The following is a 144,179-nucleotide window of genomic DNA, read 5'->3' on the forward strand; positions in this document are numbered from 1 at the left end:
AGGGCCCGCCTCCCCGCCCCGCTGCCATTAGCAGAGATTACCCTAAACACTCGGCGGTCGCCGCCCGTCTCCCTCCAGGCATTGGCGCGGCCGCCTGTCAATCAGGCCGGCGCCCCGCCGCGCCGGGGCTCCGCCGTGCCACAGAGACGAACCGCGGCGGCGGCAGACACAGCCCCGGAGCGGGGCCGCGCCGCGCCGCGCCGGGGGAGGCGGCGGAGGATGGAGGAGGAGATGCAGCCGGCGGAGGAGGGGCCCAGCACCCCCAAAATCTACAAGCAGCGGGGCCCCTACAGCGTCCTGAAGACCTTCCCCGGGAAGCGGGCGGCGCTGGCCAAGCGCTACGAGAGACCCACCATGGTGGAGGTGCCCCGCGGGCGCGGAGCGGGGCAGCCCTTCCCGCACGCCGCCGCCGCCGCCGAGCTGCTGCCCTACGCGCCGCACGGCCCCTTCCCCGGCGGGCCCGCCCGCCCCGCCGCCGCCCCCGGCGCTGCCCAGGGCCACCCCCGCCCGCCGCCGCCGCCGCCGCCGCCGGCCCCGGGCTCCTCGGGCCGCTACGGCCCCTGCCCGGCGGCGGCGGCGGGCGGCGGCGCGGAGCTGAGCGCAGGTACCCGCAACTCCTCTCCTCCGCCGCGCAACTTCGCGGGGCACTTTGCAGCAGGCGGGAGCGGGATGGGGGCTGCGGGCGGCTCGCCCCCCCCCCCCCCCGACACGCACAGACGCGCACACCCCCCCACCCCCGCCTCTCCCGGGAGGTGGCGGCGGGCTCGGCCCCCCCGCGGGGTCCCCCCCATCGCGGCTGGGCGCCGGGGGGACGGGGCGAGCGGCTGGGGCCGCCCGTCGGGCACGGCTGAAGTTGCCGGGGGCGGGCGGGGCCGCCGTCGGGGCCGCTGCCCGGCCGGCATCGCCCCCCGCGGTGGTGGCGGCGGCGGCGGGGGGTGGGGGGTCGCGGCCGGGCCGCCGCCGTCGGGGCTGTGCCGGCGGCTCGGCGGGGCGGGCGGCCGGCACCTGCGGGAGCGCCGCCGCTGCGGGCCCGGGGAGCCCCGGCCGGGCGCTCCGCAGCCGTCGCGGCCGGGGAGGGCGGCGGGCTGGGGCCGGCTGCCGGAGGGAGCTGCGGGTAATGGAGGGGCTGCTCTTGAAGGAGATGGTGATTTTAACAGAAAGAAAACAGATCGGCTGCTTGCCTGCACACCGTTTCCGTAAGATGCAGCGAGGAACAGGAGATCAGATTATTTTATTATTTTTGTTCTTTAAAGGTGTAAGATACCGAGATGCTGAACGCCTATCTTTCTTCTAGTGATGGCTTGGAGTTAAAAACCACGTAGATCTTGATATGCAGCCTAAATTTGGCATCAGGAAATGGGAAATTGCATCTTTAAGCAGAGTACAATCAAAAATGAATTACAATAAATCCTATATAATTGCATAGGTCATTCTCTTTAATGAGATTTTATTAACCTGACTGTCAAGCTTTTGAGTCAGGCAGATATTTTATCTTCTTCAACTGATAAAAGTGTCAGCTATAAACCACCATATAAATATTCATAAATCTACACATCTGTGGCAGCCTATCAGCATCATTCTTTTGGACATTAAAAGCATTCTAATTACTTTCTGTCTAGCAGAGCTGAAATGCTGCCTGTTATAGTATGTGCTTGGCAGGCATGATTGCTTTTGTTTGCCATCACAAATAGCAGCATCCTATTTTATATACTGATGGTCCAGAATATATTCAGGGTTTGACTGAACAGGATGAATATTATGAAGCACCATCTGGTTTTGATAACATCGGGTATATTAACTCATCTGTTAATTTTTGACACATCATTGATTTATTTATTTAGAAAAATTGGATCCTGTTTTGGTATGTTGCTGTTTGCCTTTGTAACAAATGTGATGACATTTCCTTACTAAACAGGGAGATACGCTAGTTAATAGGATATATGGCTATGTTTTAATGCCTGTTTTCACTCCGAAGCAGTCGTGTACTGGATGAATTTATCATGTCTTGTTACAAATAATTCAAGTACTTTACCAAAAAAGTTTAATACTTGAATAGATTGGCCTGAAAATTCACGGCTCTGACGCATAGTCCCGATATCTGTGGCAGAAGGTCATGTTTTCTTTTTTCTTGAAATTACTTTGTATTTTAAATGCCCAAATGGTGGTATTTCAGTTTTTTGTTGTTTTTTTTTTCCTTTTGTGGCCCACAAGCAAAACGCTGCTGATAAATGTGACACCTACATTTCTTTACAGAAGCAGATTACGCCATGGAAAACACTCAGCTGTCTGGTAGATGATATACGAGGCCATATTCACAGCAGAGCCCTCTGGGCTTTGATGAGCAGAAGTTTGGACTTTCTCCTGTGTCTGTAGACTGTACTAACCAGCAGCTAGAGCAGGCTTCAGGGTTTGTCATTGCTTTCGGTCCTGTGCTAAAAAAGATAGTTCAGGAACTGCTGTTCATGCACTGAAGTTCTGCAAAGTCCCCATCCTGTCACCTGCACATCCAGGCTTTACTTATACTTTAGGTTCCTGTATGGGTCCCGACATACCCTTCTCTCAGCTAAGACTTTGAAGTACCAAGCAAAACAGAACAGGAGAAAACAAACCAAAAACTTGCTACGGTGTGCCAAAGTGGGATTTTGTACAAGTTGTTAGCAGAGGCTGATAAAGCAAGGGGCAAGGTTTAGACCTCGTGGGTGTTGTAATCCCTGAGGTACGGGTGCTTTGCTGAGCTATGCACCTATGCTTCCTGCCTGGTGATGGAGAAACAGCAGGTGCCTTGTGTCGCAGGAGCTGTAGCACGGGTAAGCTGAGCAGGGCACTGTCGATGGTCAACTAGTTGGGACCTCGAGGTTGGGACCTCCAGGCTGTATGTATGTGGAGTACTTCCATCGTCCAGAGCCCTGAAAACCTCTTAACAAATGCGTGAGCCAATTCAATAGCTCAGGCTGCCGATGGGGAAGCAGAGGTGGGGTGTCGCCCCTGGGGAGTGGGAGCGCTTGCGTGGTGCTGTGTGCACGGCCGCTCTGCGCCTTGCCTGGTGCCCGCAGGGTCTCTGCCCACCCGGCTCCTGGGTTCCCCGCAGCAGCAAGGGGCACGGGCTGGGCCCTTTCCAGAACACCTCGCACGGTTTTCCCACTTAGCTGAGCCGTGGCACTTGGTGGGTGCTCACTTGAGTGAAGGGGTGGAGGGTGGTAGATCACAGTTTTGTAGGGACACCCACTTTCTAAGCTCAGTTTCCGAGGGTCCCCTCTTTTTGCTGATACCTCTTCATTTGTGCAGGCAGCAGTGAGCAAGCTGGCTACTAAAACACCGTTCCTGGGATGTCTAACTGCACTAGCAACTTGAACACTTAATGCAGTTGATTCTTAATCTTCAGGTATGACATTTCTGGCCCCTAGGGATTCAGAGCACTAAGTTTGCTTTTCAGAGTGTGCGCCTCACACACAGCCACAAGTAAGGATGCTTCCATGTTTTTGAAGCTTTTCCTAATGGTTAGAGCTCTTGCCAAGAATGAATGGGTTCTTCCTCAGTCCCTCTCTAAGAGACCACCGTGACCTCCAACTCCAGAAGAACTGCAGGAAGAGGGGTTATGGGAAGGAGGAAAAGCAGGTCTTCTCCACCCTGCGCCACGGTGGGGAAAGATCTAGCTCAGGATCCCATCTTGTAGGGGAAGATCCTGCATGAGAAATGTCATCTTATGACAAGAAATGTGGAGCTGCGCTGCAGCGTGAGCCTTCTCTCTCCTCTAGTGAATAGTGGTTACTCTGACCACTGCTGCTACAGAGTAAGTCACACGAATGCATTCAAAGCACCAGCAGATACCCATCTTCTCCTGTAAAATATTAATTCTTTATTAGTCTATTCACATTATTTTCCTAGTATGAAAACAATGTGTGTCTTTGTCTTTGGTAGCATGTGCGTTAAACAGTATCACAGTCCACCAAAGAAACTCCTTTTCCTTTGGAAATCATGATGTAGACCTTACAGCGTGCCTTAAAATTTAAGATGGGCATTCCTGGAAAGCAGAGAAAGAAGGGCAGAGCTGTCTTAGAGGTGTTCTTCCAGTGCCAACAACCTGGCATGTTTAATGGGACCAGTTAATCAAGCTCTGTCGTGTCCAGACAGAAAACAGGTTTTTAAGTGAACAGAGAAGGCGAAGATCATAATTTCGGCCTTAACCGAGAAGTTGGGAACCCTCATTTGGAAGTAGATCTATCAGATCAGTACTGAAATGGCCAAACACTTGTAGTCTTCATCCACTGGACTGGCTCAGTGATCTTCATGCAAAATGCCTGAGAAAGCATCAGTTAATCATGGGAGTGTCAAATGCTCTCAATATTGTGACTCGAGCATAGGCATCTAGAGCAGCGTTCATATCTAAAAACATAATGACAAAGTCTGTATGTGTGGACAAAGCCATTTGGGGGGTACAGAGCTGCTGCCCCAGGATCTAAAGTAATAATAACTATGATAATAATCCAGCAAATCAAGAAATATAATTCCTCAGGTGAGAGGACTGAAACACTGCAAGGTGAAGAGTGAGGTCATTGAAATTGCTAAGGAACCTGGAGTTTTGAATCCTGCTGAAAATTAAATACCAATGAATACATTCCCTGCAGGGGAGAATGTATGGTATTCAGACCCGCTCAATAGTTATGAAGATGACTTTTTAAAGCAGCTGCCCAAGGTTACAAAGGAAACTATGGAAAAGCCACAACCTGAATCCAGAGCCATTGAGACCCAACACAATGCCTTATTAATAAAGCTGTCTGGTCTAAGTATTGAAAAGATCCTCAGGTGTAGGAAAAGCTGATGTTATACCTGCCAATCTTTCCAGACATCTTTTCTGATGCATCAGTTAAGTTGTCAGGTTGAGTTTCAGAAGTTTGCTCTTACTAAATCCCTGGTTTCAGTCTGGCAGTTGGATAGCTAAGCAGCCCCATACATAGTTCAGCATCAAGGAGAAAAAGATGTAAAGACGAATGCTACATCCAGGAGTTGGTACCTGATTTGCCATATGATATTATCTTCTGGTTGCTTGCACTCTCAAATAATCTAGTTAGGAATGTTTACACTTTTAGCAATTTAATCCTGCTCTTTTAGCACTTTATGGGCCTGATCTGGCAAGTCTGCCTTCAGGCAGAAGTCTAGTTAAAGTCGATAGAAGTTCTGTAAGACTAAAGACTGTGGGGTCTGAGACATTAGAATTACACGGTTGGTGAGCATCGTAATAATGAAAAGGAATATCACAATAAGACTTTAATAAACTGTTTACACTATTTTAGTCCAGTGGAGTCATTTCAACAGAATCCTCCTTTCCTAGAAAATACATATATTATGTTAAATCAATTAAGAATCATAGATCAGTGATTATTCAGTAGTAATCACATAAAACCAACTTTTTGTCATTTCTTAGTGATTAGACATTGCACAGTGCTTGCATTTCTAATTGCAGTCAGTCCATAAAAGCTGAAATCCCAGTTTCTACGATATATGCTAAATGGGCAGCATTTGTTTTTATTTTTTTCTTCATCACCAGAAATAACTGTAGTAATCATTCTCATTTAGGGTTGTTCAGGCTGTGGGTCCGTGTATCATTACTGGTGTAGAAGTCGCTTCAAAGTGGTACCCACTTCAGCACAGAGCCAGATTTTTCCAGAATGGGTGCTGAGAGCGTCCCTTGCTATTGCTGCCCAGCGGTACCCACAAAAAATCATGTGTGAATCTTTCTGCTAGCATTTCAAAATAGCCCTGCCTTGCCGTGACTTTCATTTTTATATCTTTGAGTGTGGGTTAAAGTTAAGAAAAAAAACCAGTAATTGCTGTTATTGTGTCTTTGTAGTAGATCTGATACTGAACTGAAGAGTAAATCAATACTGTCATTTCTGTATAAAATTTCAGTTACATTTTAGGCCATTATCACAGCGAATGTGCCTAATGCATTCAATTTTACAACAAAACTAATCATTAATTTTATCTTTACTGATGTTAGTGTGTATTATAACATTCTTCAGAACTAGTATTTGAAGTGTCAGGTTAGTTTTTGCCCTATTTTAGGAGAAACCATAATATTAGAATAACATATCTTATACTAATCTAATCCCTTTTCAGTTGTTTCATTCATATTTTGTCCCCTTGCATCAAGGATATGCAAAGAATGAGTAACTGTTTTGTCAACAGGGAACATAATGATTAAAATACAAACAGTAAACATGACTTCAGGTCTGGAATCGGATTATAGGATTAAAATGAATGAAAAACTGCTCTCTAGTAGGATTGCAAACTTCCAATCAATACCATCCTGTAATAATTTTAAAGGGAAAATGTGGGAAGTGAAGAAATAAGGCAAAGAAAGCATAACTTAAAGTTGTTAGTGATGCTTGAGTTTCTTGATTTGCTTTTGGTTTATCAGTAGGTCCCAGCTAGAAAGCTGCAATGTCACTGGGATTCTGTGCTTGTGATTTATATTACGTCTGTTGTGCTGGGTTTTTTTGCACTTGCATCATAAGGGTTAAAGACAGCTGGCCTTAAGTTAATGCAGTAAAAGGGAAGGAGGGACAGCAGGCATGGAGGTTACGGAGGTGCTCCAGCACCCACTTGCAAAGCAGGCAGCAGTGCCTGGTCATTTCTGCCCTTTGAGTTTGTAATGAGGGCAGAGGGCATTGCTTAACATTTTGGATCAAAGATGTGTTGGAGAAATCTGCCCCGGTTCATCTGAGCCTATCTACAAGGGTGTGGTACAACTCGTTAGCGTAGGAGGCTGATTGCAAAGATGCTTTAAGTGGTCTTAGGGCCGCCCCAATCCTTCACGTGCCAGCGGGCTCTCTCTGCTTGGCCCTGGGAAGCCTCGTAGCCCTGCACTGCGCCTGTGCCTATTCTGTCCGCTTCACGTCCCTGTTCTTAGGTTTGAGTCCTTGGGAGATCAGATCCTCGGGTTTTGTGCCGGGGAGGTCTCCTCAGGCAGCGCTTGAGGCTGAAAGCATTTGTATGCTGCTTCAGCCCTGCCCTCTTTGCAGAGATCTGGAGGATGGTAAAAATGCAAATTAGTGGCGTTTCAAATATTCTTCAGGCCAGCTGTATAACCTCAGTATGAAGTAGATTTTCCGGCAGAAGGTGTATCTTCTGGATCATGGAGAAGTACTGTGAGAAGTGCCACCTCTTAAAGGACTGAATTGTGAACGTTTCTGTTCTTTACATGTTACCACTGTGATGAGGCTATGTTTTCGTCTCTAGTGATGAAGTTAAGATAGATGAAGGTCTGGGGTGCTTAGTCTCATGCATCTGTAGCAGGTTGCCTTTTCAAAAGTAAATGCATTTGTCACTTTCTAAAAGTCAAGCCTGCCTGAGAAGAGCTCTCCAAAATTGGCAGCGCTTAAATCTACCAGTCTTTTTTTTTTTTTTTTAATCTCATGCAAAATGTTAGTTACATCTTTTTAGGCACCTAGAAGAACTCAGCTATGAATAAGCTAAAAATGTTTAAAAAGGCATTAATTTTACGGAGAACCTAACAGGTCATACCATAAATCAGAGCCAAGTGTCTTGGTTATTTTCCATCTGAGTCTGAGAACTGTTACAGCAGCTTGACTCGACATGAGTCTACTCTTTCTCTACTCGGAAATGAACCATCCTACTATACTATGGAGGTTTAGGTTGTAGCTGCTATTGCTCCCTGAGGCATGACACCTCCTGTCATTAGAGGCAAGGCTGACTAGTGCAGCGTGGCATCCTTATCCTGCTTCCAGAGCCAAGCTGCTGCCTCCAGAAGCTGCTGCACAGCCCCACATAGAGTTTTCTGATTATGTCCAGAGCAGCTTGAAGAACTCTGCACTGCTCTCCACTGCGTGATGTTGGCCTACCCACAAACTCATAGGAGGTCAGCAGGACAGAAAAAATTCCTCTTCTGACCAAAGGAGCTTCACATTGTGCGTTTTATGCCGTTCCTTGGTGTAAGAAGAGGGGTTTGTGCTTATCACTCTTGAGTTGTTCTGGGACGTTCCTGGAACCTAACGCAAAAGGAACAGAAGCAAACTCCATAAAATGGGAGGTGGGTCATGTGAAGTGTCCCATGCCCAATGTCAAGGAAGTGCAGGAAAGATGAAAGGGAAAAAAAACAATGCTTGGAAGCCTTGTTGGAGAGGAGCAGGGCATAGGAAGAAGGTGTAGTGCAAAGTCCTGCAAAAATGTACAGGCAATGCCCGCCAGCAGCTTGAAATTAGTTTCCAGAGAAATGCTTGCTTGGACTTCTACTTGTAGCAAATTGCATGGAATTTGTGTTTTCTTCCCCATTTTCCTGTCTTAATCCCTCTGAAAGAAGATGGCAGTAAGCAGTGACTATCATCACAATGCATTTCTGATTAACAGCAAGGGCACAAGGGCACTCTCAAAATAGAAGCAAAGTCGGGATTGTTTTAAATCACAGTGTTGTAGAAGTATTAAAGCAGAAGCCATCATTTTAATGTGTTCAGAAATAAAATGCATGCTACTGTAAACAGTTGTGTACATTCGTCTAGCTGCTACTGACTGGCATAACCTTTTGCATTAGGTTTCTGTGATTCATCTTTTCTTTTGTTTCAGAGAGTCGAATGATTCTGGATGCCTTTGCCCAACAATGCAGCCGGGTTCTAAGTCTCTTAAATTGTGGTGGAAAACTACTGGACAACAATCACTCTCAGTCCATGATTTCCTGTATAAAGCAGGAAAACCCAAATTATAGTGAAAGACAAGAGCAATGTCAGCTTGGGAAAATGGTCCATAGTCAGACGTCAGACATTTTAGACATAGAGATGCAGTATATGCAAAAGAAACAACAAACCTCAGCCTTTCTGAGAGTTTTTACCGATTCCCTGCAGAACTATTTGCTTTCTGGGAGCTTCCCTTCTCAGAACACCTCATCAGTAAATGATTTTAGCCATTTGGCTGATGTGGATCCACTTTCAACCTCTCCAGTACACACTTTAGGTGGATGGACATCTCCAGCAACATCTGAATCCCATGGTCATCCATCGTCTTCTACACTTCCAGAGGAGGAAGAGGAGGAAGAGGAAGAAGGTTACTGCCCTCGGTGTCAAGAGCTAGAGCAGGAGGTAATTTCATTGCAACAAGAAAATGAGGAACTTCGTAGAAAACTGGAGAGCATTCCAGGTAAATAATCCCCTGCCATATAATATTGTCAGTCAGTGATAAAAACAGTTTGGGTAATAGTTTGTTTTAAGTTCTAGTTGGCTTTTAAGGTTGTAGTCATAGTATTCAAACACTGGAATTTGTCTCCATCCAAAATTCCTGGAAAATTATCTGCTGATACTCATCCATGCGAATCATGAGTCCTAGACTAATTAGCTGTGTTCAGGATGGGATGTACTTGTAATCCCAAATTCCAAACATCAGGTGATTTGTCAGGGTAATTTCAAACATATGCTTTTATACCTAATTATTTGTCTTGTTCTTTAAGTGATGTTGCAGTTTATAAGCCTAATTCGCTTTTGGGGCTTCTTTTTTGGTTACTTAAAGAAACTGTTCAAAGTTTTGGCTTTTACCTTGAACAGTATCTCTTAAATTGATGTTAGCTCAGCGAGAAGCATAAATACATCTCCTCCCATTCATTTTCAAATGATACCTGAAAAAAGCTTGGCAACAAGTTCTCCAGTTCAGCAATACCTAGCTGCAACTGAGGGAGAGAAAGCAGACAGGAAAACCCCATCTAATAGAAACACCCTGTGTGAAAAATTTCTCTTGCCCCTTTAAACTTAGGACTTTTCACTGGTAAGGTGCACTGACATACTTGAAGAATGGTATTGGATGAGAACAAAGTATCTTGGACCTATATCCTCTAAACTTTAAGCACAGGCAAAAATGCACTTCAAATAATAATACTAAAAGCAAACTGGAATTTAGCAAGGAAAATAAGTATACAACACACTTCTGACGCATCTATAAATGCTAGGGAGCTGCAGCTTTGCTAGCTAAAGTTTGAGCTGCTTAGGGTAGATCCACGCAAAGTTCACTGAACCAATGCCTAAATGGCAGAAAAGCCATTTAGCATGGGCTGCAAGAGAGAAAATACTCCAAAGCTGCTAACGATGCAGAAAGGAAGAAGGCAGCAACCAACCATTGTCTGAATATGTATATGCAGTTGCAAAATCTCAGCAAAAAGCAAGCAGTAGTCTTCATCATTCTTCTCCCCAGCTCTCGGTGATGTATTATGAATTATTTGTATTACATTGTGGTTTTCTATTGTGCATTGGTGCCTAGGTGGTACCAGCAAATCCCATAACTAACATTGCAGAGAAAACCCAAAGTTTAGAATACTTCCCCCACCCCTCCCAAAATCTGAAGTCACCGTAACTCGTACACTCTCACTGGATTCAGTGGTGGTTCGTACATCACATGGAAACACTGTGTGACAAAGGGAATCATGTGGACTTAACTCCTGTTGAGCCCTAGCTTCAGGTGTGTAAGACCAAAAATTATCATTAGGGTCTATAATCTGACCTACAGCTCTCATTCAGTCACCTAGATTGAACCCAGGAATCTTTTTGACTTTGACTAAAGCATAACTTACTTTTGACTCAAGTGATATCACAGAAGGCCTCCAGTCCTGAGCTAGAGACTCTGGTGAGCAGTGGCTCTACCTCTTACCCTGACACTTGACTCCAGTGATTAATTACACTTGTGAAAATGTGTGCCTTATTCCCTGCCTGACTGACTGAAATCAGCTTCTAGCCATTTACATTTATACTTTGCTCCACTAAATGAAGTGCTGCATAGGACTGGGCGCTTTTTCCAGATGAAGGTACTTACAGATTGAAAGGTGACTTAATTTCCATGTTAGATAAACTAAACAGAGCTGTTTAAAACTCCCCAAATGTGTTGAATCCTTCTTTGCGGTTCTTTTCACCTCTCTGCTCATTTCTTTAAAATTTGGGCACTGGAAATACATGCAATATGTTCCTATCAGCCTGAGCAAAGGTGAATAGTCTCTTCGTTCCCACCTGCGGTTGCCCTGGTCATTTGGCCATCAGTCATGCAGCTGAGCTTCTCATTCTGTGTGCATTTCTCCGTAGACATACATACTTTGTATTTGGCTGTGGTCATCTACTGAGTGATCCAGATTTTTGCTTTGGCTGCCCTGTTTTCCCACTGTTTGCTGGTTCACCAATTTCTGTATCATCCAGATGGGTTTTTTTACTGTTTTTAAATGAACTTTGTGATTCTCGTTAGAAATGTTGAATGGTATCGAGGCTGCTGTCAGTCCCTATCAAGCCCTGCTAGAAACTCCTCTATTCATGATGGTTTCCCCAATGACAAATACTTGAGATGTCGGTAGCAGGTTCTTAATCCATGTATGTTACAGTCTACTGATGTTGTGTATTGCTGCTCTTGCAATTGGATAACTCAAGGCAGTAAGTTAAATGCCCTTTAGGAGTCTAGGTATATTACATCTGTTCAACCCAACTTTTTCAAGCAAACCTATAATCTCATCAAAGAATGACAGTCAGGTTAGTCTGACAAGATCCACTTTCCATAAGACCATTTTGACTGGTGTTAATTATATTCATATTCTTTAGTTCTTACTCAATTGAATCCTGTTGCGATTGCCTGTATTTTGCTAGGATTAATGCCGGGCTAAGCAGCCAGTATTTACCTGGCCCATCACAGTTACCCTTCATCTCCCTTTAAAAGGGAGATAAACGTACATAAACGTCATTTTTCACACCCCAGGAGTAATGAAACACCTTGTTAACAGCATATCAAAGGAAGCATAAAAACATAAAATAAAAGTGCAAGGGCACATGACTTCATCAGCCAACATAAAATTGTCATCAAATGCATCTGCTGACTGGGTGACGTATACAGATAGGTCTCAAGTGACCCAGGTTTGTGGGGAAGCATTAAGAGCCACATGAGGCAGCCTCTGATTTTGCTACGTGGTCAGACAGGTCTGAGCTCCCCGGGCAGTTCCACAGCCACCACTGAACAAGGTTAATCAAAAATCAACCTAAGGCAATGTCTAATTATTTTTGTCTCAAGTGCCGATTTTGCTCCAGTGACCTTCTGCTACCAAAGAAGGAGGCAGAAATTTTTCTGTGACTTGAAACGCCCAACTCTGTATGTAAACGGGCGCAACACTTGTTCTCTGAGCATTTTTTTTTTTTTTTCCCCATCAAGACACTGGGTGCCTTGGGAGGGAGCCAGGAAGCCCTCTGCAGAGGGTTTGCCTTCAGATGTTGCCACCATCTATCACATCAGAGTCATCTCAAAGCACAAGCTTCCTTCCTTGCTCGTTCATACGTCCCACGCTGAGCGTCCGACAGGCCAGGCAAGGCAATTAGTGCAGGGGAAAAGTGACTGCGCAAGCAGCTAGATGAGCGTGGAGGCTGCCATACTGTCCCATCAAGCCGCTGAAAGAGCAGGTTTTTTGATGTAGTGGTTTTCCCTCTCATCCTTGAGGGAGCTGGGCTGGAGCTGCTCAGTAGTGCTCGCAGGGGACCCCATGGGGCAGTGGGAGGCATGCACCGTGCCCTCCCCGCGGGCGCTGAGGCTCCCACTAGCAACCCTGTCAACAGAAGATAAAAGCATCAACCCCTCCCTTCTGCTCTATAACCGTCTATGAATCATTTTATCCTTTTCCTGAAATACTTTGCATTTCTTTTTTTTTTTTACTTTCCATATGCAAAAGCCCTTTTAAAATCTGTGAGAGTTTGCGGTCTAAAAATAGTTACCACTGTACATCTCTGCCTCTAGCTCTGCAAAGCACCATTTGCATGGCTTACAAAGAGACTACCAGGAAGAAGAGTGTTTTCTCAGCAGATGTAAAGGCGGCGACTTTTTTTAAACAAATATTACACAAAACGTATCCTCCTGTAGCTTTTGGACACAGAACAGATTTTTCTGTTTTCAGAACTCTGCCCTGTTGCTGTAGAAGCCCTCCAGTCCTGTAGGATCTTTTTGCCCATAGCCTAGCATCACTCTTTGGCAGATCACCATTGGAGAAGAAAGGTTACATGGGTGAAATATTGCATATGTTTTGGTTGTTGGGGGTTTTTTTCCCCCAAAAAATACCCATTTGATTTGACTGAAACAGTACTTAAATTTGTGTGAAATCTTAATTGTTTCAGCTATGGAATAAATGAAGAAAAATTCCTATTTCAGTGCTTTGGTTTTGGAACAATGTGACACCTTGCAATTTGTGCAGTTTTCCCCAATGATCTTTTTTTTAGGCAAAAACATTAACTGAACATTTTCCGTTTCAGTTCAACTGAAAAAAATAGAAACATTTTCATTCCGTGTGTATTTTTTCTTGTTTTGAAAAATACTTAAAGATTAGGTAATTCCTGGAAGGAGTTTGGCAAACTTGTCATTGGCTCTTTAAGGTTTTGAGATCATCAAGAACAGAGCAAAGTAATCCATCTGTATGAGGAGAAAAATGTCTCCTAATCTCTTCCCTCTGTATAAAAATTACTAGCTAGGGCTGTGATACATTCCCAATAGTAAAATTAAAGATTTATTTGTGAGACTGTATGTAAGACCTGGATTTAGACCCTCTAATACATAAGGATATTAAGCAGTTCTCCTTCGCTGTTGTCAGCAGGATTTTCTCACAGCTTTCAGCCTAAAAGGGAGAAAAGATTTCCAGGTGGTTAAAGCAAAGGCCAGGAGTCGTGAGTGAGGGTTTGCCTCCTGGTGCTCCCAGCTTTGCCGCCTGGTTTCGGGCAAACCAGCCTGAACGTAGTGAAAAGGTATAAATAAGTAAGATGAAGCAGTGTGTGATAAATACAGTAATTATTCTTACCTTGTTGGCCTGCCAGCAAAAAATACTCCAGCAAACCGCAGAAGGATGGGGGTGAAAAACCTCCTCAAGCGTAGAGAGGTGATCACCTACAGAGACAACGTTCACGGTGGCTGGAAGTAGCCAAAGCAAAGCGGGATTTGCAGGTGGAGTTAATATCAATGTAACTGAAAAAGTCAGACAAGTTTTCCAGGAGGTTTTGTGTGCCCAAGGCTTGACTCTTTTTCCTGACTATATCCTATGATCTAATAAAAGATATTACTTTTCCCTACAAATCCTGTCTCTTTTATACTTTCAGAGCATCGCATTTCCAAAGAGCCTACCACAGCCACAGCGTAGATAAAGCAGCCATCAAGGGTTGTGACAAACACTTTTTCATGTCCTTTTTTTTTTTTGTCCTTTTTCTTGATGTTCACATTTAACCGCTGCTTTGGTTTCCCTTGATGTTCTGGATGTTTTGGTCTCATCTCTGGCCTCGTTCTGCTGTTCAGCTTCAAAGCGTGAAGTTACTTTGGGAAGAGCGAGCCTTGAGCGCGGTCGCCCAGTGTTTGGCACGAGAACCCCTTTGAATTTACTTTGCTTTGGCTTTGCTGGCAGCTTAGGAGAGCCGGCAGAGTTTGCTAAACCAGCCTGCGTACAAAAACTTACTGAAACACGTAACTGCAGCAGGCCAGGGATTCATTAATTGGTTTTTTCCACACTTCTGGGTAAAAACCCGTGAGAATTTGGGGGGTCAGGTTTCTTTGCCTACCATGGGGAGCAAGAGCTGGTGGGAGTTTTGTGGAGGGCTGTGGTTCAGCCTGGCAGAGTTGAACTCGGCGGTCTCTGCTTGGGTTTGCATTTTGCAGGTCAGCGCCTGGCATTTTAGTGACACAAACTGCTGTCCCTGCTCACCGGCGGCTCCTTGGTTTCCCTGTTAGTTGTCAGCAGTATAAATGTGTAGAGGGGCTTACAGGGGAGGTCCCTGTCCTGAAGGCTTCACGGCTGAAAGGGAGGGCAAGAAGAGGTACCTTCTATTAAGTAGAAGGCAAATGAGTACAGACAAAAATAAAAGCCGCAGGAGCATGGGGCAGCATTGCTTGAATAAGAGATGCACAGCTGCCTTGTTTTGTCTCTTCTGTCGTTTAGGCAGAGGTGTACATCCCAGGGGCGTATGGAAGGGGCACATTCTTCTTTCTGGAGGAAATATTTTTGCAAAAGAAAATTAGAAGAAATACAATGCCTTTTCAGATGCAGATTAACAGAAGTAAAATGGTTTTCCACTCCACCTGGAAAACACAACTGAGAGAGATTTTAAAAGTAACGGGATATTTGCTATCATTTTTTTCTCCCTTCCCTGCTTTTGGCAGGTGCAAGAGGTCAGTTTAGGCAATCCTTAACACCCTTCTGCGTGTAATGTCAATTCTTTTGCTTTCTGCTGGCTGCTCATTAAAAATGATTGCTGGTTTTATTTTGCTATCTGATTACAAACATCCAAATTTGTAGCATCTTGAGCACCTAGATCAGTTCCTCCTTACTAACCCCCATCTCTCCTTGCCCCTCGCTCTTTTTCCAGCTCACCGCACCCCAACAACTTGTCTTCACAGCCCATCCATGCCACTTTCACTGGCTTTCAGCTGACTATTGAAATAAATGAGCATATGAGCTAAAATGATCCATCCAAGCTGTGTTATACTGCACACTTGTCCAAATCTCAGGCAGAGAAGGCGTCTCCATTAATGTTACAAGAAATTCACACTGCCATCTAGTTCGTCAGCAGGTTCCCTATCATTTGTTACATCTTTTTGACAGTCGAGCATCAATTTAGAAATGCCCTGCAATGAACTTGGAGTGAAGCATCGCTCAAGGTCAAGCTAAGGAGGACGTGTTGCAGTGCTGAGCCAGTCTTAACTAACAGCTGCCGGTCTGAGCGGGATGTAGATGTACACCCTTCCCAATTCTCCTCCTTGCTGGCGAGTCGGAAGTAAATGGTCTTGAGCGCTAAGGGATTCGTCTTCTGCTGTGCAAAACACCGGGAGGAATACTAGCCAGTGTTGGCTACAGAGCACAAAATCTCATTAATGAACAGAATAACCAGATTTCTTACTGTCTGCTTACGGGGGCTGAGGCCACCGCGGGGAGACACGCAGCCGAGCCGGGGATGAGCCATCCCTTCTCGCTAGGGCTGTCTGATGCCGCGGGAGAGGTTGTATACACCTTATTTACATTGGAGGTATGCCTTATTTACAGCAAGCCCAAGTATCTCTTCATAGCATTGGGCTTTGGCAATATAAACAGCCCCGGAGCGTGTTACACTGGAGGCCACATTCTGAGGAGGATAAATGAGAGCCCTCGTTTTGACAGATACCAATACAAGTCATTGTGGCTCAATAACATTTATAATGAGCAAAAACCCAGCCCAAGCCAATAATAGACATGTTCTTGGCACTTCATAAAAACTTGGAAACAATTATTAGAGCCAAAGGTTAAAAAAAAAAGAAAGAGTGGGCGGTAATGGGGAAACATTAAAAGTGGTGTTGAAGGCCCCAAAAGATTACCTCATAGGAGAAGTTTCATGCTGGTTACAAAACAACCAGCTTAGAGGGAAAGCGAAGGAACAATTAGAAACGTAACAAATGGAGCAGAGGGGAAGTTGATGGTGATGAGTAAAAAGCAGAGGTTAGAATCAGTGGAAAATTAATAATTAAAATTAAGCCTGGAGCACTCTGTTAAGGAGGCATTCTGCTGCTGGCAAATTAAAGGAAAAATATGGTGTCCTAATAACAGTATCGGACCATTATCAGATGGAAATAGTAGGCTTTGTCAATAATACAGAACTGCTCATTGAGTATTTCTGTTCTGGTACTTGTAATGCAGTCACACCAATATGACAATGATGGTAAGCAGGTAGAAGTATTTTCCATTTCCACCATAGCTCTGGGCATTAGCAGAGATTCAACAGTGGCTTCAGGTGAGGCTGCAACCTCAGCTGTCTGCTGCAACTCCTTCCCAATGCTGGGACAAGTGAAGAGCTTGTTAGTCAGCGCCAGAATTGCTGGCCTTTTTAGAAATGATAAAGAGATGCTGATTCCAGCCCAGGTTGTAAGACAGAATGGTTCAAGAGCAGAGTCAGGGGTCCGTCTTTCAAGAAACTGGCATCACCAGCAGAGCCACAGCACAGGCCACCGGGAGCAGAAACTGCTTGGGCACACCAGCTTTTCATTCCTAAGTGCACATCAACTTATTACCAAAAGCATTAGGCAGCTGCTGCCAAAGCATGATATTTTCAAAATCATGAGATTTGGACAACTGGCTTCAGGAGCTAAAAAAAAAAAGAAAGTGGACAAAGAGGACTCTGACTATGATTTTCTTTATGCTTTGGAATATTTAGGATGCTCCAGAAGACTGAAAGATGCAAATACTGTATGATTTTTTTTTTTTTTTTTTAAAAGGACATATGAGCTGTCCTGGACGGTTACAGGCTCGTTGGCCTGACGCTGAGCCCAGACAAACTAATTGCACAGCTGATGCCAGCTTCAATTAATAGAGTACTAAAAGAGAATAATGGAGATAGTACCAGGCAACATTTTGCCAAATTATGGTTTTGATGAGATGAAAAGTTTGGTTGATGAGGGTATTGCAGATATTCAGGGTGTTACATAACATTATATTACAAAGAGAGAGATTTGAAAAATGCAAATATATTTGTATTCAGGAAATTGCCACGATGCAGATGAATTTCTGGAGGGATTCTTTGTGAAACTGTCCACAGCCCATGTTTTTAATACTGTCATCAGTGAAAGGAAGCATACAATCATTGCTCACAGCTTGCAAGCAGTGCAGAGGTAGCAGTGAGCGAGGAAGATGAGAGGTGACAGACTTGGCCGAACACAGTGCAGCGTTACCATGCGTTGAGGCACAGAGAACATCGCTGTACTTGGTTTCAGCCCCTGGCAAATGGACACTGAGAAAGGCTTTTGGAGGACATGGTGGCTTTCTGGCTGAGTATTGATGCACAGCGTGGCCAAAAGGGTCTTTGGCTGTACAGACACGTAGGTAGGTGTAGGGACTCCCCTTTTAGCATGAGCCCAGCATCTCGAGAAGGTCAGTGTTGAGCTCAGCAAAGAGAAGACGGAGAAATCACTTCACCGCTAACTATAAGTACGTAACAGTTGACAGGCATTTTCCATTTCTTTCCCAAAGATTTTATAAAACTCAGTCAAAGGAAAACGAAATGCAGACTTGAAATTAGGTGTATGTTTCTGTAACAGTGAGCCAAGGGTAGACACTGCATCGCTAGGAGATGGTGACTTGAGTCGTGCTGTGTTTTACCCGCTGACACTGTCTGGTGCAAAGAGGATTTAGTCTGGGGAGTTGCTGCACTGTGTGGCAGGTCAGACTGAGAGCTCACACCCCAGCTTTTGTCATCAGCACAGTCAGTGGCCACCATACCATTCAACTATTTATTAGAAATTGGTATACTCTGCGGAGAAAGCTGTGACAAGCTGTGCCGAAGCAGCACTTGGTACAGCATACAGATGCCTAGAATAACAGCCAAGTCTTAAAACTTGGATCAATAAACAGCAAAGGCGTGCCACCTCTTACGCATGTCCTGCTTAGTCACTGTTTAGCATCTCAGCAAGGCCAGCCTTCCCCAGCATGCCAAGTCCCCTGTAGCACCTCCTCCTCGCCCTTTAGCTCCCACAAAGATCTCACGCTCTTCTTTTCACTCGCTGCAGGCCAGGTTACTTTGCCACTTCCAGTGTCTTTTCTGAGTCACTGGCACTTTCAGAAAGTAAAGGCTGTGGAAACTTCTTCCTAATGGGCAGGAAAATTACTGCCTCCCCGCAGGCTTTCTGCTAAATCATAACAAGCAAGTGTTATTTCGACATCAGTGTCTTTCCTCTTGGTTACAGTAGGCACAGATCCCTGTTGGTGATGTCGGTGATAGTGGGTACGTGCATAAGCATGCAGAGAATCAGCTCTCGGGGTTACGATCTTGTTAACTCTGTAAAGACCGCGTCAAAGTCAAAGAAATACAAAATAAATAAGCTAGTAGGTTTAAATGATTTTTCGTACCCACAATTGGGAGCCGCAGGCTCTTACAAAGTTACGTTTGCTGCGGGGTTTGAAGGAAACGCTTCCTCTTATCTCTCAGCAAAGAGAATATTTGCAGAGCCATAAGAGGGACACAGAAGCAAAACCGAAGCTTTGACTCTCAGCCTCGTGCTGCCCTCTTTGTGGCTTCCTTTAGGTTTCAGTTAATGCGGCAGCCCAAGAACCCTGGCTTTGCGAGCAGCATCTGGTGTTTGAAAGGCTGAGGTTATTTGCACCAACAGCAAACAGTGTGAAGTATGATGGCTTTACAAGTCAAAAGTGCTCAGAGTCCTTCAGTCACTAGAATGATAACAAAATCATACAGTTTTATGCTCGAAACATTACTGCTTGTATGAAGATAGAAGTATTTATAAGCTTCAGACAGCTTTTAGTACCTTCGTATGAAGATAGAAGTATTTATAAGCTTCAGCCAGCTTTTAGTACCTTCGTATTTCTCACTAGTGTTGAGAAAGCAATTTATCAGCAGAATACAGCAGTTAAAGTAGAGTTGTACTTCATGTGCTGGGGACACAACAGGTTAAATAGTTTCCTGTTGTCTTCTCACTTGTGCTCCATCCCTTCGGGAGAACATAGGTAAATACATCTTTGGATAGCCTGCAGTGAAATTACTTACTGTGGGTAAATTACCATCCTACTGTGAGATCAGGTCCTAAAAATTAGAAATTTTGGATGCGTTATATTCTGTTCCCTTTCAGGCCCCATGTTGTTCTACATAATTATAGGTATTAATACCAAGTATGGCTGAGAGCCATCAGGTCATCGCCAGGGACTTTTGCTAATAGAGGTAACCGGAAAAGCAAGTGCAAACTTCACAGGCTGTTTTGAGCACAACTTCATGGGGACCAAAGAAGTCTAAAGCTCCCAGGCACCGCTGATGCTCCAGCAACTGTGTCCTTAGCAAGCTTGCTAAACAAAAAGCGATGCATTTAGACAGGGTAGGAAAGGTATACTTTGCAAGGAGCTCTGATTTCCCAAGTATCACTCAGCTCTCCTCCAAATTCAAGTATCGGGCATCTTTCCTTTCAGGCAGTAGCACGGTCACCCATCATAGCCCCTTCCATCCTTGCTGTCACCTCACAGGAGATCCTGGATCTTACGGGAGATGCTGGTTGCCTGTGGTAAATTCCACCCAAGTGGGAGGTTTTGCTCACCTTGTCACAGGGTTTCTGATGCTGCCCAGGGCAGCGAGCCTTCGTGATCCTTGTGTCTCTTTCTTGGACATCTACTTAATCATGGAGTAGCCTATGCATGGGCCGTTCCTAGTTTAATCTTAGTTTTGGACGTACCAGACAGCAAACACACACAGAGTATAAGAAAAGGATTTCGAAAGGCAATCTTATCCTTCAGCCCATCCACGTGGCGGGGGGGAGGGGAAAAACACAAACTTTTCTTCCCCCATAAGCTTTCCTGTATATAAAAATAAGGGGGGAAAAGCCAAATCCTTTTTTTCCCCACACCTTCTTACGAATATCCAAAGTACTAAAACATTGCCCATGGTTAGTACATTTTACTCCTTTATCCACGTAAGAACTTGTACTGAATTTTTTGACTGCTGCTATATGCTAAATATACAGTTCTCATTACAGGAAGTCCACAGAATGTGTTGGTGGGACTGTTAAGCTCGACTGCCCTTCTGACTTTTTCAGAATTGAAACATTTTCTAAAACCATCCAGCGACACTTAAAAATGCTTTTTCCCCCCTATGAGAAAAGAAGCATCCAGGCTCTCCTGCTCGTATGGCAGTAGCCCTGTGTAGCAGCTACACTACCAAGACACTGCCCTGGTCTAGCAATAAACAGTGAAGTCACTGGAGAAATAAAACAGGTACAAGTGACTTGAAATGCTAACTTTTGCCTAACACATAACCTCCTAACCTCCTATGGCAAAGTGTGATATATCAAATGAAACAGGAGTACGTACACTGATGGGTCGCCTTTACAGAGAAGTCAGCATACAGTGAAACGACATAGGAATTTATTATTCATATCAATCAGGCACGTTGCATGGCTTCTGTATGTGGACTGCTGGATGAAACACTGCTTAGCCCTTAGTAAAGAGTCTTGTTTTGCACTAAGTAAAAGTGTTTTGCACCCTGCCTGCCTAGACAGGGGCATAGTTGCTGCACAGTGTGAATGCCCAGGAAAGGGTGCAAAATACCTGTAAATCCTACCTTGAGACATTGTCAGTGATTTCAGTGCTTGCTTTCAGATTGCCAGCTTAAGACAAAGCCCAAAGCACTGCATTTTTCCAGGTGTAAAGGCTGAATGCCAAGCAATAATAATAATAAAAAAAAAAAAACCCAACCGAAAGAACACTGAAATATTTTTTCTGGACTTTTAGCTGAAGCTAAGATTATCTCTGAATATTTTACAAAAAACAACCCATACGAAATGTGAGAGTGATAAGGTACCTTAAAAACGATGCTTATTTAGTCTTGCACAACTCAGTCGTAATGTTGGGTTAATATCTGTTTAATTCTCTTATGGTGTTTCAGGCTCAGGAGAAAAGCACTGTATCTCAGAAATACTCTAGAGTTAATCAGAGATGTGGCAGCATCTGCTTAAGAGAGACCCATAATTGAATCATCCCTAATTAACCTATCACCTCAGCAGAAGAGAATAGGATGTTGGTACCACTACTGAAATGGATGAGAGTGATGGGAATGGAAAGGGGGAAGCATGAGGGAAGGCGATATAAAGCAATTTGCCTAACACCTAGTTTTACAACAAATTTGGGATGAGGGAGGGAAAAGAAATTAAAGTATATGAATCATTAAATCTGTTCAGTATAGTCAATCAGACTGTAGCTTCAAAAACATTTGAGCATATTTACATGTTAATCAGTGCATGATTTAGGTCCAGTAAATGTTTTCCTCTTTGTATGGTTTAGGCTTTTTACAGTATTTACAGATTTTTTTCTTATTATCATTACTGGTGACCTAATTTGTATTTGTAATAATTATAATTTCAAACTAGGAAAAAAAAAAAAACCTTTGGAAACTAGTGGGCAGAAAATAAAAGCAATGTCAGAGATCTCAACATAGGAAATACAACTGTCTAATATTTATTGAATGAAATGACTGCACGAATCAAAATGAGAAGTATTTCCTATTTGAAATAATTCTCACAGACGTGCAAAACAGATCCTGAAGAACACTGCTTGATTTAATATTGTTGTTCTATTTTGTGCTAGATAGCTAATATACAGTAATTGCAATTTGTTTCATGCAGTGCCCTGCCAGACTGTTTTAGATTATTTGAAGACTGTACTTCAGCATCACAACCAGCTTATGGTACCACAGCCAACAGACCATCCGACTGAGGTAGTATACAGTGAAGACAAGCTACATCTCTTTATGTTTGACAATTCATTGAAAACATGTAGGCAAATAAATCAGTAGGTGCTGGAAGAATGTATTTAGCAGTAAAAGATATGTAAAATCTATTATTAAATTGTCATTCTTAGGTACAGTAATCCCCCAAATGGAGGAGGCTCATCACTAGTATAATCTAGGATGGCTTTACTGAGCAGCACATAACTCCCTCCATCGGCACCAGCTGCACTTGCCTTGCTTTGGGTAATTTTTCTCTCACCTTTCCTCAGAAACATCACTTTTGTGGGTAGTATTTAGGCTAGGGCTAGCCTGGTGAAAGCTGCAGCGGGGTGGCTGCCGGTGGCTGCACGCAGCGGCCGCCGGTGCACAGAGGCTGCAGCCCGTGCGTGGGGGGTGCCGGCATGTCGTGTGTACGGACGCGGGCACGCGTGTGTGTACAGTTAGGATTGCTCTCCCGTAGCCCTGAGGTGGTTAACGCTAAAATACGCGTTTCCTTCATTTTGCAGACAGACCCAAATATAGACTTCTGCGAGTCTTTGGAGCGCTCTTGCTTTTCAGAAAGCATCCCAAACAAAATGTGGAGTGTTGACAATTTTATACTTGATACGGAGTTTGGGGATTTTTGTAATCACGATCTGTTTAAAAGTGCTGCAGTGAAAAAGCAGGAAATTTAAGTCCTCCCCTTCTCTAGAAGGTAGATGTATAGATTTATCTATCAATCAGCTCTAGTGTAACTCACGACAATTTTGCTCCAGTGTGTTTCTGTCCAGGCTTGTAAAAATGCCTCAAATAAAGTGGTTTTGCTGAGACTTTTCTAGTTTAGACTGTCTGTATTTGAGGCTCTTGCTATGCATGTTTTTGGATACGTGGTGTATACGTGTCATTACCCATTATTCACGCAAACAAAATCAGAAGAGGGAAGACTTAGGTCTAGTCTGACCTCCCTTAGCACATAATTATACGTAGTGCAAGCCTCACGTAGCCCAACTTAACAATAGTTTCACCGAAGATGCTTTGCAGCAGTTCAGGATGCTCCTCCATTCGGTTTTATCCTGTGCAAATTGATATATACATATATATATTTATATATACCATTAGCTGTTAGCACTCAAATATATTCCGAGGATTCATTTTCCTTTTTTTAATGCTGTTTTGCTTAACTTAAATTTTCAAGCACTGTAAAAAATAGGCTGTTCTCTAACGTCCCACATGGAATAGCTTGTCGTGATGTGACAGAATTTTTTATTCAATTAAACACATAGATGCTAATCTTTTATTCATAAGCTTAATCATGTACAAATACAAGCATGAACGCATTTGTGCTTTGGTTCTTCCTTCAGGATCTGCTTATTTCATTTCTGGAAGGTTTTCTGTTTGTTTTAGTTTAATGACTGCTGGACACACCAAACTGCATCATAGATTTACCGAGAATCTTTTGCCCAGAAGTGTTTTACTTTCAGAGGAAGTAATGAAAGTGTATCTGTAGCAGGAACCCAGTAATTGTTAAACAGAGTAGCATAACACTATATCATGCCTTTGGAAAAGAAGGAGGAAAAATATTCTGAATTTCAGGGGGAATAAGAGAGAAGTCTAATAAAATTGGGGCTGAGGAAATTATGCAAAATTTATTGCCTTCTCCTCAGTTAATAGTAATGTGAGCTCTCATGAAATTTAAATGTTGGGCCTTTCTGCACCCTATTTCCATCAGTGCAATACATTTAAACACAGAGGTAGCCTTTAGGATAGCTTGCTGCTTAGCAAACCCACGCATGAGCATCTGTCCCTAACTCACATGAGCAAGCCTAGAGCCTTACACTGTGCCATTACGGGCTTGCATTGCATCGCTCCTGCCTGCCAGGGCGCAAAAGCAAGGCAGTGCCTACAGAGTTAGCTGCAGCTTGTACTTTGCACCAGTATCCGTAAGAAAGGTTCTTGCTTCGCTACAGTCTTTTTTTAAATAGGGAAAGAAGTAGGTTTCAGGAATCTAAGGTAGGAAAATCATTAGCTTTACGTAAAGCAGATGCTGAGCTAGCTGCTGAAAAAAATTAGTACCAATGTGGTGGTCAGATGGTCCTGTGTATTACCTTTGTGATGGAACAAGCCAAGGAAGTACTAGTGTCAGCTCCCACTGGGATGGAGTGGTCACAGTTGCTTCAGCATAGGAGCATCATACCCCCAAAGAGCTTTCCATGCCCACCCCTGCTCTTCCTCCTTCCCTGGCCCCCTTGCCACGTTGGCAGAGGACAAGGAGCTGGGCTGGACAAAGGAAACGTTCTTTCCACAGCAGAGCTCCTCAGCCGTACTATTGGCTTCCCAGGGGCACGTGTACCTGGCAAAAATTAAAGCACCTTCTTGCATCATGAGTGGAGGGGGAGGAACTGACCCTGGCCCTTTTGCAGAAGTGGGAGCAGACAAGTGAAATGCAAATTATAGGCAGAGTTGGACTATAGGTGAAGAGTCTTTCTCTTAGGGGTTACAAGCTTGGATTTCATAGAATCATAGAATCCTAGAATGCTTTGGGTTGGAAGGGACCTTTAGAGGTCATCTAGCCCAACCCCCCTGCAGTGAGCAGGGACAGCTTTAACCAGATCAGGTTGCTCACAGCCCCAGCCAACCTGACCTTGAATGTTGCCAGGGATGGGGCCTCCACCACCTCTCTGGGCAACCTGTTCCAGTGCTTCACCACCCCCATTGTAAAAAATTTCTTCCTTATATCTAGCCTAAATCTATTCTTCTTTAGTTTAAAACCATTATTCCTTGATTTACAGGCTAAAGGGTTGAGATGTTTTGGAGAAAGGATAGGGGCCCATCAAACAGACAATCTCCTCCCATCTCCTCCTTTATGTTTTGGCTTCCTTTGCAGAGTTTTGGATTTGCTTGTAGCAGCCTTTGCCAGCAGTTTGCACCAAGCCAGCTAGGTTTGCGCCGAGGCGAACAAGTGGCAGACAGTCACACAGGCTCAGCTCCCAGCGACGCTAACCCCGTCGCAGGGGGTGGTGGTACCCTAAATCATACAAACAGATTCTCCAAGGACCCCCTCATCACAGTCTTCACTAAATTCAACCTTCCACATATTTATCAAACTTGCAGAAAAATTAAAATCAAATGCCTGAGGAAAAACTTCAAAGATGCTCCCAAGCTGTCTCCCAGAATGCTATAATAAATATATGAAAAGAGGCAAGGGTAGTCCTTAAAATAGATTTCAGATGTCAAAGATCTGGAAGCAAGGAGGAGAACTTTGCAACAGTTGCCCACAAGTGCAGCAAGCGGGTGATTGCCTCTGTTGAGCATCAGACCCTGGTTTCTCTAGTTCACTGTGAGCGCCTGTCTAAGCTGGGGGCTATACGAAGCTTTTACTAATTGGGCCTCCAGATGTATGTGTTTTAATAAAGAGGTGTAGCTGTAAAAGCGAATGAGTCTTTAGGAGGGTGTGATTTGGTTTTTTTGTGTACTTCAATTATTTCAATAATATTAACAGTACCATCTTACGTTAACTGGGTAATCCTGAACTATAGCATTTTACATGCAACAAGAATTAAATACAATTTAGGTACAGTTGACTAAAGCGGGCTTATAAATGTGTGTGGATTACAGGAATCCCCATAATTAGTCCCACAGCATTCATTTAATGTTGGAATATTGAAGCACACAAATTAAGAAGGTTAAAAGCAAAATTTCTTTCCAGCTGACATGGTGGCATTTCTGTAAAGCTATAATTTGAGTTAATATGGCATTCATTAATAATAACGAAGCTTTTAGTTTTCATAGTTCCTTTATTTATTTTCTTTATGTTTTTCACAGTAACATAACTGCTGTCAAGTTTCAGGTGTGTTCTACAGAAGTAATGAATTTATTATAAAAACAGACCAAAAGAGTCACCTCTGAAGTAAACTGTCAGCTGCGATGAAGTGATCCATTTGATCACGCTCTTCAAAGACCCTTTTTATGCATTTTAACGGATTAGGAAGAAAGGTTATACTTAAATAGTACACCCAGTCACTGGTTCTTAATTCTTTTTAACCTGCTTGTTAAAGTGGAAATTATCAATAGCCATCTCTCAAAACGTATTCCTTGTACCTCACGAAATTTGAGTTCTAGAAAATGGAAATGTAATTTTAAAATTACTCGTTCTCAGTAAGAGCAATTACGTGTTCACTTCAGGATGTGTCTCGCTGTCAGTATCGCGGCTAGTTAAAAAGCGTATTTTTTGTTGCAGCTTACATCTTTACTTATTTGCCTTGTAAAATAAGCAACGGAAATATTTCACTTTTTCAGGGGAGCAAGCAGTTGCTGAACAACTACCCTGTCTACATCACTAGTAAACAGTGGGATGAGGCTGTAAATTCTTCCAAGAAAGATGGACGACGGCTCCTTCGCTATCTCATCAGATTTGTTTTCACAACCGATGAGCTTAAGTACTCATGCGGCCTTGGAAAAAGGAAAAGGTCAGTGCAGTCAGGAGAGACAGGTCCTGAAAGACGTCCTCTGGATCCAGTAAAAGTAACATGTCTCAGAGGTACTGCATCTTTTCGCTCAGTGTCCACCATATGTGATCTCATTTCACCACATTGGCTCTGGCTCAGTAGAAGCATTTGGCTGACAGTTGCAGAACTAGAAGGGGTTTCGCAGGCAGGTGACAAGCAGCCAGAAACCCTCTGCTTTTTTTTTATACATACATATATATATATGTATGTATGTATGTATTATATATGTGTATTTTTTTTTTTAATGTGAAAAAACAGGGCTGCTTATTTAAGAGAGGAGACAATTACAAGGGCACATGACACTGATATACTTGAAACAGCAAAGAAGGAAAATAAGACAATCCTGATTACACTCTTTTTTAATAAACTAACAGGGCATTCTTTAACACTGATATACAGCAAAATTAACCAAAGGAATATTTATAGCCCAATGTGTAGTGAGCATATGGTGCTCAAGGCCACAGTGCATCATTGGAGTTAAAAGCTTACTGAGTTTCAGAATAGGTTTGAACATTTTGTAGGGTCAAGAACATCTACAGGTTAATTACATACAAAGTGTATACAAATGCGTTGTCAAGGATTTAACTTCTTTTTTGGAGTACTGAGACAACATCGACTGAAAAAGTTAGGGAACAACTTTCCCCCATGTTTAGCCTGAAAAGGAAGGGGAGTTTTGCGAGCATTTCACAATGCCAGGGAGTGAGGATGTTGGACAATACAGAGAAAGGGTCCGGATTGAGAATAATTATCTGTTGTGGCAGTTCATACTTTGGTTTCCTAAAATTGTTCGAAAGGCCTGCTACTGGGCTTTATAACGAAACATCCAAAACAGGACTTTTTAAAGCCTAATTAAGAACATGCTTATAGTATCAGCATCCGCATTTTATAAATGCGTATGCTTATAATTTCTTTAATTAACTCGTAGTTAACTTTATAGTGTTTTGTGAGCACATACATGAAATTTTGTTTGAACTGACTTCGAGAATGTTTTACTAATCCATGCAGTGTAAAAAGCTGTATTTTGGTCAGTCCGTGATAAAAATACCTTTACTCATCCAACTGGAGTCCAAAGTGGTTATATACATCAGATGGAGCTTCTTCCCATCTAGGATAGAAGAATCCAACAAGTCCAAGTAGCTAAGACTTGTAGTTGGGGTACATTGCTTTAACCAGGTAATGAACTCAGATTTTACATACAGCCAAATTAGGCAAAGAGGCTCTTTTTTTTACTACAAAGGAACCTGTTAACCTGTTACATGATACTCTGCCAGACCTTATACTCTATCAGAGCTTAATAGAAGGGCAAGTCCATTGCACACCATGCTGCATAGAGGTCTGGAGCGAGATTCAGGGTCCCAGAAGTTCTCCTGGAAACTGAAGGCTGAATACAAGCGCATTAACCACTTACTAAATGGCTTTAAATTTTGCCAAATAATTTAGGCACAAGCAGAGTGTTAATACCCTTTTCTTCCCCTTTCTTCCCCCTGCCTCCCACCAAGACTAACACTAAATCCACCTGTAGGTGGACTTTTGCTTTTGGCCACTCTCCTATGTCCTGGACATACAGAACATGTGGAACGCTCCTTGGGAGAAAGAGAAGGGCCAATTTCCTTAATTTTCAGAAGCTTGAAGAGGAAGCCAAAACATTCAGTATCTAAGGACCAGTTAAGAAAGCAGAGCAGACAGCCCTCCCTTTGGGCTTCCATGCGTGGGTGGGAACAAGACAACTTTCTCCGGTGCCGGGAGTTGGCCACTGGCTCCCACCCATTTGCAAGCCAAGGTAACAAGTGTCTGACTAATTCTCAGCACATCCAATTATGCCTTCCCACCACAGCAGGGAGAGCAAACTGCTTCTCTCTCTGCACTCAGAGTAGTTTAAACATCTATAAACATTTTTAATATATTCCTACAACTGACTGATGTCTGGAACCAGCGTTAAAAAAGCCTGGCATGCTTAAATTATAGCATTGCTCCTTTACATGGTAACCATTTCTCTGAGAAAAACACCAGTGTGTGGAGCCCCATGTGAACATAACTAGGTAGGAATTACTGTTGCCTCTGTGGATTTCCAGGGAAATGAATTTAAAACCGAGATAGCTATCACTTTTGCAGACACAGTGCTGGAGGAGCTATGCAAAATCTCGTCCTAATTGTCCAACTGATGAGATACCTTGCAGGCACGGGAACTTACGTAAAAGCACAGCATTCCCTGGTCTCAAGATGTGGTGACAGTAATGAAGTTACCTTACGCCACTTATTGTGCTCTTGGCTTGTCAACAGTAGAAAATAGAATTTAAAGATATCCAGGGACACACAATACCACATGAGGGAATAACTAATGTTACGGAATAAATAAGAAGCTCAGTTTCCATATGAGGTACAGTGTATCCAATATATCTAATAAGGTCCCCTCACATTTAAAATCCTATTTGGACGTTTCAAAGTCCAAATACACCTATTTGAGCTATGTCTAGCTGTTACAACTCCAGAATTGGTAAGGCGCCTTCTGCAAGTTTAGCATATTGCATGTCAAAGAATCTGAAAAAGAAATTATAAAAAATGTAATCATCACATAAAAATAGCTGTATGTGGAAGCAGCAGCCACTTAAATAGCCAAATTACATGCAGTACAATTCATTTTCTCCTGCATTGAAAACTATTGCAAGGCTCCCCAAATTAGCCCTCTCATCTCATTTAGCTATTTCTAAGGCCAATTTACTCTCTGAAAAATAGGTGTCGGATTCAGGAAGATGGAAAGAGCAGGACTTAGAATGAAAGATATTCCAAACAGAAAGGAGCGCCAAACTGAAATAATGGTAGTGACATTTTCAAGCAGGTTGTGGGCTGCTGCAGCCTGCAGATGTTGAAGCAGCCAGCAGAGGGAGATCACAGAGATCCACGACAGTAATCACCTTAAGGTATAAATACACAACAGGTTTCAAATGAAATGCATCCCAGTTCATGTTAACTTTCACATGTATTGCACACGCTGAATCACAACCGTCACTTCGAATTAGTTCTTTTTATTTCCACAGGAAGGGATTTTATCTCCAGGTCCCATGCGTCACATAATTAGCTCAGGTGTAACAACATACACTGCATGTGGAGAAACGCACTTGTACAGAAATAAAATAGGTCCAAGTGGCATTATCATGGCATCCCCCATAAGGCTTTCCTTCTGCTTAAGTAGAGCAGTAATGCCCCCTTTCTTATTTCCCATGAGCTTTTGACACCTAGGCGATAACAGATGCTGCAAAGACAAGTTGGTTTTTATCCTTCCATGTTTTCCTGCAGAGTTCATTAGGATGCATTGTACTTCCAACCCAGACTGGTGGATGCCATCCGAAGAGCAAATAAACAAGGTATTCAGCGACGCAGTAGGACATGCTCGTCAAGGGCGTGCGGTGGGGACTTTCCTTCACAACGGGAACTCGTATTACGAAGGGACTGACCATCCAGGATCACAGGACGAAGTCTTCAATAGAGGTATGCAAGACGGATCTGGCGATTGATGGCAGTGAGAAGAACCTCATACAACAGTAGCAACCACTTAATTTAGGAGAGACTATTTGTTAAACATACCTACCCTGCTGTCATTTAAGAGTCCAAAGCATGTTTGAACACATACTGCATATGTTTCAGCTTCTCCATCCTACCATGTCCCAGTTAACAGAAAGAAATCCATTTCAAGACGTGCTCTGTGGGACTTCTCAGTGCCTATTATTTGCAAATCCTTCATAGCACCCTCAAAGGGAAATTGCAGTTCATGTCATCTAGTTCTAGAGGAAAGGTCATTTAAAAACTATAAAAATATCAAAAGAAACAGCAGCTACTGTCTCATCTGCCTATTGACAACAAGCCCAGGTCTGGACCCAGAACACCTGGGTACTATTTGCTTTCCCTGAGTAGGAGATGTAAGAACAAGTCTGCACACTTATAACAAAAAAAGAAGTGGTCTCCCATTTCCTAACAGAAAATAACGTAATTATAAATGTTACCTTAAAATAGCGCACAAGATGGAAAATTCAGGGACTTCCTTTAGCCAACTCTGCCAGGAAATTAAGCTTCCCAGGTAAAACAGCAGTGCTCGTTAACAGCAGAATCTTTCAAAGACCCAGAACAATAACAGGCACTTCTGATAGATAAAAATTGCTTTGTATATCAGATAGACGCTATATTTATCTAGATTTCTAGGGGATTAGAGTTGATCATGACAGTTTTCATTAAAACAAGATTGCTAAAAACAAATTGCCATTTCAAAAGACAGGTTTTGCTTTGTCTGTTCCTATTCTGCAGCCATATTATGTAGCTTTAGAGGCCTTAAATTGCCTTTTCTTGGTTTTGCTTTCATTTGTGTTTTATATCCATTCCTTGAAACAGATGAGGCAATGTGCTGGTCTTAACAGTCAGATGCTCGGTGTTGCATTCAGGGAGGGGCTGGGTAAGAAGAGCCTAGTTTAACCTTCTGTTGTAAGTAAACATGGGGTCCAGACTAACGAAGACGTATAAGAAAAGAGCTGTGCTAGAGCAGAATTCACAACGGCGCACAACATTGGAAGCAGATACCAACTTTAAAAAAAAAAAAAAAAAAAAAAGTCTACTGAAAACTAATTTTAAAGGCTTAGCAGTCTGTTGTTCCTCCAAATTGATGCACTCCAGAAATATGCAATGCCAAAGAAACGATACTGTTTCCTTTCCACGTCAGGGTGTTTCCATCTCCTTAGCCTTGTCTGGTCGCTCAGGCCAGTGCTGGCATCCTTCACAGCCTGAACCAGCCCTCCTCGAGGCAACGTTTCCCCACTAGCAGGCAGAGGGAACTGGTTTTTGGAAAGTTCATGTCACTTTTGACCATCCTTAGTGCTACCTCATCAGCGTTGACTCTCCTGAACACATATCTCATACTCCCCAGCTTTCCTAACCGCCTTGTGCAAGCCACGAGAGAAGCTACTAATTGCTCCTTTTGCCCTTCTCCTCTCCTTCCCAACCTTCTCCCCATGCGCCGGGCAGGGCAGGAGACACCCAACCCCTTCCTCAAAGATCAGGAAGGGCCCTCTGGGCTGAAGCGCCTCTCTAGCTCCGGCCTGACCACGGATGGAGGACTGAGGCAGTCTTTCAAAGGTCAGCTCGCCCACATGATAGTTTCTTCCCGCCATCTCCAGCGGTTGTGACCGGTCCCTCACAGCCCGCCCGCGGGGCGCCTCAGGACACGGGCTCCACCGTGCACCGCCATAGACGGGACCTCGCTCAGCCAGGAGATGCTTTAGGCCCTTAAATGTCCAGTACCTCTCGACTCATTTTATTTTTGGTGATTTTTAAAAGGGGGTTGGAAAGGCACTCTTCTTGCCCCAGAATAACTCATTGATTTTTCTAGAAGTGAATGAGCAGTTTAGTCACGCTGGACCTCACCAGGCCAAGGCGTTTGGGACAGCATCCCTCACTACAGGCAGGAGGTGACTTTCTTTGAGCGGCCAACAGTGCGTGGCAGCCCCTGGAGCAGAAACTCGGTGTATAGAAATGTCACGGTACAGATATCCTATAGTAGCTTTTCAGTGTTGAACTTACACTTTTTTTAAAGAACTATAATAGAAGATGTTACATTGCTCAGATGGTGTAAGTCTTGCTGGTCTATGTTTAATGTGGTGACACTTGCCAGAACTACTTGGTAAAACATGTCAGAACGTGTGAGTCAACGTTATACTGTAAATTTGTCCACGGCGATATGTATCATGCTGTATTTTTGTAAACATTGTGATGGTTTCCTCTCAAATGTTTAATCGTATGAGGTTAAAAATACACACGCTTCATTTTTAACAAATCACAGAATTACTGGACTGGACAGACCTCTCTCACTTAATAACCTAAAGATTTGCTGAAATAACTAGTAAGCCTAGCTTTATTTTTAGTGTAAAAATGTAGCCAGCATCCTGGAACCACTCACGATCCTCTGCTCTCGTATTGTGCAAAATAACCAAATGTATAGTTTCATCCTGAAAGCCACTTTGGCACTAGAAATGGCTTTGCAGGTTTGGACCTTTCTTTACGAACAAAATTTTGCCCTCAGTTGCTTGTGTGCACTGGCCAGGGACATGAATCATAGTCACAGGCAGGCATTAGCAGACACCGGCTCATCTTTCTTTGCTCATGTTTGGTTTTAAAATAACAGAGTACAACAATTTTTCCCAGTTGTCTGTCTGTTTTTAATTGCAATCATGGCCACTTAACTCTTGACCCACCCATTTCATGTTAAAAAACCCCCAACCTTTCACAACAGCTTATGCAGATTAATTTGTTCACGAGGCATTATAAATTCATACACATTGAAGTGTCTAAATATCCGCAAGATGTTAGGTATAATAGTATGGGACCTGAAGTAATAGATAGCACATAAGCCCTTCCAGAGCGAGATACCCGTATTTAAGCAGCGTGCTTTGTAAGTCAGCGCATCCCTTCCCAGCGCTGGCGGTAGACAGCAGGCTTGCGACAGAAGGAAACCGCTATCTATCATGTCACTCCAGAAAGTCCCAGGAGGATAGAGATTCTTGTCTTATCCTTCCATACTCTTTAATCTTACTGTCATTTATGTATCTGCCTTCTCTCAAACTTTGTGTAGCAGTACTGCACGCCCATCTGTGCCAACATGCCTTCGCTATATTTTCTATGACAAATATTTGTGGAGAAACTGTGATTAAAAAACCATTAATCCTGATATTTTTATTGTTATGGTGTAGTTAATTCTATGAATACTTTCTAATGATGATTGTACTGTGTAGAGTAAGTACAGGTTAGGGATAGGCCTTTACCAGATATTGTACAAAAAAAAAAGTGCATAGTGTAATATAGACTAGTAAGGGTTTTGTGACAATTTCTATAGGATGTGTGAATTGTTTTCTATGTGGCAACACACATTTCTTTTAAAGAATATAAAATCTTAGAGAATTTTTTAAAACAGTCAATATTTTTTAATTATAAAGACATTTGTTACCTACAGTTTACTATTTCAGGTGTTAATTCTAATTTGAATATTGGTTTTATTACTACATACCTCCAGTTCCATTTGTTCTGTTGCATAAAAATGCACAATAAAAGTTAGTCTCTGGTTAACCTGTCTCTCTTTCTCTATAGGTGGTAGTGTGTCGGTGTGACAGCCGTCACAACTGGTTCTCACTAGAAATATGTATTAAAAGTTTTAGACGCAGATTTCATATAAAAGGCTAGAGGGTTGTCTTTTGCATTAAATGTTTGTTTGGTATGAAGCACTGGCAAGCACAGTGAAAGATTATGAAGAATTCAAGTGTGAATACAATATAAATCATTTTCACCTCGAAATGCAACCACATATATTTATGCGCTGGTTAGATAGAAAGACCGTTCAGAGAAAGTACCCATCTGGAATCTTAAGACCTGGATTTTCAAGCGGTGAAGTTTAAATCCCATTTTAATTCAAAATTCAGTGATGGCTGAATGTCTCTTGTTCTCTTAAATGCTTTAGAAAATCCTGACTCCAAATAATTTGTAGAGGCATTACGGTGACAAATATTGGCCACGGCAAACCCCTTCTGCTTGGCTGCGAAGCAAGGCGGGCCTGACTGCAGGCTGGTGTCATCCATTAGAAATGGTTGCCAAATATTTCCGTTATAAAACAATGCTTTCGGGTGCCTGCAATGTTGCAAAACTAACTGGGGTTGGGCTGGTATTTTCTAGATCGGGGCTTTCAGCCTACTGTATTTTTTGTGAAAATCCTCATTAGCGAAAACCCTTATTAGTGAAACCCTCGCCAAAATCATTTCAGGCGATTCTGAGAAATGTAGGTAAAACACAACTGTGTTAATGCCTCTGAAAAAAAATTGTCATTCTCTGTGGAAAGCTCTGACTTCCCAGACTTCTGGGCAATGACTTGAAATGTCGGAGGGTAGATCCAGGAGCAGGAGTGAACGGGGATGGGCTGTGGGGAAACCACCAGGGTGATGGGGCAGCACCGGCAGGAAACTGGCAGGGAAGGAGAGCGTGTAGGTGAGGAACCAGAACCAGCAACTGGGTTTTTGAAACTTGGAAAGATCCCCAGAGAGATTAGATCTAACAGTGGAGTCTCTAAGAAGCTACTAAGCGTGAGAGGTAGCGACCTGGGGCTGGACGGGCAGGGAGGCGGGGTAAAGAAGAGGTCCCAGGGATGGGGGAGAGCCAGACCTGGGGAATAACTGAAGGGGAACAGGCAGCGCAGCTGGGGGGTGTAGTTCAGTAACGCGGCATCTTATCACTCTTCCACTAAATACCTGTTAAACATACTGGCAAGGCAATAAAGGCAATAGTTAAACTGTGCTTCTGCGCTGCCACAGCGCTGGTCCGTTCAGAAGCATGGCCCACCGCTGCTGGCAGGTACGCCTTTGCTCGAGATGTCCCTGAAGAGGACCTTTAACATCAAAGTCAGCCATTGAATCTCGTGCTTATGAAGGAATTTAGTTTTTACCTCATTTGCTTAGAACAAGCTCATGTGCAAGCTCACATTATAAAAGTCTTTGCAATCTTCTTCTAATAAGACTACTCAGATTGCACAATCTAGCCCTCAGCTAGGCAGGAATTGCTGTTTTCTCTGCCACCTTCCCTGCGCTGAGGCACCTCCGTGACCAAAGCCAGTGGAAGGAGGGGTGTCAGAATAGGAAGCACTTCCATCATGGTGAGGAGACCGAAACTTCAGAGTCCCAGGGAACACAGCATGAGGTGGTACGTTTCAACCTTCAGCCTGCTGTGCCCAAAACTGGGATAGTTCTACCTCTTCTTCCACAGGGGTTTTGAGAAGGTTAGTGCTACTGAAGAACCAGAGCTATAGTGCAAAGCACAACTGAAAAGCCCTTGAAGACGGTAACAAGTCTGCCTGCAGAGTAGTTTTGAGTGCATGCAGTACATAAAACCAGGCCACAGATCAAATGATGAGGATAAACCAAAATACCAAGTCACTGCTGAAGGAGCAGCATCCTCCTGCAGGAGGCTGGGGCACTGGGCAAAAGCAGCGTTGTAGAGCAGACATAAGGACTCCCAGGCATAAGGAGGCCAAGTTACATTTGCACAGCAGCACTAGTTTTGCTCTCTCCTAACATCCGAGTCCTGAAGATACTGCCTTCGCAATGCTGTCATAGCTTTGCGATCAACTAGCTCGTGCAGCATGGACAACAACGCAAGGTGAGTACTGACTTGCAAAGTTTAGCTTTGGTTTGTAAAGATGCACATAGAAAGAACTCATCTTTCCTTACCTGGCACGCACTTATGCTCATCTGCACCGTGGGTGACTACAAGTGGTCCCCAGGTGCTTCAGCAGCAGGAAAGCCTGAATACAGCTCCAGGTGACAGTCATATCAAACTTAGTTGTTGATACAGCAAACCAATACCACTGATGTCACTTGAGCACTCCTTGAGTGGGGCCTATTTAAATCAAAGGCTCTGTCTTGGTTATTTCCTAGCAAGTTCATACATGAACAGCTCTCCAGGGATAAATCCTCCCTGCTGCAGTGTGGAGTCCCTTGGAATACTTGGCAGATCTCTGTATATGACCTTGCCCTGTGAATATAGAAACCCTCCTCCAAAGACTCTTCCAGATCTAAAGTATAAAAGCAGCTTCTCCTACACATATATTGCATTAAGGAAAAAAAAACCCACACCAGCAGATTAATTACCTGAGTTAAGAGGGGGGAAAAAAAAAATTGGGGAAAAGCTAAAAAACCTTTTGTCCTTAAAAATACTTTAAACTCTCCCGCTCATCTGGCAGATATAATTGCCACAACCAAGGCAGTCTTTGTAGGAAAATGGAAAGAAACAGGTTTGCTAATGACTCAAAGTAGTTTCCCATTAGAAAAGTTAATATTAAATTTAGTTCCCATTTAGGAGCAGGGTCAGTAGTACAGCAGAAAAAGTCTAATTAAACCATTCAAAAATGCCTTGTAGTAACGTGAGCGAAAAACTGAAAAGTCATCTTGCAAAAGGATGTGAACCTGAAAGAGCCAACAACTGAACCTACTTATTGAACTGATGGAAAGAAGGATTTTTTTTCTAAAGGATAATCCAAAATGAGAAGCAGAGCAGCAAGCAGTTCTAACAGTCTCTTGACAAAAGGAACGTGAAGGAAACAGCCAGGCTACCTTTCCTGTCCGCAGCATCAGGAAGACAGTTCCAGGGCGAGACTAATCTCCAAGAAAAAAAATTAACCTCAGCACGTTTGTAAACCCACCAAACACTAGCCAGAGCATCACTACGCATCTCCCCCGATGATCCAGAAGTGTCCCACAGCCTGCTGAGCAGATGGAACTCTAGGAACACAGACTTTGGAATTAGTCTCCTCCAACCAAACCCCTTGTTTTGAACCACCTGGAGATGGAAGCTATATACTGAAGGTCAGAACCAAGGAAATCAGTGCGAGGCATAAAGGGGAAGGAGCAGAATAGGTCTAAGTCCACAAGCTTCACATAGGCCTAGCTAAAAGTAGCAGTCACATCCTTTGCTAAGTTCTCTGTGATGAGATGATGTATTTACCTATTTCTTTTGATCAAAACCTAAGCTCTTAGTGAAAGAAACAGATCTGAGCTGTTCAGAGAAGCTGCAGACAATTAGGTTCTAAGAAAGTCTGGCTTTCTGCAATGGCAGAAGAAAGAACAAATGCCCTCATATTTATGCTTGGAGAGAATTAAGAAATGTGAACAGCATATTTATTCAGGAGCTTCACTCCAGCAACAGATGTAAGCGTTTGGGGTCATAAGTAGGCATATCGCAGAAATTTTGCACAACTATAACTTGAAAGAGGAACATTTCCTCATTCAAATTCAACAATTACCAAAGCAAACATTACTTCATGTCTATTGCCATGGGACCAAATCTTAAATGCAAAGTTCTCATTTAATATTAAGAAACAAAACACTGCCACAAACGTGGCTCCTCCTCTCTCATCCCGCTCCTATTTTTCTCTCTCTCTTGTATTTAATAGACCAATACCTGCTAAAGGAAATTAAAAGCTGCAAAAAGACTTCTCCCATGAGAAACTTGTCCCCAGGACTAGACTTGGGGTGCCTTGCCAGTGCCTCAACCTTAGTCTAAGGCTAGGGCTGAAAGAAGGCCACGCAAGAGGGAGGTGTATGATTTTCATTGTTCTCTGCTCACCTTTGTTCTGCTGGGGATACAGCATTTTGATCCTTTCTCCAGGTGGAGCAGGGCTAGAAAATGGGCTGTCAGGAGAAACTGAGAGCTGCCAAAAGTATTCTCCCACCAAGGAATTCATCTGAGCTCAGTCCTGCATGTCTTGCTTAGGCATCAGCTTTTGGTAAGGATTAACACTGACGTACCTCTAATTTATCCTTAGCATACAGAGGTCAAACTTCTGCATCCTTAGCAAAGAAAAGTGAGCAGAGAATGTGACAAAAAACATACATCTCTATCCAAGTAACTTGAAAACTGTTTCTTTTAGGTACATTGGAGATTAAGGTTATCAAAGCAATAAACTTTGTCATAAAACTATTCAAACTTCTCTCTGTTGTGAAGAGCATCCCTTCCTTTTCTGTTAACTTCTTTAGCTTGCACTGTAACACACAGACAGTATAGCTCAGGTATCCCCTTGTAAGGTGCCTTGCTTAATATACTTGTGAAGTTAACTGTTTCATTGCTCAGTTTTCTCTACCTTTTTCCTCTAATGTCACTCAGTCTGAGTGGCTAAAGCCGTAAGAGCAGCCACACAGGGTTCAGCCACAAGCCTGTTAAACCTCTCCCTGCTGTCTGATGGCAGCCAGATGAGAACGTAGGGCAGAACACAAAACACCACAAGCTTGGTCTTATCAAAGCCACAGCCTCGCTGAAACATCTTCCTCTCATCGAGGTTTCCAAATTGTCCAAATTCATTACAGTCTTCTTCCACAGTATTTAATTTTCATTTTTGCTAAGGCATCTGTTCTCTTTCATGAGAAACACAGTCAGTGAGGTACAAATCTACAACCAAAGACACCTACACACAATTATAACATACAGAGACACAAGTTCACATATGAATGTATTTGTATGTGCATCAAATGCAAGATGGATTTGCTTTTTTACTGCAGCTTGCTTTGGAAAAAACATTTTGACCCTAAACTTAATGCTTTGTGTGTCCAGAGTGGCCTGATTTATTTCAATGGTAAACTGCTGTTCAATCAGTATTTTTGGGGGGGAGGGAGGAATCTCTAAAACACTGAATATCAGTTTACACTAGAGCACTGAATAACATTTAAGCCACCTCATTTGTAAGAAAGAGGACCTAGAAAAGATCCTACTAAGCCCCAATTCAGCACCAGAAGAACTGAAGGAGTCTAAATTAAGGGGGGGGGAATCACTACAGAACTTGGGTAAGTCAATATAGGTAATTTACTAGAGGCTGAGCTGGCACGGCTTCTGTGAAGGCAGAAATTATGTCCCTTTCTTAAGGTTTTCAAAAAGTTTAATTCAAATGGTAAAGGAAGCTTTACTTTCCATGACCTTTTAATGAAGTCCCCCATAAAATATTAGGAAAGCCAGACAAAATTGATTCTTGAACAGAATTGTTAAGATCACCTCCAACCAGCTGACTCCAAGGTCCCACTTCAACGCATGACCAACCATTTAACACAATTATGTAAGAATGGCTCTTCAACAAATGCCACAAATGGCAAATAAAGAAAGGATTTTGAAGATTCCAGGTTACATTATGCAAAAAGACAGAGTGCTCTCCCTCTTTCAGAGTGGCTAAGACCACCTGCCTGGTTATTCAGACAGCCCAAAAGACAGTCCAATAGTTGGACTTGACCTCAAACAGACAAGGCACTGAAGTCTGTCACCTCCCTGCTCAGGCAGATTTTGTGCCATTTCCTTCATTTAAAACAACCAACCAACCAACAAACCCCCCAGCAAACCAAAACTGCTGGCAATGGTATCACCATCCAAAAATAATGTTGCTGAACGTGGGAGATGAGCTTGTGCCTCTTGCAATCTGAACACCACACGTTACTGTCCAGTGTCCCTGCAAGAAAATCCTTTGAGAAAGGGAGACTCTAACTGTGAAATGAAACATCTTTAGCAATCAAAACATCTGCTGCACATCCAAAATCTTTCCTGAAATACGTTGCTTGACTACTTTATTTCTGATATCCAATACCATACCGACAAAAACTCCAGTTTTTCAAGTTTCCCCACTTTATCGCCCAGGCTTCTTGCATTTTTGTCTCTCTCTTTCCAACCACATACAGATTTTTTTAGCCCAATTAGAAGTAGTTCTTTCCATAACTGGATGAAACACCAGTTTTCATCAGTATTAGTGATTAAAAAGTGGCACTTTAATGAACCAGGCAGTACATTAAATCCTTTCTAAGCTGACTAATTTCAAGTGAATGATACCTAGCTTTTTCTTAAGAGGCTTGGACAGCTTTGCTGGGATTGTCAAACTACAGCTATTATGTAAGTCTAGTACATAAACCCAACCTCTTAAAGAAATTCTCCGTACTCTTGACTATGCACAGGCATGCAACCCATCTGTCTTACTACCTTTCCTCACATCATCCTCAGAACTGGTAGCCCAAATGGGAGACAGTGCCAGTGGGGCCTCTGAGCCAGGCAAAAAGAAAGAGGCGAACAGGATGAAAGGCACAGTTGCCAGTGAAGTAGGGAGTACTAATAAATATAGCTCAGCTATTCTAGGCAGGTTGCTTACGTACCGAGTGCATGCTATTTAACACAGTGTATACTGTCAACATCACAAAGGCAAATTGAAGAACTGGTACAAATAGATGGATACAACCTTTGTTTTGCATCCATGAAATACTGGTTTATGCATTTTGAATTCAGAAACGTAGCAAATCATCAACTGCCTAAAGCCAGTGTTATTGCTTACCTTTACAATATATATAAAATTGCTTGAATTAACAGAACACAACCTTTACCGGCTATGTAACATTTTACTGAATAATTACAACTTCCAGACATTTTACAGGATGTACCAAATTCAAGTATAATTACAAAAGAAAGAACATATGCAGAGAGATATTTAAATGTCTACACCTCGTAAATGAAAATGACTTCCCCATACCAATATGAAGTAACCGAGACACAGAATGAAAAAGAAGCCAATACACCAAAAAGCATGGTAGGTGGAATACCTTTGATTAAAAAAGGTTGCATGGAAAAACATTTCACCTTTGAGATTGCCCTTTGAAAGTTCTACCACCAGTGAAAATCCTCACCGTTGACTTTCAGATTTAATAAAATTTTGGCAATAGCCAAAACGCTTTCCAAATGCTTTAGGCATTTTTCAAATGCTTCTTCTCACATAGTTCTTCAGCATCTTGAATTTGAAGAGAAACTTACAAAAAAACCCTTTACATCATTTATACAACATCAATTATTACATCATGTATACAACATTGCATATTTTTTTCTTCTGTCTTCAGATTTGAAGCAGCTGATCACAACCTTGTTTTAAATACAGTCTAAATTTAGGTTACCAAAAAAAAAAAACAAACCAAATGTGTCCTGGAGTGTGCAACTGTATTTCACTATTTTAACAGACACCTCTTCCCCATAACAGCACTATGAATGCTGACAATACAAAAATTTGACCCGGCTTACTGTTAGTGTAACACTTACAAAAAGTAACCAAGACCTTTTATTTTAATTGGTGGCTTTGATTTACACAGAAAAAAAGAAATTGTCCTCAGAAGCCTTGTGTAATATAGGACAGAACAACAGTTTTCAGCGTATCTACTATAATCTCCTATAGTACCTGTCTGTGGTATTTAAAAAAAAAAAAATGTACATCCTTTTCACATTACATTTTGAATGTTTTAACTCCTTTTCAGAATGTGATGATTTAAGTAGAAATTCTGCTTATTCACAGACATTTAAGCAACTTGAAAAATATGGACTAACATATTCACCAGAGATTACAGTCCATTGCAAGAATTCTGTAGACCTTAGACCACCACCCTTTTTTTTTTTTTTCCTATAACATCCACAGTGTGGTGCTTCAATCATTTACTGGCTGAAAGAACCAATTTATTTTCTCTTTAATTCACTCCAGCTCCTGTTTCCGCAGTTAAAATGACTCACCCTCCACTCACCAAATACATACCTCACCAACAAAGCTCCAGACTGAGATTACACCATCACCCTTAGCAATAAGACTAAGTTGTCAGAGAGCACATAGGTTTATACCTGCAAGACTGAACACCATATTAGCAAACAGTTAAACGAAGGCGCTGATTTTCATTTGGGGGGGAGGGGGGAAGAGATGAGTCTTTGCTGAGGGTGGGAGGGAGGAATCACCCAGCTATCTGAATATTGCTAAAAGAATGTCATACTACATAGTTTTATGCATTCTAACCAAATATCATTTCTTACTGTTCTTTTCCTCTCCAATCATCATTTCTTATTTCTGACCACAGTTTCTAGACTGTGTTCATCTTTTCCCATTCCCAAGTGCTCAACACCTTACTTTTTTTTTCCTTCCTTGTATTCTTTTCTTTTTACCACACACTTTGTTACAGTTTCTTTTCTTTTGCTTCAGGAAAGCCTGATTGACTGCAGTTTCTATAGTCCATACAACCACTTAGAGCTCCTGGCACATTCTATTTTCCTCAAAGGACACGCATTTCAAAATCTGACTATTGTGCTTTAAAGCCTGGATTCCTATTTCTTTTTATACACAATATAGTCTACTTTTGATCTTAATTATTTGTGCCTCACTAACAAGGAAGGAAAAAAATACTTACTTAAGCTACGCAACCCCTCTACAAAAAAAAAAAAAAAAATTCTTGGTACACCTTGACTTCTCATTTACATTAAGCAGGTAAACTGCAAGAGAGATGTTAGTTGTCCTCTCTGTTCAGGGCTAACAATAAGAACAGAAGTAGTCAATATTAATCAATTGTTCTATTCTACCAAGACAAACTGCCTTAAGAGCATATGACGATAAAATGAAATACTTTTCTTTCAAATCTTAAACAATATGCTTCTGTGGATTCTTTTGTAAGAAACACATCTAAATCAACTTTAGAAAAAGGATTACTTAACTGAGAATTTTCAAAAATTGCCACACTTCCAATATACAAAAGCCTAAAACCTCTTTGCAGAAAGCCTGTATTCTATACTCATCATTAGTAGAGGTACTTCCATAATGCATAATTTTTTCTTTGTTATGGAAAAAAGATGTGTCAGCTAAAATGATAACAAACAAGGAGAATACAGAATTGCAATCAGTGTATTACCTAGACAAAACATACCTAAAACTCTTCCCTGCATTCCCCCTTATCAAAGAGGGGCCAGCAAAAGTGTCTCAATAAAAACTGAGTCTCTGGATATAGCTGAAAAAAATGCACCTGCCAGAATCAGGAAACTCTGGTAGTTTTGGCTAACATGATTTGTAGCTTTCAAAACAGCAATCACTATTGTCAGTGATCAATGAACAAGAAGTACAGTACAAAATCCAGAGACCAAGAATAGCACACCTAGCCCTGCTATTAAAAACATCAGATGCTCATAATGGCTTCCTCCTCTAAAAGTAAGTGTTATTAAAAAAATAACAAAATCTGTGGGAATTCAAGGAAAAAAAGCAGAGGCTAAAAAACCTTCAGTGTGAGTATGTGTCACACAGGATAAAGAATGCAACTCATCCTTAAAAAATACGTTCTCCTGTTCCCTGAGTCCCTGCTACTTCTAGACCAGAACACATGGCAAACAGCCTCTGCAATACAGCAGTCCACTAAAGTATTTACTACTACAATATGCTTAATAAATGCTTTAGAAATTGGAGGGGAGGAGGGGGACCACATCAAATATCAAATTCCACAGTGTATAAAGGAGGCAATTTAGACTCGAAATTGATTCATGGAGGAAAGATAATCACTTCAGAATTTTACCTTTTATAGAAAAACAAATTCTATAGGAAAACATGTATTATTAGTGTCCAGCCAACTCTGACTTAAAATACATTAAGATCACTCAGTATATTGGAACACTAAGACAATTTTTTCAAACATCGCAAGTTTTACGGAATTACGAGACATTACGCAACACATAAGCAATCTTTCACAAAGCAGAGGGCAGTAATACGTTGAACACAATTTGAAAAAATAGAACCTGCAAGGCGAGTCTCCAAAAATAATTTATTTTAAAAGACCACACCTTAATGAAAAAATCCTAGAATATATGTAAACTAAATCCTCACTCCTTTTCCTTAAAATTAACCTAAAAGAAACATTATGTAATTGCATTTTTGATAAAGAAAAAATTCACTCCTCCACACTTCGTAAGTTTTCATTAATTCTGAGGAGTCTATCATGTAAATGTATTAGCTAAACACCTTACCCAAAACCACTAAAAGTAAAGAAAGTACTGGACCCACATCACCTCAAGTTTTAGATCATAAAGACAGTTAAGAAAAAAAACAGTAAGAATGTCAAAACTGTTAAAAACAATCTGTAAATTATATTAAAATGTAACATCTTGGAATTACTTTTCTTTTCCAACCTTACAGGCTCGATGAATCGGTATTTTCATCCAACTGCAAGACATGTAAACTTACAAGGTACTGCCAAAACCAGTCTGCCCACGTTTTTGTGGTACATCACCATCCAGGTCGTTCTTAAAAATGGAACTAGGTCCTCAAACTACACAACTGTTACGTACCCAAAAACATTCAAGTTCTGGCTTCTTAAATTTAACATATTGTGATGCTATAATCAGTAACGTAACTGGGAGACAAGGATCTGAATTTTATCTTGGAATACAAACAAAAGGTATGTGGATGGGTATGCTTCTGAGACTCAGACAAGGAAATTAAGATCAGAATTCATACGAGTTGCAGCTCTGATGAGTAAGAAAACATTTTTTATAGGCTTTTGGAGCAGATGCCCTGTAAGAATATAAACTCATGCCTCCTCTTAAACAAGATACGGGAACACTTTGGTATTGAGATAACATTTACTAACCTCTCAGTGAAATTTCTGCCCTGCAAAGTGCATACTAACACACCACTCGCTCATCAGTAACTCCACCATACAAACCACTTTGATCATGTTGGCTCTCTCCACTAACCTCCCCAGTAAGAACTTTTTCCCAGTTTTACTTCTCTTCAGGTCTTTAAGATTTCTGGAATAACGGATTTATTAAAGTGTTTATTCAAATTCAAAATCCATATAAATATTTCTAGGAATAAGGAAAGAGGGTATGTATTATCAGATTCCAGTGCTCTTCATGAACAAGACTAACAGCAGCAGAGTGCATACTGAGATGAGATGAAGTTTACATGGAAGGGTGAGGAGAAAAGGTAAATGATTTATAATGTGCTAAAATAGGCTGTACTTTCTTGATACAGTACACTTCCAAATTACCTTTAAACTGCATTTGAAATCTTCAGGCTTAAATATACTAACTAGTTCTACAATAGGAGAAAACCAGATGAAGCAAGCTGCCATAATAAGCTAACATGCTATAAAGAAGCCACCAGTGAATAGGGATTATGGACAAGGGTACTAAAGAGACCCCTTCACCCACAATTACTGTATGTGAAGTCCCATCTGTAACTAAACTCTGGAATGTTGCTCTACTTAAAATGACCAGCATGCAAAGTGCTTTGCAGTTGTCAAAAGGCATGCTATTTTAAATTCTCATAATTCACTGGTAAGTGACACTTAGTATGAAAAAAAAAATTTCTAAAAAGCTTTTAGTCAAATCTGGACATATTGGTCTCCACAACTATTATTTGCTGCAATGCTTATAATTTAATCTTAAATTGATTTTTGAAGACTTGTGTTTTATATCAACATTTCTTCTTTCAGGAAGTCAGTCATTACTCAGCAACTGAGTCACTAGGAGGGTCTTATTACCACCTCTCACCCATGAGCAATTATCATTTTACTGAAATATATTAAAGTGCATAAAGGATTTTCCTCAGACTTATTTATATGCAATTATTTCACTTATATTTCAACTTGCACAATCAGTATTCATGGCCTTATTAATAAAGACTGGGTCTCAAAGAATCTGGTACAACTTGGTGCCTGTTGCAGAAAGCCTTCAGGACGATTATACACAGTGCTAGAATTGCACATTTCAAAGTTATAAACTCTAAGCACTTATCTCAGGACTGTTAAGGACCAATGAAAGAATTACTTTACTTTCCCAAACAAGCAAGGTGAATTCTTAAAAAACACAAAGTAAGCGGTTTAGAATTCAGGTAACAAGTAATGTCTAGAGGTAAATAAATTAAAAATACAATGTATTCATTTTTTTAATTATAAATAGTTCTAATACATTTCTTTACTACTGTAACTTCCAGCTACATCTCTTACACCTTCTAGCAAAGACCGTATCTGGCAATACAGCCTATTAGAAGTATAAAAAGCCAAAAATGCCAGGTAACTTTTAATAAGCGCTACCATAAATATCTCCCAGATTACATCTGAAAATACTTACAAATAAGAGAACAAGTGTCAAAGTAGGGGAAAAAAGAACAAAACTTAAACAGAGAAAGTTCACTGAAATCTCTACACAGTAATTTCTTCACAGTAACTTAACATACTCTGGCTAACCACATACAGCTGACTCCACTGAGGAGAAAAACCTTATTTTTCCGAAGTGTGGCTGGTAATCACAACAGTGGCAAAAAGCAGGTTTCCAGGTCATGGTACTTGAGAGAAGGCCAGCGCCTGTTTGAAAGAATTTCTCTCATAGAAAAGAAAAACTGTGCAACAATCACACAGTTGAAATATTATAATTAGTTTAAGGTTGGCAGGTTCCACTGGAACAAACTCTTCCTAGCTAATCTTATTATCTCCCAAGAACCTTTAATGATATCTTGAAAGAAACTAAAGAAGTGCAAACTGACTGCAAAGGGACACAAATGGAAAAACTGTGTTCTATGTTTTCAGGCAGCTATATTTGCTTCACTAAACCTCAAGTCTTAAGTTCTGAATTGCAGTAAATATACTCTGACAGACTCTCCTGTGGAATTTAAGTCAAGTAGCTTTTCAAAATTGATTCTGCTATGGAAATTTTTGTCTGCGAGTTTAGTGCTCTTCCAGAAACAGCAGCCGTGCTAACAGTCCAGGAAGCCTACAGCAAAAGTAAGCGAGGTATGGAGCTGAGGTCACTGCAATTTCAGAAGCTTTTCAGCCCTTTGCATGACTTCCTTCCAAAATGGTAGCAACCTGAAGATTTCTTCTGCCAAGTCTATAGTATCTCCAAATCCACATGACGAACATCAGGATTTCGTTGCTGAAATAAAATAATTTAAAAAAAAAAATTACTGAAAATATTCAAACACATTTTTGCACATGGATACAAATAATGTATTTCTGGTATGATGTTGGCAACTGGATAACAAATCCCCTTTTCTGGTAACATAGGGACTATTTTAAAATGAGGAATAGCTTCAACAAACATTGCCCATACTATAAGCAATTTTTCAAGGCTAAGTCATCATCTTATTTGACAAATACTTTTCAACATCACAGATAAATTAGTTCTTATGCTTTATAAAGTATGAAGCGGTTCTCTTGATTTTAAGAAGGCAGTTAGTTTATGTATAAAACTGTCCAAATAAACATATATCTCTCTCACCAAGAAAGTTTTAACAGATACTTTCCTGAATAATGGATAAGATTGCTGAAATAATTTGTTCTATGCCATTGAAGCTATTTATAGAGATTCAAAATAGCGTTTCTATTAAGAAATATACATCTTCTGATATTGTAGAAATACGTTATTGTCATTACATGGATCGCATAGTCCATGAGAGGTTTACTAAAAGTCACCACCAACTTCGAAGTCATCCAGCATGTGAATCTGACTAGCATATTTAGTAAAGCATATTCAACAGCAACACAATCACTAAAATCCCTGCCCTACACCAAAAAACAGTCTTCATGTTTATAAAATAATTAGTCATGATCCTACTCCTCAAAAACCATGAAGAACTGGACCTGCTGGTGCAATTAAACTCAAAAATAATATTTTTATTTTTAAACAGCACCACTCTAGGGATAGAAACTAAAACCAGAATATTTATCAAATATAATAAGCAAGAACAGACATGCTCTTGAGCAGTGTCTCCTGATGACTGGAAAAGGCAGTCGTGACAGGACTGTATTTGTCTGGCATTCAGTGTACTTATAGTTCTGTATTCATGTCAGAAAAGCTAAGATTTAACAGCCACAATATAATTATAAAATTAGAAATGGAAACTATCCTTTGTTGCCTCCAAAGGATATTTAAATCCCAGAATGAAAAAGTAATGATAAAGTTATGACAGGCTTATAAAAGAAGTAAACACTGTACTGCTTCAACAAGAGCAAAAAATGTTGAATAAAGCCCTCATCACACACTGATACATTTGCTACAATGCTAAGTACCAAATTTAAAAAGAAATAAAAAAATAAAATTGAAATTTGCTTCTTTACAACCAGAACAGAATTCATCAGCCTGTAAATAACCTGACAATCTGTGAATAGAGTAACAAAGACACAATCAGATGTCATTTCATGAAAATACTGTTCTACAGTGGTATAAAATTGAACAAAATACCTAACAAATGTATCAATGGCAAAGGAAGGGCTTGCTACTGGTCAGAACTTAAGTTAATAAGAAGAATCATTTGCATTAGGATTATCAACCTCTTCCCCTCTCCCATATTTACAACCAAAATCCCAAAAAGCAGATGCAGTGATATTGTTTAAAATATATCACAGAATAAGCAATCCCTAATAAGCAGCTAAATTTTACCTTTAGGTCCTTCTCAAGTCTGTCTACTTCAGCTCCCAGTGTGTCAATGATATTCTCACCATGCTTAAGCATGAAGGCTTCTAATTCTTCAAGGGTTTTCACTTGTTGAATTTCCTAGCAAGAAACCAAATTTAAGAAGTTGAGATGAGGGAAAGAAAAGAAAGGAATAACACTACAGAGGGAGCTGACATATTTCAGGTGCAGGGGGGACACAACACCAAACACTTTGCAGCTTTTGCCATTTCCTTTCAAAACATCATCTGTTCTTATGTCTCAAAGACACAGAAGAGCAGCATCTATTCAATGAAAACAGCTGGCTTACCATTACACCTGCACTTGATATAAAACCTTCTTCTATCTTTAATTGATTTCCATTTTTATTTTCCAAATAAGTTTAGAGAATTTATTTTCTAGAAGTTTCTGGGGTATCCCCTGCTCACAGCAAGGCAGAGCAGGGTACCCCTGTGTATTCTTTCCTCATTTTCATACATTCTTGCTCTTCCATTACACTGCTTACTCTGGGCATCACATTGCCAACTCATCTGAAAATCCACAAGGATTACTACGAATGCTTCTGTAAATATGGTTCCTCCATAACATCAAAAACTCAAAGATAGTTGATAGGAACTCAGACTAGGAGACCCACAGCATATGAGAATGAAGGAATGAGGTTAAGATAGGATGCTATGCTCCTCCCTCCAAAAAACCACAGACATCAGAAGCACCAAAGAGCATATTAGAGCATTATCATGAGCTTTCCTTAGAGGTCTCACACCAAGCTGGCCAGAAGCCACTTGCGCTGTAGTATCTCAGCCATAGTTTAGGCGATACAGCTGCAGTATGTTTACGACAAATAGGTTATTACTAACAGACAGAGTAATTATTAAATAGCTAATTCTTCTTGCTACAACACAACATCCATTTCTCTCCCCCCCCAAAACTGAAGAGGAATAATGCAATTGAGTAAGCTTAAAAGATATCCCAACCACAATAACCTAGGACTACGATCATGGCAAGTCTAACAAGGAAAAGAAACAAGATTAATCTGAATGACAGCATTTCAACAAATATTTCACAACTTTAGAAAGAGTAATGTTGATAGCAATGCCAGCTGACTGAGCTAGTTGCTTGAAAAACTATAGATCAAAAGGCAAGCACTATGTCTGCCCTTGACTGCGGGTGGCTGAGTCCTGCTGAAAGGAGCTATCCTTCAACAATGGTTTTATAGCTGACACGAGGTTACTACATGAAACTACAATGTCCCATGTAAGAAACAGTTGCCAACCTAAAAACAATCAGGAAGAACTTTCCCAACAATACTAGTTGGAAGACCAGCAATGGTTGTATGCAATCACCAAAGGGAACAGTGGGTAAAGAACAAAAGCTAGCAAAGCCTTTGAAAAGAAAAGTAGCATACTAAACAGCTGCAACAGCAAAGCAAATGAGACTCAACAATATAAAAACAAGCAAACCGGCAGTGCCCGAGTTGTACAAAGCTGACAGCACTCTTCCTCTCAAAAATGTACTAAATTGCAATCCAATACATGAACAGATCACTTATTGCACTATATTATATGCATACATTCTTATTTTGACATTAAAGGGCAGTACTTGTTAAAAACTGGGACACTAACTGATGGTTTAAAAAATTGCAGTAATTTAAATGTAAACTCGGATAACTTCTAGGTCGTGTTTAACGGACAGATATAAAATACAGACATCTGACATCTACCTTCCATTTTGTAAGGGTAGCAAAGAAAGAAATCTTGTAGGTACACAAACAAATGTATATAAGCAAGATACTGGTGCAAATGGGTAAGCAAGCAAAACGTTTTGCCCATTTAAACCTCTCGTTGTTATTTAGATAGATTATTCTTTACTTCATACTTCATAGCTTTGCCATGTAGAATCCACCTGAAAGCAGTTTCGCATTTCTATATTGAAGAGAGGGATTAAGAAAAGCTACTCTGAATGACACTAAAATCCAAGACAGACACTTACTTAAGGGTGGTTAATTGTTAAACACTGACAAAATGCTAAGTCATGTGATACAAGCAATCCATATTCAAGCCTAGTCTGAATGGCAGGATCTGTAAACCGCAACACTGCATCTTCAGCACACAAGGCGAATGGCTCTGCCAAAACAGATGCTTATTCTCAAGTGGCAGGTTTCCATTTTTAACTAATCTTGTAATTCAATAAAAATTTATTGGAAGAATTACGTTCTCATCAAAATTGTTTTAGACAAATCTGTATTTTTCTTACAAAAAATTGAATAAAAAAAATATCTGCCCTCCTCCTACCCAGAAGTGCTGCCCTACTCAGCCCAGAAGTTGCTCTATTTCAGCAGCACATGATATTTACATGTACAGATATTTAACACACTAATATGAAGTAAAAACATCTGCAATCCTTCAAAATGAGGAGGGGAATATATCTCACCTACTTGAAAAATCTTGGGTTTAATCATACTTGAAATTGGAAAGTATATATCAAATACTGGAAGTTATAGAATAATTTTTTAAACATACTTGTAGCAGCTGTTCAATGTCTTGTTTTTCCAGGTAAGAACGAGTAACAACCCGTCCATCGAAGTCTACTTCTGCCTTGAATCTCACTTTGCTCATTCCCATGTCTGTGGCTTTAACATCATGAATTGCTCTGAAACACATAATTTTTAAAGAAAATGTAGAACAACATAAAACAAACAACTAGCTCGTTTGACTTCTGATGTTAGCAATATCATCACAGTAAAATGATCCTGTAATTTTAAAAGGCTACTGCCTTTGACTAACATATCCTCATTTTGGATTCACACACTTCCATTAAATACTGATTTATATTTAACCGGTTATACCACTTCCACAGGTATCTGCTACACCAATACATTATAAAAGGCTCACTGCAATAAAAGACAGACTACAAGAAGCATCACAGATTTAGAACTAGACTAATAGTGTAAAAAAAACCCACCCCATCCCACAATAGAAAGTGAGAACTTCCCTATTCCGAGTTCAACTTTTAAGTTCAACTTATTTGCTACTGCACAAAAGTTTTTGTGCATATACATGACACTGTTTAATAATCTTTAAGTACCCTCAATTCTGAGGTAAGGAACAATAATCTATTGTCAATTACTGAAAGCACACATTGCAATTACAGACGTGTTCTTTCCTAGATAAATAGAATTTGTAAAGGCATGACCTTTTGGAGAATTTTCTATTCAAAGTTACATCTGATGTAAAAAAAAGTTAAGGATATTGTGTCTGGAACTCATTTTTGATCATACTTAATTATTGATCACAACTAATCACATTACAGCTGTTTGTAAATGGTGAAAATGTATATTTATTTAAAGGTCCCTAATAGATACTAGAACATGAATGTTGCAACAGGCTTATGTTTTGGTCCTTTGAAAACTTCTGTTTTTCTATAGCATAGTTTTGTTCCAGTTTGTTAGATAAACTCCATGATGTGTAAACATAAGTAATAAACAAAAAGCCCTCTATTTTTCAGGGATAATAAAATATGAAGCAAACTCAGGACCCAGACATATTGTGGTGCATTTCAACAGTGGAATAAATATAAAATGAAATCATAAAATAAAATAATCTATGTTTTTTTCCAAGTAGATTAACACAAACTTAGTTTATCTTTAAAGCTAAGTAGATTTTAAAATTGCCACTACAGAGTAAGCTTCCACACCTTTCCATCAAGGCCAGAAAAAAGTGGAGACTAAAATATGGGGCATAAATCACCAAGAAGTTTCAAATTTTTGAAATTCTTTCTTCTGACATTGCCAAAGCAAAACAAGCATCTGAGGTCAACTATAAAATAATCCAAAGACTTTGGCTTTATTAACAGAAAAATGCAATCTTGACAATTTTTAAATTCTAACACAAAATTTAGATTCAGCAATAAAGCTCACTTGATGGAAAGTACTAAACTTTTCTCCCCCATTCATTTTACTAAGTTGTGCAATTTCACAGCATCTTTAAATTTAGCATGCCCTTTGTCTTAAGCAAATTTACTCTTCCCAACTAGAAATGTTTCTTCTCATCTGAATGTTTATAAATCAGAACTAACTTCACAGGCAGTGCAGGAAGAAAGCCGAAGGCATATATTTCTGAAGTAGTCTGCTAGAGCGAACAGTCGACAAAAAACAGGAGGCAGAAATTTAAGATGAACAGTCACAGGAAATGTTTATAGAATATTTCTTGTAATACTCGGGCTGGAGGAGGGGTAAGCACATTAAAAAAGAAATAGAACCTGAACTAAATATAGAGACACTGAAAAATACATCTTAGTAAACATTTAAGCAGATTAAAAGAACTATCAGCTTGCTGGTAGCAATAAAGAATTTCCAGCTCCAATCAAATTTACAAAGCTATTCCGTGGGAAGCTACCAAATCAAAACAGTATTAACTGGAGTAACCCAACCAGCATCAAACTACCTCCTCACACAAGAGGGTATTTGAGATAACGGATGTGGTTCAGTGAGGGTTACTGAAGAGAATTTGCATCCATGTGATTCAAAAATGTTGGAAGATATATCAAGTGCCTATCGGAGCTAAGCAAGAAGATAACAAGAGATATTTGAGATTCTCATTAAGCAGTAACCTGATAAAATTCAGTGGAATGATGCATATTCTGTAAATGTGAAGAAAAAAAGTCTACCTTACTGCATATAATCTGTCCAGGAAAGATAAGACAGTGAGTCAGGAAGAGAAAAATCACTAATAATTCAAAAATACAAATGTGTATGCTAAAACTTAAGCTACAAAGCTTGCTTATGGAAGCTTCTGGATGGCTAGTAGACACCACCAATTCAATCTAAAAAAGAGCAAGTTTCACATTAAAGAAAAATTTGTCAGAGGACATCAAGTTATTGCTTTTGAGCCATCAGTTGTAATCCTTTTTTTTTCCCCCCTCCAAACCGGAATGACAGATTTTCCAGCACAACAGTAGCATAATTACCCAATAGCTGTTACAATGAAGTAAAAATTAAAGATGAAACTGTCACTAAGAATAGTTTATGCCTAGGGATCTGTGATTACATTCCATAAGAACAGAATCAGGACAGTCTGTACCACATCATGTATTTTATTTCACAGTTCTGAAAGCCTAATCTCCTACACTTCAGTTAAGCTGAACACAAGAAAGATTTAGGCACCAAAGGTGTGAATGAGAGTTAAGAATCAAATGTTTGTATAGCAAAAAATAAAATAATTTTCCAGCTGAGAACAACTCTGACTGAAAGCCCATTCTGGATCACAGATGAAATAAAGGCTACAAATAGAAATTACCAAGCAAAATGAAAAGAAAAGGGAAATAAATAGCCATGAGCCTAAAAAAGAAATTAGGAAGTCCAGCAAACTGATAGGAGAAGCATAAAAAAAGGCATTGTGTGTGATACAAACCAACATTTTTTAAGTATAGCAAAACCAAAGGATAACCTGGAAACAAGCCTGCTACTAGATGGAAATGGTAAAATTGTTACTGATGATACGGAATGGGCAGAAACATGCAATAATCATTGTTTTCTTGGTCCAAAAAAGCAAAACAATATATTAGTACAACAAAGCATTTCCCTATTAGTAGCAGAAAAGCATACTGGATATTTAAAATGAAAAAGAATGCTGCTAATTCAGCAGGCTCCATAACTTACATTCAAGAGTAAAAAGAACTAAGAATAACTGTGAAAGCAAATTAATTTTTCATCTTGCAATACTGATGAGAATTAAAAAAAAAAAAGATTAGATTAACAACACTGTGCCAAAATTAAGAGCAGCAAATAAGGCAATCCATTTAACTAAAGACAACTTCACCTGACAACCCAAGGAAAAAATGTGAAAAAGGGGGAAAAAAAATTATATATTAAGAGCATTAACTTCAGTCATTAAGGTTTTAGGGAACATAAGTCTTGTCAAACAACCCTGTTAAAAAAAATCATCAAGATTTAGCTGAAAAAAAGATCAACAACACAAAGATTATTTATTTTAGTAGTACAGCAGTTAGTATTTTCTGATAAATCAAATATTTTATAATTAGCAGCGGAACATGATGTTCAGGCAAGCTACTGCTAGAATAAAAAGTGGTGGTGGTGCTGACAGGGGCAGGGGAGGGAGCAGAAATCAGAGCCTCTGGATCCTTTGGTCAATTTGGATCTAAAATACCTTCTGATGAATACTAAATGATTCCCTAATATATCCCCTTCATATTTGGCAGAACACATCTGAAAATAAAAGATTGCAAACCCTCCCTGAAATAACAAGGGAGGACTGTTCTGGGAAGCAGCAACTGCAAAAAGGATTGTATTGAGAACTCAGATACAGTTTGATAGCTGAAAACCCTGAAAGGCTGCAATAAAAAGAGCAAATATTAGTCACAGCTTTAGAAGCAGACCAGTATTCAGGAGCTTTTACTTTTACATTTGGTGTCAGCAGGAAAAATGTAAGAGCAGGACATACTACTACACAACTCCATTTAAGAAAATGGGAGAGTTTGAATCTTCAAGAAAATGCTGAAACTCTTACAAGCCCAAAGCTACATTGATGAAAATGTGCAAGTAGCCTTTTGAAGAAATACTTGGTGCTAAAAAGACCCTCATTTCACACGAAAAAGTTGAAAACAAACAAACCAAAACACCTAACTAACCAAAGGTTGCAGTAAGAAAAAAAATTAGAGTAGCTTTTTCCCCAAATTATGCCTACTTATAAGCAAAGGTTCATTTACATCTCAAAGAATTCTGAGATCAAGACCGGGTGTCTTATCAGAAGATGTAAGTTAACCAAGCTCAAGATATTAGGCTTGTTACAAAAACAACTTGGTCAAAGACAAAGCGTGTGCTGAAAGAAATCAAAGCAGATAATGTAACGGATCTAAGAGATGAGTCAAGACAAAGTGCACGCAGAAGGTCCTGCAAACAGCATTATGAGAAGTACCTAAATGTGTTTCAGCTCTAACCTTAAGAGAAACATGTAGTTTCTTACCAAGTCTTCACTTCTTTTATTCTTTGTGCTTTTTTAAAGTTAAGCTACTTCTTGTTTTTAAAAAAGTCTACAGCAAGAAGCAGATGAACTAAGTCTGCTCTGTTGAGAAGTTATAGCCATCTACAAAATGCAATATAATATAAAATGGTGCTTGTGATAGGAGAAATTTTATGATTCCAGCCTGAGACAAGCAAAAGCCACTTGTGCACTTTGGAAAAAAGAAAGTCACGTACAAATAACCATGTGAACTCACTTACTCTAACACAGCACTGTTGACACACGCTCCACCATTCAGGGCCACCCAACAGAGTTTAGTTACTGACATGTGTAAATTCTAACACAGTTCTATTCCAAAACAGAAATCTTGTTTAGCTTCTGGAATGAAAGGCATGTTGTTAAGACCTGTTGCTTGCAACTGAAATGATGCAGCACTTAGCTTCTTTCAAATATTCTGGTGTTAACTAATGGGCTTGGTTTTTTTTCCTTCCAGAGCTCAGTAATGACTACGAATAAAAAAAGCACTAAAATATACCAGCTGATTTACACAGAAATGTATTACTGAACAAAGATTAAGAAGAAAACAAAAAGGGTTTTGCTTCTAAATCAAGGTTAATAGGGTTAAAGTAAGCTAAAATAACTCCTTAAAAAGCATTTAAACAAGATTTCAGAATCTATACGTTTATTTCACTACAAATTGCAGATTTCCAAAGAAATAGAAACTAGCATTGAGTTCATTCTGTAAGCATCTAACATGCAGGATCTATTACATCATAATACTACTGCACCACTTCACTGCCAACTGCTACAGAATTCCAGACACTGAATATTAACAGTAACAGAATTTAAATGTTTAAGTGCTAATAAACTATAAAAGCAACATTACAGTATCATTTAAGTGCTTGCATTTCATGCATTTGAGAGTAGTTTTAAGTTTGTGATGGCTTTCTCATTGTCATTGTCAACTTCTGTAATCAATATAACTGTTAGAACATAATTGCAATTTTATTTCAGCTGTGGAACATCTGAGAGGGACGAGTATTCACTTCTTGCAATTTTTAGCACAGAAATAGAAGTTAGTAATAATTAAGATTCTAAAATCTCAATACAGAAAAACTCACCCTAAAAATAATTAATCTCACTAGACTTCTCTCATTTGAAGTGCTTGAACTGTTTTTCCAGATGTTATTTTTCTGCTTTTTGTTGTTCTTAGTATAGATTGAGCTGTAAAGATTCTTACCTTACTACAGGATCACTTTCCAGTAACTCGGTGAGTCGCTGCAGTTGTTCAGGTTGAATGGATCGTCCCAGCAGGGCTTCAGTGTTAGTGTAGATTAGAAATGCTGACACAGTTCCTAACAAAGTTCCAACACCTAGAGACCCCACACTGTCATAATAAGGATTTCCTAAACAAGACACGTCAAATTAGTTTCACTGAGCATTTCTAAAACATAGCAGGTAATTCAGATTTCACACTGAAAAGAGTACATAGTTTTGGAGGTTTTCTGGGGTTTTTTTGGTTTTTGCTTTTCGGTGGGATTTTTTTTGGTTTGGGTTTTGTTTTGGTTTTTTTTTTTAATGCACTGGAAATTCTTTCCTAGGAAGGAACAAGATGAAGCTAGAAGAAAACAAGTTATCTTGAGATAAAGTCTCAAGTCCCTTCTGTCCCTCAGCCACTCTAGTCTCCTGCAGGACTAAATAAATGAGTAAACTCTTGCCAGCTATTTGGGTTTGTGTGTATAGATTTACCTTTATTAATATAAAATTATATACACCTAGACACAGGTAGTAGCACAAACGCCTGTGTTCTTTTACCAGTAACTAAAAAAATTTGCAAGTATTAACCACTTCTGGAATACAGTACTTACTACATAAGTTTTAAACTCATATTCATTCATATTCAGATTTGTAGAAACAGTAATGTATTTTTAAGTTTATGAAGGAAACTACAGATGGAATAAAAAACCTGACTTCTATATAAAAAATGAAACTTGCAATCAACTCATTAGAAGCCACAAAGAAACAAAATTACCATATTTATTTTTTTAAACAACTGAAAAGCCAAAGCCAATACTTCAAAAGGGACAAATAAACAAACTTCCCTCTTTAGAAAACTTAACTGTGCAGCAAAGACAGACTTTGAATCATTTGCCATATACATCATCCTACCTGCATGAGTTAGGTTTGCCACACTGTTCAGGAGCAGCTATTGTAATCTCTGAAGATAACACTAATACCACTACACATCAAAAGGAAGGAAAGAACTGCTTCCTTAAATACTCCCCACATGCACATGGAGCTGCACACCACTGAGTAAGGAAGCTCAAATTATGTAATCCCACCATGGGACAAAGTGATTTACGTAACTGACAACAATAAATATACCTTTAGTAAAAAATACCTTGGTTTGTATGACAAAATAGCTCAAAAGGAAGTTAGACCCATCTGCATGTAGTCTTTCAAGCTTAACCCCACCAATAATAGACATAGGAAAAAAACCACACCTTTTTTTTTTTTTTTTTTTTAATATTTTCAACTCAAATTGCTAGAAATCAGATCAGAGAATGGTATAAACCTCCAGAAGCTGACACAGTACAAGTATCAGAAAAAGAATAGAGATATATTTAAATCAACCAATATAAACTAAATGGTCTGTGTTAGCATCACGCACAGGAGGAAATTCACATCCTGCTTGCCTCATTTTGAGGCAGGATTTTACCTGTTAAAGAAGTCAGACCCATACAGGTAGCAGCTACGGCCACACTCAGAACTGCTGCAGCATCCTCCAGTAACACCACATTCGTACTAGGATCACGACTCTGCACGACTGCGTATACAACAAAAAAATTACATTGCTTCGGAAAGCTTAGCTTTACTACATTATGCGCAGTACCAAACAAACTATACTAACACCAGCAACTTAAGAGAAAAACTTCAGCAAGTATATAGGTGTAAACCGAGTTTTGCATATGCACGCACTTCTGAAAGCATTCATAAATACACAGAACAAGCCCTGTACCAATTATGGAAGCTTCTCCAAAATGTTTGAAAAATTTAAAGGGGCATTTATCCTGAAAAACTGCAAGAAGTTCAGTAAAAGTATCTAAGTAGCATTACTTAAATTAACAAGTTTTCACCTAATTTGTAAAATGTATTTGTTACTAGAACAGAAAACAGATCAATAAATCAAGGGGAAAGGGAAAAGACAAAACAGACAAAATTGTTTCTATCATTATGCAAATACTGGTAAATAGATTCTGTTTTAAATAACCACATACCTTACTGCTATAACGACACATACCATATTGATAAAATGACAGACCCTTGGCTCGAGCACTCCTGCGAATTTCATTTATAGCAACAAGAAGGGTAGCTGAAACAACACCAAAGTAATTGCTGAAAATGGTTAGAGGCAAAAAGACTTGTTTCAATTTTGAAAAGAGGGAACTTTTCTTTATATCATAGCCACAGATTATCAAGAAAGCTCTCATTATTGAATGACAAAGCATAAAGTTACCTTATGCATGTCTCCCATACAAATCAGAACAATTATATTCACTGATAGTTTAATACCAAAAAGGCATTTTACATATACTTTCCAAATTATGTGTTCTTCAACTTCTTGTTATATATGCAGATACGAAAGTTTTCCCATTTTTTTGTTTACCTCGCAAGTATTTGCAACAGAGCTCAAAACTTCACTGTGTAAGCAAGGATCAATTATTACTGTAATTGCTCACATTGTACTCTCAGAGATTACGAATACTTAAATAGAAATATTTCTCGAAACTACATACCTCCTTCAGATACCAATGACCCTGCTAAAATGCAGTATGCCTGTATGGAAAAAAAAGTCTCAATTATTATGTTATATGCATATTTGTACAGATCTCTTCAGCACAGACTATCCAAACACGGCATTCCAGAACCTCGTTACCCACTGTGCCGTGTAGCTGTCCCTAAACAGAAGGCAAGCAACAATATTTGAATTATGCAATATATTGCAAAACAGGATAGGAGGACCTCTTGAGAGGTATGAAGGGAAGATGCAGCATTTAAAGAACAGTTCATTTTGCTGTAAGATCAGCTATAGTTTAACATGATTTTTTTCTTAAAACACATTCTCATTAAGGATGGTTTGAGTTAATTGTGTAGAGATTCAAACCGACTCAGAAAGTGAATTTCAGACTGTGCCACTACTTTCTATTAAGTCACCAGTATTAGATACAATATCAAAAAAGATTAGCTTACCCAGAGAAGAGATTCTATAGGATGAGGGTGGAGTAAGCCTATGATCCCATGATACCAAGAAAGTCCTGCACCCATCATGAAAATGCCCACCCCACTAATCAGGGAGGCAATATAGCGCATATTTGTGAAACCATACCTAGATAAAAACAAAGAAAGTGATTTAGGAAAATAAAATTCTATACCTCTACAAGTTTTTTCCATTAATTTTTACATGTCTTAAATTATCATCATATGACTGGGCACCTATTTAAGCCAAGCTGTTCAACCTAATGCAAGGAAAAAAAAAAAAAGCCACCTGGAAAAGGATATCTAGTACACACAAGAACATCAAGCAAAATTTCTTCACGGAAAGGGTACTCAACATTGGAACAGGCTGCCCAGAGAGGTGGTGGAGTCACCATCCCTGGAAGTGTTCAAAAAACAGGTAAACGTGGCACTTTGGGACATGGTTTACTGGACATGGTGGTGTTGGGTTGATGGTTGGACTGATGATCTTAGAGATCTTTTCCAACCTTAATGATTCCTAGTTTTTACTTTCATTAAAATAATCTGGCCACCAAGCCAGGAAGCACGAGATTGCTACTCGACCCTTAATTGGTTTAGTGGTGGACTTGGTAGTGTTAGGTTAATGGTTGGACTGGATGATCTTAAAGGTCTTTTCCAACCTAAACGATTCTATGATTCTGTGAAGCATATATATTTTCCCAATTCATTTTTAAACAAGCTATTTACACAGCTGTATTAGCTCTTGTGTAGAGACTGAGGATTTTACTACTGTAAAAAAAAAAAAAAAAAAACCACCAAAAAACCATTCATGTCACTTCTACATTTTATTGAAATGCTACTTCTAAATGAAAACTCTAGCCTTATAGGCAACCAGTCTGCATATTCTGTAATGCTAATTTAGAGATGTCACAAATGTTATTCCCCTTAAGCAGTTCAGCTAAATGCAGACATTCAACACTTGCAGGTTTTAAGAGCAGTGGGAAGAGCTAAGCAGTATTAAAAGTGTACCCTTATTCCTTTTTTTTGGTATTAAACCGCTACTACAAACAGTACGTTTCTTTACCAACATTTAAAAAAGAATAGTACAAAATACTATATGGAGGAAGAAGGGGAAAAAAGTGAGAGAGGGGAAGAAGATACAACAAATATTTAGACAAATTTAAGATTAAAATATTTTTCAAATTACCTGATGCTCTTAATGAAGAAAAGCTTAACTAATTCTGTAAATTAGACATATTTTGAACTAGTGCTTACAGTATGAATGACTTGCCCAAACATGTGAAGTGTAAAGCAGGTTAATACCAAGAAAATATCATGGAGAGTATAGCTTCTAACTTTCATGAAATTGTAAGAATTTATCAACAACATCCCTACTACTCAGATAAAAACAAAGAGTAGTTTAGTCAAACACATCTCCTTATAATACAAGTAGCTGCCTTGCAGAAAAGCCCTTTGTTGAAAATAGGAAGGGGACAGCATTTTTTAAAAAATCTTGGCATTCACGTGAACAGTGTTTAAAAACAAAGTAAATCTATCCATTGGAAGAGGCAGAGGAGCCCAAAATAACTTAAAGAAATAATGTCAATTAAAATAATACACATCAAAAAGCATACCACAAAAAAAATCATGAAATATAACATGCATCAAGCCACTGAAGCTACAACTCCTGCAGTTTGTAAGAAAACCCTTTTCTTATTTTATCTATTGTAAAATCAGAAACAATGCATTTCAGAAATGATACGAAACAGCAGATTAAAAAGAACAAGCTAACATACAAACAAGAACTGATCTTACTCCCATACATAATTACTAAAATCATTATTTACTCAAAAAGCTTACGGATGACTAGGGTCAGGTGTCCTTGCAGACTGACTGATGCCCAAAGCTAGCAATGCCTATTTAGGACAAAAGGAAAAAACTTTTGTTAAAAAAAAAAAAAAAATTAGAAACATTCTATATCAACTGAACTTGAAAGATAAAGGCAGATGCAACCTGCACATATGCTTTGTTACTGATATTTTATTAAAACTGGAATATAATCCTCAAAATCTGTCATGTAAATCTACCACCACCCAAAAATTGTTAATTATACCTATATATATAAAATATAGGTAATTATATAGTGTGTATATATATAATTACTGTTAATTATACTTTCAGAATTGCAACCAAAAGTGAGCATTAAATGTAATCACAAGCGTTGTTGCTCTGCTTCAATGTGAAGGAATGAAGTTGTTCAGGGCACAAAGCTATTTTAATCCCTCTTGAAGAGAAATTATACCGAGACTATGGGTGATGGCACACTACATTTAAAGCAATAATTTTACACTGCAGCTTCTTTCAGTAGTGAAGTCCATATTCTCCAAACTAAAGAAAAAAATTATTTTGAAAGAAGAAATAAAAACCTCTTGCTATCTAAATGGCCTATTTGGGATATATTTAATTAGGCACGTATTAAACCATTCATGCAGTAAGTTATAAATCTAGACTTCAATTTTGCAAAGCACATGCTTTGTTTTAGGACTATGAATTATCGAAACTTAATAAAAAGTATTAAAATTTAGACACTTTAGTCTCCACAGCAGCAAGCTGTTTTGAGGCAGCAAGGTTTCTCCACTATTTTTCCCCAAACCACATACTTGAATATTTGAGCAAAACCCCCCATTTCCAGCGGAACATTTAACTTTCACATTTAAAAACCAGAATAGCTGTTCCACACATAAGTGGCAGATAGTACCACTATTAAACTTGGTTCACCTATAAATTGACATACTTGGCCAAATGAAAAATCACACACTTAAACGCTCCCTCCCCATTAATTTCTTTATGTGTTATCAGTTGAGTTAGTAGCACCCCTGTCTTCACTTTACAGCTGGAACAGCTGAAAGGCTGTGTAAAACCATTTATAGAAAAATGGCAAACAAAATGTGAATCCTCAACTCAGTCTTTCTGGACAGAGAAGCATACTAGGTACAACTGAAGCAAAGAGGTAATCAAAATTATGTTAAAATGCTTTTTAAGATATTAAGTCTGCTCTAAGATTCTGTGCATTCCTCAAATTTCGAGGAGCACAAGACTGTTGCATTTTATGTGAGTCACAAGCTAGCCAAAGACTCCTCTTGCTTGAGCTGCAGGAAGATTTCAGCGACTCATCTTTAAGTACTTATTGTTTCCAAAGTCTTGCTATATCAAAAATTGCAACAAGAAAGGTTCTTTCTACACCGGGAGAAGGGGAAATTTCAAGGTTTTGCAACATATGCCTCAAGCATACTAAAGAAAATAGTGGAAAACACAACATTAATTTTGTCCCTGCACACTAATATTACGTGCCCAGCTCTGAGTCTGCCACACCACCTATCAAAGTAAGTGTGCCAGGTACGTGGCTACTTGTGCTGTGAGAGGCTGCTAAGGCAGTCTAGGAATAGAAAAAGAAACCGAGATGCTCAAATTCTCATCATTATTCTACCAAGAGACAACTAAGCAACAAAGTCTGTCATTCTGTTACAACAACTGACAGGAAAAGTATTTCAAGTTAACATTTAACCAAAATAAGAAAGAGGTATACTTTGTACATCATCTTAGTTTCAAGTCCCACTTATGATCCATGAAGTAGATGAGTATAGTTCTGCTTACTACAACTCCTCTCTTTCAACTAATTTCTAAAAAAAACTTAAGAATCTACATTCTGACTTGTCTCATTCTTACATTAACACAAATTAAAAACCATGCAATTTTAATTTTGTAATCATCTTGACAGGCTCTCAATACTTTAAGATGACTGATACATCATTCTTGTCTGGGAGGGGCAGGGAGCGAGGCAGACAAATGAGCATGTAACCCAAATTACTGAGATTTTGTTCTGACACCACTTCGTAAAGATAAGGATGGTCACATTATGCATATGCATTGTGACAAACAAAACTAAGCCTGCCCTGAGACTTATTTCCTAATGTTTCCATATCTGAGTAATATTATAACCCGTTTACCCTTCTTTGGTGCACTTTCATCTTGACAGTTATAGGGAAAATAAATTGCAACCAAAGTATGGAACAATCAACTATACGAAAAACCAATAGTTTAGAAAAGAAGAACAGAAGTAATTGGGGCAGGCAGTTTGAAATAATCTAGATGTCTTACAAATAGTATTATATTAGCAGAAATACTAGTCCAAACACCATTCAAATAGATTTTATTTATAATTACAGGTGACCCTTTCTAGATTCCTTCTGCATTTAAGGCTTCTAGACTAAGGTCAGTTGTTTTACTGTTAGCTTATAAATCCTCCATCAAATAACTGGCATCAATATAAAAAAAAATAAAAGAGCAGCTAGATAAACCTGTAGAAACCGCTAGTTGAAACCACTAGTTTTGACAAGTAAATTTGCAACTGAGTAACAACAGCTTTGCACTCCAATTAGGGAACAGCAGAAAGAGCTCTGGGCTTAACAATATTTCTAGTAATGTGAATTTCTGACAAAATATGCTTTCATCTGCCTACAGTTTGTTAAAACAATAACATTACTTTGTAAGTGAGATTTGCTTTTGTCTCTAAAAAAATACACGCCTACTACACAGGCACAGAAAAGAGTACATCTTCCTCCTGCTGCATGCACAGAGAGCATGTCACACTCTGGGCAGGCTTTGTAATCTGAATGACTGAAACCAGAAATTATTTAATAATTAAGTAAAACACAAAAACACCCTCTCCCAGATTAAACTGTTTATTTAAAAAAAAACCTTTACGACTGTTTTGCCTCAAAATTATTTAAACGGTCATTAGATTAAGTACTAGCTTTTTTCCTCCTAGAATACATTACTATTAATTCTAGGAAGCATGTAAACCACACAAAACAGTACAAAATGATCACAGGTATTGAACAGGAAAAGCACTGTAAATACACACCACAGCAGAATCTGAGTGTCTTTTTTAGTAAGAGTTGTGGCTAATAAACTTGGAGTTTCTAAGCTTCTCTAAAATGCTGATGTTATCTATGAGCAAACTTTGTAAAGAAAAAGTATTTTGCCATTCACTCTAGTCCTCCTAAATAGAACACTGTTTTCATTTCTCTGGTGTTTACTATCTAGACAGTATAGGCAAACTAAGGAACACTAGTAGACTGAATTATTGCTTTCAAGTGTAATACAACTACTATAAGTATCTGCCTTTATTCCTGAAAAAATTATTACAGGTGCTAACTTAAGCAGAATGGAAAAAATACTCACCTGGTTACATGTGTCTGCTAAAGAATGTATGGCTTCTGAGAACATACTTGCAGAACCCGTGTAAACCCAAGCAAGTAGCTTAAAGAAAAAATTCAACCCATTTCTGAAAACAAAAAGAAGAAATAAGCTAAAGAACAACAGAATATTTGGTCTTTCCTATTTTCAGCAAAACCACAAGTGCTGTATAATCATGCATTACCTGCCAGCAAGTGGCGAAACCAAATATCAGTCTAATCATTAGAGACCTGTACAGGCAGATAAGGTATACACATTTTCTGCATGGTTACTATTAAAAAGCCTTTACATACTTGGTATGTAAAGATAGACAATTTATTTTTCAAAAATTGTTAACTTCTAAGCAGTCCTGAGTAAGTTACACATCCTGAAAACTACCATCCCATTCACTACTCAGAACAACTAATTGCCTACTAGCGGGAGAATACAAGTCTTAATGATTTCCTTTTCTCTTTCTTCAATCCTTTGCCTCCTATACATCCCCTCCTAATGCTGGTGTGCAAGGTTCCCCGCCCCAATCTCAGCTGGCACAATTCCCAGTAGGATACAAACATAAGACAACAGACAGGAAGACAAGGCTGTCATTACCTTACGCTGTAAAAATTATCTATGGATATTTTCCATTAAGATGCCCAGTGCGACTTGTCAAGTCTGTTTTAGCTTACGAGCTCACTGGAGTAAGCACTGTGTTATGTTGTACACAGAAAGGTAACTATTAGCACTAAAATCCAAGTCCTCATTCTCACTTCAAACATTCATTATCAGAATCAGTAGGTTAACTGTTACAATCATATGACAAAGAAAATCAGACTAGAGGATTATAACATTCTCCTCTTTTTTAATATATTTGAGTTTAGCTTATTGGCAATTTTTAGAAGTATTCAAATGAAATTAAGTGTTATAAATAAGCATTAACAATATCTTGTAGTTGCATTTTTGAACAAATGCATGTCAAGAAATTATATTTAAGTTAGAGGAAGCACAAGCCCAGTCCCTTGCCATACACCAAATCATACAGTTGATTAAACAACATTCATTTCCAAGGTCATCCTTAAATAATTTGTGAGAGAGTACATCCACTTCTTCAAGCAAGAGGTAGCACTGTTTTCTATACCTCCCTTCCATCCAAGGACCTGAACATGCTTTACGATTTTTAATTTAGTCTCATTACCTCATGAGATGGTGAAGCATCACCATAATTTATACATGGGAAGTAGAAAAAATGCGTAAGTTAGTGGATAACCCAAGAAGAAAGGAAGGCTGTTGTAACAGTAAACCATAATTTAAACTCCCTGTGCTAATTACAAGTTCTTCCAACTCACAGCATAGTGCATCTTTAGCATAGAAAGAAAATGAAATAAATTACAGTGGGATTCATGAGCACAATCTCTTGACTTTTGCATTGTTCTCCTCAATGTTGTATTAATGGAGTTGACAGCCTATCTGAAGGTACAATTCAGTTGTGGGGCCCCGACTTGTTCAGATCACACAACAGGCACTGAACTGTATTTTATTTCACCCCTACAAATTCCAAATTTGTGAGGGGATATGACATCCTAGAAATCTAAAAAGAAACCACACTAAGGTTTTCAAACATCAGGCCCAGCAAAATCAATCTGTTAATAATGTCCAGTAAGTTGGAGACATAGGATAGAAAGATGGAGAGTGCTACATGGGAAATAATTACAAAAAAACCTAGTGAGTCTACAAAGCCATCAAGGCTATTTGGTGTTTCCTGTCTGACTAGATGTTCACGTCAATAGAAGACAATAGATAAAAGACAGTTTGGGGGGTGGGGTGGGGTGGGGCAGGGAAACAGTCAGGTTTTTACTGCAAGTAAAATATGTATGGCTTTAAAAGACAAATTCACCACTGCATTTGAAAATAATAAGCCCTATGAAAGCCTAAATTCTGTTGAAGAAATACTAAAAAGATTTTAAACAGCAAAGGAAAAATAATCCAAACCCAGCAGATTCTGAGAAGGCAGCTAAAATACTCTGAATCAGTTTGAAACAAAGTTATCTTTTACATCAGTGACCACCAATTCAAAAAGTATTTTCTCTATTGTACTGAAATGAACTGAACTGACTGATTTAGCTACCCCATTTCTATCTGCATGGACCTGAAAGAGTAGGAAATCTTAACAGAACTTAAATCAAAGCTAGGTAAAGTCTGAAAAAGACTTACTGTAATGTTTTGGACATCATGCCAAGAAATAACCAAAAAACCCCACCCCATGATTCAATAGGTCCAATTCTCTTGCTTATTAAACCTACTACTATACAGCATTTTCTAATAAGCCTCTTCTGCACCTAGAAAATAAGCAGTTTCATTCAACACAACTGTTTATAACTGTATTCTAAAGTTCACATATGAGGCAGACATTCACCAACAAAATGGGGTGGAAGTGTTGAAACAGATATACATCTTCCTTGCTGTCAGAAGTCTTGTCAATTTTAGTGTAAAGTCTAAATGTAATAGGTAACTTTAAAATGTACTGATATACAAACAGAATCAGCCTTTCTTTGGGGGGGAAAAAAAAAAAAAAAACCCACAAACCCAAAAATACACAAATGCAAAAGTAGATCCAAATCAATGATTCAGATCAAGGTTCCTAACTTAATTGTTTTCCTAACAATTTTAATTGTAATTTAAATTACAATTACAGCAAATTCAAATAACTCTATGCTGACTGAACTGTAAACTTGAAAAAATTAAAAGGACATTAATACTTGCTTTTACATAGTTATCATGCCAAATTTCTTTCAAAGATAACCACCTCAAAAACCCAAGATGTATATGGGGAACAGAAATTATGGGGAATTGAGAAATATATACAGGGAATTGTACCATCAGGCGATTGCCTACTTTTTATACTTTACCTTACAGCATAAGGTAATGGTCTAGAAGGACGTGGTCTGATTTACACAACCATCCCTGTCTACCTACATAAAATATTTAGGCTTTTGAAGAAAGGACAGTAAAAAAATAAATGTCAAAATTAAAAAAAAAAAAAATCAAACTGAAAATATTCAGATCCATTATGAATCTATGGAAAAAAATCTACTTAGGCTCTAGATTTGAGAACTAAACACATTTCATCACATCAATTTCCAAAGAAGCAGTAACATTACTAACATCTTTCACCACTAGTATTTTTTTAAAAATATTACATACTGTGCGTTTAAAAGGTAAAGCGTTAGCGTGACAATGAAATCACTTCAACAATGCCAGACTCTGAAGAATGTTTTGCTAATAATAGATCGTTCCCTTTTTGATAAAACATATTACCTTCCTGTACTTCTCTAACAGAACTTCAAAGTTTTTCCTCACACACAGAATTCTATTAACAACACAGAGTGTGCCAGTGCAGCTGGTCTATACCCTCACACATGGATCCATACAAAAGAACACTGGTTTTGATTGAACCACATTCCATCCTCACTGAGTGTCCTGGTTTCGGCTGGGATAGAGTTAATTTTCTTCTTAATAGCTGGTGTAGTGCTGTGTTTTGGATTTAGTAGGAGAAGAATGTTGATAGCACACTGATGATTCAGTTGTGGCTAAGTACTGCTTATGCTAGTCAAGGACTTTTCAGCTTCCCATGCTCTGCCAGGTGCACAAGAAACTGGGAGGGGGCACAGCCAGGATACTTGATCCAAACTGACCAAAGGGCTATTCCATACCATATGGCGTCATGCTCAGTATAGAAACTGGGGGGTTGGCCGGGGAGCAGCAATCGCTGCTCGGGAACTGTCTGGGCATCGGTCAGCGGGTGGTGAGCAATTGCATTGTGCATCACTTACTTTGTATATTATTATTATATTGCTGTTATTATTATTATTACTATTTTACTTTATTTTATTTCAATTATTGAACTGTTCTTATCTCACCCAGGAGTTTTCTCACTCTTACTCCTCCGATTCTCTCCCCCATCCCACCAGGCCAGGGGGAGTGAGCAAGAGGCTGCGTGGTGCTTAGTTGCTGGCTGGGGTTAAACCACAACACTGAGACACCAAGGAAGCCTGAAGTTTGTGAAAAGCCTACCAAATCATTCCAACTGGAGAAGTTAAGACAGATTGGCCTTTCTTGACCCAAAACCAGAAGCTATTAAAAATCATGCTGATGTCAAGACGACCAGGGCCACAAACAAAGGAGCACTGATGGCAGCCTTGACTTAAATCTCCAAAAAGTCATCAGGTATTTGAGGGCCACGAGATCCTTTAACTTCTAAAAAACACTCCACAAAAAGATGACTGACCAATACAACAGGTTCTACAAACTTCTGCTTGCCTGGCTACCAGGCATTCATCTATAAAAGTAACTAATCATCCGTAATGTATTTATGAAGAGAGTGCAATGTTTAGAGCAATGCCCAATTTATAAAGCAGGAAGAAAAGGTCTGTTTTCTCTAGATCACTGTAGGACAGTGAAGGAGGTCGAAGTGACCATACAACACCCTCCCCCTTTTTTTTCTCCATTAGAAACATCCATACTAAAGTAAATTTTATCCATCAATTTCTGAGAGAAACTTAACACACTTCTGTGTATTTCATGCCAGATAGTCTCTGTGCTCATTTGCTTTAAATTAGGATCACTAGTTTAGTTTTGTTTCATTCCAACTTGTAAGACACGTGAAAGGCAAAAACCTCCTAAAATATCCTCTTTTCAGTTAGAGAGGAAAAGAGTTGAATAACAGCAGAAAGTGAATTCTTTTCTGTTGGTTATATGGAAGATTGTTTAAAACCTATGAAAAGCTTCCTCTCAAGAAGGAGCAAGAAAAAAGGACAACTTTAAATGCCTGTCTTTCCATGTCCTTCAAAATTTTGGTTTTTACTTTAATAAACTGCTTAGTCTGATCAACTTCAAAAAATTTGCTCTCCTCTGAACAGAGATATATTCTATCCCCAATCTCTATATATTGATGAATGTATTTATCTAAACTCTCTCCCATCAACCATGAATGAACAAATCTATTAATTTCAGTTACAGAGACACAGATATCTCTAGCTGGAACACACAGGCTGTTCTTATTTCCAGGATAATAAAAATAAATTGTTTTTTACTTGCATAAACAAAACATTGGTTTAAACTTACATGCAAATAGCTACCATTACCACCTTCCCTGGTCCCTTGAAAAACATAGATGCTGCACTGGAACGTGGCTACATAAAGAAATAAGAGATTATTAAAATAAAATAACCAAATCTTGACCTCATGAATGACCTACCATACAAGTTATTAAATAAAAACTTTGCATTGCCCTGTACTGCAAAAGCAAAGCTAGTCTTTGAAGCCTACTAATTTACTACTGAATGCTCACCCAAACTGCAGATGGGTCTTACATGTTTCTACAAATGGATGGCTATAAAAAGGATAAACAACCAAAGCCTCCAGCAGGGGCCACTGCAACCATAAGGACAGGAGCCAGCTGTACAGCAGAAAGATTAAGAAATCATTCTACCATAGCAGAGCACCTGGATCTAGGGAACAGGTCTGTTTAAGCAAAAAAGAAGGGCCAGTAGGGCACAGAGCAAAGTGTTAATGTTTTAGAGGTTTTTTTCCTTAAGAAACCTATTTAATTTCTTTAAATTAACAATGTATTTACTATACATGTTTATAGGCTATAGATGAAATCACAAATACAGCTGCAATTTGACAAAAAAAAACCCCACCAACCTTACTGGTGGATTACACTGCTACAGTAGTAACTCATTTAAACTGGCATCATAATATTTACCACTGCATTACAATCTAAGACACATCTGGTGTATTACAGCGCAATAAATCTTCCAATAATATTCAGTTAAACTTAGGCAACTGTTTCACAACTTCTTCCTTCAAAATGTGTCATAGTACATTTCATGGCATTTTTTTTTAGCCCAAAACTTTAAAACATCTCTTACCTTAGTATTTCCAAAGAACTCCTTGTATTCCCTCAACAGCCTTTGGTTTCTAAATAGATCTGCAATAAAAAATTGTTATCATGAATACGTACTAGTAACCGGTAGTTTCAAGAATTTAAGTCTATTGCAGCAGCCAACTTCTAGTAAGAGCTACATGGTCTGTCTGTCTTTGTGGAAAACTCCTCTCCTGGTACTGTTAATCAGAAACATATATTGTTACATACTCATGCAAAATGCCAAATACAATCTGTTATGATCCTATACATGGTTGTCATTTCTACCAACAAAGGATGATACACAGAGGGAAAGACTCAAAATACACCATCCCAAATCAAGGCATTCTACTGCCCCCCTCCTGCGCCTTAACCATGAAGGAGAGAGGGAAGGATGTTTCAAAGCAATTCTCTTAACATCAGTATCTTTCCATCTACTAAGGATGTTCAGTAACTTCAGAATAAACATTGGTATACTACAGTATCTCGAAGCTGTAGTGCTAGATTCTTCCCTACAAAGTTCTACAAAATACATTGTACACAATAATTTAAATAGATTAAAACAGCCAGTGGAGTACAAAGATAGTCTGTAAAAAAAGGGAGTTACCACTTCAAGTATATGTTTCAGTATGCTATTATGACTGAGTAATATTTTTTAATCTCATTTTTGGACTATGTCCAAGAATTATTTTGCTGGTCACTAAAATTTTTGAAACTACTGACTGTACTCTCAGTAGAAACACTTACAGGTATCTTAATAAGTGCCTGCAGCTCTAGCCCTTTTACTAGGAGGGTGTTCCAGTGGCATAAAAAAAAAAAAAAATTGAAAAGACCTCTAATTTTAAGGTGCATAATTGGAATAAGTACCTTGAAGCAATACTGCCTCTCCTGTGATTTTAACTGACTGGACAGATCAAAATCCATTACAAATTACTGATTTGACTGTACCTGTTATTGGTAATACCAGCGAGGATGACAACAATAATTTTAAACAAAAAGATGATTTGGGGGTATTTCCCCTGCTTCTGAAGCACAAAGGTAAGCTGAATTAATTTCAGAGTGAAAATAAGTAAGTAACAGTATGGTATCAAGATTTGGACTGGTTTTAAGTCCTTTCAAAATTTCCAATAAAAAAATCCAAAACCAAAGATGTTAATTATAATCTAAAAATTGAAAGCCCCTCAAAAAACTAAGTAGGACTACAGATCTCAACTGAACGTATATTCTTGCTCTATCACATAGATGATAAATTGTAAGATAGTAACAGACTGTATCTGCACAGACAGTAATGTGTTACTCTACACTATAAAACTAATTCCAAAGTTGTATGTTCTCAATGAAGGAACACACCATCTAGTGGATTTCTAACAATCACACTTTGTTGTTTACATTTGAAGTTATTTGAAAACTCTATACTCACTTTCTCTGTACTTGATCTCTGCCTCTTTACGTCGTTTTCTTTCTCTAGCAAGAGCCTCTGGACTACCCCAAACTTCAAGAGACCTGCACAGCGTAAAAGTAACTTAACAATGGTTCTATTTATGCAACTTCTTTTCAGTTTGACTACATTACAAATGCCTTTCGTGAAAGCAGAACACCACATCATTCTTTCTGATAAGAAGCCACGCAGACTATTTTACAGAATAAAAAGCTGGGCAAGAAGGGGTTGAGGACAAGCACTTAATCTTTGGACACATGAAACGTACCCTCCAATTTTATATACACCATGCAATTATTACAATAATGAGGATAAAATGTGTTCAGATAGAAAATGGAAAACATTATTGCCCCTTCACATTGTAAACCTGACTTTTAAAAATTTTTTCTCTCTCTCTCTTATATAATCCATTTTAAATGATCCAAACATTTTCCTTCATAAAAACATTCTTACTTTGCCTCTACATCCGACCTCAGGTACACAGTGAAAGTCTCAGTATCATCATGGGGGCTTCGTCGTTTAATTTTCCTCAGCTGGTCTAAATCACTAAGGAAAGTAGACAAACAGTTTACTGCAAGAAAAAGTTCATATTATTCTAATTTTACTTTTATGTCTGGGTTATCTTCCACAATTTTGATATTATTCATTTGCACTACAAAAAACCTGAAGTTGTTTACTTGAGCCAAACAGAACAGATATGCAACATGAAGCAAGTGATCTCTAGGATGCTATTGAAAACCATGTTTTCCACACTGAGAAGTCCAAATCATGTCCTCACATGATGAAATACTATACACACAAGACAAAGTAATAAAACACTGAATAATAAAGAATCCAATGAATGATCTGCATGTAATTGATCATGTGCACAAGTGCCAAATAAGAAGGTTCATGGCTTAACATCTCTACATGGAAATCAGAAGTCACACGACATGAGAAGTTAAGAAATTTAACCTCAAAACCTACACACCCAACACACGCTGCAAAAGGTTGGAGATAACAAAACTAGTTGGTTGAACAGATAAATTTCCTGTGCTGAGCTACATGCTAGGGCATCTACATAGAGAAGCATCAGGGATTATTTCTTAATTATTATTTTTAAAAATACAAGAGAACATTTCATTTTTAGTCCAACCAATTATCTAGTCTTTTTTTTTTTTTCTTCCCCTCCCCCCCCCACTTTTTGGTCAATCCAGCAAAAATTTAGCTGGTTATTTCTCTGCACAACAAGCCTGTTATGATAAAAATACGGCAGAGGACTAAGCATAACTTGTCACTGGATTTTCAGCAAAGACCACATTGGGTGACATACACTATATGTAAAAACTGGGGAGGAACAGTGACAGCATAAAAAGTTATAAATAAAGCTGCTAAGCCTTTAGATTTAATATGGGTCACACACATAACACGACAGACACCTCAACTATAGAGATACTCAGCAAGACCTGCTGGCAGGCGTGGCACATAGTAAAAGGTAGTAAATATGAATCAAGTAACAATAGTTAGGTTACAATGCACCAGATTATATTTTATTCCAAATTACAGACCTCACGTAACATGAAGTTTCCACTGATCTTTTAAAGACGTTCACATCAAACCATCATGACCCCAAAATGCTGAAACAAGAGTTATGTGCCATTCCCCCCTATAATTAGCTACTCTAGACATGGACTCCCCCCAACTAGATTTATGGTCACGTAAGTACAAATAAATTACTTTAGGAAGCAACTACAGAAACGTGCAAACTGAGTGCAAGTTCCTAATCCACTGCAACACAAGTAAACAAGAACTAACTTCAGCCACTTATGATTACGTACACCACAAAAACATTAGAAAAAGTTGCTGTGCAAAATCACTCTACAGTCACAATTACTTTTGAAGCACATACGAAGAAACAAATAATCACAATTCAAATTTCAACTCAAACCCGTCATACCTGGATTTAAGACAAAACTCATTTATTGCTCTGACTCCAGTGATGAAGTTGTTCTGCGTGTATTTTGGTCCATACTCTCTTTTTTTAAGGACTGCTTTCACTTAAAAACAGAAATAGATAAGCAAGTTAAGTCACTCATGGAGACTACAGCAGAAACTTCCAAAAGGTAATTCAATCTAGTGTCATGTCATGATACCTCTAAGTAAAGATCTGAAAAACACTGCTTGTCAGTGAGATAGAAAACTTAACAGTGAAGAGTAAGGAATGTTCTTCATTGTGGAAACAAGTAAGAAGAGAATGATTTACCTCCAGAAATGCTACTTGCTAAGTTGTAGTTCAGGGCTCTCAAACATCCCCCACACTTAACTGCCACTGTCAGCTACCTCTCCAACTTTGATGGCAGAGATGGTATTTGGCTACTAAGATAGCATTCAAACATGGCAATTTGGAAACCCTTGCTCTAGCAACTGAAATGGCAACATAAAGCTCCATTTCTTTTTTCCAATACTTAACCAATTCCACCTTCTGCAGATAAGATTTTTGACCTTTGCAGACCACACAGAGAACTGACACAGACTGTCTGTGTCATTTTTCTCAACTATTACTTTCAAAATTAGCACACTTAATATTGGGCATTTATAACAATTAAAAATAGACATTCTTCATTTATAATGTTTCGTATGTCTAGAAGATGTACTCTTATCCCATCAGGTTTTCATGTACAAGGAAAAGAATACCACACATATTCAGAAAAAGGATAAATGGAATTTTAAATTTATGCCATTATTTCCTGCTTGTCTATACACACATAACTTTATCTTATTTTCAAATGTAAGCCACTATACACTCACTTCCGTTAAAAACATCATGCTTATTGGAAGAAGAGTTGCAATTGCTGAAGGCTGTAACATTAAAGAACACAACTGAAAACAAAAAGCTCAAATTCTGCAGGCAAGAAGACTTACAAACACACATGAACTTCCTGCATATCACAGGACTGATGATTTCTATAGTTAGTCCAGAACTTCTCCTTAAGTCACAGGATACTTAGAGAAAGATACTGCATTTAAAGGCTCTGAGAAAAATTGTCCCAGAGTTGACACCGCAATGTAGACATTGTCTTATTTCTGAGTTTTGAAAGCTTAAAGGCAAAATATATTCCCTGACACTCAACAATGCACTAACACTTCAGATATCATTATTTACCATCATAATCTGATTTCTGTCATCCAGTTTGAACTTAAACAATTTTTTAAGTACTTGAATAATCACATTCATCCCACAATGCTCCTAAGCAAAGGTGACAAAAAAAATTAGAGATTTTCTAAAAACAGTCCATCATTTAGTAAGATGATGATGATGACAGGATGAACATTTTAAACAAGAAGAATGCTTCCCATCTTTTCTTACTCAAAACAGAAATATATCCGAAGTGCATTAACCCTGTATAACTTGTGGATTTATCAAACACTTACTAATCCATCTTTCAGAAACAAAGGTAAATTTCAGTAAAAGAAAATTGTACATTGCAGAATATCTCAACTATCCTACCCTTAGTTCAAATAACCGCATAAAATTAGTTATAAGGGGGGGTGGGGTGGGTGTCAATTTGGTATTTCCAAAAGAAGGATAAAGCCCAATAAAAGAGGATGTAAATAAAACACTTTAAATAGCACAAATTTTTAAGATTAGTGATTCTCTACAAATGTTGTCTTAGTAATACTTGGATCAATAACTTCCTAAGTCACAGCAGCATCTGAAGGCTAGAATTCCACTTTCTAGACACTATCAACATCTTTAACAGAAACATTCTTGCTTGCGCATCTATAATCTAAGAGGTAAAACTCTCTTCTCACTGAAATATGTATCTATTTTTACAATTGTTTCACAGTCTATCTAATTTCTCCTATCTACCTTGTATGTTCCCCCTGCATGCCTACGCTAAGTGACAACAGACCCAAAGAAATTGACATAAAGGATGTAGACAAAAATGTACAGAAAATATACATCAGAGACACTGATCTCGCCTTGTTACTAACAAGTACTACGGTTTGATGTTTCTTTAAATTCAGGGAAAGACAGGAAGGAATTTTTATACAGTTTGCAGCCTGCTGAGTCACTTTCACTCCAGAGATTTTTTTTTTTTTGACGGAGTTTAAAGAGAAATGGCAATTTCTATTTTGATAAAGTTCTTTCCATACATAGAAGGCTAGGAGTGATCAAAAGTACAGGAGTTTTTAATAGCATAATTCTCACAATAACATAATAGAAACTATCAGAGCGAAGATGGAGTGAAATCAGGTCATGAAAGAAAGTTATGCTCTTATTTTATCCACTTATGTTTTCAAACAATGTAACTAAGGACAAAGCATGTATTTGCTACAGGCAGGCACAAATAGGAACATTACAGGACTCAGATTAGGCACTTCATGTGGTCAAAATATATTTAGAAGCACCACTGATTAGATTAACTCAGCAATAAGAAGGAACAGAGGAAGACTTAGAACAAGGAACAGGGGAAGATCAAGTATTCAGCTTAGCCACATTAAGTCTGAGATGGTGAATGGACATGCCTAAAAACATGCAAGGAGGGCAGACTGTGATATATGAGAAAACAAATTAAGTCTTTTCCTGATAAACTCACTAGCTTAAATGAAACAATTAAAAACAGACACGGAAGAATGAACAATTAGAAGGAATACTGCTATATTTGATTTTTCTGGAGTCAAACAACTGGGTACCAAGTAAAGCTGACAATACACGTTGTGTTTTAAAATGTTGTTCACATAACTTGTTACACAATTGAAGAGGAACCACAGTTTCCTTACACATTATCTTTTTTGACTGCTAGTGGACAGCAGTAAAGTTCCAATACAGGAAGTATTTACCTTTTACTTGGATTGGCTCTTTAAGGAAAGACTGCTTTTGACCTGTACTGGTCGTATCTTGTCCTGTAAAATAAAAATAAAGCTCACTATAAATAGGGAAGTACCTACTTTTCTTTTTAGTAAAGAGTTTGGTTGACATAACAAAATAAGAATTTACCTTAATATTGCTTTCCACCCTGACAAGTAAAAAACATTTTCGCTAGATTTCCAACATTTAAAACTCTCAAAATAAAGGACAGAAATAGTACAAAAATAAATAACAAAATAAGGCATTTAATACAGCGTTGATCAATAAATTCCCAGCAGCTTGCAGAAGAGCACTGACTTGCAACATACTTCAGAAAGTATCCTGAATTTTTAAAAAAATATTTTGACAGTGTACTTATAGTTTGGGGCAAGTTTTATGCAAAATTTTAGATTAGTAAATATAATTAATTCTGTGTAGTTTATGTCTCATAGAGCTTTCAAGTTGTAACTCAATTTTAAGGGACTGAACCCTTTTCACTTACAAAAAGCTAGCTCCTTAAAATACAGAATATTTAAACTAAAATCCACAACTCTTGTGTCACAAACTGGAGCTAGAATGAAAACAAAGTATTTTAGCTGGTTTTGAAATGTGAGGATATGACTCAATAAAAAGCCAATAAAATACAATTTACAGTACTGTTAAGTGAATCTTAATATTTGGAAAATAATAAATTCCAGTAATTTCAGTGAGATTCCTACTTAGAAATCAGAAGTACTACGTGAAAATACAAACAAATATTGCATCCTTATCTCACACATCTCAACATAGCTTTCAGAACAAACACCTTATGATTCTACCACATTGAACCAACATACCCACTCTTGTGCCCTAACACTCTCTAACACTGGAGGTTTGCCACACATCCACAGTCGTTAACAAAATTAAAACTGCCCTTGTTGAAAGTGACATATTAAAAAAAAACACTGAAGATTCTTCAAGCTGGTCTGCGTTAACGAGATACTCAAATTACTCAAAGGTCAGATATTCTTGAAGCTTGGACTACATAACTATCTGTCCATCAGGCAATTAGTTATTGCCCTAACAGCAACTGAGGACTAAGGCTAATAACAATCTATGTATACTTTCTTGGAAAAGTAACACTTAAAAATTTATGAAACTGATCTTATTACACAACAAATAAGGCTGGTCCACAAATAAACAGCATTCCTAAAACAGTCATCCCTATCAGTTATTGTTTGACTTGAAAACAAAAGCAAAAAAAAACATTGCTGTTCCTTTCCTTTCTTTTTTTACCTCGTTTAAAACACCAGGCAGTCGATCTATCAATAGTCATGATAAAAAACTTGAGCTAAGATTGCTTAGCAAAAACTGAGTAGTAGTTTCTTTTCAGAAACTGCGTGCAACCATTTATGTCACTGAAAGAAATATCACCAAAACTATTTAAGAAAAGATTGGGTCATAAGATTTCAGAGGGGGGTGGGGGGAAAGGCACAAAAATATAAAGATTTGTATCTATGTACACCAAGTACCCTTTTAAAGTTTACTACCTCATCCTAGAGGCTGGACAAAATCACAGTGCATCAGTGAGGGGGGGGGGGGGGGGGGGGGGGGGAAGAGTACTGAATACTTCAATTAACAATCACTGTTTTTCAGACAAGCAAAGGCTGATATGCTAGAACGTTCAAGATGAATAGACTAGTATTTGCCATATCATATTAAAAGCAAAAGCATTTCCCAAGTTTACCGATAAAGAAATGGAAGTCCAAAAGAGATCCATTATTTGCTAAATATTTAAGTTACTGGAAAAAGTATGGCAATCTTTACAAGTAGTATATTACCTTTTCAGAATTCTATCAAAAAAATTTTTTTTTAAATAAACAGTAGTAATACATCCATAATGCATAAGAACGTTCTATCCACTAGGCCCTGGAAAACACACCCTAAATTAAGCATGCGTATTACAATATGCATTCCAAAATAAACTTCAAAGCAATTGTTCATCTATGCACAATACCTCTAGGCTGCAGTTTCATATACGCTTGCATACATCGGCCCCCACTCTCAACAAAAAGTAAGTCTCACGGTGCCCATGTGGCACAGTTCCACTCAAGGCTTACTATGACTCAAGGCCACGCTCACAAGGGCAGCATCTCTCCTCCAGCCATTTTAGAGACAGTGAGCAGGATCAGCTTACTGGTCCATTCTACCTCTACCCTAGCTCCGCAAAACAAGAAAGCAATTAGTTTTTCACAAAACAGGCCTAAGCATCATTAATGCCAGCACAAGAGAAGGAGTAGGCAGATGGGGTGAGAGAAGTTGGGAACACCCTTTCTGATGATAGTCAACGATTATATAAACTTAAGGCAATCACGAAAGCAATAGGGCTAGACTGTTTTCACATGTCTGATTTTTAACACCTGTAACTGCCCATTAAAAACCCAGAAAATACCAACAACTACAACTGGCTCTACAGTCTTTCACTGTATTCAGGCAGACATTCTTCTACAAGAATCTCACCCTCTAGCAACCATCTTCAGCTCAAGACTATCCAAGAAATGTAAACTGTCTTACGTATTACCCTCTTCTACAATCCAGTCACAGACTTAAGAAATAATATCCAATTGTTACACTTAAGTGTTGTTCTAAGATTCACTTTTGTACTTCCGAACATCAGAAAAGTAATACTCTTAGCTGGCTATGCTACTCTATATAGTTACTAGCTTTTAAAGACTGCTGCAAGTCTCAGGAATTTACAAGTTACTAAAGAAAGAATGAATACCTGCTAACCTGACAATGAAGAGAAGAAAATTTTCTTTAGCAGACCACTTAGTTTTAGACAAAAGCACACAGAAAGAGAACTTTTGTTTTAAAAAGCATTTGTTACCTCTTAAGCACAGTAGCCTTCCAAACATATATCTGTGCAGTCCTACACTGAATAAGCAGAAAAAATAGAGGATACGACGATAGAGCAAGGACAAGACAGTTCTGAATTTCACAAGCACCTAACTAGCACAAGATTTACAGTCAAACTGAACAGCAAGGAGGGTCAGCTTATGCCATCATATCAAGTGTTTAATGTGAATGCTGCAGGTATGACAACTGTCAGAAACAGAAAGCTCTAGCAGATGAAACGGCTCAGCCTTCTTTACCAGTCATCTATAGCCTGACCTGGAGAAGTCACAGTGCTCAGTATTCACACTCATTCAATCTTAACGACTAGTTCATTTCACACAACGAACCTGAAATACTACAAGAAGAATTCAAGTAAGCAAGCAAGGTGGTAAAAGAGAAGTAATACATTCTATTTCTTATCCCTTAAGTTACCTAATCCCTTCTGACATCCACATTTTATCATCACCACTTTAAATTTCATTACTCTAAACTTAAATCTTTTAAATACTGGAATGACAAAGAAATACATTTCAGCATTCCTCTCTGCTTATGCATTTGAAATGTATATATAGATGCCCACAAACAACAAATACTCAGAATTCTGCAACCGTAATATTACATAATTAAAAAAAAAGTTATCAATTGTTAAATACATAAAGTTTTTACATTTATATAAATAGTCTGTATTTTAGCTTAGCACTACCTGTTCCAACTTTATGCATGGTTTCTTCAGGGGTTGATCTATTTGTATCTTCTGATCCAAGATCTTTTTTCTGGCCATTGGAGGTATAAACTCTCACTTGACTCATCAACTGCACAGGCAGACGATTGCATGGTAGAATATAAGACAGACTCCCACTTTTCATTGAAGCTTGCCATCCTAACAGGGGGAGGAAAAAACGATTTTCAGGCAACTGTTTTGGAAGGAAAAAGAAGGGAAAGCGGTCCAGCTATACCAGCACAAGTTATGGAAAGTCAGCTTTTACGTACTGAGCTGTGCTTATTTTACGCAGGTTTAGGAATTACAAAATGGAAGTACACAGCATGCTTTCACTGCCTCCCTTCAAAGATCCACTTTTAAACTTCATTCTAACATTAGGGGTTTTTCCCATACAATGTGGTATGCACTTTTTCCAAAGACCTCTAGATGATCTTAAGGGGGTAAAAAAAGAAGAAAGAAGATACAAAGCTATTTGATAAGATTAGCTGACTGAATATTAAGTCCCATTCTAGTCATACTGCCTCAAAGTCTCTAAAAAAAGTATCGATAACAGAACAAATACAGACCACTACGAAACTATTAGCCAGTGTACACTCTGTGTGTACACCCTGTACAAGCCACAGCTTACCAATTAAGAAAAACTGAACTGTGTGCATTACAAATCAAGAACAACATGCTACAGAAGTTACATAGAAAAGCACACAACATTGTATAAAACATTTTATACAGAAGAATCTTAAATTCTGCAGCATTTACAACAGACAAATTAAAAGGTAACTATGTAAAAAGCCTACTGACAAATCACCCTGGGTAGGCAATCTTCAATTTCAAAAGACTAGCCAAAAGCAGAACTGTCCAACCTGCGTTAGCAACCAGTTTCTTTTAGGCAGCACAAACACTTCTGTAGAGAGGGTATATAACTCCTCCAACCAGAAGTGCAACAGGCCAACTGGCTGCTTTGGAAAGCACTCATTAAAAGAATAAATAAATAATAAAAAAAAAAAGTTAAGCAGTGCTGATAAGTCATAGAAAGTATGACTAATCATATATGAATAATGCACCTCTCAACAAAATGGTAATATTTTATAAAACTGTTTGTCCCACAACAGTCTCAACAGCTTTCCTTTTATTTTAGTCCACTACAGTAGATACATCTGCATATGTGCATGCACCCATCTGAACCTTCCAGAAGAATAATTTCACCGCAAAAGTCAGATAAGCTCTTACTACTAGTTGTTGCTAATGTGACAAAAACCCAGAAAAATGAACTCAACACAGCTCAGCTGTGAACTTACTGATTACAATTCGCAAAAGACTACAATAAATATATGGCACAAGATGAGCAGCGTTGTTTCCTAAGCTTTGGCGATACTGGAGCAGTTGAAAAAGGGAAACTTAATCAGCACATTTAGAGGACGTTTTTCCTACTAATCCGTATGCACAGAAGAAACCATTAAAGAAAAAGATATTTGCTGCAATTCAACCACATGCGATTACATGAAGAGGGACAAACCCGGTCAGAATTCAAACTTCATGGGATCTGTGGCCTCAAGGAAAAGCCAGGGCTCACTCAGAGCAACGCAAGTCCTGCAAGACGACGCTTCACTTGGTAGAATTACCGCAAACTTCAACCGCACAGACGGCCGTGATGCATCAGTTTTCTGCAAGGCTGGTGCCGCCAGGCCTAGGAAGGGCGTGCGAACACACGGGCCGTAAGGCGCTACGCCGGTCAGGATACGCCGCCCCCCACCGAGGCACTCACCACTTGGACGCTTTCCTCCGCTTCAAGTGGGCACTCGGAGGGCAGCCGGCGCTCCCCGGCGGCTGCCGGCCCGGAGATGCCCCCCAGGCGGGAGCAGCCTGGCTGCCTCAGGAGGAACCCCCTCCCGCCCCTGCTGCCGCCCGCGGCCGGCCGGCCGGCACCGCTTCCCCCCACGCCAGCACGCAGCCTGACTACGGCTTCCCAACGGGACTCGACCGGGGAAGGCGGGGGCCCGCCGCGGCGGCGGGCCGGGCCCCGAGGGACTCACCGTGACAGGCGCGGGGGAGCGGCGGCGCCCCGCACCGCAGGTACAGCCGGTAGAGGCCGCGGCAGCCCCGCCGCTGGGCGGCCAGGGCCGGCATCATGGCGGCGACCGCACGCGGAGCCTGGCCGCTCCCCGCCAGCGGCCGGCGAGCGGGCGCCGATTCGCATCGGAGAGGAGGCCCCGGCCCGGCCCCGGCGCGGCCCCCGCTGGCCCCCGGGCGGCAGCGGCAGCCGGCGGTGGGCGGCGCCGCGGCACCCGGATGTGCGGGGGGACCTCGGGGACGCCCGGCCGCCGCCGCTGACTCAGCCGCGCCTGCGCGGAGCGGCCGCCTCGCCTCGCCTCAGCTGGGCCGGGCGCCCGCGGCGGGGCCGGGCCTGGGAGGGACGGGGCGGCCAGGACGGCCCCGCTCCGGGCTGGCGTTTAAAACCGGCTGGACCCTGATCGCCCCCCCACCCCTCCGGCTCGCCTGCAGCGGGGCTGCACCTGAAGGAGGCGTCGGGAGCAGCTGCTTTGCTGCTCGTAATAGAGAGATAATATATACGTGCGTGTGTGGGTGTGACTGACGTACGTACGCACGCTAAATTTGTTAGCACGGGTGAAAACACGTACTGTGTTTTTAGTAGATAACATTGAAACGCCTATGCTACATCTCTTGGCAAGGTTTTTTATGTGAAAATGCTCTTCCCTACCTCTGCGTGTCCCCTAAAACGTGCTTCCCGGGTCCGTGCTGACAAAACAAAATCTAATTTAAAAAAAAAAAAAAAAACAAAAAAACCAAAACCTTTCTTTCTCCAGCGTGCCCTGCAGATGATCCTGCAGTCAGAGGATTGTGATGTCTTCTTGCAGCCAGCCCAGCCCTGCTGTGACACTTCCTGCTCTTCTGGCTCAGAACCATGCATGTAATTAGTCCCACTGGTATCATATTACACCTTTTTTTTTAATTTAAAACAAACAAACAAACAAACAAAAACCCCACCAAACCACATTTGGGCAATTTTAAGTTGTTCCAGGACAGCTTTGATGTTAGCTTACATGACTGACAAAGCGTCTCTGGCTTCCTTGTCTTCATTTGCACGCTGTGAGGAGCATGAGAGCTCACCAGAAGTTAGCTTGGCAGGGTATGTGGATAATTAATGTGCCTGATAATCCCCAAAGCATTTGATCACTGAGGAGAATTATTACAGTGCCTGTCTTTAACATACCCAATTAGATTTTGAACAAGGTTTGCTGGCACATAACTTCTTTACCAGCCAGCTAGCTATTAGCGCTGCCATTACAAGTTTTCCTGGAAGCCCAATGGAGGCAGATTGAAGTGAAATACTTGCATAAAATAATTAACACCCTTCTTCCCAGTAGTCCAATTGCAGCCATACCAGGTGAATCAGGACTATTGCAACAGATGCTGTATCATTAAGTACCAGATGTACGGCAATGGAATTAAATACTAAATTCACTGCAAGTTGTAAAGTAGCAAAGGTGGGGTCAATTCACCAATTTTAGCTGGGGTCTAACTTGCAGCTGATGTATGTTTTGCTGGCTGCTTATTATTTTGGCAAGAGCCTAACTAAAAAAAAAAAAAAAAACCACGAAACATGAGGTTAACAGAATTCCCTTTCTTTTCCCTACGTAAAGATATTTGAAAGAATCTAGACATTCTTGAAACATTTGTAACTCCTGAAGAGTCTCTGCTATACTCTAGAAGAGAAGCTAACAGTTGCATTACTTCTAAAAATATTTTTCTTCAGATTTATCATTTCCTATCCAAAACCAAATGGAATTACTGAACTATTTCATGTTCTTCTATCTAGCTGAATAACTGAATTTGCCTTGTCTGGTTTTGTTGTTGTAAATATGAAACAGGAAGGAAAATAATAAAGCTGGAATATCATAGACAGACTAACAGATACTACCAGTGAGGCAGTCAACCAGGATTTACATTATCAAGGGCTCTGCATGAACCTTTCTATTGATAAATACTGAAACCTGAGGAAGGAGACAAAAGAACAGGCAAAAGAACATCAATAACAGCCTGTTCAGCATGGGATAGCCGAGTACATAAAGCAATTGATAATGAATTGCCATGCCTCATGGCACATAGCTGCAGCATCCTAAAACAAAAATCTCAAATGCTTGTTTATGAGCATCACTACTGTTAGTTATTAATCACTAGCAATGAATGGAGAAACACCCGAAATGATAGGGAACTGTTTACGTATTTCAGCACATCCAAACTATATTAAAGTTTTTGCCTATGGCAAAAAACCCTACTATATATAGCCATAGCGAATAGGTGAGATCTTGTATCTCATTGAGTGGCAAGATTTTTATTCAATATAGCTGGAATTACTTCCTAAGGTTTAATTGGGAATAATGATTATTCAATAGCTATTTTAAGCCCATATTTCATGAAATCAAGCCAGTTTAAAGAAAAGAAAAAAAATCTCATTCACATTCAAGTTGCTAAACTCTGACCTGATTAAAAAATATATTATTTATATATGCCATGCTTGTACAGGGGCTTCTATGCCATCTGAACCTCTGGCTAGGGGACAGAGGCTGCTCATATACCTGTTGCGTGAAGACCTTGATATACTGCTCATAAGAGGGAGGCTGGCTACCGTATTGGTGTCATTTCCTGAGGCATCCTTTTGCAAAAACTCTAGAACCTTGTTGTATAAAGCATATTACCTTGTGGTATGTTTTATATATATATATTTATATATATAAGTTCTTACAAATTTACAAGGTTAAGTTGCTTTACCACATTAAAAAGGTCTTCAGAAAGAAGAGGGACTGTGTGGGTACAACCTTTTAAGATTTAGAACCTGCTTTATGGAGACAATTGAAAAGTTTCTTGATCTGTAAGCAGTTCTAAGTAAAGACAGGCAACTGGATTGAAATATAGACCTTTGGAAACTTTTTTCCTCCTTCTTGTTTACTTAAAAGAAATCAGTAACTGACTGGATTACTCACACTACAACAGTACATCATGATGAAATTCTCCAATGTTACTATCTGGCAAGAAATCTGTGATATGTAAAGGCTAATATACAGTGAAGGATTTTAGTGTTCTTTATATGAAAAATTATGTAATATAAAGCCAATTTGAATATTTTCGATTCTGAAATTCATTAAAGATTTCAAGTTCATAGAGTGGAACAGACTTGCAGTGTCCCCAGATCATTGGCAAGAGATGGTGTAATGACTTACTACAGTTTACTCTTTTGGGATTCCCATAACATCCCACCTTGTGTATCTTTCATACAGCATAGCAAGGTTTTTAAAAGGGAAAGACTGATTTTGCACCTTTTATGATACTACACATGTATTGTTAACACCAAGCAAATACACACTGATAGTTCAAAAAAAGTATGAATACATAAAGTATTCCAGTGATCCCAAACCAAAGCCTTTAAGTTTTTCAGGTAAAATATTTAAATTCACAGAAAAAGAGAAAATATTTTGTGGTGGGCAGGTGCTTGAGGCAAATGACTCTTCTGAAGCACAAAATGGTGAATCTACGGAAGTCTGTGTAACACTGCTCTGAGTCACATAGGTCTGTGAAGTTATTTCATGGTCACTGGGTCAAAGATCAACATAAACTACAAGTAAATATCTTTCATTTCCAGCACATGGATAAGTGTTTTCAAATATTCACATGCAGTTCATTCACCTGAACACCAGCAGAGTCATCTTCAGTTTCTTGAACTGCGTGCAGGAGTACTCAACCACCCTTTTTGAGCCCAGCAGTGGCCAGTGACCTCCTGCTGCTGGGAACCCAGGTGACACATGCCAGATCTTCTGGCAGGCCAAGCTGACATCAGTCCTGCAGAATCAGTTGAAGTTGGAGTACAATAAAGCAAAGGGAGGGAATTCCAGAAGAGAGAAAGGGTTTCACAAGAGCAGACAACAGGAGACAGGACAGGTAAAGAAGGGAAGGAATACCAGGATAGGAGAAAGATGGGATAAACTTTGAGGGCTAGAGATTGACAGCAGACATGGAGGCAGAGGTATCATCTGGCCCTTTATTTAGTGCTCAGAAGACCTGAAGAGAGCACCTGTTGTCTCCATGGTTTGGAAGCCCTCCACTGCCATATGCACTTGGTACACACAGGAGACCTTGGCAGTAATGCAGCTCCCACCTGGCTCCTGTATCCGTGACAGACTAGAGCTCATCAGGGGTGAGCCTAGAGCAGACATTCCAGTTTGGTTTCATGGTAAATGAGAACAATCAGGGGATTCACTTGAAAAACCCAGTATGGCTCTGATTTGACATGCCAATGCAGGCACTCCTTTTAGCTATCCAATACTCTGTTTTCCTAAAGGGAGGCATTACACTTTTAAAGAATTTGCTCTCACAGTTGGGAATGGAGAGTCACTTGCCTATCTCAACAGAAATCAATGGGAGTTATACTGGGACATAGGCAGCTACAATCAAATTAGAGAAAAGGGAAAGATTCATACAACGTATATCCAGAAATGTGCACTTCATAGATATGCAGGAAAAAAGATGAAAATATTACTGTTCCTGTATCAATAATCCCATACACATGTAGGAAAGACTTCAGCTGTAAAGCAGCAAAAAAGGAATCAGGATTCTGCCAATATAATTACTATGCTTTATGACTGCAAGGATTTGACAATAATTTTTTTAAGACCTTTATTATGGGATGCTCTCACAGATCTTAGGGTCTTTTAGGTTCCCAACAATCACAACAAACATTTGGGCTTGTGAGTCATTACTTCTTTAAAGAAACCTTAACCATAAATCTGGTTTTCTTTTGATCTCCTTTCTAATGCATAAGGCAGATAGATACCTGTGAAGCCAAAGTACAATAAATCGTGAAAAGACATGATTCTCCTGAGAAATCTAAAGGGAAAAAGACTCTCCTGTAGCCAACATACACGAGGAGCACATTAAAATGCTAAAATGTTTTGCTTCATAGTTGCAAACCAGCCACTAGAGGTCACTGGTTTGGAATAAAACTAGCACACGGAAGAATTCATTTTGTTTCAGCTGACCAAATCGTATCATCAAATAAAATTTCCAGCCTTTGAGTAAGAAAAAATAACTCCTAAGGTTAGCAGCACTTACCTTCATCCTAAAGCAGAAAGCTAGTTTAAAATTCTTAAATACCAGATATATAATACATAATATATCGAAACAGCTACTCTTATCTCTACAGTAATATGCAGACGTGCACAGGAACACAGGACTGCAGGAAGCTTCCTGCATCATCAGGTCTAGTCTCCTGCTACTCCACCTGTCCTACAATCTTTTACATGAACAAAGCAAGGACCAGCTTAAAAGCAACTTGATTCTTTTGCTTGTAAGAAAAAAAAAATGATTACAAGAATGTGAAATAAGCTTGACTAGTACTCTTGAAGTGTAAAAAGGCAAGATATTAGAAGCACCTATGCAGTGCAAGAATATTTTTTTTAAAACTATTTCCCATACAAATGTGTAATGCTCTGCAAAGAGAGAAGGCTTACAGAGGGCAGGAAGAGGCTTTTTAGTCATAAAGAGCAAAATGTATTAAAAAAGCCAAATGGCAAAAACCCCTCAAAATATTCTGTGTTTTATTTAGTCATCTGTCTGCTGCTGTAAGTATACATACACATCATTGATACACAGCACATACACATTGATGCAACCAAACATCTTGCTTACCTCTGCCCCAGAGTGATGTTAAAAAAGAGAATTAAAAATGTGAATAGAACCACTGGATGCACAACAAATGCACGCTGAACTAATGCTTGATGCTGTAACTGTAGCTTCTGATGTTTCAGTATTTCTGTATTATACAGTTATACAACCAATAAAATGCCAGTGGACACATGAGAATTCATAAAGTCAACTTCAGATTTCCATCTGCCATTACAAAAAACACTTGCTAATAATGCCTTTGATTTAAACTTTATCACTGAAAGGATTCACAATGATTTTTGTTGTGCTTTAGTCAGAACCTAACTGAAGTGGCTGTAACAGAAAGTACATTGAAAGGGATTGTAATAGGCAAACATCTGTCATCTCAAAACACTGTTTGGTCAGATTTTTCTAGATTAAACAAATTAAATCCAAACATGTTAAAATGCTGAGTTATGAATATAATGTTCTATATGTGTCTTTGCACAGAAGCCAACATACATCAGGACAAAACCCCATGCAGTTGCACATACGATACCTTCCCCTAGATTGCCAATATAAAAACGTAGCAAAGCAACATGGAAACAGAAAAGCTAAAAAAAAACAAAGCCAAGAAGCCCAGTAGCAATATAGACCATAGTAAGTGTTTATTTCTCTACTTTTCCACTACAGGAGCTTCAAACATAATGGACAAGAAAACATAATTCCACTGCAGCTGTTTTCCATTTTAAGTAAGCCAAGATCAGCCTGTCAGCTCTTGTACAACATAGCAGCATCTGAACATGCTATTCCAATAGTACTTTAATAGAGACTAAATTAGGAATAATTTACAGCTAGAAGACTTAAGTACTATCCAGAGGATACCGACGGCATAAAACCATGAATGGTGAATTGGGATTTGTGAAAGCAAGAGCACCCAGCAGGATTTCCATACTTCTTTTCAGCACATAGCACTGAACTGCATTCTCCTAACATTTCTCCCCATTTCTCTTCCTTCTCCTTCTATTATACTTCCACCTTTGTGAAAACTATAGTTGGCATTGCTTTAACCCTTGCAGATAATCTAGCCCTGCACCTTTATCATTTCTGATTTTCAGCTTAATTTTCCTGCTAAATATAATCATCCAACATACTCTTGCTCTTCACATTGGCAAAGGTGCCTCAGTGAACATTCGTAGGAACACATACAGAGCAAATGAAAATACCATGATCTGCCCTTGTTCTCAGGGAAACCAGTTTCCTCACCCCAGGCAGGAGCCTGGACTGCTGCAACAGTTTACTCACCTTACAAGCAAGATATCATGGTCAGGCACATGGAAACCTGGATAAAGGGAGATGAACTCAAATTAACCATTGCTTTCTTTTAAGAGCAGTGTCTTTCATGGCTCCTCAGAACACAGTCCACACTACTGCTTCTACAAATCCACAGCTGCATGGTGGTAGCCAGCTGTGGTAGAATGAAGTCCATCTGGTTGGCACTGGGGTTGAACGGAAGTCAGCTATTTAACATGCCATCACAAATGAGCTAAGCCTAGCCCACAAGAAGAAAGGTAACATAGGATCACATTATTAACAACACTAGTTTACAATTTAGCTTACTAGTTGCAAAACAATTATTATACTGATATAAACTGCAAGTAATCAAGCGCTAGCTATGACTCGTTTTCAGTTCAGCAGTGGCACTTATTTAGGTAGTGGGATGTAATCAGTCACAAAGTAACATATTTTAAGATTAAAGGGACAAGATGACTGCCAAAACACAGGTGTACAGTCAACTTTATTAAAAATTGCACAGAAAATATGGCAGTACACGGAGCATATATGTAATTTTTTCACAAGACTTGTGTTAACTACACCAGGTGTAAAGCAGAATAGCTCCAATTAAAGACAGGGATCAGCTCTCTTGGTTTTGATATACAGCTTAATCTTCCTTTTTCTCTAGAAAAAAAAACACAAATAAGAAGCCACAGTAGCTCACTGCATCCTACACTAAACAAAAAAAAAAAAAAAAAGAAACCCCAAACCACCCACCCGACACGCACCTAGAACATTTAACACAGAAAGCTGTTGGTCAGTAACTCAAACTCAGAGATTTGAACTTAAACAAGTGCTGTTTTGCAACACAACATTGCTAATATTTTAAATCCAGACAAAAAAGCCTATACAATTTGATTTCAAGAACATCAACAAAACCATAGCTGTATCAATACAAAAAAAACCAATTTAATTTGTTTTGAAATAAATATTTAACATACAAAGCACATACAGTGAAAAGGGGTCACAATAAATTACAAATGGAGATACTTGCTCATTCACTGAGAAAAGCCCTTGATATTTCCAATTTCATACCATCAAATTTATCATTCTTGCTGATTTAAGCACAGCACTAAACAAATATGGATCCCAGTGCTTTCTTTCACAGGTACTGGCATGGATAATTTACTGCAGTGATCCAATTTGAAAATCAGTAGGGACCAGTAAATCACTGCATAAAAGAAAGAGCGAATGAGGTGCTTTTTCCTTAGTGTCAGCAGCCTGTGATTATTATGTTTATTAGATTTTCTTGAAAGGGCTTCACATTTTCTCAAATATGCAGGAGAACTATATTTCCCCTCTGAGCCCTTACATTAGCATTTTGTGCCTCAGTCCTTGAATACAAGTAAAAGATGAATTTTTCAATTCATTTTAGAAGTTTGTACCATCTGGATGGCACAGAACTAAGCAATGAAACTCCCTTACCTGCACAATATCTGCTATTATCACAGAGCTAGCTTCTGCAGAAGAGTTAGTAAGTAATGCTGACATTTTATGAAAAAGATATTTTTGAATCCACATTTGAGATTAAATTCAATTACATTATCCATACTGATAATGCATCTTTGAAATAAAGGATTGCTTCAGGTTCTGTCCTTAAAAGGCGATTTAGAACAGCAAGGCCTGACCCTTCCTGTGATTTTAAAAAACTTACAGCACATTAAAAGTTACAGTACAAACATAAACTACACTGAAATTGGTTCATATAACCACAAATACTTGCACTGCGGCAATTAAAAATTATAGACAATTACAACAGATCAGCATACCCTACTAACATCTAGCATATAAGTGTTCATGATCTCAACTCTGTTGCATTACTTTTCCTCACCAGAAAGATGAGGATACTGGGGCCATACCTAGCTTTTGCACATGAGAATCAATTTTTGACACCACTTTAAAAGAACATGCTGTTCTAGCTCGATGGTCTTTGCTACGCTTAATCTGAGCACTGTAAGGTACAGTATTTCTGAAACTGCTTAAGCAGCAGTTAGTATCATTTTGGAAACAGGACCAAGAAGTCATATGTGGGGTAGAAATGAATCATAATGCCCCCTGGACTCTTGCCCAACTCTTTCTTTTTTCTACTTCCTGCTCTACCAGAGCTCTTAGATGGCCTCAGGTGAGTGCTTTCCTTCCATGCTTCATTCCCTGGCTGTAAAATGCGCAAGAACTGTGCTTCCTTAATTAACCGGGGATCTGCACAGCAAATGTTGCAATACAGGCACCTAACGATAAAAAGGTCCAACACAGACTGTACAAAATAACCAGCTACATTATTTGTTTGAACAGTACCATCACATACATAGTTAGCAGCTCAAAAACTGTTGCAACAAATAGTGGCTCATGATTACAGTATATTAAAAATATCCTTAAAATGTGTAACTTAAAATATTAACGGATATTGCTCCCCTTGAACATCTATCAAAGAAGGGAACAAAACATAAAACTGACAGCACAAAAATGACAATAAAAGTATAAAATTAAAGACAATAAAGGAAATAATGGATCCATTAGTGAATTACTTTGCATGTAAGAAATCCCAACTGGCATTAGCTACTCCAACAGACCTAGTGGGTCCTGATGCTTTATTTATCTACAGGTGAGAACAGACAAGTCTTAGGAGCATCACTTCTACAGCAAGCGTGTGCACAGCAAGGGGTAGGTCCACCCACAGAATTTATGCAACAGCACTTTAACTTATGAAAGCAAAGACAATAAAAACAATGACCAGTGTGATTTATACCAGTGGAAACAATTACCACATTAGGTAGACAACCTTTCAGAAGGAAAAAAAACTCCTCTGCTTCACAGTTGGGGTTGGCAGGCTTTTTATAGTCAGTTGCAAAATTTCTCTACTACCACAGACTTCTGTTACAGCCTCTGCATCACAGCTAGCTGTTGACAGCACAGCAACATGAACATACAGTTCTTTTCCCCAGAAAAATCTCAAGCTACCAGGACACAACCAGCATTTCATGTGTTTAATTTAATCATTAGTAGAGAAACAGTCACAAACTGTGGTAAGGAAGCAGGCACAAGGACAGAATGTTTTTGCCAGCATTGAGTAAACTTAGTGTTATCATTCAGACAGCCTAAAGGCTGCAGTTAAAAAAAAGTTGATGCAGAGTGCAGGTCAGTTGCCCTATTTACTTTGCTTGGAAGTTATTCCTACCTCAGTGTTCCATGTTTTCCAGGCACAGACAGGCAAGTTTTACCAGGCCACAAGTAAAACCCAGGCCTCATTTGTCAAGCAACTCCTTGCAAAGCCAAGAATATACTACTAGACAAATCAAATCCCATTCATGAAAGATCTTCCTCCTCTTGATCCATTTTTAAGACTTAATAGAAAGAGCTAACAAGAAATTCGGTACCCACATAAAAGCTCCAGTTTGTGGCACTGTCTTCCAACTCTCTACTTACTGAAATATCATTCACTTATTCCTTTTCATCTTCCTCATCCATTCATAGAGTTGGATCTCAAGACTTAGCATCCTTCAGTTACAGTTGCAAGACATCAGATCCAATTTAGACTCTTCTCTAATTTAATGACAGCATACAATTAAAGGAACAGTAGGCTGCACCCATAACAGCAGTCTTAGACCAGAAAAGTTTGCTCACAACTAACATGTTATTTTGCTTACACTAATTACAGAAGTATTTATTTGCCTTCTACTCCCAGTATGGGGGCCCACTTACCTGACAAAATTAATTCTTAACTCACAGTACTGCAAAGAGCTGAACAGAGTCTGATGTCACCACTCAAAAAAATATACCATGTAACAGGAAAACAGGGTCTAGAACAGTGCTGAAGAATTGGTGAGAAGCAGGTCTAAATTTCTGCTCTGATTAGATACTGTTGCCGTGCTTATTCTTGGGTTAAATTTTGAAGGAAAGGGTCATAAACTTTTGCACTTTAGAAGGCAGAAATTCCCTATAAAATAATTTAGAAATGCACAAGATATTGTGTCCCAATTCAGAAGCAGCAGTGGGAATGTAAGAACATGTACACATACACACAGGACAGCATTCTGCTCAACTTCCAGGTTCAAGCATCAGCATGTTCTGTTAGAGAGAAAATAAGCTTGAAGAGCCTAGCAAATTACATTTAACACTCCTTTTATTGCAGTAGAAATTTCAGTTTTTATAAAATCCTCACATTACAGGATATACATAGAGTGAACCTTGTTGCAAGTCTTTAGCAGCTGTAGAGCATTACTGCATGCAGTTGCTTCTGCAGTGTGCAAGTGTTCTATAAATAGCTAATCACGTTCAGAGAGCAAGACAAGTAGTCAAAAAATATCATATTCAATTAGCAATTGGTTCATCAGTACCAAGAGGTTGAGCAAAAAATGAAGTAAGTGTATAAATACATGGCTCTGATCTAACAAACTAATACAACTGCAAAGTCAATGATATCCACATCACAAACAAGATAACTCAATAGTTACAGGAAAATACTTTGCTTAAAGACTGAAAGTGTTTCACATAAGATTTCTCCGACCAAGGAGGAAGAATAGTTAAGTACAGTGCTACAGAAGTTTACAAAAGGCCAATGAAACCCCTTTAATTTTATGCAGTTAGAATATTAACATTAACTACAGAAGATTAGGCAAATAATTTGCCTTGAATTTATGGAAAGAAGTTGTGTTCAGACAGGTAACATTCTTCTTCCACAACCTACCTGTCAAGCTGCTGGGTGAATGCATAATCAGCACTCGATTTAATATTCAATTCTGTAGTCATGACACTGGCTTCAGATCACTCAGATGGATTTATGCCAAAAAATCCTGCACTCATTTGTTTCAGAAGCTGCCTAAACAGGTGCAATCCTTTATGCAAATTTCCCATCACAATGAGAGTCTCAGAAACTGGAAGAACAATTTATATAGAACTAGCTACAGATTAATTTTCTAAAAAGCTGACATGCTTGAATTACTGCAGTCTCACTTTTATGTAGACACAAAAACAAATCTGCAACGATCCTGCAAAAGTTACTTTGTTTACATGGATTAGTTAAGAGACAGTTAAAAGTTTAAGCATTGCATCTTTGTCTGAAAAGCCTACAGGTCAGCAGTTTGGCTTGGTAAAACATCTTCTTACGACAAGATAACTGCACAGTTTTCTGTGATCAGAGTCTTGAGATTTCTTCCAACAACATAATGTAAGACTATGTAACAAGGTAGAAACTTGGAAGAGTTCTTTTTAAGTAATATTAATAAAAATAGCCTCTTCTTCAGAAAAGGTGTTAACTATGCCAGCTTCATAGATTTTAATCCCTTTTGTAAATTCAGAGTGGGCCATATTTTTACATTGAGTATCGTAATTTAGACAAAATGGTTCTACAGATACATTTAGTAAGCAGAAGAATACTGTCCAAAGTGTACTGCATAGGTATGTGTAACAACTGCTATCCACTGGACACATCCTACAGTAGCTATAGTTCCAAGTAACATAAACCTACTGAGCACAGACGACTTAAAGTTTTAATCAACCTCAACCAATCCTTGATTCCTAAAAGAAAAATTCTTATGACTGGGCATGTTTTGGATAGGATGCAGCTACTTTTTTTTTTTCCCTCCACCAATTAGCAATACAGCACACTAATTTTAAGTTTCCATGACTTGCTTTTGATATGCTAAATTTCATATTATCTCCAAGAAAAGCATATACACATTTTTATACAGCCTGGAGTGAGATCAGTGGAAAACCAGGAATTTATAATCAGTAATAGCAGAAGTGCCAGCTGCTCATAATGTTCACAAAACACAAGTGCCTGAAATTTGGCTATGCAACAGTTGGTGCCAATCTGCTTATAAAGGAAATGCTGCTGAGGCATAGTCTTCTTACAAAAACAGGGCATGAGGGCTTCATTATTAAGTGTTCAACAACAATTCTCAGCTCAGTGAAGAGAGTCCTGAAAAATCAGATTTAAAGAGAGCATTAAAATCCGACAGCATTTATCAGACGTAAGTATCATCTAAATCTTTTTCATTCACTTCTTTTCTCAACACCCCCCCCCACACTCTAGTTAGCAAGTTCTTTAGATCAACTCAGTGTTGCAATATCTTGCAAGGGCTTCAGAATTCTTGTCCTTTAAACATTAACTTTTTAATTAACTTTAGTTCAGCAACTTCCAGCTGAGGACAGATATAAAGACAGCAGAAAAATTCTACCTTCAAGCAAAAAAAACCCCAACACTATTAAAAAAAGGTGCAATGCTTTATCAGAAACAGTGTAAGGAGTTGAGAGGTAATTGTGCATTTGCTCTGCTTCTTGCCAGAATGCAAAACCGCTGCACTCTAGAAGCAACTGTAAGAGACAGATGTGAGAAATAAAACCCACACCAGTGGTTTCCCTTAAAACTACATAAATGCCAGCAGAAAAATCTTGAATAAACTAGTTCTATTGAAAGTTAGTTTTAGTATTGCACAACTTAATTTTTAGATACCAAAGTAGTAAAACACCTTCAAAGATTTTTTTTTTTTGTTAAAAAAAAAAATGTACCAAGATGGAACAATGGATTTCTTACAAAACAGCAGGGAATAGGAGGCGATTAAGTTTAGGATTCTCAGACCTGTCTTTGCATACCATGGCAGCCAAAGCCACTTCCTTGGTACTTCAGCAAACCATTTTCTAACCAGGTAGTGATCACACTGGAAAGTATGTTCACAAAATCTTACACTATGCAACACTTGTCATAAGAAAAGTTCTGAGAAAGCACTGACCTGAGCAAGTCCTCATAGAAATATTTATGGTTTCAAAGTTTAAAGGAATAGGATTAGCTTGACCAACTTTCAAACAAAATCAATAAGGCTCTATTTCAATTATAATTAACCTGACTTACAAATTTAACTGAAAGAGGTAATGAACATGTTTAAGATCATCCACAGATTTTTTTTTTCTGTCAACGTTACACAAGTTCATAAGTTCCTGCTCATGTACAGACTTAGCCTCAAATAGGCCTGGAATCTAAAAATAAGGATACCTTTCTGGTAAATGGTTGTAGAACAATTAAAAGACTTCCTTCTCCCAAAGCATAGTTTTAATTATACAAACATGTTATGAAAGCTCCCACTCAAGGATGATGGTACATTTCAGAAAAGTTCAGTTACATGAAAGAAATGTAACCTTGAACCAGCTGTTGGGTTTTTTTAGCATCCAGGTGTGTTCCATGTTCTACAATTACCATTTGCAGATTTAGTATTATGAGTTATGCATTCATTTTAGAACAAAAAAATTCTGAATGCTTAAACATTAACTTCCAAAATCAATTTAGTGCTTACCGACAGTATGGATTTCGCCGAGAGGAGTAGCGTAACGTAAGAAACCTATAGTAAATGAACGGCTGGAGCAGACTCCCTTGCCCACTGAAAAAGAACAGAGAAGTAGAGCTTAATACTGACAAAAAACAACCCCAAACCAGGACTTTTCCTAATACAAGGAAGCAAATTAGGCTCAAAGAAAGCTACACTGGGGTCACATTGGTCCAGATAATCTAGATCTGACAAGAAAAAAAGTAAGTAACCATACACTTACAAAAGCAGAAACTTACATTACAGACTAAAACTGCTCAATGAAGCAGTTAAAGTGCTGTTCTTGTATTGATTTTATATTTATGAAGTTTTTTTTATATGCCTCATTTCTGGTGGCAGGCAAAGAATCACAGAAGTGATGGTGGATGCCTGTTCAGTATTAAGAAGCTTGCTGGTCAAGCACAGAAATTGGCCAACATAAATAGTCCAGTTACAGCAAGCTTTTTCCACTGTAATAGTAGCACTTTGAGTATCTGGACCATATTTCTAGTATCTTTTGCAAAACTTCTCAGGACACACTGGAGACTATTATAGATGTATTGAAATATTAATGCCAAGCTGATAGCCAACTATTTCAGTTACACTGAAATTAGGTTTTGATACTTTACAAAGCTGCTGTTTCACATGATGGTGCTGTAGAACAGTGAAAGGGTAGCATACAAACCATACACAGCAAAGCACTGAAATACCGTGAGTTTAGTTTTAATGACTGAAGCTTCTTTATATAACACAATATTAAAAAGCTCTGTTTAAAGATGAACATGACAGTTCCAGGAACTAGAGCTCCTTCACGTATGAGCAATATCTTTACCCAGAAGAAAAAATATAAAGTGAAAAGGAAAGTGAGCTACAGGAAGAGGAAAAGAAGGAATCTTGCACCTGTACAGCACTTACAAGCAATTTAATATGCTAAAATAGTTTAAAGAACAAATTCTCACAATAGCTGCATTTAAACATTATACTATTTTAGAATTTGGTATATGATCTTTTACAAGCTTCACTAGTCCTCTACTAGATGACTTATCGAGTAGCAATACTTCACATACTAAATTCTCCAGAGAGAGGGGAAAAAAAAAGTTCTCCTAAAGAGAATTTTAAACCACTTGAATGTTTCAGATACTGGATACAGAGTGTATCTGTCAGTTGGTAAGTGGCCTTATATGAAATGGAATCCTTCAGTGCTGAAGCATTGAAGTGTTCAGCTGACATATCAAAACATAAAGACAAATGATGCATTCTATCAACTTCCAAGATAAAGCCTCCCTTCTGCTGCCTGTGAGACCACTCAGGACAAATGCTCTCACTGTGCTACAACCTGTATAGAACAAAGGACGTTATTCCCCCTCCAAATATTAAAGGGCATTGACCCAAACTTAGTGACTGGCAGGTCATTATGCCTATATGACTTCAGCAGGATTCCAACACACATAGCTCAAGATCCCTAAAATGAAATCAACAGGCTGCACAGTAGGTAAAGCCAAACAGATATTAAAAAATGGTCAGAAGTTACACAGGAGAGGACATAACCTACTCCTGCTTGCACACTTTTAGCACAATGAAATTTCATGCCACTTAGATTTCTGGAATCCAATAGTCAAGAATAAGAGTTCACTTTCAGTGAAGATGAAGATCTTAATATTCTATTACACTGGCCAAAAATAAACTTACTGAACAGTGTAGAGGAATGCAAGTTACACACATGAAAAAATTTGATTTGACCCAACAATGTCACCCATGCCATGAAAGGGAAGGGTTTTTTTGGTACTCAGTTATGTCACAGTGAATGCTTTTTGATTTCATGATGCACCAACTTGAGAAGCCTAGGAATCAAATAAATCTAATTCTAAGTTCAAGCCTTGGTCAGCCAGAATCATACAAATAGAGATCTGTGACCCACAGAGAACTCAACTGCAAAAAGTAATCTTGTGCAGAAAGTTTCTAGTTCTGAAAATACTTATGGTAATTCTTACCTGAAGAGCATAAAAACTGTAGCTGGCATCAGGAAAATTTCATTGCAAGCAATGAATTTTAGAATATTCTGCTGATTAGCACTCAGTTTCTCTAAAAGATTTCTCAGAAAGGGCAGACTATTTGAACTTCGTGCCTTTAAACAAGAAAAAAAAGATGGCCAGAAAACATACAATTTACCTTCTGTAGCATAAAGAAATCAAAATACTAACAATTTACAACTTACTTAAGCATTTTAAGACTAGAGCCTTTAAAGGTATTGAGATTAGTATCCCAAAGAAAACTACCGGAAGCTTGGAACTCCGTAATTACATGGAGTTCAATTTGAAACATGAGGTGTTGCAATTCCCTCACCCAGTCATTTTAGGTTCAACTGCACAGAGGTGGCCATGAGCCTTACTCTGTCCACTAGGAGGAAGTACTCATGGTAGCAACACAGCCCAGTTAGGAACAACAATGGCTGGAGTTACATTAAGCTGCACAAGGCAGTTCATTGAGCAGCAGGTCCAACTCACAAGTATTTTGCTTCATAGCGTCACCCTGTAGTTTCTTATTTTACTACTGAAATACAACATTAAATTTCACAGGCTATGGTTTGGCTTGAAGAGACATGTCTTAAGTTTCAACTTAACTGTCACACAGTATTTGCTTCCTTCAAAGAACAGCATTTGAAGAAAAATAATTAGTGTCAACTCCAACATATCATTGAGTCATAACAGAAGATTAGGTTCTCTCAGATTCACTGTGCTGAGATTCCATACTACAATTTCACCCTAACTCCTCTAATGAAGCTAAAGGAAACCATAGCTGCAACTCAAACCTGTTTATAAACCCCAAGAATACCAACAGTATTAATCGTATCATACATATCATACTTACATCAAGAACCTTCTTTGTATATGTGGCAGCATGAAGCAAAGAGAACAGCAGAACTGGAAAAATACTCACTGAAGCAAGCGATAAGGAAAATTATAGGCTGCAGAAGTGCTTCATATTTCTCCGTGATGTGATGCTAACACACAGGTCATAGCTTGATGGCTCTTTGCAAGAGGTTGGTTAGAATGACCTATACTGGATTAAGACATGTGTATGTCCGACAACTATATTTATAGATCTTCCCTTTGCTTCTTACACCTTCTCTTCGCTATGCATTTTTATTAACTTCAAAATGTGCATGTATGCAGGTATGCAAAAGTACGACACACACCATTGCACACCAGTGCATTTCTACTAAAATGCATTCTTTGTGCATGTGAGGTCACTTCTTAAAATCTATCATATACATGTAGTCATAATATTTTTTATTAAGAGATGCTACTAAATGCATTTCTTCACCAAAGAACATGCAGTTGCCAGCCATTCAGATTTTAGAAAGCAAGAACGTAGACACTCCTCTGCCAGAGACATTTTAAGAGTAGGACATTAAGCGTACGTACAAAGTGGCACAAAGAAAAGTCAGTTCTTTCATGTCACAAGCCACAGGAGTAAGTCTTTTTTGCAGACTTCATCTGTTTAATAACTTATCTGAAAAAGCTACTACTGAATAATTGTCACTCTACATGATATATGTCCTACCTACAGTGAGGAGTCATATATAAACCCTGTACTGGTAATAAATGAGAGTCACCAACTTCTCAAAGTATCACAAAAGACTGGTCATAAAAGCCACTGAAGTCTCAGGGAAAGAAAATATAAGTAACCAGAGATAGCAATGCACTAGTTACAGAGATGATTAACCTGAATATGGATCAATCAACATAAGCCTCTCCTATTTTACATAGAGTATGCTCTATGAATAGCAAATCTATTCTAGTTTAAACTAGTTCTTCAAATCATGGCACAGGTGATGAAAAGAATCAAGATATTTAAAAACATTACCAGGATGACACAAGTAAAGGATACTTGTAACAGGGTAGGAATTCACAAAGATAAGAGAGTACAACAGGTAGTGGCAGCTGTCCTCCAACAAAGCCTGGGCCAGAAACGCCCTGCTAAGCTGAAAGTGCGGTAGCCTTTGGTGTAGTCGGAGGGCACTAGTAAGAGCATTTGCCAGCAAGGCACGCTGATAAAAGCTTGCTGCTTCATGCAACCTGCAAATCATCAGAGGAGATGTTACCATATGAACCAAGCCCCTGCTCAGAAGCCTTCCACCCTTGAGAATTGCATCACAATTGCACAATACCTGAAATATTTCTATATCGTACATACACACTATTACCAAAATACAATTCAAAAACTGCTAACACTGACTTACTGCAGGTACCAAAGGTAAAACAACTCAATGTATTACTCCATAACTACAAAAACATGCATTTGCCACTATTTTACAGTTACTCAACACATTTTCCAAACACACCTAAACATGTTGTAAACCAATCTAAAAATATGTAAACTGTTCTAACAAAAAGCATCCAAGTAAGCTGAATAATAGAAGTTCACCCTTACATGAAAAACAACTCTATGAAAAGGGAGTGTAGTTACTTTGTAGATTTTTAATGCTATTTTACAATATTACCATACATACCCTAGAAGAGGCAGGACAAATAAAGCTGAGCAGTAAACTGTGAACAAGCGGGAAATCCACATTGCTGTATCCAACTTGTTAGCCATCAGAAATTGCTACATTAGAAGAACAAAAAAACCCAACCCCCACAGAAGTTGGTATCTTAATATTTGCATATAATGAACATTCTTCCCTGCTATATTAACATTGCAAGTCTTTCTCCAACCTTGAACAGAATCAGATTATAGCTCGAAGCAAACAGCATCTTTTTGTTTGTGTGAAACTTGACTTATATGATGTTACTAGCCAGATCAAAAATAGCTTGGCTGTCTCAGAATCAAAAGGCTCCTTTGTACCTTACAACAAAATACAGCGGTAAAATCTTGCATGGAGGTAGTTTTTCTTAAACAAACCAACCTCACAAAACAGCGAGCTTCAAAAGCGTATCATGCAAGGTCTTTAGACCTGACCGACTTTCGCATCTATTGCTTCAAGGTTCCTTTTAGGATACGCTTCATGCACCTGGGGCTAAATCTCCACACTTCTTATGGAGGGGAAAAAAAGAAGGGGTCAGGTAAATTAAGCATAGCTACATCACAAGGAAAGTGGTATTGTTTTGGCCTACATATTCTTGGCCACAAAAAAAAGAAAAAAGGTTTTCATGGTAATCTAGCACCTCTCCTGTTATTGAGCTCTCTCCTTAGCCACAGTCCTCTTCACACCTGATACAGTCCCCATACCAAAAAGGCTCTAATGAAACACAGCATGCTTTTGGCCATTAGGTGCCAAAGAGTCAAAACATCAGCTTCCTTTCACTTGAAAGAGCTCAAATTTTTTTTTCCGAATTTGAACCAGCTTTTGAAAGCTGTTCTTTTCCTCTATGTTCCTAGACCTTTTTTAATGAAAATTACTAGAAGTTAACCTACCTAACCTGCAAGCGTCTTCATATCATTATCTACTGGCTTGGTAGCACCACATAACCACAGACGCATATTTACAGTCACACGGAATTAGTTTTGACTGAGAAGACACTTTCACGAACGGCGGCACAGCAACAACCAGTTTTCAATCAGAAAGCGAAAGAGCTGCTTCCCCCTGCCTGCGCCCGGGCGAGCAGCCGGCCATGCCGCGGGGCCAGCAGCGGGCGCCCAGCGGGGCCAGGGGCGCCCAGCGGGGCCAGGACCCTCACGCCCCCGCCCCGAGAGCGGAGCCGGCGCCGCGGCCTGCTCCCCACACCGCCCACGGCCGGGGGCTCCTTACCACGGCTCCGCCGCCGGCCCCGCCTTGCATAGGCCCGTTCTGCGTGGAGTCCGCCATGGCCGCACCTGAAGGGAGAGAAGCGCCTCAGCTGGGGCTGGGGCCGGGACGGCCAAGGCAGCCGCCGCCGCCACCTCCCAAGCTCCCGCTCCCGGCCCAGCCGCCCTCGACCCACCGCAAGCGCCACAACCGGCAAAGCACCACGCACCGCGTCCGCCGCGCGCTGCCCGGATACGGGCTGACGCCACTTCCGGAAGGCCGCGGGGCCTGCCGGGCAATGTAGGCCCGGGACGTGATGCTTCCGACCGCGCCTGGCGACGTCAGAAGGTCTCGCTGGGCGGCGGTGCGGGGCTGCCCCTGGGGAGCGGCCACGGTGGCGGGCCGGGAACGCGTCTGCCGGGGCGAGGCCGCTGGGGAGGGCGGGGTCGCCCCTTTCCTCCGCCGCAGCCCCTCTGGTGCGGCGCCTCGCCGGCCCCTGGGGCCCTGCCGCCCGCAGCAGGCCCGGCCTCTGCTTCTCGGCGTGCGCCGTAGGGCCTCCGTGGGGGTCTCCTGCCTTGTGACAGTAACAGCAACAGTGGTCGTGCTCGCTTCGGCGCTAGTCTGGGGAGTGTTCGCTCGCTGAGGGCCAAATGGGCTTCCCAGAGCCACTTAGCGCGACACGGACTTGGTGCTGTGCATCAGCAATGTGAACGGGAATCGTAACGTCACGGGTCCTAGACAGGACGCTCTCCGTCTCCACGGTGCTTTGGTAGCACGGTGATGTCGCAGAACAATGATGCAATGTGCAAATTAAATATCATGCCGCCTCAGGCTGTGTCCGTGTTGTTTAGCGTTACTGGTTCCTTATAATGTAAAAAGGCAAAAGAAGCTACATGTGCCCAAATGTTCATCCTGTAAGCAGTATAAAATTAAAAGGCAGCAGCTTTGAAATAAGTTTATGAAATCTTGGGTCAATAATTGTTAAGCCTTAACGCTAAAGAGCTTTAATCAAGTACAGGTATATCAGCAAGGTTGACAGGAGGACCAAGTGGGATAGCACAAAGCAGAAGCCTCCTGCTCACTCTGCAACATGGAGCATATGCCCTTTGCAAGATCTTGGGAAGGGTTAATTCTCCCTTCATTAATCTGATCCTTGTCTTAATTCTAATTTTTTTTTTTTAATGATCTGTGCCAGATAACCATGCAAACATGTTTCTCTTCTCAGCTGGAAGTCTGTAAACCTAGTATAACTCGGCTGAAGTGGTATCAAGGTCAAGGAAAACGAAGCGAGGGCCTCAAGACTGACACCTTTGTCTTTTAGCTCTTGTGGCCTCCTGTGGTTTGTGCGCCTGAGTTTCTCTTAAGGATGTGCAGCAGGTTCCCCCTTCTGGCAGCATGGATTCCAGGACAGCGAGCCATCTGCTCCAGTTTCTAGTCGTTCCTAGATGCTTTCAATTGCTCTTTAAGAGCCAAAAAAGATATATTTTTGTGACCAAGGATGTTGGAACCAACATCCGCAATCAGCCTCATTTCTGGCTAATGATGGTTAAACTTAAAGATTGATAGGAAGAGGCTCGGGAAGACATCTGGAGAATGTGTAACAAAGCACATTGGCAGGGAAAGGGCAAAAGAAGGGTCAGCTGATAGGGGTTCTAATACCGTAGCAATTACAAGTAAACTAAGGCTTGAGGCTGATTAACACTTTTTAAATTGAAGATGCAGAACCTGATTTTCCACTTCTTTTCCCAGCCACTCATCTCTCGTTAAAGTGGCTGCAAAGCAGGCACAAGAACTACCTGCTGTTTTGGGACCATTTTTCTATGGGTGGAGGAAACTCTACGGGTAAACAGCACTAGAGGATTAGGACTCTTGGTGTGTCTGCTGCATGTTCTCAAACATGTAGTAAAAAGACTGACAAACACTTACACTAAACAAAAATTAAAGCTTTGAATATTGCCCCCATAAATTAAGTTTAACAATTACCAGATTATTTTCTTTATTACAAAAGAAAATAGTAATATATCCAGGAGATTTCTTTAGATGCAACTGTAATGTGGAAGTACACACTGAAGACCACCAGATGCCAAACTGAAGTGTCACAAGGGAAAAAACTTTCTGATCGGTCTTCAAGATTATATATTTCTTAAATGGATTTAGGATGACAAATCCATGTCTTTATCAGGAGTGCTTATTTATTTATTAGCATTTGTAGTTTAGGAAGGACTGAGTACACATGCATGCAAAACATTCATTTCTAGAGTCTGGTTTGCTGTCTGCCAGTCATAATACTAAATTTTATATTTTATTTTAGCAAAAGTTTTCTTTCGTAGATTTGCCTTAATTTCATTTCAATAGAATGTTAAACCATTGTTTATTCCCAAAAGTTAATGGCTTAAAAAGTGACATACTTTGGAAAACTTCATAAAGAATATCATACTTGGCCCTTTATGGCCAAGAAGTCCCCTTTGGTTTATATCAATTTTTCTTTGCCCGACTTGCCCCTTCACTTTTGTTCTGCATCTGTTGTCACTTCTTATTCGATATAGTCTCTCCCGTTGAGCAGTTCAGACCATGCTACTGTTCGCTTTAACTTGAGAGAAGACGTTAAATTATATCTTAAGAAATGAAGTTTCAGCTATTGCATCCTCCCTTTCCCAATTCTCCTCTGCTATAATATTGCTGATTGAGCAGAGAGGAGGGGCAGAAATTGATTCCTGTGTTATTAATGATTTGTTTTCCGACAGTTGTAAGGGTATTCTTCTGGACCATCAAGGCACCAGTTTGCTTTCATTGATGATTAATAGTTCAGATATTTAGAACAGTATCACTGTAATTGCTGAGGACTTCTCTACCTCATTAGCAATATAGTCCCATTTCTCCTCTGTGGCAGTCCAACACGATCAGCACAGACATATCTAAAACTGTAACTAACGCAGCGCTCTCTTTCCCCCCAGCAAATTTATAAGCCTATCAGAGAATCATTGCCAGTAACGATTCCTGGGATCAGCTCTCTCTTAATTTAAAAAATTTGGATGCAAAGAGATGTATTTTGACCTTTCGGGCCCAAACCTATACACCTACTTCCACTAACCCACTTTGAAGTCTCAGGGAAAAAAAAATAAAACACCTTAGTATGTCTGTAAAATAATTCACATATTTTAGAAATATATGAAAGAAAATATGCAATGCTTTGCGTTTGTTTAGCTCCAGCTGAGACCCTCCAGAGACACTGCAAGTTTACTAATGCTTACATCACTGTGAGTTAGATGTTCAATGAAGACTTTGGGTCAAAAAGGTTGGTAATTTACTTGCAGGCACGCAAGCAGTAGCATAGCTGGGCTGCAAACAGAATCCACACTTCCCGAGTCCCCATTGCCACTTTCCTTCATAGTCACTACGTGTTTTCAGATGAAATAATTTGCAACACTCCATATGTAATTTGAAGCCAGTTTGCATATCCGAAGAAGAGGGAGGCTTTTCTGGTGTTTCCAATTAATTACTGAGAACCTTATTACAGACACTGTGGAAATATTTTATAAACAATTATTATTATTAAATAAATTTTGGCAGCCATAATAACATATTTTATAGAACCAGTGTTTTGCATTACAGGTTGTTTTAAATTTAGGCATTTTATTGTCTTTTTGATAGCATCACCACCAGAAGCATGCAATCTTTTGTAGTCTCCAGTGGCCTTAATTCTCAACCATTTTAACAGAAGCTGATGTAACATTGTTTGCGTGGTGTTCACCACCTTGCAGTATGGAGCACTTGAGGTTCAGATAATGAGTTATCTATTTTGTCCTTCCTGATTTGAAAGAAGATACTGTTGCTAGCATCTGTACACAGTTTTCATTTATTTCAAATAAGAGAGAGAACATTCCTCCAAGGTCGATAGGATTGCAGTTCCTCACAGCCAAACTAGCTCCATTATTTGTATCAGTAGTGTATAACGCAAAGCTAAAATAAGTTTTTATGCAAAGTTGTAACGAACAATTTGGTTCTTGTTTGTGGTTATCTCAAGCTGGCTGTCCAGATCGCAAGAAACAATAAAGGACATCGGGTCAATGCCCGTTACATTTTTCAGAAAAAGAAACAGAAGTCTTCTGTCTCTCTCTACCAGATTGTTTTGTGATTTTTGCTCGATGGTCTGTAGCAATATCAAACATGGTCTTCTTTCTTTCCCCTTACAGCTGGAGTTTCCATTTACTCATCCTTCCTGGAAGGATTACCCTTTTAATCACTGAGTGCCTGCCAAAGCAGTGAAAAAGAGACACCACAACCTTTTTGAAGATGTGCAAAATAGGAAGATATTCCTTCCAGTTGCTTTCCGTGTCAGCATTTTCATAACTTTCAGCATTTTTGTATATCCCTGTGTTATTAAGATACATTACACAGAAGCTGCAAGTGTAAGCTTAAGATGGTACAAAAAACTATGATAAATTTATATGTATCTTTTTAAAGATTGGAGGTATGGCACAAGGCTTGGACTGTGGTTGAATCACAGAGCAGTCTTACAAGTGTATTTTATTTGCACTGTCCAAACCACTAAGGACATGAAAAACATTGGAAATTTAAAAATGGAAAGAAAGATGGGCAAGTGTTCTTTTAATAAATGCAAGGAAGTTTAGGAAGATTTTAGAATTCTGGAGCAAGAGACCGTATCAACAAATGGAGGAACACGGTGAATTACAGGTATGAACTTGCAACTCCCTGTACTGCCTGATTAGAAATACCGTGGCAGGAAAGATTGATAAGCATCTTCTTGCAAGCTTAAAGAAGTATCTGGAGGTGTATTGATCAATGCTGAACTCAGTACCAGGTTGTTGGTAAAAGCCTCCTTTTCTCCTGCTAATCACAGGCTACAACAAGGGAATAAAAGGAGGACAAGGGACAAAATCTGAAGCTGTGAGCTTTCCCAAAGAGAAGGTCAGTTTGTGATGCAAGGAATGTTAGCTGTATGTATGCATAGAAATGTACAAAGAAATATTCCCTTTCTGAAATACTTTCTGTTATATGAACTGAGCAAAAAACCCACAAAGTTTGGCAACAGTATCACTTGACACGGTACTGCACTAATAGCTAAAGACTAGTAACACTATAATCTGTGGTGGTCCAGTCTTTTTCAGCAGAGGTATTCATGAACAGAGTTACATTTCTGCCCCTCATTCAGCGTAAGCAGATGTTTGCAAATAAATAATCAGGGTTGCAAGCTGTATAAGCTGAATCAACGTGAACCACCAAGAAGTTTTCTGCTTTTATCTGAAGTTGATGCAAGCCAAAGACTAGCTATCTTTCCTTGACGTAAGCAAACCAGACTGTGGGGAATCCCACCCCATTCACATATAAAACTTTTCTCACAACTACAGCAAACATGAGGGCTGCACAGTTTTTGTTCTCTGCACCCCCAAAGCGGCCACTGGTTTCATCCATGAGCATCTTCAGACATTTTTGCATGTCTGTCAGTATCATCTGCTCTCCTAAGTACAAAAGTACCTAGAAAGTAAATGTTTTACAGGTGGGTATAGAAATCCGTATTAAAATTAGAGGCTTCAGAGAGAAGCTTTTGATTTTGGACAGCTTTTACACAATCAGGTATGTCTTCCTAACCAGGGTAGGTTCCAGTGGGCTCATTTATTATGTTATATAAATTCTTCTTGATGTTTTACAATGTACTCCAAGTGCTGAATTTTCAAAATCACTTTACAGTACAGATAAACTCTGAAATCAGTAACTTTCTGCACTCTTTGAGAGATCCCATTCAGAAATTCAGTCACAGAAAACTGGATGGATGATTGCATGATAGGGATACGTGGAAATATTTTTAACATTTGGTATTTGATATTAAATTCTTTAAACACAGTGGACTGACATGTCTTCTGTAGACATTTTGTTGCTTTTTTTTTTGGAGGAGGGTGTTTTTATTCATTCACAGCATATCCAATTCCAAACATAGGAGGCAAATGCTCCAAGGGTTCCAGTTTATATAATTCACCCCTCTATTTTTTATTTTATTCTATATAATTTAATTAGATTAATTTAGGTTTATAATCATTGCCAAAAAAAGTATATGCATATTTTATCCAACTGTTTTTTGTGGCCACTGATAATCAATAAGAGCTTAGAACTTAGAAAAGATAAAGAATACATGGAAAGACAATCAGGTTAATTAGATTTGTCCTTCCAAACAGTCATAGGTAAAGTCCATCCATTTAAATCTGATCTAATCATGTGCTGAAGTGGCGTGAAATTGAATGAAATCAAGCTGTCCATATCCCAGAAAACGTTCTTACTGAGATATGAAAATCCTCAAGGATACCAATTAGTCAGATAGTCTACTGATAAGTCAAGGATAAGTTTCTCACTCAGTCATAATGCTTCTGATTTATATATTGACCACTGTGACTGGTAATGGAAGCGTATTCTTTGAGGCTCATAACTTCTTATTGAATTCAGCCTTCCGTGTTATGACTTTTGCAGAAAAGAGCTACTTTACGTTTATTCTTTGGCAATCTTTGGTTGCTTATATATAGCCACTAGTAATTACTTTATTAGGAAGGTAAAATACAGGGAGGGTTAGGGTTCAAGGGAGATATCTGGCGTTATAAAAAGGAAATTGTAAGCAATCTAGAGAGGGTCACAAGTAAAATGAAGAGTTAAACACAGAGCAAGATTAGTGACATGGATGACACCTTCTGAAACATAATGGTCAATGGTGTATCAGTCAGTGGCATGGGAGGAGATGCACAGGGAATTCAGGGAACGTAGAAAACTGTCTGTACTCACTGTTAGCTTCTTCACTGAGGTTTAATGAGGCTTTTGGTGATACAATTTTGGTGGTATGATTATTCTTGTTAATACAAATTTTGATGAGTTGCACGCTTCTGAAAAATAAGCAAATGTCCTTGATCTCATTTTCCTAATTGAAAGATAAACCAGAGATTTTAAATATTTCTTCTTTGTCATGGATAAGATTGTCTTACATTATAGTTTGTCCAAGACCACTATGAATAGTTCTTTGGTAAAATAAGATGTCTGGCACCTTTGTTTTAATCTTCATGGATTACATTAAGTAGAGGGCCTTTATTAAAAGCCTTGATCTGTTAAAAAGTCTGGCAAGCTTGTCATGTGATTCCTTCAGAGTCATTTGTCTGCAGCAAGAAACAATGTGCAGATGTAAAGTTTAAAATAATTCTCACAGGAGCAGGAAAAAAGTTCTGGAAGTTCTCCTGACACAACAAAATTCGCATTGCAATGACTGGATGGGTGCTTAATATTCTGGGAAAGATGCTTAAAGGAAAAGGTACCTAGCCAGTACTCAGTATAATTCCCTGGATAGCCTACTGGGGAGGCAGAAGTTATGAGAAAATGTCCTCAACAGGTAAATTCATGATGGGTGAGGTAGGACAGACATGAAGATGTAGGGGTAATAAGAGTCATTCATGCTAAGTATTTTAAGCAGCATTCGAGGATTAAGACTGGCAGGGTGGATAAAAAGGAAAATGGGAAAATAAGATGAAAAAGGAAAGGTGTAATTTGCACACTAATTTTAGCACAAGTAGAAAAAAATCAGAGAAACAGAGGTATTAAAATAGATAAAGGAACATCAGTCAGGAGAAGGTTGAAGCGTAAAAAGAAAACTGTAGCAGGTAGTGGGCTTAGTGACAGGAATGTTCTTGAGAAATGGGAGATGAACAATAAGATATGAGAGAATAATTTCCATTCAGCGGTATATTGCTCAGAGGTAGTGGAATCTATATCCTTAGAGATTTTCAAGACTCAGCTAGAAGACTCAATATCTTGTTAACTATGGTCCTGCTTCAAGGGGGAGGTTGGACCATCTGGCCCCTGGGATCCCTTCCAATCCATATTTGTATGATTCTGTGAAAAGTGAGGGTCTTAAGCAGCAAAAATGAAGAAACTGGAACAACTAGTGGTGGGTTGGACATCCACCATTGTCAAGATAACAAATACATGATGGAATAGCAGGCATGGTTGTTAAGGGATACTGAAGGATAAGGAATCTTAAGGATTCATAGAAATTAAAGTGATGAGTAACAGTGAAGGTTAATAACAGAATAAATATTCTCAGGAATTCCACCATTATGAAAAATGTTGATTTCTAAGATACAGATGAAAGAATACAGGTTATTTGTAACGATACAGCGCAGCAATTCCAAAGTGTTACAGCTCACAAACTTCAATACTCTATCAACAAGCTGAGCTTCTACATCAGTCTTGGTTTTGGGAATAATAAAAATATTGTAAGATAACCATCTATTGAAAATAACCCTGGACTGAGCAATTGCAAGCTGACATGGTTTAACATAAATTGAAGAATAAACAAAAGCTATTTATCTAAGCTTTTTCTATTTTGCAGGAATATCCATTAATAAATTAAGTAAATGGTTAGTGAGGTCATTGTACAGAGGAATTCAAGTACAAGTGAAATAAGAAAATAAAAATTAAATATGCTCTAGCAGGATGTCTGCAATTCCTTGCCCAGTCTCTTAAAATGGCCAGGAGGGAAAAAAATCTCAATTTTAGGTAGTGTAGGGCAGTGGAGGAGAAGACAGGGAGGTTGCTACTGATGCCACAACCTTCACATAGATCTGAATGAATACATACTTGAGAAAAGATACTGGAAATAAACATAATGGATGAGATTTCTTACTGTAACAAACAATTAAAAAATAAAATAATTAAATTCTAAATCAGCTAAAAGGCAATGTAAGTTTATGAAGGGTGTCAAATGGAGTTGCTTTTCTATAAAAAGGAAATGTAGATTTCAGCTATCTCATCAGTTTAAAAAAATGGCACAATGCTGCATGGCACTGCTAGTGGAAATGGAGAAGGGTATTAGAGGAACCGCAGGTAAGTAAGGAACTGGCTCTGGCATAGATGGCAAAGATTAAAAGGGGAAGACTGATGGGTACTTACTAATGTAGTTCCTTAAAGATAAATTGCAAGACTGTTCTTGTTCATTATGGTCATAATAGCATAATAGCATAGGTATTAGTGTGGAGATAGGGTTATCTGCAGCGTTGCAAAGATAGGAGGCATCTTCAAGACAAATAGATTGCTTTATCAGGCAGAAAAAATCTGGATGGCTTCAAGGTCTTGAGAAATAGAAACAAGATCAAATTCAGTAGCACTAAATGCAAAATCGTAACCATGTGGTCTCAAGGAAACTGCTAGTGGAATGGAGCATCATCTGGAATTGACCTAGGTGGAGCTGAAGGCACCAGAGTACCAAAGCACAAATATGAGCTGCCAGAATGATAGGCAATGTGAGGGATAACCATGATCCTCTGGGCAAGAAGAAATAGGGAAATATTATTGCCATTGTATGTGGCACAGATGAAACCTCATCTAGACCACAGTGGTGACATAAGTTCAAGAATAAGGAACTGAAACAGAAGTATAGAAAGCTGTATTCTTCAGGGGAATAGCTGATTGTATGCAAGGACGGTAGAAAAGAATTGCTCTGTATTAGTTAGGTAACAACAGGTCAGGCATGCAATTAGTTAGGTTGAAGTTGATACAAAAATAAATGGGTATAAATTGCTCTTCATGTATTTAGAGAAAAAACAAGAAGCAGCCTCCTAACAAAACCATCAGAATCTGTAACAGCCTTCCAGGGAGAACAGTGAAATTAAAATATTTAAATACTCTTAAGATGGAGTTTAGTAAGTTTATACAGCTTGACAACACCGATGGTTCTTCCTGGGACGTTAAGGAGAAACTCTCTTTGAATCATCCTTAAAGGGTTTCAGTTAATTATATCCATTCATTGGGAGGCATGAAACAGCATCAGAGATGATTGTTTTTACTGTTTCAGTTTAAAGGACACTATGAACCTATGCACAAAATGAAGAAAAATTCAGTGGTTAGTGCATCCTTTGAGATCTGGTACTTTATTCATTTTTGCCTGAAAAAAATGCTGATAGTGCTGATATATTAAAATTCCAAATAATGATTAATTTTTCAGAGCAAAAATGTTTCTCCATCATGAGTTTTATTCAAACAGATAGAAATTAAATTCTTCTGTGATTTTTTTTTTTTTAATAATGTACTCTGCAGTTTCTGAGGGAAAGCAGTTTTGCAAGATGGCTGGAAAAAAGCATCTCTGAGGTTCTGTGACTGAAATGAGACACCATAGTGGATCCCATAGTCAAATAATTAAAAGTTCCCTAAAAACTTGCTCCCCGCTTTGGACCTGCAAACAAAAGCCTCTTAGAAGTGTCTAGAATGCAAGTCATCAAGCAGGAGAAAGGTCTGTCAGTGCCGTATCCAAGCACAAGGTAAAATCTTGGCTTTCATCTGAGTTTCCAAACACCAGTCTCTCAGAATTCATTGAATCTTTCCAAAGGTCAAGTCCCAGTCTTTGGCATCCTTTTAGATGCATTTGGAGCACCATCCAAGCCAAGCAAGTCATCATTCTATGATCAGCTGTAATCCCCAGATCAGCCTTTCCTCAGTACCATATGAACCTAAGGTGCAGCTGTCAGCCTGAAATATGAACAGAGACCATGTCATGGAGCTTGCCCTCTTGAAATCCGCAAAAAAGGTGTGGCACTTTTGGCCGGAACACCAATTTTTCACCCAATTAACATGGTACCAACTTTTTGGAGTTGTCCATGGTCAAGATAAAGATTCGGTGAGAACTATAGGGCTCAAAACATGGTGACCGTAATAGGGTGACTGCCCAAATTAACTACAGTCCTATGTAAAATCTGCTTCCTCAAGAATGTTTTCCACCTGCTTTTATGAAGACCTCGGCTTAAAAGAAGCAAATAAAAATGTTTTTCCAGAACAAAGATGTATATTGATAACATTTGCTAGTCTAATGACCTTACTGTCCTATAGTGGCAATGTACACGTCTAACTATTAAATATGATCTGGTTATTTTACAACAGTTTTAAACCAGAGATGCCTCAGGCATAGACCATAAAATTTAATTATCTTCACCTGTGAGCATCAGCTCATGCAATAAAATAAAACTTGTGTCAATCAAATATTTATTTGTCTTGGCTTTGCATAGTGCTTATCAGAGGATTTATCACTTAGCAATAAAACTGTAAAATAATCATTCAAAAGTCAAACATGGATGAGTTAAAAAAGAATATAAATAAGAACATGTAGATCTGTCTTCTAACTGTAACTTCTGCTTGATGTTAAATTCATGAGTGAATCACCAAATTAATGCATTTCTATTCCTGAAGGATTTTTACTTCTGATTAGAATGTAATTTAAAATAGACATTTGATGCATGAAAAAAAAAAAAAAAGCATAAGAAAATAAACAGCTTTTTGTCCTCTTTACTTGGTCAAATACATGCCCATCATGAGAACACAAATGTCTTTCATATTAATCCTCTTATCAGGATGGTATCCTGTGTCCAGTGCACAGCCCAGAGAAGAGACTAAACACCACAAAACTGATAAAAATGGGAGTGGAGGGCCAAACAGCAGCTAAAGGGAAAGGCATGGTTAGTGATCAAATATATTATGTTATGCCAAAAGAATGAGCCGTGGTTTCTCATCTCTTCTGAAGATGCCATCTCTTGCTCTACAAGAGATAGCTAGGTCAGAAGACAGATCTGTTTTCATTATGTCCCTGTCAGTGCTGGAAAACCTCACAATTGATTCTGCCGTGATAAGGACATCATGTCAGGTACAGTTCAAGTCTTCCTTTCACTGAATCAGTGAATGACCAAACTGGGGAGCACAACCTCAATAACATAGCAGATCACTAGTAAACTTATTTCTGAAACATATTTTGGAATTCTGGAGTACTTAAGACCTCTTACATAGTAAATGAGTGAAGAAACTTGGGTGAATTTCCTGTTCCTGCAGTTTTCTTGGGGTTTGATTTAATGGAGATTTAGAGCATTATGATCTGATAATTTGTATTCCATGTGTACTGGAATAGTAACTGCCTACTGTGCCTTTCAAGTAAGTTCGTTCATGGTAATCCAGATTTCTAATTATCCAGAAGCTGGATTGTGTCTACGCATTGTTCTTGAAAACTAAACAGGGTACTACATTTATATTTTTTCAGTAGACACAGGTGCGCTTAACTTGGTTGATATGACCCCACTTACTTCAGCCAGGGCCTCAGACTGCAAAAGCCCAGGAAGAAAAAAAAAAATATTTCTTTTCATCTGAGCAAGTGCAACATTCAGCAAAGTCTCAATAGCCTCATTTGAAGCCTTTAGAGGTGGCAACAACAAAAGCAGTAAAGCACAGAACAATGATTGCAAAACAGTAGTGGTAAGTTCTGTTCATCATTTATTGTATAATTATCTCATAAAATTTCATTGGAGACCCTAACACTAAGATTCTTCTTGTTTAAAGTATAAACCAATCTAACACTGTAAAAAAGGTCACTAGAAATGAATAGTGAATAATATTTGTGACAAGAAGGGTCATTCGGAGAAGTATTTAATATATTGAAGGACTTTTTCAGTGGTGTTGGCACCCGAGTATTTCTGGCATTTGCAGATGTAGAATTGCATGATATCTTGAAGGAATGGTATTTCTCAAAGAACAGCGAAGTTTACTAGGAACCAGAAATAGTGCGGGGGGGATTTCTTCTTAAACTCTTAAGGGGACTTTCATGCTATTTATCTATTCTTTTGAAAATGGAACACTCATGACATCTAATCACGACTTCCTCGGATTCTGAAAGACCGATAAAAGGGGCACATTGATACCCAGTGAATAGAAATACAGAATTGCGTTTTGGATTTGATCTGTTCTGTGCGTTCTTTATATTCAACCCATAATATTCAAAGATTGTTTTCATGAACCTAGCTTGTTCAGTCACTAGTCATCTGATTTCATTCTGCTCTGGAGATCAGTGTGAATAGCTTTGCTTTCCTATTTGAGTATTGAGTATCAAGCTATCTAGTTTGAGAAATACTTTAACTGATGTCTACCATATGTATTAGTTATACACAGATAGAGATAGTGCTTCAATTTCCGGCAGTTGCTAAAAGCTTTTTCAGTAATGCTATCAGCTGAGATCTGTTTGAGTAAAGGCATTAACATTGCTATCAAAATAGAGCTTTATTTTGTGAAGAATAAACTTCCTAAGGCTAATACCAGTTAGGTGACTTGGGCTTATTCTTTGGTTAGATCTCACCTCTAGAGACCTACTGTGAAATCTTGTTTTAAAATCATAAGTGAAAATCAGTTTAGTGGTTTCATACTTGTTCCTTGTAGATATTTGTCTAGGTAACAAAATCACCACACAATTCAGTGTGTTTATCAGTCTAAAAGTAAAAGCAACTAGAAAAGACAAATATTTTTCTAGATGAAATAGAGTTTGAGTTACATTTTAAACTACAGCAAGAACCCATGGATGAGGAGACTGGACTTCACTCCTTTTGTGCTACTGACATATCATTAGATGAGCATAAATGACATCACCCCTGTGCCTTAGTATCAAACTGTTACCCAGGCTGCTGAAACACATCCTTAGAAAATGCGATGACAATCTTAATTCAAAGACCTATTTGCAAAGATCCTTTTCCTGCCTATTTAGGGAAGTCATGGACTCCTGGCCACTCTCTACAATCCATCCCACATAGTCATCCAGCAGTCCCTAGATAAGGTTATGTTGAAGATTATTATTATATGCACCTTGGACCAGGATAGAAAGTCTAAATATGAATTATATAGATTCATGTGATGATTCCACACCATCATTTCTCATTGCACCAGAAATCCAGGGTAGTCAGGGTGAAGCTGGGGGCATTTAAACTGTTTAATAAAAAAGATTCAGAAAGTGAATTTGAGCAGTTGTGGTAGATCATCCACACTGCCAGCTCCTGCTTTGCTCCCTGTTTCTGCTTTCTGTTGCTCCCATTAACTTTCTCAAAGCAAGTCTGTAAAGGAGCCAAAAAGCAGTGTGGACACAAGTTATTTAGTCATTTGGGCTCAGTCATACTGCTTAGTCCTTTTTGATTTAGCAGTATAGACTGTTGAGTTATCACCGAGACACTAATACACAGGCACCTTCTGACTTATCCTGGGCAAACATGGATGGGGTTCTTGCCCATTACTGAAACTAAGAAGCTGTAGAGATAATGCAAACCCTGTATTCTGGCCATTTTTCTCCATGTCCATGTCATGTACTAGGCTCAGCAGGGTGGCTTTATCAATGGGACATTTTAACTGGGGAAATCAACTGTATCAACTCTATGCAGTTCCTGTTGGTTTTGAAAGAAATCTCCCAGCATAAGGGAAATTTCCTGCTCGAGATTGAAATTGCTCTTGATATCTTAATAATTACTGTACTAATTAAAGATCATTCTGCTGCAAGATTTTTTTTTTTTTACAAAAGCTGTAACCAAATGAAATCTTATTAATACTCCAACTCTGATTCCATCAGAATGGAATTAGTTTCTCCTGGATGTTTGACTGCACGGTAGGAAATTATTTGGTCCAAGGCTTTTACCTAATAACCTTTCAAGACCCACTCAAAATGAGACAATCTGGATAAGAAGAATTTACTCCTTCCTTCAGGTGTTTATAAAAGACTGTATGAGAAAATTATTGTCAACATAAGTAAATAAAATGGGCCAAGGTCTGTTCTGTGGGTATATGGATAACATATACAACCCCTGCCTGTATACTGTGCCAGGACTACTTATTGGGAACAGTCCCAGGCACGTATTTTCCTCCCAAATTATGCCCATCTCTGGGAATGGGCCAAAACCCTGCCAATGAGCACTGTAACGATTAAATACATAATGGGCAAATACAGGCCACTTAGAAATAAAAATTATTCAAAATGTTACTCAAAACCAAATAAAATCACAGGCAATTACAGTGTTTAGTCTTTAATCCTTACCATCAGTCTGGCTATCGCCACACACAAAGACCAGCCATATCCTGCCATCAAGCTGTCCACAAGCTCTTTTTACCAGAGAAAAACAGACATATGAGCAGATATATTTTCCTAAGATGCCGCACAGTACACAGCCATGTAATTGCATTATAGCTCTGGTCCTGACTGTAAGCAATGAACCTGGCAAGGCAGGGTTCTGGGCTAACTGTCCTAATGGGCCATTTCAGTTGTTTGTTTTCAATAAAAAACCTTCTGCATTATATACCAAGATTTAGGGTCCTTAGAGAAAGTTGTTAAGCTCAATATATTTGTAGTCTGTTCTAGCAGCAGCAGACTTAACACAATACAGCGAATTTTGAAAGAAAGGTAGCATATTTCACTCTTGTATTCCAAATATTTGCATACTTCCATTCAAAATGTCCATCTGTAACATATTACTGAGCATGGCTGAGATAAATGCTGTGTGTGGAGAAGGACAGAGAGGACTGGATTTTAATAAAAAGTATGCATGATTCGCCTTTTCCATTTATTGTTGATATCTTGGTAATGATTGAGGACAAAAGGGTTTGTTTCTTTCCTGGGCGTTTAAGTGAATATTAGTCTGAAAATTGGGGCATATGCAGTCTATTAAGTACTATCTGTCCCTGCACAGAAAGGTGCTGCAGAAGACCAATGACTAGAATATCAGCTTTTAACCGCTCCTAGCAGAGTCCCTGAAAACAGCCTGAGATGAAATTAGGGGAAGAAACCTGCAGGTAAGAGCCTGCGATACAATATGGTGGAGGTGTGAAGGAGGAATGCCCTGTGCTCAACCACCAGACCCTGCTTCTTGGGCAAATAAGGTGGGGAGATACCTACTTTGTAAGTGCCGGTAGTGGTTAGCCGGGAGATACACGCCAGCAGAGGGGAAGTCCTGAAATGCTGATAAACAGATTTTTTTCTCAGTGGAGAAAATGCAATTCCCTGTATACTGTAGGTACTTCAGCAGATTTTGAGGAGGGCAGCACATGTTCTGGGTCACATAGGTGGGGAAGCTGCTATAGTGTTTCTCTCTCCCTTCCTATGAACTGTAGTGCTTATGGATCAGAGAAGGGTCTTGTGGATTGCTCTCCTGCCCTAGGGTATGTCTACACAGCTCAGCACAGTGCCATAAAAGACACCTGGAAAAGACATCATTCAAATTAGGAGTTGTAAAGCTCTCCAAGAAGACTAAATTAGCCAAAGCGAAATGTGCCCATTTACAGCCTCCTCGGGTATCTCCCTGCAGTGTTCATCCATGTAACCTAGATTTCAGCCAAACCTTGCTTTTAGTGCAGGAGTCACTGAGTGCAGCCTGTAGCCTCAGACCAGCAAAACTGAGGGGCTTTCCTGCTAAAAATCAAGGCTGTAGGAGCAGCACAAAGCGCAGTCCTAGAAAGACTGAACACCATAGACATAACGGAGAGCCGCGATGGCGACATGGGGGAGTTACGTGACGCTCAGTAAAGCCTTCATAGGGGAAAAGCAACTCCAACTGCGGACAGACACTCTTGTGCCTCCGGAGTAGGCTTAGCTAGTCAGTATTTAACATGGTGATAGAATACTTTTAATGTTGCATTCTAAATGTTAAATTGAATACTGTTTTGTTTGTTCTAAATATGGTGCCTTCACGCATTACTGGCTGACCTTGTTATCCATTCTGATAGAACAGGATTTTTTTTAAAAAGGGGCTGATACTCTTTTACATTTCCCATTTCAGAAAACCTTGGTCGAGTGCCTTCTGATGTATTTTGCTTCCTGCTGCTATTGCACAGGGCAGACGTCTCCATTTCACTGCCTTCCCCTGCAAAGGTCCTGCAAACCATATAGATGAGAAGCGGGCAGGCAGTTTAGCAATGAATGCCGCTGTGTCGGATGAATTGTATACATTTTCCATACAGTTTGCTTCAGCTGAAAGCTTTTTCCCCCTCTAATGGCCCTGTTAGGTGGGCTACGTGTTGCTCGCTACGCCACACTGGAAAGCAAGCTGGTAAACAGCCAGGGGAGGGAACAGCACAGGCATTAAACCTGGGCTGCTTTCCCCCAGATTGTCTGCAGAGTCTTCTGAGATGAAGCTGCCGATGTCGGCTGCCTGGGAGCGTTTTCCTTTTCAAAAGCAGGAGTAAATGAACACGCTGTTCCTGACAATGGTGGGAGAAAGGGAGGAGGTGAAACCTGGCAGCGGCCGAAGGCTCTGCTGCCCTGCTCCGCCGGGCACAGCTGAGCTCCTTGCAGAGCTCCCCGCCGCTCTGCCCTCGCAAAAACCCCCCAAATACACCCGGGTGGCCTTCGGGTGGGAGGTGCGCGGGGACCGAGGTCCCGACCTCCCACCAGTGGGAAGGTCACGGGTGGGCGCGGGCGGGGCAGAGCCGGTGCCCACAGCCTCCCGCACAGCCCCGCGCTTGGAGAAACCCGTGGGCACTGCGGGGCCGTGGCGGGGTCCTCCGTGACTGGCTTGTGGGTGTGCGAGAGCACACGCAGTGGGAAAGGTTGTGAGAGAAGATGTGATGGGGTTCTCCAGAGAGAGAGGAGGAGGAATAAAGGGGAGGGAGGGAGGGAGGGAGGGAGGGAGGGAGGGAGGGAAGGAAGGAAGGAAGGAAGGAAGGAAGGAAGGAAGGAAGGAAGGAAGGAAGGAAGGAAGGAAGGAAGGAAGGAAGGAAGGAAGGAAGGAAGGAAGGAAGGAAGGAAGGAAGGAAGGAAGGAAGGAAGGAAGGGGGAAAAGAAGGGAGGAAGGGAGGAGGGAAGGAAGGGGGAAAAGAAGGGAGGAAGGGAGGAAGGAAGGAAGGGGAGAAGGGAGGGAGGAAGGAAGGGGAGAAGGGAGGGAGGAAGAGGAGAAGGAAAGGAGGAAGGGGTGAAGGAAGGGGGAAAAGAAGGGAGGAAAAGAGGAGGGGAGGAAAGGGGGAAGAGGAGAAAGAAGGCAGGAAGGGGAGAAGGAAAGGAGGAAGGGATGAAGGAAGGAAAGGAGGGAGGAAGGGAGGAAAGGAAGGAGCAGTGAAGGAACGGGGGAAAGATGGGGGAAGGTAGGAAGGAGTGAAGGAAGATGGAAGAGAAGGGAGGAAGGGAGGAGGGGAGAAAGAGGAGAAGGAAGGCAGGAAGGGGTGAAGGAAAGGAGGAAGGGGTGAAGGAAGGGAGGAAGGGAGGAAGGAAGGAAGGCAGGTCTCTTTGTCTAGAATGTGTTAGCTTTGCAAGCACCCTGTAGCATCTGTTGTAACTACCTCTGTGGAGAACAGCCCAGATCAAATAATCAGCATCCTCCCTATTTTCTGTGTACGAATGTAGCTCTAGCTGTAGATCAAGCAAAAGGACCTGCCACCCCCCAAAAAAAACAAAAAAAAAAAAATTGGGGGGGGGGGGGGGGCAGAGGAGGAAAGGAGCCGGCGGGGTGGCTGCGCCAAGCGCGTTCCGGCAGTCAGCCACCAGAGGGCGCTCTGCGCCGCTCCCTTCTCCCGCGTAATTGATGGAGGCAGCAGCGAGAGATAATTAGTTTTATGTATATAATATTTGATCATGAAAATATTCTTTGCCTTATCCTAGTGTAGGGGACCTATAATGTATGTTAAAATAGTTAATTTTTTATTATGTCTTCGAATTGTTTTACCCGTCGTACCCCCCAAATTATTGTAGCATCAACTGAAAATGTAGGCAATGTAAGCAATGTTAAATCTAATTTTTCTGTGCAAAACCTAATTAGCCATTTTAAAAAAGGTTAACGCCAGCGCCTCAGACGGTTTTTGTTTAATAATCCTATTACTGATGGCTCATCATGTATAAAATGGTGCGGGTAGGATGCAAAATTTCCACTTGTTTATAAGTGTATCTGGGAGAAATGTATAAAATAATCTACAGCACAGGAGGCAGGGCAGTGCGGAAGGGAAGGCGCTCGCCTAAAACGTAAGTAAGGCACCTTTCGCTCCGCTCTTATTGCCATTGTCTTTGCAGAATCGAAATATTATGTCTGGCTACAAATTTGTTTCCAAATATACGCAACCTTTTCTCCCACATTTGTATTCTAGGGAAAATCTTGCTTGGATTTTTTTTTTTTTTTCTCCCACCCCCGTGTCGCAATGCGAGCTTTTTTTTCCTTGGAGAATAGATGACTTGGAGGACCCTGGTTAGCTCTTGCTGCTTGGGGGGAGAAGGTCCTGGAATCTCCTCTTGTCCTGGAGAGCTCCCCACGAGAAAAGGGATGCTTTCAGGTCGGCCACTGCAGTGTCCTGCCAAAAAAAAAAAGGAGGAGAAGCGGGGCGCTGAGGTTTCGCTGCCTGCCGGTAGCCCTAGCCTTTCCGTCCCTTCGACCTGTGCCGGCTCAGCGGGTCCCCTGCAAGGGCTCACCCCAGCCTTTTCCCATCACAGCCCCGAAATCCCGCGCTCTGCTGGGGGCAAGTAAATAGCTCTGAAGTCATGTATTCGACTTTTTGCTATTTCTGTTAGCATTTGATTATCCTTCAGTGTCCCGAGACATAATGGTGTAAGAGAAGAGAGTTTATACGAGGAAAGGGGGAAAAAGGGAAATGGTCAGGAAATGGTTTTGCAACGATGTAGCCCTGGAGAGTGAAAAGAAAAAATGCTGTACTCGGAGGAGAAAACGGGCTCCGGCTTAGCGAATGGATCTCTGCGGGACACGGGGCTGATCCCGCTCCGCGGACCTTGAAGTCGTTTCTTGAAAACGATTTCTAATCGCTTATCGATTATTTCAGAGATATTTAAAGCTCCAAGAGGCACAATGGGGGGAAAGTTCCTCATTTAAGATTGAAAAGAAAAAAAAAAAAAAAAGAAAGAAATCTATTTCGGGAATGCCTGCGAGTTTTAGCTTTTGATCTCCGAGACGCACCTTCGGCTGGGTGCGGTGCCCCCGTTTGCTTGCCGAGCCTCGGAGCACAGGAGCGTTCGCGCTCTCGGAAGGCGAATTTATTTTACAGTAGCTTCTTCCGAAGTGTGATTTGGGAGACGCGAATCTTTCTTCAGCGCCAGCAATATTTGAGTATACACACAGGCGATCATGCATCCATCCATCCGTCCATTCATATATATATATATGAATATATACGCACGCACACACACATACGTTTATATATAAATCTCAGACATAATCTCTTTTTCCAGCGATGCCGCTGAAATAACTGTGCACAAGACTGTGCCCGGGAGGGAAGCTAAGGCAGGGGCGGCGGGGGCCGTGGGCTGTGGCCATCGGGAGGTTTTGCACGTCGCTCCCCACTTTGGAGGATACCCCAACTTTGACACCAAAGGCAATGAAGCGAGCTGCTCGCCTTGTGCAGCGAGATCGCAGCTGACAATCTTTGTTTTAAACCCCTGCTGATGTTCTTGCTCCCAATACTCCCACATGAGACAAAAATATCTGCATTTTCACCCAAACGCGAGCAATTACTAAGGAAACGGGCCTCTCGCTCCTTGCATTTTCCTTCTGGTCCATTTGAAAACGGATCCATCAGCGGGTACCAGGCGTTTACGGGAGAATTTCTTAAAGGGCATGTGGGACGGCAACAAAAGGCTGCCATTCACAGGAGAAGTCAAAGGCACTAAATGGGGACATCAAAAGGAATTCGGATCCAATCGAAAAATAAAAGAATCTGATTTCTTTTCTTATCTGAAACACGCAGATGAAAAGCCCCTAAAGCAAACAGCCAAAGAAAGCGATGTTTTTAGAACAGCAAGAAAGGGGGAGAAAGGGGGGGGGGGGGGGGGGAAATAAAGAAACAATCTCATGAATGCGTTTCTTCGGACTTTAAATGAGATGAATGACAACATAATATCAACAGCTTCTACACGACAAACCCCATTAGACTAATGTCTTTCACTGCCTCGGTTTTACGCCTGAAAACGATTCCCGGACGGAGCAGGGACTGCCGCTAGCAGTGGAATAACTGGGAACGAGCCTTTTCCTGGGTCGGGAGCCGCAGGGGCGGCGGGCAGCGGCCGGGCCGCGGGGCCGGGAGCTGCGGGGCACGGCACACGGGTGCCCGTGGGCATTCGCCGCCCGCCCCCCGCCGCATCTCCCGCCGGCCTCCCTACTTTTAAGCAGCTCGTTTCGATGGTTGGTTTTAGCTGTGCGGGGCAAGGGGCGGACGGCGCTGCTGGAATGCATCTGCTGCGAACGCAAATGCCCGGCAGAAGGGGGAGAAGGGTCGGGGGGCGAGCGGGAAGAGCCGGAGGAGGCGGCTGGGTCTCGCCTCAGCCGTTTCTCCGCCGTTCGCCCAGGGAAAACGGGTGGCTTCCCCCGCTCCCGCTACTAAAAACCCCGCCGAGGAAGCGGCGAATTTTCGGGGGTGCTTTCGGCTCGCCCTGCCCCGCCGGCCTGCCCCGCCGGCGGCGGGGGGCCGGGCTCAGCGGCCGCGGAGCCGCGGGCAGGGGCCGGGGCCCTTCGGGCCGGGGCTGCTGGGGCAGCGGCGGGGGAAGAGGCCGGGCAGCGGCCGAGGAAAGCTTTCGGCGGCGGGAGCCCCCCTCCCCCGTGCGCCCTGGCCGCATAAAGCCCTTCCTGACAGGGGAGGGAAGGGGCAGGCTGCAGGGCAGGGGCTTCCCTTTGGTCTCAGTGTGTGTTCTGTAAAGTTGTGACAGATTATTAGTAAAGGGAGGGGTTTCACAGTTTGATGAAGATATAACACACTCCGGACTATCCATCCTCCGGGCCCATTCATCAGCGGCCGGGGCAGAGGGGGAGAGAGGAGCTCTGCTCCCGCTCTGCTCCCGCTCTGCTCCCGCTCTGCTCCTCTCCCCCGCAGCACTTCACCACGGCGGCCGAGTCGGGGAGTCTCGTCCTCCAGCGCCCCGCTCCCCTGGCCGCCGTCCCGGCGTCCCTGCTCGGCCAGCCCCGGCCCAGAGCAGCCCCGCGGAGGGGCCGGGGCCGCCCCGCTCTCCCCCCGCGCCCCGGCAGGGACGGCCGTCACCGCGGCCGCGGGGCTGGCGGCCCGGGGCCGGGGGGCGCGGGCAGCCCCGGGGGGCCCGGCCACCCTCTCCCCCACACACCCCGAGGGAGAGGTCTGCCGGCCGCAGGATAGACGTAAGGCTTCGGGGGGGAAGCTGAGGTGCCGTGGAGAGGAGAGGCGGAGAGGGACAGAGGGACGGACAGACAGATAGATATGGATGGGGCGAGGATGCTCCTACGGCAGTCTTTTGTTTGGGAGTGAGTGATCCTCATTGTTTGTCGACGCGGAGAAGAGAGGAAATTAATTGCAACCAATTAATAATTAATCCCGTTTAAACAGCTTTATTATCACCCACGAACGAGAGGGAATTGGTCTGATAACCCCCCGAAGACCGAATGTCAAGTTTAACCAAATAGTTATTGCTTTATCAAACAGAGTCTGCAAATAAATTAATCAAAAGCAAATATGTTCTTTGTGCGGCTCATTTGCCGGTAATGGATGGATATGAAGATGTGCCGATATTATTGTCTGTCATTCAATCTAACAAAGTGAACATTTATTGCATATATATTAAAAATTATCCCTTAATCGAGTGGGGCTGGGGTTGCAGTTATTGGAGTCTTCCCAGAGGTGAAGTCCCCTTGGATGGGAGCGGGGAGCGCTGCTCTTCGCCTCCCGTGCGATTCCCTTCGGAACATGTTTCAAAATTGCTTTAACCCACCGCTAAATTGAGCTGTTTTACTAACTGTCCACGATATCATAAACAGTTTGAGGAGCTAATGGACGAGATGTTATAAAAATAGTGGACGTAAAGCACAGAAGAGGCGATATATTCGCCCAGGAGTGATGGCCGGGGACCCAGCCACGGCAAACAAGCCTGCTTTGTCTCCCCCTTGCTTACATCATTTTCTAATTAGGCATAAAATTGTCTTCATACACTGGTATCGCTGGCTTCATAAACATAACCATTATGGTTCATAAGGACCCCATTGTGGGCAGCCCCTCTCAAAATAGAAAAGGATCTGGAGAGGCCCAGAGAAAAAAACATCCCCTTTGTTTTCTCTTTTGAGAAGACGGATGGGCAATGTCACGCAGATGATTACTTTGGACTATTAAATTGTCAGAAGGGAAGAATTTCCCCCTCCATAAAGGGATTACGGGGGAGCGATGGAGCTGGGTGCTGGAGGCTGGCGAGGCGCGGGGCGAGGCGCGGGGGGCGCGGGGATGGCGGGGAGCGGCGGGGGGGGAGCTCCGCCGCCCTCCACGCCCCGGCACGGCCCGGCCCGGCCCGGCACGGCCCGTGGGAGCCGCGGGATTCCCGCCCTGGCGCTGCCGGCAGCGGGGCCGGCGTGGCTCGGTGCCACGCACCCGCGGAGCAGCGGCAGCCCCGGCCCCGGCGCCGGGATAACTGGATGGAGATGGATGGAGCCGCCTATCGCCCCCGACGCGGTGTCAGCCCCCGGACAATTACTGTCTCCAGAGGGATGGACAGACTGACTGACACTGACCTCTGCCCACGAGCCCACTGGCGGCCCCGAGGAGCTTATGTGCAATTTGCTGGATTTCGTTTACAATAACCCGACTTGACATAAATAACTCTCCATGCTGTGTCTACGCCCGCCTGACCTCCTGAACTAGCGCAGAAACACTGCCGTATTGATCAGGGGCGCGGGTTTTTTCTTTTTGTCCTTTTTTTTTTTTTTTTTTTTTTTTTCCCCCCTTCTTCCTCCGGCCCCGGTCCGGGCGGTCCCCGCAGAGGGGCGGCAGCAGGGCCCGTCCCGTCCCCCGCGCAGCGCTGAACCGAGCCCTGCGGAACCGGGAGAGCTGTCTTTTTCCCTCGGAGCCCTTTTTTTGCCTTTAGGGCGCTTTCCCTGACGTTAAAAAGCGGCAGGAGTTAAGCTCTCGGTCGCGACGGCCCGCAGCGAGTCGCGACACCCCGGGGAGGGCCGGCAGGGCAGCCCGGGGGCGGCATGGGCTCCCCGAAGCCTCCGCTCCCGCTCCGCTCCCCTCCGCTCCGCTCCGCTCCGCCGTCCCGTCCCGCCCCGCCCCGCCTCCCCGCCGGTGCCCAGGGCCGGAGCTGCCTCGGCGCCTGCGGGGGCTCGGCGGGGGCGTGCGGGGAGGGGCGGAGGGAAAGGCGAGAGCGAGCAAAGGGGGGAAAGGGACTCCCCGGCAGAAGCGGGGCCGGTGTTATCCATTTAGCGTGACATATGGAAATCTCCCGGCGGACCCGCGGTTAAAGGAGCCGGCCCTCCGTCCTTTATTCCCCGCTAACTTTTGTGTTAAATGTTAACAACCCGGCGCTAGCCATTCGGGCTCGATTACCAAGTGAATGTTGACTCCGAGGCTGCCTGCCTTTCTGCCTATTCTGGGGCTGCCTCCCACGCAGATTTATGTATTTTTGATATTAAATTCTTTCTGTCATTAAGCCTGCTCTCTTGTTGACTTTCATTGACCCCTGCCCTCGTCCCCATACTTTTCCATATTTAATACAGGAAGATTTTTGCCGGTGCCCTCCCCTCTTTGTTACCTCCCGGCTGACTGCCGTCCCTAATGGCATGTGCTGTTTGCTCTGTTGTTGAACTTGGTGGGGTCACATAGTCTTGCGCTGTGATATCCTCCGCATTTCCAGCCCTGCCATTCTGGGGAGGTGCCTTGTGGAACGAGCCTTTTTTCCCCCTAGCTACCGGCTTCCTAATGACTTAAGCAAACACCTTCGCTAATGATCCCCCAGGCTCCCTCATCCCCTCGGGGTTTTGTTTCGCTGAACTCCTAGCGCTCTGCCTGTCCCACTGGTGGCGTGGCCTCTCTGACCTGAGACATCGCAGCTCTTCTCCTTGGAGCGGGCTGCCTTGTCCAGCTCCGCCTGGGCCAAAGGCCAGGATCATGGGAGCATTGCATGCCACCAGCTGCTTGAGGTGACACCGAGTTACAAAGAAGAACCGCCAAAGGAAACTTCGGCTCACACGGGCAAATGAATGTGTTCATTTATCTCCTCTGACTCCGCGGTTCGCGGCGTGCCTCGGCCCTACAGCTTGGCTGGGGGAGCGGGCAAATGTCCTTCCCGAGAAAGATTGGCTCGCTCCTCCTAGGCCGGTCTGTTCAGTATCATTATGTGACCGGTTTTCAGAATTGAAGTTGCCTGGTGTTTTGATTCTTCCCTGCCTGTGCAGTTGTGCCCTGGAGGTCCCTTCAAAATGGATGCTAATTGTTGGGGCTGCACACTGCTGCCTGCTAAAATGCCCCAGAGCTCCCAGGCCCTGCTCCTCAATGGCTTAATTGACAAGGACTTGTCTGTATTTAGGAGCAGCTGGTCCAAAGCATTGGCACATCAGTGCAATCTTAACACAGCATCCCTAGCCTGGAGGAGTATGAGGGTAAACGTGGTTAAAATGAAGGAAGATTTATAGTCGGCCCCCTTGGGTAATGCGACAGAAGACAGCTACCAAGATTTTCCCTAGTAGGGGTTTCATTCATCAGCTCCCCGGCCTTGGTAACGTGTCTAGGAGCCACGTTCCAGCTATTATTAATAATAGGAGGTGGCCATTTAGCACAATTAGGCAGGTGACCATATTCCACAATAACGCGTGGCCCTGAACGAGACGGGGAGCCGCTAACGCACGGATCCGTGGCCGAGCAGCGCCGGGGCTCTGCACCACAGCCACGTCCCGAGTGGGGCCGGGCTGGTGCGGGGGCAGCGAGCGCTCCTCTCCCCGCGAAGCCCCCAGCCCGCAGCTCGGTGCGTTGCCAGCTAAAGCCTGGCAGGCACCGCTTCGCCCTCCTGCTACGAGGAGGGCTGGGGAAGAGCTTCGCCCGCCGAACTGCCTCCTCTAAACCCTGGCTGCAATCCTCTGGAAGACACAATATCGGGTTAAAAACATCACCCTCCGTTGCGTCTCCGCATTTTAAATTAAGGCTGTCTGTCATTTCGGATGCACAGATGAAATACGTGTATTTTCTCACACTCTCTTTAAACGCTTCTTCTCGTGAGCTTCCCGTTTATATGATTTACACTTACTTGATTTCTAAACGGGAACGGCTGGGTTTATTTTCTGCACAGGGTTATTCAGCGTTTTACAAAGAAGGTTTATGGCGCGGCTTAAAACTAAGGGTTTTTTTGTTGTTGTTGTTTTGCGATGTGTGGGAAATACTTTTATGTTCACACAGTTCGCCCCATGAATAGGGATAATAGGTTCGGGATCCTCATTGAAATTTGAAGTTTTTAAACAGAAATTCCCTAACTTTTGCTCGTTTTCTCAACTTTTTTCGTAGGAACAATGCCAACATTGAAGCCCTCGGTTGGAGTCTGCACAGTTGGAGATCTTTGGTGCCATTTTAGACATCTTTGGATTTCATCAATCAAACTGACTGCAATTTTCCATAAAAACCCTGAATTTGGGTCAGAAAGTGGGCAAAGCAGATAAAGATCGTTCGAGCTGTCTTATAAGATGATAAATAGATATCCTTTCAGTCCAACAATGCAAGAAGTGCAGTTTTGTAATTCGCTTCCATTGGTTTTGAATGCAGTGAGTCGAAACAATTTATACATGTTTTCCCATGGTTAGAAGATGTCTTTACATACTTGTCAATAGTAACTTGACCTTTTTCCCCACTAAGCTACGAAGAGGTGCTTTTTTTTCCCCCCCTTTCCAGAGTACAGAAAAGGGTTGTTTTGGGCTGTTTCCCCCCCCCCCCCCCCCCCCCTCCCTCTCTTTCTTTTAGCGACTAAATCAATAGGGTATTTCTTCTTATCCCGAGGTTTAAGCAGATGGTAGGTGAGCCCACCGCTCTGCCGAGGAGGTGTTTTGCTCCTTGCTGCGATGAGCGAGCGGCCCGAGCGAGCCTTTAGCCAGACCTGTTGGATTTGCCCAGTGCATTCTTGAACTTGGAGAACGGTCTTTCATCTAAGGGGGGAGAAGCCCCAAAAGTCTCGGACGGAGACCTCGGTGGATCCTGCCAAACTACCACAGCTGGCAGAGCCCTGCCGTGGGGCCGAGGGGAGGGTTTATGCCCCCCGGGTTTCTGGCCGCTCCCGGGCTCAGTCCCACGGCTCCCGGCTGGAGGGGGGAGGAATATCTTGCAGGGAAAAATCTGTGCTTGGATCAGCCCGTCAGATGCTCCACGCATCCGGACGGGATTGGGACAGGCAGCTCAGGTCGTAAGGGTGGCTCGCGGAGACGTGAAAACACCTGTAGCATCACCTTTAGCACAGGGCATCGGTCGGGGGGTGTTTCGGAAAGTAAGCTAAGAGTATTGGCCTGGGTCTGCAGGGTGGGGAAACTGAGGCACGGAGGCGCTTTCCCACGGCTGGGACCGGCGGTGGCCCGGTCCTCGCCGGCCACTTGCCCATCGCTACGAAGCCAAGTGAAGGACCCTTCTGGGAAGAGGGCAGGCGAGAAGGATATGTATTTGGGAGACTTAAACTCCTCCTGTTCCCCAGCCCACCGGGTCCCCACCCGGCCCGCCCTGTCCCCCGGGGCAGCCTGCCGCAAACCGGCCCCGGTCCCGGGCAGAGGAAGGTGGTGGAGGGAGGAGGACCGGAGATAAGGCATTAGCTTTTGCCTTTTCCCCCCTCGCTTTGAACACGGCAGCTAAGTGCTGAACACTCCCCGCTAATGGATAATGACCTGCGGTGTGCAGCTGCCTCCTACTCCTCAGATAAAGGCTGCTTTTACTATTAATTGCATTTGTAACATGAGCGCAGTAGGTTCCCAACTAAAACAACCCAGAAACGGCAGCATCCACGTTGGGGCGGGCGCAGCCGCCCTCCCGGAGCACCCGGACCCTTCTGCAGAGCGCAGACGGGGTCCCCGGCCTCTCGCTGTCCCCTGGGGGGGACAACCGGGGCGGAGGAGGAGGTGGCCCAGCTGCCCGACAACATTTCTGCCTCTTTGCAAAGGACCACGTGGAAAGGCGGAGGGAAAGGGTTAAAGCAGCTCGTGCCCACTCGTGGCTTCCCACGGGCCCCGTGGGTGTGAAGCAGAGCAAATCACGCCGTGCAATTTCGGGGCTGCCGACAGTTCCCCTCCCTGAGGCGGATCTTGGGTGAAATTCCACCTGAACGAGATAAAAAACGCCTTTTTTTTTTTTTTTTCCCCTCAAGCGAAGACACGTTTGTTGTCCGTCCTCCTTCCAGCTCTTCTGCAGAGCCGGAGGGAGGGAAGGAGGGAGGGAAGGAGGGAACGATGCTCCGCAGCGGTGCCCGGAGCCGCAGCTGCCGCGAAGCTGAGCGGGGGCTTTGCCCGGCGAGGGGGAGCGGAGCCCGCGGTGCCGCCCGGCTCCGGGCACCGGGGCTCAGCCGAGCCGTGTGCGGGGCCAGGGGCGGGTTGGGCACCGGGCGGAGGCGAAAGCAAAGCCCGCAGGCAGCCCCCCGCAGCTGCAGTGGGGCTGCAGGAGGCTTTGGGACACCTCAGCAGAGGGAAAACACGGCTCCGGACCTGGGCTGCTTAAAAAATGCCTCTGTGTGTTTGTAACTCCGCGGCAGGTGCTTAGCTAGGGACAGGCAGGAGTAGTTACACAAGGTTTTGGGGACAAGCCGCTCACATTCGGGTTGCGGTTATAAATAGCGCGGTAAAAATAGTAATTTGATTCTTAGGGAGCCTTCCACCCCGTGCTAAACGTCAAAAGTCACGCTATAAACAGGCAAAAAGGATTTTTTTCCTTGCCTCTTTGCTTGCTTTGCCCCTAAGCGGAGCCCCGCGGGACCGCGGTGCCGCTGCCCGGCCCACTCCGTGGGTTTTTTTTTTTTTTTTAAATATATTTTTCTTTTTTTTTTCTTTTTTAAAATCTCCCTTTCCTCAGTCTATCAGGCCAATATCTAAGGCCTCTTTCTCCGTGGTTTTTTTTTTAATACATTTTTCTTTTTTTCTTTTTTTTTTTTTTTTTTTAAATCTCCCTTTCCTCAGTCTATCAGGCCAATATCTAAGGACACACTCGAAGCTAAATCTGGCCTTAGGAGATGTCTGCTTAGGCCCTTTCCTTTGTCAGCGGCTCTCTCTCCAGCCACTGCTAGCCGGTGCCTCCCGGGCGGGAAGGGGCTGGCAGAGGACCCCCCGGGGCGGGGGGGGGGGACGGGACACCGGGATGTTTCCACACGACGAGCGCGGCTCACGCACCTGCGGAGCGGGGCGGAGGCGTGCGGGCTTTGGCGGAGCCCTGTCGCTTTGCCCTGAAGGGAAATCCGTAACTTTTTGAAGGCCATTCCCAGCCACGGGCACCAGCCGGTTAACGACGCAGCCGGGCACCCTCCTCCGCAGCGGGTGACTTACCCAGGATGACAAATACACACGCACAGATTTTTCTTTCAGCGGTGGAAGTAACCCTCCTGGCTCCTCACCGTTTAGCTCCCCTCCCTCCGGCCGGGTGTAAGGGCCTGCCTGAGGGGGGTTCTCCCCCTTTCCGTGCCCTTTTCCCGGGTGCGGCCGGCTCGCTCCCCGGGGCACGCCGTCGCCGGTGGCCCGGGCTGGGACCGAGCCGTGTCCCGGCGCCCCTGGGCCGGCCGGCGGCGGGGGGCCGGGGCGCGCCTCTGCAGGCGCATCGGGGCAGAGCGAAGCGGCACCGCGGGGCGCTGGGGCCGGGCCGGGCCGGGCCGGGAAGCGCGGCGGGGCGGCGGGCGGGCCGGGGGCCGGAGGGAGCCGGGCCGGGGGCCGGAGGGAGCCGGGCCGGCCGGGGCAGGCGGTGCCACTCAGACTGCGGGGGGCTGGCAGCTCGCTGCAGCCCCGCTCCCCGGTCTCTCAAAGCCCCTTTCAGCCGCTCTGCGGGCTGCTCACCGGAGGAGGCTGGAGCTACATAAAAGCGCATTATGAAAATTATAATATCGGGCCCAGAGCATGTCCGCCGAGGCAGCTCGGCAGCTTTCAGGCATTGAGCCCCTGTTCAGCTGGGCTGAGCTGTAAAATATCCATTTGAATTCGGTGCCTGAATGGAGCAGCGGCAAGAACAACAAGGACCGGGGCAACAGAGCTCCCTTTATCCCCCCTGCAACTTCCCCCTGCTTGGCCATTCCTTTCCTGTTGCACCTTTCTCGCTTATGGGCAAATTGAAGGGCTTTTCTTCTCCTCTTTTCTTCTTTCTTTTCGCTGAGCGGCAAGGGGGGAAGGAGTGGCGGGGGGACGTGTGCGGGAAAGGCCCCGTGCCCTTCCCTGCCTGCCTCCCCGCAGGATGCTCCCCGGAGCCGGTGGCTCGTCTGGTTGCCGTGCCGGAGGGGGGGAGCGGGGGGAGCAGCGCCGGGCACGCCCTGCCAGGCAGAGCCCAGCTCCCCCCGGCACTCGGCTGCTCACGGGGGAAGGAGCCTCTGCCTCCGTCCCGGAGAGCGGCCCGCTCCGCCTGCCTTAGCCCACCACGGCCCCGCACCCGCGACGGTGCCGCCGCCGAGCCCCGATGCAGGAGCCGCTTTCGGCCCCGCAGACCCCAAGGAGCCGGGGATGGGGAGCGGCGGGGGGAGGGGGGCCCGGCGTTGGCAGATATGATCTATGGAGGCAGATGAGCCGACCTGCTATTCAAAATATTACCCATTGTGTTGGTAATGGCCCGTTTATGACTGGAATAACCCCTTTAATATTAATAGAGCCTTTTAAGGCCGCGGTTTCCTGGGCGCTGGGCAGGCGGGCGAGCAGCGCAGGTGTTGGGGCAACCTGTGCAGGCGGTGGCCCGGCCGCGGCTCCCGGCGCAGGCAGCGAGCAGGTGCTGGCGGGACGCGCACCCTCTGCGCCCGGGCGAACAAAGGCTCGGCTCGCCCGGGGTCTGCGAGCATGAAGAATTGTTTAATTTCAGGGGAAAGTGAAAGGCTCTGCTTCTGCCGGGACGTGACATTTCCTGTGGTGAAGCCTGCATTGGCTGCTAATAGAGATCTAATTGATGGGTGAAGTCCCATTTCCGCGCTTTCTCCTTTATTGCTCCATCCAGTCTGTTGCAAAATATAACCTTAATCTGATTTAGCAATTCCTCCAGGATTCGGTGCAAGCTCACAGCGCAGGAAAAATCGTTATTAAAAAAGTTAAAATACAGACTTGGATTCAGTGCGCTGCCTTTTTTTCTTGTTTGGATTTTTTTGTTTGTTTGTTTCTTTCTTTTCTTCTTTTTTTTTTTTTTTTTTTTTTTTTTCCCCCCCAGACCCAACCCTACCCAGGCTCCTGGCATTTAACACGTTCCCTTTCGGTAATCGCTCCGGGTTTTATGACTATTAATATCAGAAGGGATCGGCGATAATGCAGCCGCTCCTCTTTGTTTTAAATGCAAATGTCAGCATTTTGGAGCCGAGCTCCGGAGCGCGGCGCCGGGCGGGGACCCAGGCGCAGCCCCGACGGGGCGCCCGGCCCCGCCGCCGGGGGCGGGGGGGGCGGGGGGGGGGGGGCAGGCACCGACGGTGTGGCGATTGACGTCGTCAGATATTAAAATGTAACGATAAATATCAACCAGCACCGTTTTATTGGAGCTGATTTCTCCTGCTCTCCCAGGGGACGGAGCAGCGCGTTTATCCCAAAAGGCAGGGACTCCCCGCCCGCAGCGCCTGGGCACGGCTCCGTCCTCCTCCCCTGCCTCCGGGCGGGCAGAGGGGCCGGGGCAGACCCCCAGACGGGGCCGGCGGGACTGCTGGGTGCCCCCGGGGGGCCGAGAGCCCCGGCGGGGTGCGAAGGGGCTCCTCAAGCCGCCGTCGGGAGGGGACGCCCGGCCAGGCTCATGTGCGGAGGCAGCGGGCAAGGCAGCGAAATTCCTTTTAATTGATTCTTTGCCTTTTTTTTTGGCTTTTTTTTTTTTTTTTTTTTTTTTTCCCATCCGCGCTATCTGAGATAGCGAGGAGTGTACAGGCATTCTGGACCTATACAAACTCTCTTCAGTCCCCCTTGATAGGTTTAATGAGGCGGAACGCGATGAAGGGGATTTGAACCGGTCTAAATGATTGATGAAGCCTGGGGCAAGGCTGAGCTTTTTCCGGATAAAGCCCCATACATCCCCTTATAATGGCTGGATAGTGGCAGGGCTGGGCTCCTTCAAAAGCCGTGGCCCAAGCGCATTGAGAGGAAACAGGGAGGGAAGGTGCTCTGTTGTTACCTAATCAGCTTGTGCACTGAGCCACCAGCCGCCTGGAGCAGGAGCGCGCTGCCGAGGAAGCCAGGCGGGTGAAAGGGGCATTTCTGACACACTCACACACACACACACGCGTGCACACACCCTCACACCCCCGCGGAGCCCCGCCAGCCCCGGCCCACGCAGCTGCCTGCCAGCGCAGCGTGGGGCCCGACCCGCCTCCCCCCACGGCACGGCACGGCACGGCACGGCTGGCAGCTCTCACTCACCCGCTGATTGATGGCGATGGGTCCCCGAGTGAGGGGACACGGGTCTGCTCTTAAAAGCTGAGTCCTCCTGCCGCACCCCAGACCGGAGCTTTGGTGATGGAGACGGTGCCCATCGCGAAGCGATCCCTCTCCGATGTGACCGCACACCTGTAACTCCTGCAACACCTGCAACACGCACACCCACACATAGGGAGATATGCATATGTGCAGCAGGAGAAAAGTGAGCCAACAGCTGCGGATGTTGCAATAGTAATAAAAAGCAGATTTAAATAAAAGGTGGTAGAAAGTCTATTAACCTCGGCGTCCCAAATGTTTTGGTGGAAGAGGGCCTGCAGATCTGATGTCATATTCCATGGGGTTGTGAGGTCCCCAAGGCTCCTTAGCTGAGCTGGCCACTCTTTCTTCACCTGGGAGAGAGATAAGCCAAGTCCAGCCCCTAGGGAAGGTGAACGCTGTGGCCTCGTGGCCCCAGGAGGATCGTGTTGCCGGTGGAAAACCGTTCTGGCACCAGGGCACAAAATTGTGTCCCAGATCCTGATTTGCAAGGAGTGACAAGTGCCCTAGTGTGCTGGCATGGTTAGATTTGTGTAAACTCTCCTCAGGTTAAGCCCCTTTTTTTCCCTCAGGACTAAAATGGCTTCTTTGAGGTAAACTGAAGCTAACGCCACATAACGACTAGATGGAAATGCCCTTATTTTATAAAGACTGATTTGCAAACATATCCCATTGAGCATAATGGTCTACAATGCAGAGACCTGAAATTCAGGTCCCACAGAAGTAAGCAATTCACTGATTAAAATGTGCAAAGACGGTACCTTGAGTATATGTATATGGGAACAGACGTTCCGCGTGCCCAAGTATTGTGCAAAATCAGTGGCAGGAGAGAGTCCTACTTAAAAATGTATCCTCTTAAGGAGTGATCTTCTAAACCTTGTATGTGTGTTTCCCCTTAAAAACCAAATACAGTCTGATTGCAAGGACAAGAACATTTTGAGACCCTGCTGTTAGGGTTCCTGGGACGGATAAAAAATCCTCTACAATATCTTGCATTTTTCAGTATAGCAAAGTACTAGAAACAATCTTTTCCCTTTCTATACTACTTGAAAGTGCATCATGAAAAGAGGCGGTTTGACTCATTTTTACAGAGAGAGAATTCAATAAAGCAATGAGAACAGGTTGTAGGGGAAAAAGGATGACTATTCATTTTTTCACTTCATCTCTTATCACTTTGGCTTTCATCATTCTCCTTTGGGACCAACACCTCGATCCCGAATCAGATAAAACTCTTACTGTAGTCAGCAAGGCTAAAATCTTGTTCACCTTATGAAATCCCACCGACTTCCAAGGAACTACTTATACCCGCAGAGTGAGTGGATTTAAGAGAGACCAAAGTAGCAACGCTTGCAGATGTGAACTGCGTCCTCCTCCTCATCTGCTTTGGGGTGGGGATACTCACACCAGTGGTCGGCAGCAAAGGTAAAAAAAAAACCCACTTGAATAACTCCACTAACTTTATAACACACAACATTTCCTGAACACTGGGAAGTTAAGAAAGAATAATAGAACAAGTTTATTAAGAAATGCGTATGAAGGGTGAGTCATGATTATTGTTGTCTTGCAAAAGCAATACTGCTTTGGAATAAAAAAATGGACAAAAGAAATCAGTGAGTTAAATGAAATTATTACTGCATTGTAATTTGTCTCTGAAAAGCAAGCAAAGATGTTTGGGACAATGGAAAGAGAAACTGCTGGTTGTCTCTTCCTAGACAAGAACTCTATTACATCTATCAATCTCCTTTTATCTCTAAATTATCTTGATTTTATTATTAACAATAACATTACAGCATATTCTATCCTGCTCTACATCCAAGCATCTCGAGGCATTTTACAATTATTAATGAATGAACAGGGCATGAAAAAAACCCTGTTATTTTGTATTTAGTTACTGGCTTCTTCCTAGAGATCTTAATGCCACAGAGTTTCACAGTTTGGCAACAATGTCAGGGTGAATATTATGTATCTACTTTTTATATGGAAAAAATATATGCCATGAGATAACAATCAATGTGTACTTTGGTTGGAAACTGGGGATCTCTAGTATTAAACAAAGATCAGAATACAAGTCTCCTGATTGCTAGCCTGATTTCTTACCAACAAATCCCCATCTCCCCTCTATCACTGCTTGTACTAAATTGTCTCCTCCCTCCTGGCCAGGAAGACCAGCATTTGCTGGCCCCGTGCAGAAGGAGTACCCAAGTGACCCACCCTGCTCTGTAACACCTCTCCTTTCCTGGGGTCTCCACAAAAAGTACTGCACAGGCACTCTAAGACTAGGGAATGGCCTGACCAGGGATTTTATGAGTAATGTGTTTACTCTCCTGACTTCCCAGTACTGCATGGGGTCCATGATTTGGTTAACTACATCACCTCACATATGCCGTCTTTGTCCTGAGTGCTTTCTTTCCTCTCCTAAATATGCAAGGTGGAACAGAAGAGGTTAAGAGAGCCCAGAAAGTTGGGGGCAGTAACCGGCCAGGGGGGTTTCTGCAGGTACAACGTCTGTGGGAGCAGAGCGGTCAGAGGCACTGGAAACAACAACGGCCTGGAGCCTGCCAGCTCCCTTTTCTTTTTGAGGTGGAAAATCTAAATTCAAAAGTCCAGCTTCTTCCCAATACAGTAATTTGGTGGGAACTGTTCATAAGTTTCCTCCTTCCACAGGGATTTGAGGCAAACAGGGGAACAGTAGGCTCATTTGATCTTTTCATTCAAAAGATGTTTTCTTCCTCATCAGTAGTAACAAAACCCCACAATGATATGAGGTCTTTTTCAGCTTATGTCAACAGAGACTCCTTTATACGACACAGTTATCTGTGTGTGTGCAGCCAGAATATTCCTCTGATGAAGTGCAGGGTCAAGTGACAAACTGCATTTACCCCGTACTTGCGTGTTTAACCAGTACCACCCATCTGTAAACTGGTATTAGTTTAGAAAAGTCGGACAAAAGCTTCTAGTTTCCTCCAACTGTAGAATTTCCTCCATCAGAATCCAACAGGCCCGACGCCCGCATGGATAAATCCTGTGAGGGACATGTTTAATAACCAGCATTTTAGGAGTTGAGTTAGAAATGTCTTTCCCTGAGAAAGTCAACCGTGTGCCCAGCTTTTGCTATGTGAAGTCAAACAGACAATTCTCTTTTTTTAGCAGAGGTTTATGCCAACAAGCTTTGCAGAACGTGACCATCTCTCCTGGGCTTGCAGCTAGATTTCTTTTTCTGAATAGTGTATTTGAAAGGTCTTGCTTGGGTGGATTCTCTGTTTCACACGGGCTGAACTCAAAATGATTTTTTTCTTTAGTAGGAAAAATCCAGCTCTTACACATTTCATGAGATTGCAAGGAGCCTATCACCCGCTGTTTCGCTGCTGTTTTGTTTCAGACTGTCCTCTGGGTTCCCTTGTTAGGGGACACTCTTGGGTGAACACATGCATACACAGTAACGTACAGCCCAAAGAGCGGGATTGCATAAGCCTCATTTACTCAGGAAGTCAGACAAAAAAATCCCTTAGAGGTTTCCTAAATATTTTTCCTAGTAAATATATGGAACATCTACTTAAACACTTGAGTTTGTTTGTTCGCTTGTTTTAACAGGGAAACACTGGCCTTGCTATTTACAGGTAAAGTGGTCACGAAAGACTAAAGAATATAAAATCTTTACAGCTATTACTGTAGATAGATATTAAAAACAAAGCAGACAGAAACTTCTGCCAACATCTCCAAGGCTGGATGCTTGAAGTTAGCAGTCCGTTGCATGCATGTGGCTTACAGCCTGTGTGCGCATCTAAATACAAAATGGCTTGTATTCGGAGATGCTGAGCTGTCACTACTAGCTATCTTATTATGGTCTTATTTTCTCTGTGGAGGAAATGCTGAATGTTTGATCAGAATTCCCACTTTTATTTAGAATATTTTCTTTGTGAACAGAGCCTCTTTTCTCGACCGGCGCTGCCATACACAGGCGTTTGAAAGCGTCTCAGTCCTTTAGATCGCTTCAACAACAGAAGCACAGGCAGTGAAACGAGCAACAAAGATTAGCGGTGCTGTGTCCCCGTTGGCTTTTTGCAGAGGCTCCTCCTGTCAGTGGTCAGTTATTATAACAGAAGAACAAAGTGCCGAAGCTGCCTGCAGCTCCATTCAGCCGCGCGGTTGCCCAGGCAGGCGGGCAGGCAGGCCAGCAGCCAGAAGCCAGCAGGCAAAATTTAACAGCCACGCTTCAAAACGCTGCTAACAGCTATCAATGGATCCATAACTCTCAGCTCTCCAGATATGGGGTCATCTTTCAATACTACCCCACTGTCATATACAACATTTGTCTTGTCCCGTATTCAACTAATTGTGTCAATCTATGGGGTGACTCTATAATACACATATACAATAGCACAATGAAAGCAATAATCTCCTACCCAGTCTCTTTATTTATTTAAGTGCTATTACAAAGTTTCCTGCAGCAAAGAGAAGCTGGGAGGCTACAACCTATTCCAGCCATGCAACAGCTATCCAGATGAAAGAAAGAATGTGGTGACTTAAGTAAGTTACATGTTTCTGTGACTTTTTTTTTCCATCCTGACAACGCTACCAAGTGGTGTGGAGGGGGGTGGGGAAGTGACTTCACTAATATTTCTAAATGTGTAGCACAAAAAGAAGCAGAAATCCTAATAAACAAAATTCGTGATTCCTAGGTAATTATTTTTCCTTCTGACATTTTTTAAAGCGAATATTCACAATTTGTATTTATTATGAGTAAAATGCAAATACAAGACATATAAAATAGCTCAAAGCTTTCTCAGTTTAATGATTTTGTGGCTCTAGTTTTTGAAGTCCTAACATCATTATGTATCTTTAACATGAATAACTTCCATAGTAGCAAAATGACTCCTTCTTAGTTCAAAATTCTGTTCAGAGTATTACAATAAAGTACTAGATATTGCTGTTCTCAGCATCATTGCATTAATTGCACAAATGACCGCATTTGGCTAATGTTCATAAGCCTCATAATCAATCAGGGTTCATTCCTGCTCTCCTATCATCCCACCACACTGCCAATTCCCCTTTACAAGTACTCACACCTCTTGGGCGCAGCCATAAATAGATGTTTCAAGGGTCTCCTGCCATGAATGCATTTCCTCCGCTGCCTGAACCAGCCAGAAACTTCTGGGTCTTTGGAACTTTTTAAGGTGGCTACCCGATCTCTGCAAGTTTCTGCAGGTCACTAAAAGCTATCCACTGACTATAAAATTTCTGCAAATTCCACCATGCCTTATTCTCATGTGTTTATTACAGCATCTGGTGATTCTGCTAGCAGGGAGGGAGACCGTTCTGCTTGGGCTTTCTCCCAAGGCAGACAGGCATAACTATTCTGAGATCGTTGAACAGTCTGTATTTTACATTCTGTCCCAAATGCTGTCCACCCTACAAACAGTCCAGTAATATCTGACTGCCACTGAGAGACTGAATGCAGCCTGAAAAGCCAGATGGGGAAAAGTCTTCTCATATAGGCAGATGACTAGATTAAGCAGCAAGGCAAAGGTATGTAGCAGGAAGTTTGATACATCACAAAACCTATCAAATACTCTGGGGTGGACAGTTTTCTGATCAATACAAGCACACATTTGATTAATGTCATGAAAGATACCCTTTGAGGAGTTCATAAAAAAATCCTGTGACTAGAAAAAATCCTTTCAGCCTGATAAAAAGGAAAGTTCCTCTAATTATTTTATAGAGAAGTAATGGAAAAAAAAGTTGGAATGGGTTAAAAGGACAAAGACATGTCTCCATCAACGCATCACCACAACAGTTGACAATATTGAGGTGAAGAAGAATGAACAAGTTAACACATGCCCTTCTCCATATCCTACAGATGGCAAAAAGCAAAAAGGGATTGCTCCACCAAAGCTATGCACGGTCCACCCTAGCATTCAGGCAGTGCCCCATACCTCTCCCAAAGGTTGTAGCTGCAAGTGCCTGGAGTGGAAGGACCTACAGAGAATTGTGCCCATGCTGAAGCACCTTCTTCATGAGCATTGGGCAGGCTTCTGACAAAAACCGAAGTGGGCACCCTCAAGGGAGGATATTGGCCCACTCAACAGAGTGGGCTCTGAGCAAGACTGTGTGGGAACGTGTTATTTGTTAAACTGAGTTCTGCTCACTTTGCTGCAGTGTTGTGAAAGAGTTTTCAAACCTAATTCTATTTCAAGAAAATAAAAATACCAGAGCCCTAAATGCAGTTGTCTGTAAAGGTTTGACTACGGGAGATCTAATCGCACTGTGAGCCTTTCCTCAGTGCTTGGTTAATTGACTGAATAATGAAAGACAATTTATGTGAACATCATGAGAAAAAAACAGTCCTGCCCTCTATGATCCTCCAGCTCTTACTTTGTAAAGGCCGGAAAAAGCTTTCTGTGAGAAGTTCATAGGACACAAATAATGATGGGATGAGAGCTACAGTGCTGGAATACATCAGAAGCAAGTTAAAGGTTATCTACATAAAGAGATACAAAAGGCAGTTAAAAACTTTAATATGATCAGACTTTTACAGGGAGACCTGAGAGTATTTGCAGTGGACTGTTTCTTAAAACAAAGACAAAACTCATTGTGTTTTAGGTGAAGTCCTCCAAACCCTGTCCCTTTTTTGGCAGATCTTCTCAGAAGTGCCAATGCCAGGATTTTTAGATTTTTAATGTTGACCATGATCAAAGAATAAAAATGGTCTCAATGGCACACTGGCCTGGTTTGCTATAGCAACTCCTATCCGTGGGAAGTTTCACATCTAAAAATCCAGTCTCCCCAATGAGACAAACTAAGGGGACAATTTCACACAATACTTACCACTTGTAAAATCTTTCTTCCAATGAATGTTTCTAATGTTAAACAACCATAAAGTTGTGATATCAGTAGCTTAGTAACAGGGTTAAGCAACTAGAAAGTGTAAGTATTGAGTACATCATTTAGCTCATAGTCCTAATTGAGGCAAAATCTGCCTGAGAGCAAATGAGTGAGGACTTCAGGATGTGTCCCATTGCTGCCCCTTCCATTTTCTTGCATGCATGCCAGCTCTTAACTCCCATTCTCAGCACAAGGGAGAGGTGGGAGGTGTGCTAGATGTGAGCACGGCAGTGATGGAGACAGCATGTTTGTTACAGAATGTAATTTAAAGTACATAACAACTGGAGATGTCTCACATGGGGCCAGACCATACAAGAATTACATATGCACAGACAGAAGCTCTAATTGTGATAACTACAAAGGGCAGACTCTGAGTCATTGGGAAGTGAGCTGGTTTCTGTAGCTGACTCCTTTCAGAAAGTAAATGCATCTCCTAAAAGACCATCCTCAGGAAACAACCTTTATTTATATATATATATATATATATATGTAGCAACTCTCTACATAAATGCAGTTGTTTGAAATACGCAGGATTTTCAGCATGCTGTAATATTTGTGTATCTACACAGTCACTATCTATTCCATATACACAAACATCCGCCTACCCAGAAAATAATTGTGGATAATTCAATGTTCAGATTCGATAATGGATGCTCAAATAAATATAAGAATTCCAAGCAAATTTGTGCAAATGAAAAAAGATTTCCTCTGACATAATGGCATGGTGCAAGGCTGTCTGTAATGAGCTGTAATTTGTCTGGAAGAGCATTTTAAAGGGGTTGATCCATCCACTGGAAGACCAGCAACTGCTCTGAGACTAGAAGCAATGAGCCAGCCTGCCTCGTCTCAGAGGAAATTACACCACAAGCAGGCCAAATTTCTGACAACTTCCATAAATTATTTCAGATTTTCATATTTCAAATTTCATCTGCATTCATCATGTGAGTTTGACTGGGGAAAAATGTCTAGGAGGAGCTCTGCTAGCATTCAGTGCAGCAGTCCCAGGAGCCTGCCCTGGGACTAGATAATTGAATTTAGTTTTGATTAGATTATTCTTGCTGCAGTCTACTGCCAATCTGAAGTATTGTGCCTTCTCTTCTACTTAACCTTCCTGCCCCATGCCTGCTCCAGCCTGCATGCAGCTCTCTGTATTGCAGAATATATTTGAACAATCAAACTTAGGAGTTATTATTTTGCTTTCCATTGTCCATCCTTATAAAAGCACACATCTTTCACTGGGTTCCCTCTTCCCTGAAATCAGATTACTTCTTTTTTTTAAGTTTGTAATATTGTTTACCATTTTCAGTGGAAAGTGCCCTGTAATTTAGGTGGAAAATCTAAAATCATTACTACATCTCTGGATGATGCAACATACCATAAATAAGGATCATTTCTAAAACAGCTATAATCATCACTGGGCAATACACACGAGAATAAGAACAGGTAAATAATGAATTCATCCATCTATTTAACTAAAAATCTATTGTTAGCCAAAGTTATTAATCAAATCTTTAGCTAGTGGTCAATAGAAAAACAAACAAAACACCCCCCCTGAGCTAGCTCCGCAGTCTTTCTCTGAAAGTAATCCACTAGAAATGCAGAATATGAACTTTTAGCAAAAAAATTCAACCCATAAACAAAATGCATTTGTGAAAGAAGTGTGGAACAAAACAACCCCTTCATGTGAAATGCATCTGAATATATATAACATTATTACTCGCAGTAACAATATGCAATAAATACTTCTTAATATATAGGCATTATTTTTCCCCATTTACAGAACATGACTGAATTTATACATGTTTCAGGAGCAAAATAAGTGTAACTCTCCAAGTTGTAGTCTGGATTATTAGAAACACAGATAAGGTAAACAAAGCTAATGCTGTTCTTTAAGTAATATCTATCACTTCCCTGTTATTGAGTTATTTCTTTTAACAATATAGGGGTTTTTGATGCTATGTGTCTGAACTGAAGACTTTAGATTCTTTATTGTTCTCCATTTTGATGAAAAAAATTGAATTGGGGGCTGTTATATTGAGTTTTGTTCCGTAAATATACTGAAATCATATTTTTGTTAGAAACTATCAATAAATCCAGTATAAGAAAAGTAATAAGATACAAATATGAGCAGGACCTTTGCAAAGGAAATATTACAAAGACAGTGTGCCCATAAAATGTATTAGGGAATGTGCTTTCTCCCTTGTGTTTGAAGAAAATACAGAAGGAATTACAGGGAACTACGTTATTTTTAATACAGATGCAACACATGAAATCAGATGACTCTAACTGCTGGGGGATAATGTTCAAGAAAATGATCAAACATGAACTGCTAATGTATAGGTTATCTCAAAAGGCCATTATTTATCAGCTTGAAGATTTGTTTCTCATTAACACAATTTACAACCACAAGGCATCACTCTCCAAAAAATGACTATATGTGTACACATATAGCTATGCACACCCTCTACATGTAC

At 41.2% G+C, this 144,179-nt stretch overlaps 3 protein-coding genes across 5 annotated transcripts; 1 reads left to right on the forward strand and 2 right to left on the reverse strand.

The window, feature by feature from the left end:
• Positions 1–219: 219 nt before the first annotated feature.
• On the forward strand, positions 220–30,220 carry BEND4 (BEN domain containing 4). The gene is made up of 5 exons (XM_075709738.1): positions 220–604; positions 8,581–9,147; positions 22,120–22,211; positions 26,499–26,739; positions 30,002–30,220. The coding sequence occupies exons 1-5, from the start codon at positions 220–222 to the stop codon at positions 30,217–30,219; spliced, it is 1,503 nt and encodes a 500-aa protein (XP_075565853.1). The 3' UTR covers position 30,220.
• A 13,690-nt stretch (positions 30,221–43,910) lies between these two features.
• On the reverse strand, positions 43,911–89,683 carry SLC30A9 (solute carrier family 30 member 9). Of its 2 annotated transcripts, none has more exons than XM_075709352.1 (18): positions 89,666–89,683; positions 80,690–80,866; positions 77,106–77,168; positions 74,218–74,317; positions 72,735–72,827; positions 72,264–72,346; positions 70,851–70,909; positions 70,042–70,109; positions 64,930–65,032; positions 61,546–61,601; positions 59,701–59,836; positions 59,247–59,286; positions 58,751–58,822; positions 58,169–58,276; positions 56,690–56,855; positions 50,992–51,121; positions 48,461–48,574; positions 43,911–46,954 (listed from the first exon to the last, which is right to left on the reverse strand). In XM_075709352.1, the coding sequence occupies exons 2-18, from the start codon at positions 80,850–80,852 to the stop codon at positions 46,910–46,912; spliced, it is 1,599 nt and encodes a 532-aa protein (XP_075565467.1). In that variant the 5' UTR covers positions 80,853–80,866; positions 89,666–89,683; the 3' UTR covers positions 43,911–46,909. The 2 variants fall into 2 exon arrangements, with proteins under 2 accessions (XP_075565467.1, XP_075565469.1); XM_075709354.1 differs by lacking the exon at positions 89,666–89,683 and adding an exon at positions 82,738–82,849.
• Positions 89,684–92,484: 2,801 nt separating this feature from the next.
• TMEM33 (transmembrane protein 33) lies at positions 92,485–102,802 on the reverse strand. Of its 2 annotated transcripts, none has more exons than XM_075709355.1 (7): positions 102,743–102,802; positions 101,504–101,598; positions 100,882–101,069; positions 99,859–99,926; positions 98,982–99,115; positions 96,982–97,065; positions 92,485–95,612 (listed from the first exon to the last, which is right to left on the reverse strand). In XM_075709355.1, exons 1-7 carry the CDS (start codon positions 102,797–102,799, stop codon positions 95,483–95,485), a joined length of 756 nt encoding a protein of 251 aa, XP_075565470.1. In that variant the 5' UTR covers positions 102,800–102,802; the 3' UTR covers positions 92,485–95,482. The 2 variants fall into 2 exon arrangements, with proteins under 2 accessions (XP_075565470.1, XP_075565471.1); XM_075709356.1 differs by lacking the exon at positions 102,743–102,802 and adding an exon at positions 102,409–102,521.
• Between the last annotated feature and the right edge of the window lie 41,377 nt (positions 102,803–144,179).

The sequence above is a fragment of the Pelecanus crispus genome, chromosome 4 (assembly GCF_030463565.1).
Source record: "Pelecanus crispus isolate bPelCri1 chromosome 4, bPelCri1.pri, whole genome shotgun sequence".
NCBI classification, from domain to species: domain Eukaryota; kingdom Metazoa; phylum Chordata; class Aves; order Pelecaniformes; family Pelecanidae; genus Pelecanus; species Pelecanus crispus.

Excerpts from the sequence above, each read along its gene's own strand:
- BEND4 (XM_075709738.1), top strand. The coding sequence starts at position 220 with ATGGAGGAGGAGATGCAGCCGGCGGAGGAGGGGCCCAGCACCCCCAAA. Across the intron at positions 605-8,580 it reads CGGCGCGGAGCTGAGCGCAG|AGAGTCGAATGATTCTGGAT; the intron begins GTACCCGCAACT and ends CTTTTGTTTCAG. Across the intron at positions 26,740-30,001 it reads AAAAGTAACATGTCTCAGAG|AGTTCATTAGGATGCATTGT; the intron begins GTACTGCATCTT and ends GTTTTCCTGCAG.
- SLC30A9 (XM_075709354.1), bottom strand. The coding sequence starts at position 82,834 with ATGATGCCGGCCCTGGCCGCCCAGCGGCGGGGCTGCCGCGGCCTCTAC. Across the intron at positions 80,867-82,737 it reads GCTCCCCCGCGCCTGTCACG|GATGGCAAGCTTCAATGAAA; the intron begins GTGAGTCCCTCG and ends TCCCCCTGTTAG. Across the intron at positions 48,575-50,991 it reads ACATTGAACAGCTGCTACAA|GAAATTCAACAAGTGAAAAC; the intron begins GTATGTTTAAAA and ends GTTTCTTGCTAG.
- TMEM33 (XM_075709355.1), bottom strand. The coding sequence starts at position 102,799 with ATGGCGGACTCCACGCAGAACGGGCCTATGCAAGGCGGGGCCGGCGGC. Across the intron at positions 97,066-98,981 it reads ACAGTTTTTATGCTCTTCAG|TGGGCAAGGGAGTCTGCTCC; the intron begins GTAAGAATTACC and ends GTTCTTTTTCAG. Across the intron at positions 95,613-96,981 it reads CGGCGAAATCCATACTGTCG|GACTCTCTTCACTGAGCTGA; the intron begins GTAAGCACTAAA and ends CTGATTTTTCAG.